Source organism: Vombatus ursinus, unplaced genomic scaffold (assembly GCF_900497805.2).
Source record: "Vombatus ursinus unplaced genomic scaffold, bare-nosed wombat genome assembly UNPS02014798.1, whole genome shotgun sequence".
NCBI classification, from domain to species: Eukaryota; Metazoa; Chordata; class Mammalia; order Diprotodontia; family Vombatidae; genus Vombatus; species Vombatus ursinus.
In genome coordinates this window covers 3877356-4021534 of record NW_020954576.1, presented here as the reverse complement: position 1 = coordinate 4021534, position 144179 = coordinate 3877356, and the positions used below count along the sequence as shown (strand labels likewise).

At 38.6% G+C, this 144179-nt stretch overlaps 3 protein-coding genes across 4 annotated transcripts in view; 1 reads left to right on the top strand and 2 right to left on the bottom strand.

Moving 5' to 3' along the window:
• The window catches only part of LOC114050218 (ATP-binding cassette sub-family B member 10, mitochondrial-like), a 42962-nt gene extending 42128 nt beyond the window's left edge, over window positions 1-834 (bottom strand). The window contains exon 1 of the mRNA XM_027871867.1: window positions 387-834. Coding sequence (XP_027727668.1) covers window positions 387-834 — 448 coding nt within the window. The remainder of the gene's footprint in view (window positions 1-386) is intronic.
• A 32123-nt stretch (window positions 835-32957) lies between these two features.
• LOC114049489 (TAF5-like RNA polymerase II p300/CBP-associated factor-associated factor 65 kDa subunit 5L) lies at window positions 32958-64924 on the bottom strand. 2 transcript variants are annotated; one of them, XM_027870728.1, is made up of 5 exons: window positions 64823-64924; window positions 49350-49494; window positions 46475-46579; window positions 41784-42508; window positions 32958-34945 (listed from the first exon to the last, which is right to left on the bottom strand). In XM_027870728.1, exons 2-5 carry the CDS (start codon window positions 49489-49491, stop codon window positions 34148-34150), a joined length of 1770 nt encoding a protein of 589 aa, XP_027726529.1. In that variant the 5' UTR covers window positions 49492-49494; window positions 64823-64924; the 3' UTR covers window positions 32958-34147. The 2 variants fall into 2 exon arrangements, with proteins under 2 accessions (XP_027726529.1, XP_027726530.1); XM_027870729.1 differs by lacking the exon at window positions 64823-64924 and having other exon boundaries at window positions 46475-46574; window positions 49350-49432.
• Window positions 64925-65175: 251 nt separating this feature from the next.
• Window positions 65176-111454, top strand: LOC114049792 (unhealthy ribosome biogenesis protein 2 homolog). The gene is made up of 10 exons (XM_027871201.1): window positions 65176-65312; window positions 66215-66357; window positions 69300-69476; window positions 71373-74700; window positions 79273-79427; window positions 82365-82475; window positions 84467-84709; window positions 89451-89538; window positions 92318-92457; window positions 111130-111454. The coding sequence occupies exons 2-10, from the start codon at window positions 66232-66234 to the stop codon at window positions 111325-111327; spliced, it is 4566 nt and encodes a 1521-aa protein (XP_027727002.1). The 5' UTR covers window positions 65176-65312; window positions 66215-66231; the 3' UTR covers window positions 111328-111454.
• The last annotated feature ends 32725 nt before the right edge of the window (window positions 111455-144179 follow it).

Sequence of the window (144179 nt, the reverse complement as noted above, 5' to 3'; positions counted from 1 at the left end):
CATTGCGCCACTGAGACAGTTTCTGTCCCTGGCAGATGAAGAAACCGAGGCTCAGAATCGGAAAGTGACTTGCCCATGGACGTGTAGGCAAGCTCAGAAGCAGCGCTGGGATTCCTCAGGCTCCAAATCCCATGCTCCTTCTTGCCTCATCCTACCCTTTTTCTTAATTAAAAAAAAAAATTAAAAAGTTGTGCACAACTCAGACTGGGCGGGGGGGGGGGGTGATCGTGACGGCTCTGAGCGTGGCAGCGGTCACTGTGGCCAGGGCCGACATGGCCCAGCCTCCCGGTGGTCTCAGGCTGAAGATCAGAGTGCCCTGACCACGGGAGGCCGGCGATGGAGGCGATGCCAAGGGCGGAGACACCGGGGGCGCCGGGAAGCCCTACCTGTTAACCTCCAGCGCTCGGGATACGCCAAGCCCAGGAGCTTCTTGGCGTCGGAGCCGCCGGCGGCCGGCGGGGGCTGCGGGGAATTGTCGCGGACGCCGCCGCCACTTCCCGCCGCGACCGTCGCCGAGCCGTCACTCCCGACCCGGGCAGCAGCGGCTCTCTGAGCCGGCCCATCGCCCGCGCCGGTCGTCCTGCACCTGCGGCTGCCGGAGGGCCCGGCGCGGAGCCCCAGGAGCCGCGCGAGCCGCGCTGCCTGCCCCAGGGATGGCGGCGGCCCGGGGGCGGCGCTGGGGCCGCCGCTGCAGCAGCGCGGACGCCCGGGCAGTGGGGAGCGGGCCACGGCCAGAGCCCACTGGGAGGAGCAGCCGCGCGCGCGCCGGAGCAGCAGCAGCAGCAGCAGCGGGGGGACGCCGCGGCCGCCACCGCGAGCAGGGAAGCTCGCCATGGGGCCCAAGGTGCCCCGTCCCCGGGACACCCGCCCCCCACCCCGGGGAACGCAGCGAGCGTCACCAGCGTCCCCGCAGCCCACTCCGTAGTTCCTGCTTTTGTGCAGAGGGGCCGGAGCCCCGGGCGGCGCAGCAGGCTGAGCCCGTGCAGGGAGGGCGGCGGAGGCAGCGGCTGGCTACTGAGGCGCTCCGGTACTTGGGCTGGTGCGCGGCTCCTCCGGCCCCGCCCGCTGCCGCCGCCGCCCGCTGTGCCTGCCCCTGATAACGCTGCTCCGAGTTTCTGCTATGTCATACTTCCTTATCTAAGACCCGGGAGCCACTCCATACGGCGCAGCCTTCCCGGGGGCTCCCCATTTCCCTCTTCCCCACCCCTCACCCTGAAATCGATACCCCAGTCCGGAGCATTACTGGGGCCTCGTAACCCAGTGTTCTCGGTCCCGCGGCCCCCAGAATCTGAACTATGCGCCCACGCTTCTTACACCCTAGCCCCCAGACTGCATTCTGCTCTCCTTAGCCTTGTGTCCCCGCCCCCGGGGCACCCCATCCCCTACGTTCATCTCATCTTTTCTACTCAACTTAGGAGTAAATTCTAATCGGTCTTCAACCGACAACCACCAGCATCTCCACAACACGTGCTAGTCCATGCCCTTCCCTAAGGAGATCACGTCAAGACCCATCTGCTCTCCACCTCCCCTGTCCCCCCTCCACTCCTAACATTCACTCTTCTCCATTCCCCTAGGCCTAAGGGCACCCACTGCCTACTCCCCGTCTCCTGAATCTGTACCCTATCCCCGTCTGTGCCCGTAACAGCCAACACTCTAGGCATATTCCGAAAGTAAACCAGCCCTTTCCCAGGTCCCGTATCCTCCTGGTCCCCCGCCTACCCCGACACAGCTCCCTACAGCGTCCCCTGCTGTTTGCAACAGGGCTTCAGCCTCAAGAAAGACTGTTTATTCCACCAGGGGCCACCAGAGGCACTAAACCAAGGGCCCAGGCTGGAGAGCAGAAAGAAGCGCGGGGAAAGCTTGGGATTGAATTCTGCGGCTGCGCGGTGCAAACTCTGGGGATCTTTTTCGCGCTCCTCACCGGGTTCACCACGCCCCCTTGTAATCTGGGAACACTTGGGCGTGCCCTTTCTCACGCCTGCGGCCAGAGCAATACGGACAGACTCGATCAGACGATGCCAAGTGAAAGGATGAAGTGAAGCTGCCGCGAGGGCCGCGGGAGCACAGCCTTGGGTCACGCCGCCGACCCGATGCCGCTGGACTGACAATGTTCTTTCCCTCTACATCCCCAACAAATGCCAGACATTCAAAGAGTGAAAGTCCAGTGGGCAGAGCACCTGGCTAACGAAGATGATGATGACGATGATAGTTATAAACAACTAACATTTGTGTAGAGTTTCACATGTGTGACCACATACACATTTTCTCATCCTCACAAGAACTATGTGAGGCAGACGCAGGTATTATTATCCCCGTTTTACAGGTGAGTAAACTGAGGATTAGAAACTACACAGGTATCAGTATTCCCATTTCACAGATAAGTAAACTGAGGCTTAGAAGTCCTGAGTGGCTTTTTTAGGCTCTCGCTGCTAATTAAGTGGCAGAACTTAGAATCAAATGCAGGTCTTCCGGGTGCAAAGACACACCTCTTGACAAGATATCACCTTTGCCTGCCCCACCTCCATCTCCCACTACTTCCCAAAGAAACCAGAAGGCCTTTCTCACACGGGTCGTCTTACCATGCCTGGAAAACCTTGCACATTTTTGTCTAAAGGTTTTAGAAAAGTTTAGAGTAGAAAGAGTTCTGGGTTTTGAGGCAGAATAAGATGGCACCAGAAGGAGATTACAAAGCTCTTTTACATACATTATCTCATTCAATCCAGATTCATGCTACAACCTTGTGAGATGAGCCCTAGGGATATTATCACCATTTAACACTTGAGGAAACCGAGGCTGAGAACTTAAATAACTTGCTCAAGATCAGCCCAGTAAGTGCTAGAAGTAGGATTTGAAACCAGGTCTTCCTGAGCCTAACCTCAGCCCCTTTGGAGATACAGGAGCAGTTAGTCAGGGTGTAGCTGTGGGAATCATGGTGGGTCGATGTGAAGTCTACTGCAACTCTCCCAGGTAGAAATTTGGTTCTATGTCCTGACTCTAATAGCAGTTGTGCAACCTCTCTGTGGGCCTCAGTTTCCTCCTCTATAAAATGGGGATAATAATCAAATGACATATTATTTGCAATGTGCCTGGCACAAATTAAGTGCTATATAAATGCTGGCTGTTCTCATTAGTAATGCCAGCGAGAGTACCTACCTCATAAGGGTGTTGTGAAGGTCAAATGAGACTTTATGTAAAGTGCTTTGTGAAGCTTGAATTGCTATTTACATCCATATCCATGGTCAGCTGTTTCTATTATTATCATTCTGATTTAGAGTCTAGTAATTCTTCTGTACTGACTCCAGCAGTGATTTAGGAAAGACAGTGGAAGATGTGATGGGACAGTAAACAGTGAGAAGCAGCTGGGGTTGACTAGAAAGAACCTGGGATTTGTACCTAAATTTGAATCTAAGCTCTGTGGATTCCTAGCTGACTGAGGCTGTGCGAGTCATATAATCTCCTTAAGGCTCAGTTTTCTCATCTAAAAAATGGGCATGATAATTCTTACACTAAAAAATTGTGGCATAGTGGATAGAATACATAAATGGGCAAGTCACTTGAACTCCTGGTGTCCCGGAATAAGAAGAAAAGGGAAGGAGTTTCTATACTGATGAAATAATAGGTCTAGAACGTCACTGATCCACTACCTCTCTGCATCATGCTTTCCCCAGGATAAACTCAATAACAGAAGTCTGACCTTCAGGGTGACTGCTTCAGCTTTGGTAGTCAAAACTCTCTCAGTATTCTCAGTTGCCTCAACCCTCTAATTAGAGGGCAGAACAAACAAACAAAAACCTCCCCCAAAGCCTCCCTTTATAGAGGGCTCAGAATTTTCTAGCCATCTCTCCCATTTTCCATTAGCTTCTCTGCTGACTCCACCAACATCATGGCCCTGAACTTCATACTATCTGGTCTGGTCCCCTTCCCCTTTTCAACTTCCTTTTGTATATTGTCTTCCCCAACAAGATTTTAAATTTCCTAAGGACAGGGACAATCTTTCTTCTCCTCATAATATCTGTATTTGCAAGCCCTTTGCTGGTACCTGGCACTTAGTAAGTGCTTATTAAAAGCTTATTAACTATTGACAATCCCTGCTCCCAAACCTTTCTTTGAAGGACTTAAAAGTTGTGTTATACAAAGATGAGCTATTGTTTTTCGGGACCTGAAAGGCCAAAATAGAATCTGGCCTTTAATTTATAGGCAGCAGGGTTCTTTCCATCTGCAGTGCAGATGACTGTCTCAACTCTTCTAATGTGTGCATACCCTTTGATCCAGCAATACCGCTATTGGGTCTGTATCCCAAAGAGATAGTAAAAAAGGGGAAAGGACCCACATGTACAAAAATCTCTATAGCATCTCTTTTTGTAGTGGCAAAGAATTGGAAATTAGGGAGATGCCAATCAATTGGGGAATGGCTGATCAAGTTGTGGTACATGAATGTAACGGAATACTATTGTGCTATAAGAAATGATGAGCAGGCAGACTTCAGAAAAACCTGGAAAGACTTGTATGGACTGATGCTGAGTGAAGTGAGCAGAACCAGGAGAACATTGTACACAGTAACAGCCATGTTGTGTGATGACTAAATTTGATAGACTTAGCTCTTCTCAGCATTGCAAGGATCTAAGACATCTCCAGAAGTCTCATGATGGAAAATGCTATCCACATCCAAAGAAAGAGCTATGGAGTTTGAATGCAGATTGAAGTATACTATTTGCTCTTTTTTTTCCCTCTTCTGTTTTGTTTTGTTTCTTCTTTCTTGTGGTTCCTTCTGTTGGTTCTAATTCTTCTTTACGACATGACTAATGTGAAAATATGTTTAATAGGAATGTATATGTAGAGCCTATATCAGATTGCTCTCTGTCTTAGGGAGGGAGGCAGGTAGGGAGGGGGAGGAAATATAAAACTCAAAATGGAAATGGAAATGAATGCTGAAAACTAAAAATAAACTAATTTTTAAAAAATGATGAGCAGGTGGATTTCAGAAAAACCTGGAAAGACTTACATGAACTGATGCTGAGTGAAGTGAACAGAACCAGGAAGACATTGTGCACAGTGACAGCAATATTGTGCAATGATCAACTGTGATAAATTTAGCTCTTCTCAGCAATACAATGATCCAAGACAATTCCAAAAGACTCAAGATGTAATATGCTATCCACATCCAGAGAAAGAAATCTGGAGTCTGAATGCAGGTCAAAGCACACTATTTTCTCTCTTTTTTTTATTTCTCATTGTTTTTCCCTTTTGTTCTGATTCTTCTTTCACAACATGAATAATGTGGAAATATGTTTAATATGATTGTACATGTCTAGCCTATATCAGATTGCATGCCATCTTGGAAAGGGAGGAAGGAAGGAAGAGAGAAAAAATTTTGGAACTCAAAATCTTATAAAAGTGAATGTTGAAAACCATCTTTACATGTAATTGGAAAAAATAAAATACTATTAAGAAAAAAAAATAAAGTCTTCTGATGGATGCTTCATTCTAACATGGAGCAACCTTGGGTTCTGGAAAGTTATGCCATCAGAACACAAGCCCTACTAAGGTCCTACCAAGTCAGAAATTCTTGAAGTATAAAATGGGCAAAGTCTGAGAAACAGCTGAGTTAGGTTCAGAGTGGTTTAATGTCAGGAGGTTGACTAGCAGGGATGTTTTTTTTTTTAGCCAAAACAAATTGTGAACCTTCCGCCTGGAGGGTTATGATTTATAGTCACTGATTCCTCTAATTAGTGTTCCCATTTCTTTTCCCTCTTAAAAATGATGCTGCCTTTAGTTATCTATGTACTGTTTCCCTACAATAAAATGTAAGCTTTTGAAGGCAAGGGACTGCAGTGTCTTTTTTTTTTTTATTATTATTCCTAGGCTTAGCACAGTGCCTGATACTTAATAAACACTTACTTTATAAATGCTTGTTGACTTGAATTGAGTTAAGAAAAGGACCTGAGCTCTAATGAAATCATGGCTCATTTGACAAAAATATTGAAGAATAAAAGTCTATATGATAAGATGCTCTAGGAAGGTTAATCTGGAGCAGGGTTTAGAATAGCCTGGATGGTGAAGAAACTGGATACTATGAAACCACTTAGGAAATTATAGCTCTAATTCACTTCATTCACAGGGACACACATTGTGTGTGGTTTGTCCTTCATTCTTGAAAAGGACCATGACATCAGGAAGATGATATCATGACTTGCAAGTGAATTGGATTAAATGGGGGAGGGCTGTGCAAAGTCACCAGCCTCACTCTCCTCCAGAGTCACCTGGGTCCAGTGGCCGGATATAGATTAGGACAACTGGAGATGGCCCAGGGGTACACACGTAGAACCTTCATAAAAGGAAGAGTAAAGCTATGGGTATTACTTCTATACTATAACAGGTCCCCTACTTTGAAGCATGTAAAGATATTTCTGCTTCTTTCTGGGGGACTTTGTAGAAACTTGAGGCTGTAATGAGTTCAGTCTTCCCTTAGTTGCTGAACTAGCTAAAAAGCAGATGCCACATCAAGTAGAAGAGTTGGCTTCCAACTAGTGGCTTTCTTGCCTTCCACACAACAGCCAATAAGACAGGATTCCTAAATAGAGAAGGAGGACCTTCTAAAGCCCTTCTTTCTATAATGGCAACAAGGATTAGCCTGGGATGTGTTTCCTTCCTTTAGCATTGACCTCAAAAGCTTCAAAAGAGTCTGGAAGGTCGGTAAGTGGAATGAGAAACAGCAGGTTTGTGGGTTCAGCAGCAGTGGGAGTGGACTGGCAACAAGCAAAGTGTTGCCATCAGAGAGAAAGCAAAACCACTGGAAAGAAGATCAGATTGTCCTCAGTAGATGTGAAATATAAATGGCTAATTAACAAGCTTACAAAGAAACTGTATACCAAAGAGGCTTGAATATTAGCTTTCCAACTGAAGTTAGTATATTGGTACTGATGTAGTACCAATAATTTACTGGATTCTGTTCAAATCAATCTATGATTCTTTACTGCTTATTAGTAGTATCTACTTCATAAGAATGCTGTGAGGTTCAAATGTTTCTCTGAATTCCTTTTTTTTTTGTCATTTCTTACAGCAAAATAATATTCCAATTCTTTTATTTCGGTCTGGATCATAATTTCATGTGTATAGTCAGCCAGGGGCCACTGAGAGTTTCATTCACTTCCTCATGGTCAGGGAGCCAATGTGGAATATGGGGACTTGAACCCAGGTTTTCCTTGAACCAGCTCTCTATTCACTGTGCTATGCTGCCTCTCCTGTATTCATAGATCATAGTTTTTTCAGCCCCGGCCCAAGTTATGGGCACCCACCTTGTTTCTGGTTCTTTATGGCTACAAAGAGTGCTGTTATGAATATTTCAGTATATATGAGGGCTTTGCTTCTATCTTTTGCTTCCTTAGGGTTATATGCTCAAAAGAGAGGTTGCTGGGACCTTTTCCATTTTTCTCCTTCAATAAGCCTTCGAGTAGAATCTTACTGTTCCAGGAAAATAATTCAGTTCTCACAGGTGTTTTACTTCTTGTGGCATCTCAATTCTCTTTAATTTTGCTTAAACTTCTAAAAATTAATCATTGTGAAATAAGCTGAAAGCAGTTTCCACTGACAGAATTTTACGCTCAAAAGCCTCCCCCACAAACACTATAAAAGCAATAGTATAGACACTTAAGGTAGGCTGTTGCTCTGTAACTCAAGATTTCATGTCAGAGGCATCTATAACATTTTTTTAAAATGTATTTTTATTAATATCTCTTGTTTTTATATTACTTTCATCTCTAAATAAATGTTCCCCAACCCACAGCAAGTGAGGGAAAAAAGCAGTCCAGCAAAATCAACCAACATATCAATTGTCTGAAAATATATGCAATGTTCAATTCATCTCTGCAAAGAAGGGAGAGAGGTACATCTTTTTCTCCAGCTCTTTCAGGCCTGGCTTGATTATTATAATTACACAGTTTTAATTGTGTAATTTAATTTTTTTAATTCTTTCCATTTAAATTCTTTTCTCAAATAATAAATTTTATTGATATATTTTTGTTTTTATATCACCTACTTTTTCCAAAGTACTCTCATCTATTTACATTCTTAAAATCATGCGTATTTTCCTGCTTCTGCTTCTTTTACTTGCATCATATCGCATACTTCTATGTGTAACAGGAATTTATTAATGATATTAATAACTATGTGTGATAACTTTTCTTAATTCTTCAAATGTATTGTTTCTTTTTTCTTTTTTTTTAATGTATTGTTTCTTACAACACGATCCTATTCTATTACATTTTTTTCTTTACAATCATGAAATTTACTGAAAAGTAAAAAGAATACAAAAACTAATGGTATTTCTTGTTTGTCAATTACCAAACCAAATCATTTGCAAAATTCAGTCTTAATGGCTCAGTTTAACACATAATCCTTCATGCATTTGTTAAGATCATACAAATTTCCTTAATTGATGCAACCATTGAAATTACCGTAATCAATAACCTTCTATTTTTTCTCTTTGAAAAAAATTATAAACAATTATTTTTCAATTCTGAATTCTCTCCTTCCCCCGACCCCTCTCCCATGCATTGAGTAGGCAAGAAATATGACACCTACTATATATATGAAGTCATACAAAATATATTTCCACTCTGGCCATGTTGTGAAGTGGGGGAGAAGCAAGAAAAATAAAGTGAAAGAAAATATGCTTCAGTCTGTACTCAGAGTTCAGTTCTCTCTGGAGGGGTTTAGAATTTTTCATCATGAATCCTTTGGGATTGTGGTGGATCATTGTATTGATCAGAGTAGGTAATTCTTTCATAGTTGATTGTCATTACAATATTGCTGCTACTATGTACAATATTTTCCCAGTTCTGCTCACTGCACTTTGCATCAGCCCATAGAAGTCTTCCCAGGTTTTTCTGAAACCATCCCCTTTGTCATTTTTATTACCACCCCGAGTTCTATATGTACATTCCTCATTACCATTAAATGTTAAGTCTGAGCTCACTTTCTCCTTGTCTATGCAAGGGAAAAGTGCACCCCCAAATTGGGAGGAACTATTCTCACTATACATTCTCAGTAAATCACTTTTATAAAAGCTAATCAAGTCTACTGGTTGATTGTCAAGGGCAGCATGAAGAGGGAAACTCATGAGTATTAGGAGGGCAGTTACAGGGTTACCCCTATAACTTCTGAAGTAGTAGTTGTTGCTCTGGAGACTCAATCTACCCCTTGAATATTGGAGGAGTGAACCCCAAAGGGGTATTACACATTAATTTATTATAATTTGCTTAGCTACTTCTCATGTATTGAGTATCTTCCAGTTCTTTGCAATCATAAAAGGTGCTGCTATGAAAATTTTGGTGGCTCAGTGGGTAGAATACTGGGCCTGGAGTCGAGAAGACCTGAGTTCACACTTACTACCTATGTGACTTTGGGCAAGTCACTTCACCTCTGTCGGTCTCAGTTTCCTCATCTCCATCAATGGAGATAAGAATAGTATTTATTTTTTTAAAAAAAATAGTATTTATCTCCCAGGGTTGTTGTGAGGATCAAAGGAGATAATAATTGTAAAACACTTGGCATGGTGCCTATAGCAAGTGCTATACAAATATTAGCTATTTTAAAAAATTATTGTAAGTTTTCATTTTTATGTCACGTTTAATTCCTAATATATTCTTTCCCCTTCCTTTCCTCAGCAAATCATCCCCTGCAACAAAGGAAAAAGAAGGAAAAAGAAGGGGCAGTTCAGCAAAATTAACCAAGACAGGCCAAGCCTTGTCATTAAAATCATACCGTGTTCAGTTTTGGTTTTTGTTCTATTTATGTTGTTGTAGTCACTATGAATATTGTTTTCCTGTTTCTGTTTATTCTTCTCTTTTTAGTTTGTATCTTCCCATGCTTCATTTAATTCTCCATATTTATCATTTCTTATAGCACAGTAATATTCCACTATATTAAGGTATGGATATTTGTTTAGCTATTCCCCAATTAATGGGCATATACTTTGTTACCAGTTCTTTGTAACAGCAAAAAAAGTGCTAATATGAATATTTTGGCCATACGGTTGTTTTGTTTATTAGTCATGTCTGACTCTTCCTGACTCCATTTGGGGTTTTCTTGGCAAAGGTATTTGAGCAGTTTACCATTTGCTTCTCCAGCCCATTTGACAGCTGAGGAAACTGAGGCAGACAGGGTAAAGTGACTTGCCCAGGGTCACACAACTAGCAAGTGTCTGAGGCCAGATTTGAACTCAGTTCCTTTTCACTCCAGAGCTGACATTCTACTTACCACACCACCTAATATTTGGGGGCCTTAGCTTTTAAAAGACTGACAATTGTGGTTTGATGGGGAGGTCAATGGGATAGTGAAAGGAAGTACAAACAGAACTATAGTTCTGTCCATAAAACTCTTCCACAAAGCAGTATCATGTAGTCAGGGTTGGGAAGTAGATATGGACCTTAAACTGTCCCCTTGACATCTCTGGGATTTTCTTTCTCCGGCTCTAAATAAGGCTCTAAATTAGCTTCTGCCTACCTTGCAGTCTACAGATCAGGATAAAGTTCTCCAACTTCCTCTGAAAAAGGCAGCAAGAGCCGTTAAGGGTGTTGGTGAAAAGGAGATCAAATGTGAAAATTAGAGAATTAGAAATTAGAGACACCCAAACTAGGGCTTAATTCAGACAATGCAGAGTACAAGATTAAATCTTCCCCTGTGTTACAAGATGCCCTCTTGCTAGAGGTAGGGATACATCAAAAGGGCAGGATCTATTAGCCTTTCATGAATGGACTCAATAAATTTAGTTGCAAACAGGTGTTGAATTCCAGAGAGGACTTTATTTGACAGAAACTTGAACTTGGTTGGGTTTGTTTTAAAGGCATACTCCACCTACTATTTATTGTACCTTTCAAAAGGGATGGTCAGGGGACCAATTGAGGCAGCAGGAGCTATGACACCCAGGGGTAAAATAGGTAGCCAAAGAAAGCAAAACAAAAACCTTTCAGTTGGCACAGTCTGTGATCTGATGGGTGGTAATTTGACTCCAGTTAGACTATTTCTTTTCCTTGTAACTGAAGCGTGCAGCTCATTCTGTAAAGGGCAGGGTAGTGGGATGAACCCCGAAGGTGGGGTATGCAGCTTGGTCAGTGAAGCATGCAGGGGGAAAGACTTCCACTGCGGTGGGGGCAGTGATGCTACAACATCCTCAGAAGAGGGTAGGATTAGAGCTCTTTAATCATTTGGGTTGTGTCCTTTTTGCTGGTGCTAAGTGTGTAATTTGATCTCTTTTACAATATTGTTCCTTCAGGCTGGAAGTATTGCATATAAAAAACTCCACCCCCTTTGACTTCGATAGCCTCAGTGTTTGGTGCAGACTCTTGCACAATATGGGAAAATTTGAGGTGCCATTTTTGTCTTCTCCAAAGAGATTCCAGAGAGATTCCACTGGTTAATGCAATACCTTTCAGGCACTAGGTGCATAAAGAAGGTGCATTTGATTGACAGATGTTTAACCTTAGAATGACCAACATGAACAACTGGGTTATTCAATCAACTACAACTATTGATCTTGCTGATCCTATCTGGGATACTACCTCTTTTCTGTCTGGCTTCACTCAATTCCAGTGCTTGTCTAGATTTGAACATATATGCAGTGTAGCTGGAAATACAAACAGAACTATAGTTCTGTCCATAATAGTAGCTTGTGTAGCTGGAAATACAGCTCAGGAATGTTCTACCGAAAGCTATGGGAGTGAAAACAGACAATTGGGTCTAATCCAACATTCTTTGCCTAGGCAAATATCACTTTTTTTTCTTTTTTGACTTGAAAAGAACCAGAGGTTAAACCCAGACTTACTAAAAAATCTACCCTATACTATTTGCTAATCCCTTTCTAGTTTCTTCTTATGTAAACATTTTCCCCCTCTTCCCATCCCCAAGCTGAAAATGAGCTTGAAATGAAATGTGTAACTTAGACAGTAGTGCGTAATTTGCCTTCAGGGAAGGCAGGGACCACCCTGGTCCTGAAACAGCATATAAAGGAGTTGTGACATTATTCCATGACTTCCTACGTGTCAAGTCAACAAGCATTTATTAAGTACTTACTACATGCCAGGCACTGTGCTAAGTGTTGAGAATATAAATGCCAGCACAAAGATAAAATTCCTGTTCTCAAAAGAGCTGATATTCTAATGAGGGAAAATTACACATAAAAGACAGCTGGAAAGGGGGGTAAGTGAGGGAAAGTGGGGGAGGGAGGGAGACAACATACCTGGAAAAGTTAGGAAAGCCAGGAGTATAGCCTGGAGAAGAATGAAGATGTGGCTGGCTTTTGTGTTTTCCTTTAAAATGAAGCTGTCCAGTGGCTGAAGCCCATTCCAGCTTAGTCCCACATTTGCTTCTCCTTACTGTGTGGTGCGGGGCCACACAAAGGCTCTGTGTTGGTGGGAGAGTGTGTCCCTGATTGGGGGAAATGCTTTGGAACTATTATTCTTGTTATACTACTTGGGTAAATGCCTTTGCTTAAAAAAAAAAATAGAGTCTACTAATTGTTAAAAGGAAGCACCCCAGTGGGGGTTCATGAACTAGTGTTAGGACAACCACCTACAGGCTTGCTCCTAGAATCTTGAAAGTAACAGCAGCTACTCCTTTCGGGACCAAACCTGCTAGTGCCATTGTGAGCCCAAAGTGTGTATGAGGGGGTTACAGCTGTTTCCCCCATAGAATGCAAACTTCTGGAAGGCAATGGGCTGTTTCATTTTTGTATTTGTATACCTAGCACAGGTCTATAGTAGGCACATAATAAGTGCTTATTTGTTGAGTGATTGGTCTGTCCTGTTCAGTGACTCTGAAGCATATTCACTATTTGGTTGTTTTGGCTGGTTCTTTTCTTGGCTTCTTCCTCTATCTATACATCTAGCTCTGAGCTATCACCTGGGCCTAGTCTCTCTAGTATGACCTCTACCCATAGCATAGGCTCCCTTCAATCCTCAGGATTAGAGTCCTATCAATTTCTGTTTAAAAATTCCTTTCCCATTCTCCCTCCACAATTGGGCTTCTAAGTTCCTATTTCCCAGTACACTGCCACACCTCAGCCCATCTGCAGAGCAGAGATAACTGATATGCCCTAATACCCTCTAGACTCCTTTTACTGTCTCTATGCATTTTTTGATAAGGCCCTCCTGTTTCTTTCCTTTCTTTTTTTCTTCCCTGTTTAAAAAGAATTTTAAATGGACATTTTATTAGTGCTTTAAAAAATCAGTTCTGTTTCCCAAAGATACCTTCTGTCCACCCAATACTCATTTCTAAAAATGAGTATTAGTTAAGCCAAACAAATCAACACATCATCTATCCATGGTTTGACAACTTCTCACCCCCATATCTAATCATTGGCCAATGCCTGTCAATTTTCACTTCATAACACCTCTAACATATGGCCCCCTTCTCTCCTCTGATACTGCTACCACTCTGGTGCAGGCCCTCATCAACTCATACCTAACTATTGCAATAATCTAATTGGTCTGCCTGCCACAAGGCTCTCCCCATTCCAGCCCATCTTCCATTCAACTGACAAAGTGATCTTCCTAAAGTCAGGTCTAATCATATTTCCTGTAATACCCCTCTCCCCCATCCCCCAATAAACTCCAGCAGCTTCCTATCACCTCTAGCATTGAATATAAAACCTTCTGTTTGGCATTCAAAACCCTTTATAAGCTGTCTTCCTCTATTACCTTTCTGGTCTTCTAATACCTCACAGCCCACCATACACCCTGCCACCCAGTGACACTGGCCTCCTTGCTGTTCCTTGAACAAGAAACTCCATTTCTTGAATCTGGACATTTCTGCTAGTTCTGTACATTCCCCCATGCCTGGAATGCTTTTGTTCCTCATCTCTGTCTTCTGGGTTTCTTCAAGTCCCAGATATAATTTCAGCTTCCACAGGAAGTCTTTCCCGATTCCCCCTTAATTCTAGTGCCTTCTCTTTGTGGATTATCTTCAATTGATCCTACACATACCTTGCTTGTACACAGTTGTTTGCATGTTGTCTCCCCCATTGGACTATGAGGTCTTTGAGAGCAGGAATTGTCTTTTGCCTTTCTGTGTATCCCCAGCACTTAGCACAGTCCCTGGTATGTAATAGATGCTTAATAAGTAGTTTATAGCTAACTTACTCTATTTAAACTACCATTAATTTGAGAATTTCAGCATACAAAAAGAAAAAGGTATCTATGCACTAGTTTATATATGCCTTCAAGTTTTCCTGAATTATTGTCATTTCTTATAGCATAATTATATCCCCAAATCATCATGTCACAATTTATTCACCCATTTCCCCAATCAATGAGCACTCACTTTGCTTCCAGTTCTTTGCTACCACAAAGAGTGGTGCTACAATATATATGTTTGTATATATCTCCTTGAGGTTAGACAGTTTAGTTTTTGTCTTTTTTATCCCTTGCGCTTACCATAGGTTCTGGAACATAGTAAGTAGGTACTTAAAAATGTTGTTAATCAATATGGGATCTTTTCCTCTGTCTTTCACCTTCTTTGGCTATATGCCTCGTAGAAGTATCACAGTGTCAAAGGATATTAAAGTTTAATGACTTTCAGTATCATCACAAATTATTTTCCAAAATAGTTAGATAAATTCATACTATACCAACAATGTATTAAAATGCCTGTCTTGCCCTAGTCATTCCAACAATTTCCCCTCAGTGATCACACTCAGTTTTGCTGGGTAGGTGATTCTTGGTTTTAATCCTAGCTCCTTTGACCTCCAGAATATCATATTCCAAGTCCTCTAGTCCCTTAATGTAGAAGCTGCTAAATCTTGTGTTATCCTGATTGTGTTTCCACAATACTTGAATTGTTTCTTTCTGGCTGTTTGCAATATTTTCTCCTTGACCTGGGAACTCTGGAATTTGGCTATAATATTGTGGGAGTTTTCTTTTTGGGATCTCTATCAGGAGGCGATTGGTGGATTCTTTCAATTTCTATTTTGCTCTATGGTTCAAGGATATCAGGGAAGTTTTCCTTAATAATTTCTTGAAAGATAATGTCTAGGTTATTTTTTTGATCATGGCTTTCAGGTAGTCCAATAATTTTTAAATGATCTCTCCTGCATCTATTTTCCAGGTCAGTTGTTTTTCCAATGAGATATTTCACACGGTCTTCTACTTTTTCATTCTTTTGGTTTTGTTTTTATAATTTCTTGGTTTCTCATAGTAATTAGATTCCATTTGTTCCATTTTAATTTTTAAGGAATTATGTTCCTCAGTGAGCTTTTGGACCTCCTTTTCCATTTGTCCAATTCTGTTTTTTAAGGCATTCTTCTCCTCATTGGCTTTTTGGATCTCTTTTGCCATTTGGGTTAGGCTATTTTTTAAGGTGTTATTTTCTTCAGTATTTTTTTGGGTCTCCTTCAGCTAGCTATTGACTTGTTTTTCATGATTTTCTTGTAACACTCTCATTTCTCTTCCTAGTTTTTCCTCTACTTCTCTTACTTGCTTCTCAAAATCCTTTTTGAACTCTTCCATGGCCTGGGACCAATTCATATTTTTCTTGGAGGCTTTGGATGTAGTAGCTTTGACTTTGTCTTCTTCTGGTTGTATGTTTTGATCTTCTTTGTCACCAAAGTAAGATTCTATAGTCTGAGTTTTTTTTGCACTGTTTGCTCATGTTCCTAGCCAATTACTTGAGTTATGAACTCTTTGTTAAGGTAGGGGTCTCCTTCCAGTGTGGAGGGTATACTGTCCCAAGCTTCAGGGGTTTTGTGTAGCTGTTTTCAGAGATACTTCTAGGGACCTGTAAATTTTCAGTTCTTCCAAGGTGGTATGATCAAGGGTGAGGTGTTCACTCCTTTCCTGACCTGGGCTCTGGTCTATGAGTGACCAAAAACACTCTTTTCTTTCTTTGAACTATGAGAAGGATTCCCTCTCTACCACTACCACAAGCTCTGCCACACCAGTGCTCCTCCTTGCCCCAGGACCACCACCTGGGACTGCAACCCAAGATCCAAGCATGGGCAAAGCAAGAGAATCCTGCCTCAGCACCAGCAAAGAGATCCCTGCAGTCCTGCTCTGATCATCAGCTTGATCCCCCACCATCTGTGGGCCAAGAACTCAGGAAGCAGCCGCCTCCCCAGGGCTGTGCCAGGACTGGGGCTAGACCACACTCTCACCCAGGTCTGACAGACCTTTCCTACTGACCTTCTAAGTTGTCTTTGGTGTTTGTGGGTTGAGAAGTCTGGAAACCTCTACAGCTGCCACTGATTCAGTCTCTTGAGGCCTGTTCTGGGTTTGATGAGGCCTGGTCTTTGCCTGCATGGCCCAGGTTGAACTGTGCTCCTCTCCTGGCCCAGTGCAATAGACCTTTCCCATCAACCATCCAGGTTGTCTTGGGCTGGACATTTGTTTCACTGTCTTTTTGTGGGTTCTGCTGCTCTAGAATTTGTTTAGAGTCATTTTTTACAGGTATTTGGAGAATTGACTCCATCAGTTCTTTCTCTGAATGTGGGTAGCATTTTTCATCATGAGTCTTTGGGAACTGTCTTGGGTCATTGGATTGCTGAGAAGAGCTAAGTCAATCATAATTGACCATCACACAGTGTTACTGTTACTACATACAATGTTCTCCTGGTTCTGCTCACTTCACTCAGCATCAGTTCATGCAAGTCTTTCCAAGTTTTTCTGAAATCTACCTGTTCATCATTTCTTATAGCACAAGTTCTGGAATATGAATGTAATGGAATATCAAGCACTATCTCCTGAAGGAAACCCTTTCTGGGTCCTCGCTAGCTACCAATGTCTGCCCCCTAAGGGTTCCTTCCATCTACTCTACTTTGTATGTAGCTTGTATGAATGTCTTCACGTACATGTTGTATCTCCCATTAGAATGTAAGTTTTTTGAAGGCAGGGACTATTTTTGCTCTTTCTGTGTAGGCTCAACACTTAACACAGTACCCAAAAGTGCCTAATAAATGCTTGTTGATGGATTAAGACAGAACATGATAGCTGTCTTGAAGTATTTGAAAAGCTATCATATGGACGAGGCATCAGATTTGTTTGTCCTGGTTGGCCCCTGAGGGCCAAGCCAGAAGTATGGATAAAAATTGCAAAGAAGCAATTTAGATTTGGCATTAAGAATAATTTCCTAACACAGAGCTGTCCAAAAGTGGAATAGGCTCTCAGAGGGACAATGGGTTCAGACCCCTTAGTGGTCTTCAAGCACAGGATGCTTGAACAATGGAAAGTAGGTTATAGGTGGGATTGTTTTCAGGCAAGGGTTGTTTTCAGAAGGCTGCTGAGGTCTTTGCTAACTCAAATTTTATCTTTGAATAGCATTTTATTTTTTTCCTAAGTTGCTTATCAAGAAAAAATTTTAACATTCATTTTTACAAGATTTTGAGTTCCAAATTTTTTTCCTCCCTTCCCTCCCCTCTGCCTAAAATGGTAGGAAATTTGATATAGTTTATAAACAAGAAAGAATAAAATATGTGAAAAAAAAACTTTGATCTGCATTCAGAATCCATCAGTTATTTCTCTGGATATGGATAGCATTTTCCTTCATGAGTCCTTTGTATTTATCTTGGATCCCTGTGTTGCTGAGAAGAGCTGAGTCATTCACAGTTGATCATCACACAATGTTGCTGATACTGTGTACAATGTTTTCCTGGTTCTGCTCATTTCACTTTGCATCAGTTCGTACAAGTCTTTTTGGGTTTTTCTGAAATCTGCCTGTTCATCATTTCTTATTGCACAGTAGTATTCCGTTATATTCATATACCATAAGTTGTTCAGCCATTCCCCAATTGATGGGCATCCCCTCAATTTCCAATATTTTGCCACCACAAAAAGGGCTGCTATAAATATTTTTGCCCATGTATGTCCTCTTCCCTTTTTTATGATCTCTTTGGGTTACAGACCTAGTAGTGGCATTGCTGGATCAAAGGGTATGCATGGTTTGGTTGCTCTCTGGGCATAGTTCCAAATTGCTCTCCATGTAATTCATCTTTGATCACCTTTCACTATAGACTAACAACAGAGATATCTGACAAATTACCAGTGTTAACATAGTTTCTACTAAAAATATGAGGGGGGGGTTGTTTGTTCACAAGAATATCCCCCAAGAAGGTAGATATCGACACTGGTAAATTTACAATTTGAGTGGATAAGGTTTGAAACACAGCAGAACATAAGGAGTCCTATTCCTCCACCTTTTGGTAGAAAACTGGAAGTGAAGCAAATGGAGAGTGTATGGAATGACTGGATGAAGTCAGGGGAGAGGGACAAAAGACATCTGAAAAAGAACAAAATCTTTTACAAAAGTTCAAACCAGGAAGATTTTTTGAAAAAATTAAAAGCAGTTTCCCAATAAATGAATTGTTGAATTTTAGGAAATAATCCTAACCAAAGACCATGAAGTTCAGGCCTCTTTCAAAGCTGCAATGAGTGAACAGAAACATTCTCCAGAGCAGCTTAGCTGAACTCTTGTTTATGCATTTTGAGAGTATGCTTGGCCTTTGAATGGTGGTAAAAATGAAATCCTATTATAAAAAATTCTATAGAGCGCTTTTGTATTGAAGAATTTTGTTATAATGTGGAACAGGGCAAGAAATGAATGCATGTACAAAACACCTTCCTGCATGAGTTTAGGGTACTTCTTTTCATAAGCTAACTCACTATAGAGAAGCTGAACATTAAAAACATTTTCATCTTCAGTTCCTGCAGACTTGAGATTGTAATTTCTAATAAAGTATGGTCCTAAATTTCAGTAACTTACTCTTATGTTGCACTTCAAAGCTTATACATGTGTTCCCCACAAGTTTATGGGGTAAATTCTACAATCTTATTCACAATGGCACTCCTTCCAAAGATACAGGGTGCAATCCATCCATCTCTTTTCATCTTCTGTGACTCTTCTTCCCAGAAATCCTCCACAGGAGATTCATTCAACATGCAGGAAATCATCCTGAAGGTCTTGTAACATTAAGTCAGTGCCATTGCAACATTTGGGCAATCCCATTTGGTATCCCTTGCTTTTACTACATGGCTCCATTTTGGATTCCTTCTTGTATACAAGGTAAGTAGTGTAAGTGCTCTTATTGCCATTTTGCAGATAAAGAAACTGGGGCTCAAAGAAGTGGTTTCTTCACGATCACATGGGTATCAGAGCTTCTGTGGAGAAGGAACTTCAGGCATCATTTAGTCATAGAACTGCAAATACAGAACTACAGGGGACCATAGTGTAATGTTCATATTTTTTGGGGGGGGCAGGTGAGGCAATTGGGGTTAAATGACTTGCCTAGAGTCACATGGCTAGTAAGTGTTATGTGTCTGAGGCTGGATTTGAACTCAGGTCCTCCTGACTCCAGGGCCGGTGCTCTATCCACTGCACCACCTAGCTACCCTGTGTAATGTTTATTTTTATAGATGAGGAAACAGGCCTAGAGAAGTGACTTGCCCAAGGTCTTTCTCTCACACACACTCACCACAGAGTTCTTTAGCATCATAGCTTGGAATGGGTTGTCCTAATCTCAGCTGATGCGCTGACTTTCAGCTGTGAAACAGATTTTATCTGTAATTTTGTAAATGGGCCCATGGTTGAGGCATCTCATATACCTCTTACCTTTAAAGATAAGGAGTGTGTTACATTGCCATTGCTGCAAAAGGTCCATAAAGAAGCAGAGAAAATCAGCAAAATCTTCAGGATAAAATATTCATGAACTGAAAGCAGTATGTGAAACACTCAACTTCAATAAACATTTATTAATGGGAAGAGCACAATTAGAGTAAATCACACCACACCAATTCGCCAGCTTTCTTTTTTCCATTTGAGGATGTTTTTCATAAAACCTAACTCGCAATATCACTTTAAGTGGGTCTTGACTTGGAGAGAGAAGAAATAAGTATACAAATCCACAGGAAGTGGAGCTCAGTCTTCCTAGGTGCTGATTCATTGAACTGTCTATTGAAATGACTTTGGCAGTTGAACCACTGCCTCATTAAGCAAAATAAATCATCACATAAAACATAAGCCTCTTTTATTTCACAGTGAACTTGCCCTCCAGTTTGGACACACACGGAGGATACCCAGCTAAAAACTTTGGCCCTGTAAGATTAAACTTCAGAGACAGGCCCCTTTGTTAAGCGAAAAACAGCTCTTCTAACATAGCAGCAATTCACTGAGCCACATTTAAGACTTTCAAGATGAGCCTGGCATTTGTTTCTTAGCAAGTGGGTACTTCCTCCAAGTTGAGAGAATCTATTAGACTGTGGTATAACTGCAAAAGAGTACTGCTCTTAGAAGAATGAGGTTTGAGTCCAAACAGCTCTACCCCTTGCTATAGGTGAGCTAGGGCAAATTGCTTCAATTCTCTGTTTCCTTAACTGTGAAATGGAAATGGTAAAATTGTCTGTCTGTCTGTCTCTCATATTCTAAGGAAAGCTCTTTGACCTTAAAAGTGCTGTATAATGATAGGAACTAGCTGAAGTGAATGTTATATGAATCTTAGTACACCTTTGGAAGTCCAATACCTTCCCTCCCTCTCCCCCCGCCCCCATCTGGACCTGTAATTGCATAGACTACCAATACCTTGTATAGATAAGTTGTAACTCACTCTTAAAAAGTTGCCTGGAACACTGAGTAGTTAAAGTGACTTTCCTTGAGTCTTACGGCTTGCATGTATCAGTCACACATTTATTAAGGGCTTACTGTGTTCCAGGTATGATGCTAAGTGCTGGGGATACAAATATGAAAAGAAAAAAAAAGGAAGACATTATTTCTCTGAAGGAGTATACAGTGTAATTGGGGAAGATGACAAATAAGTCCCAAAGTAGGGTAGCCAGGTGAGAAATTCAGAGATAGACATCTCTGAGTTGAAGTCCCACCTTCAATGAAGGCTTTGGAATTCGTGGCTCCACCATCCTATCAGAGGGTGGTGGAGAGGTGGAGCACCAATGAGGCTGATGGGATCTTACAGGATGATGAGGTTTTCTTAGTAATGAGCTTCCTAGGACAGAAAAGTCCCAAAGTAGAACAGCCATGTAAGAAATAAAGAGAAGTTCTGAGCTGAGTGCCCTCTTTAAATGGAGGTTTTGTAGTTAGTTCATGGCTCTATCCTCCAATCAAAGGGATAGTGGCAGGACTTGAACCCAGGTCTTTCTTTGAAGGCTGGTTCCCTATACACAATGCTATGCTATCTCTATTTGTAGCCCTTCGTTGTTGAATTTGTAGAACTTTGAATTAGTAGGCATAAGTCCCCCCCCGCTGCCATACTGTCTGACAGATTGATCTTTTGGGGTGCCATCAACATCTAGGCCCCAAGCCATGAATGTCCAAGCTTGAGTTATAGGTAGGACTTAAAATTACATAAGAAACTGGGTGGGGGTGTGTGTGTGTTCGGAACAACAACAAAAAAAGAGGTCCGGGAGAAGGATGACATATATATCCAAATGCATAGATACTGTGACAACTAAGTGATAAGGCCACTCTTATATGCAAGTTTTCTTACTTTACACAAGAGGTCCTCCCTGATAAAAGATCCCAGCTTTATTGCTAATGATTAGTTATACAGGTGGATGTTACTATGTTTTCACAAATCTTATTGCTTTCAAGCTTTGCAGATGTTTTTCTATGAGTCAAGTGAGGCTCTGGGGTAATCTGGGGTAGGGATGCCATCCAGCAGCAATAGTCCGAACCAGATTGAAATGCAATTTGGAAATGTTTAACAAAATAAATAAAAATATTGATGTTAATTTGTAGATGTTAATTTGTAGTTTCCTATGTCAATATGCAGCCCACAAGGATCTGTTTCTATTTGAGTTTGTCACCATTGATTTTGGATAGAGCTATGAAATCAATAGTTCTAGATGCTAGTTCTGGCTCTGCCATTGTGACCCTAAACAAGATCTAATTTCCATTTGACTCTTTTCCCTCATATATCATGAGGATAATAGAGTTAATATTTTTTAATAAGAAATGAGAATATAAATGAAGGGCAATTGAGTTCTATGATCATGTTTAGTATGATACTGGTGGGTACTCAATAGAGACAATGAAGAAACATGCTCTATATGCCAATTTTTGCTGGATCTAAAAAAAAAAACCACAATACAGAGCTATATTTTTTCTGCCAGCTTAATATCAAGAGCTAGGAGTGGTCCTGCTTCATCCAATACAAAAAGCTCCACCAAAAGTGCCAAAATGTTGTGGAATGGGTTTGCTACCTTTCCCCTGCCCTCCTTTTAAGCCTTAAGAACTAAACTGTGGGTAACTGCCATACACAGAGCTAATTCTAGGGTCTGTCCAATAGAGAAAATCTCCCTTCTTTGGAGGCCCTGGGCAGTGATTCAAAAAGGTCACTGGATGAGGTAAGTAGCTACTTTACTGTGCTTTCACATCAGACACATCACACACACACACACACACACACACACACACACACACACACACATACACAGAGCCAGTCCCTGAATATCACCATGGAGCAAACCTCACAAAACTACATGTTGTCTTTTTGTAAATTTTGTAATTTTTTTAAACAAAGGGCAGTCCTTTGCATTTATTGAAAACAAATATAAACTTTGTGTGATTACCAGCGATTTGTCTTAACCTACATTTCCTATTGATTGCCTTGCCTGGTGCATAATTTTCTGTGGATATTGATATGATGTAATAGGTGACTTTTTTGGTAGCATGTTTAGTATAAAGTTAGGTAAATTGCTAAATGTCGGCTTACAGAATTTTGGAGATTTGCTAATTCTAGGGCTTTTGTGATCTAATTCAAGAAATCAGGTTATACTATACTCAATCAGGAAACACTTAAACAAAGTTTACTTTTCATCCCTCCCTCAGTGGATGGTGGGCATTAAGCTAACATTTTTGAATTTAACACTTGCAATAATACTATCAAATGGAATAATATATATAAAAGTGCTTTGTGAACCTTAAAACCCCATATAAATGCCAGTTATTATTGCTCTTCCTCCTGCTGACTGTGAAGAGTACAGGATAAGAAAGTTGTTATGGATAGACAAATAAAATGGTGAAAGATTCCTTTGGACTAGGAAATAGTTCTGCTAAAATGTTAACAGGATTTCAATGTAATTGCTAATACTAATGCAAAGCTGATGTGGGAAGTTTATATTTATGGGACTCCATGAATGAGATAAAACTGGGAGAATATATAATTGTTTCCTCCTTCCCTCTCAGTGATTCACCTGTGGGGAATTACATAGTTTAAGACATAAGAAAGCAAAATAAAGAGGATGTATTTACTATTAGCTGTAAGAACCTGTCATAAGGACATAATTCCTTGGGAGAATACTTGGAAGAATGGAGAAAGGAATCATTCCTGGAATGTTTCCAATTTACTTTAAACTGATCTAGAGCATAGCAAAGCATGATAAGACAGACCTTGGAAGGAGGCATTGCTGCTGTTAATTACAGTATCACAGGTGTCCCTGTATGAGTCAGTTTTAGATTCCAGCTCAAAGAAAGGCTCTCCAAACAAATAGAAGGCCATTTCAGGACTTTCCAGCTGCAGTCAGCAAACCCTGTGTATGCTTTGGCATCTGCGAGATTTCAGGCTGCAGCTGGAGGAAAGCCTACAGTCATTAACACTGCCCTACAACAGCCTCTCTGTCCCTTTATTGTTCACAGGATAACCATTAATAGAATTCATGGAGCACTCAGTTCTTTGGCATTTTGCCATGGAAAAGAAGGTGTCTTTAGGGCACACACTAAGAGTTGCATACAGATTGCAGTCTGAAACACCAAGTACCCTACTACAGGCAGCCCTAATGCAAACCAATGAAGATCAATCAGTGTAACCTGGCCTTTTTTTTTAAATAGCATTTTATCTTTCTCCCAATTACATGTCAACATGATTTTTAACATTCATTTTTATAAGATTTTGAGTTCTAAATTTTTTCTCTCTCCCTCCCCTTTTCCTAAAATGACAGGAAATTTGATATAGGTTATACATGTGCTACCATGTAATATATTGGTCACAGTTGTGAATGGAAAAGACCAAAATAAAAAAAAAAACCATGAAAAAGAACAAAGTAAGTGAAAAAAGTACGTTTCGATCTACATTCAGAGTCCATCAGTTCTTTATCTGGATATGGATATCATTTTCCTTCATGAGTCCTTTGTACTTATCTTGGATCCCTGTGTTGCTGAGAAGAGCTGATCATCACACAGTGTTGCTGATACTGTGTAAAATGTTTTCCTGGTTCTGCTCATTTCACTTTGCATCAGTTCGTACAAGTCTTTTTGGGTTTTTTCTGAAATGTCTGTTCATCATTTCTTATTGCACAGTAGCATTCCATTACATTCATATGCCATAAGCCGTTTAGCCATTCCCCAATTGATGGGCATCCCCTCAATTTCCAATATTTTGCCACCATAAAAAGGGCTGCTATAAATATTTTTGCCCATGTAAGTCCTTTTCGCTTTATGATCTCTTTGGAATACAGACCTAGTGGTGGTATTTATTACTGGATCAAAGAGTATGCAATTTGGTTGCCCTTTGGGCATAGCTCCAAATTGCTCTCCAGAATGGTTGGATAGGTTCATAACTCCACCAACAGTGTCTCAATTTTCCCACATCCTCCCCAACATTTATCATTCCTTTTTTATCATATTAGCCAATCTGAAAGGTGTGAGATGGTACCTCAGAGTTGTTTTAATTTGAATTTCTCTAATCAAAAATAATTTAGTGCACTTCTCCATGTGCCTGTAGATAGCTCAAATGAAAGTTGTCCATTTATATATCCTGACCATTTATCAACTGGGGAATGGCTTGTATTCTTATAAATTTGACTAAGTTCTCTATACATTTGAGATATAGGCCTTTATCAGAGATATTGCTATAAAGATTGTTTCCTAGCTTTTCTAATTGTGGTTGCTTTGGTTTTGTTTGTGCAAAAGCTTTTAAATTTAATATAATAAAATTATCTATTTCACATTTCATAATGTTCTCTATCTCTTGTTTGGTCACGGACCTGCAATTCACTTAACTTCTCCTTTAAGAATCTGGATGCTATACCACTTGGTGCATATATATTTAGTATTGATATTACTTCATTGTGTATGGTACCTTTTAGTAAGCTGTAGTTTCCTTCCTTATCTCTTTGAATTCGGTCTATTTTTGGTTTTACTTTGTCTGAGATCAGGATTGTCTCATCTGCTTTTTCTTACTTCAGCTGAAGCATAACACAGTTCCAGCCCCTTACCTTTACTCTGTGTCCCTGCTTCAAGTGTGTTTCTTGTAAACAGCATATTATTAGGATCCTATTTTTTGATCCACTTTGCTATCTGCTTCTGTTTTATAGGAGAGTACCTCCCCTTTACATTCACAGTTATGATTACTGTGTATTCCCCTCCATTCTATTTTTCTTTCTGTTTGTTCTCTCTCCTTTCACCCTTCTCTCCTTGACAGTGTTCTGCTTCTGTCTACCACCTCTCCCAGTTGCCCTTTCTTCTGTCAATCCCTGCCCCCACCCTTTACTTAATCTCCTTCCCTCCTACTTTCTTGTTGGGTAAGACAGATTTCTATATTCAACTGATTGTGTATATTATTCCCTCTGTGAGCCAATACTGATGACAGTAAGGTTCAAGCAATGCCCATCACTGTAATAGGTTTTTTGCATCTCTTCAAGTGAAATAATTTACCTCATTCTACCTCAACCTTCCTTCTGTATCCAATGTACTCCTCTTTCTCATCCATTAATTTTTTTTTATGTCATTCTCTCAAATTCACCTTATACCTGTTCCCTCTATGTATATCAGGCAATTGGGTTAAGTGACTTGCCCAGGGTCACACAGCTAGTAAGTGTCAAATGTTTGGTCTGAGGCCAAATTTGAACTCAGGTCCTCCTGATTCCAAGGCCAGAGCTCTATCCACTGCGCCACCTAGCTGCCCCAGTGGTACAATTTTTAAGAATTACAAGTATCTTCCCATGTAGGGATGTAAACAGTTCAGCTCTATTGAATTCCTTATGTTTTATTTTCCCTTTTTAGGCTTCCCTAGGGTCTTGATATTGGAGATCAATTTTTCTTTTTCAATCCTGGTCGTCCTATGAAAGCTTGAAATCCTTCTATTCCATTGAATGACCATTTTTTCCCCTTGAAGTATTATGCTTAATTTTGCTGGGTAGGTGATCTTGGTCTTAGTCCTAGCCCCTTTACCTCCTGGAATATCATGCTCCATGACCCTCTGATTCTTCAGTGTCGCAGCTGCTGCGTCCTGTGTAATTCTGATTGTAGCTTCCTGATGTGTGAATTGTTTCTTTCTGGCCACTTGCATTATTTTTTCCTTGACCTGATGGTTCTGTAATTTGGTTATAATGTTCCTTGGAGTTTTTATTTTGGGATCTCTTTCCTGAGGTGTTTGGTGGATTCATTCAATGTCTGTTTTGCCCTCTGGTTCCAGGATATCAGGGCAGTTTTCCTCGATAATTTCTTGAAAGATGCTGTCCAGGTCCTCTTTTTGATTAAGGCATTCAGGTAGCCCAATGATTCTGTCTCTCCTAGATCTAATTTCTAGGTCAGTTGTTTTTCCAATAAAGTATTTTACATTTTCTTCTATTTTTTTTTCATTCTTTTGCTTTTGTACTTCCTTTTTGATTTGGTCAATTGTGCTTTTTAAGGAGTTGTTTTCTTCAGTGGATTTTTGTATCTCCTTTTTCATTGGACCAATTCTACTTTTTAAGCAGTTGTTTTCTTTTTCCAAACTGTTGACTTTTTTTCCCCATAATTCTCTTGCATCACTCTCATTTCTTTTCCCAATTTTTCTTCTACCTCTTATATGATTTTTAAGCTCTTCCATGAGTTCTTTCTGGGCTTGAGACTACTTCCTGTTTTCCGTTAGGTTTTTGCCCATAGGAGTTTTGACATTGTTGTCCTCTTCTGAGTTTATGTCTTGACCTTCTTCTGTCAATACAATAACTTTTTATGGTCAGATTCTTTGTTGATGTTTTTTTGCTCATCCTTTTGTCCTTTTTCCTTTCTTTTAAATTTGAGCTCTGCTCTTAGGGTGAAAGTGGCACTGTCTCAGGCTTCTTGTGTGGCTGCAGGGCATGGCTATTTACCTGGTGCTGCCCTGAGGCCCATGGGGACCCTTGTGTCTGGTGCTGCACTGAGGATGTGGGGTGGGGGTGGCTGGTGTTTCTGGAAGCCTAGGGGTCTGGCACTTACCTGGTGCTCAGCTGGGGTCCTAGTGCTGTGTCTAGCATGTGCTGAAGCTGGTGGGGTGTTTTTGCATTTCCCCAGGGTTAATGCTGAAGCACTTGGGAGATCTGGCCACTGGAGACTGCCTGTTTGCCCAGGGCTATGCTGAAGCACATGGTGGTTCTTGGAGCTGGAGTCTGCCTGTCACCCTGGCTATGCTGAGGCACATAGTGGGATCCTGGTGTTGGCATTTGCCTGCTTCACTGCACTGAGGCTCAGGATCACCTGCTGGTTTGATGAGGTGAGGTTTGCTGGAACATTTCCTGTCCTGGACTGTGTTCCCCCTTACCTGAGAAAGATCTTTCTTGCCAATCATCCAAGTTTTTTGGGTTTGTTTCACCCCATCTTTTTGCTGGTTCTGCTCTTCTAGGATTTGTTTGGGGGCACTATTTTATGATTCTTTGAAGGTGATAGGAGAGCTATGGTGATTTACTGCTTACTCTGTCATCTTGGCTCCTGGAAGCCCATAACCTAGTTTTATTTTGTCTGAGGTCAGAAGTGTCTGATAGGCGTATTTCTGCCAAATTCAATAAATGATTTTCAGCTCATATATAGGAGGTAGGATTTGTGGCCTGGCTAGGAAAGAATGGGAGATAAAGATTGAAAGTAGAGACTCTACGTACTAAGATTAAAGACTTAAGTTCACCAGAGCACTAAAAATTTGATGATTATACTCCCTTTCTGGGAAAAAAGTTTATTGTGTAACTAAAATGGTAACTGATTTAAATCTTCCAATAATAAAAATGGATTGAAACTTATTTTTCCATACTTTAATAGTTTATCACATGTACAAACTAATTTTGGATTCTGTTATGTCTTAATATAGCCCTCCTAATCATTTAGGTTAAGAAGATTATAGTGGAATAGATCAATGGTGTTCTTGTAAGTGAGAGACTATTGCTACTGCTGACGGATCTCAAAAGAATTCCCTTTCCTTGTTCATATTGGAACCCAATTATCCTGTTAATTTACATATTTTACTTTATGTATTTGCCCAGTACTTCTCCTTTGTAAATCCAGAGCACTTTATAGACATTATTAACTCAAAAGTTTAGACACCCCTCAGAAGTGAAGAGATTTTAAATGTTTTACAGATGAGGAGCCAATCCTAGAAATACTGACAATCCAAGTAACAAATGGCAGTTAAAAATAGCATTTCTGACTCCCTCTAGGTTCTTCCAGGAAAGAAAAAAAAAACATTTTCAAATATCAAAAAAGAAAACTTTAGGAAAAGGATATTTAAAACAAACTTGAATGTATTTTACTAAGAACAGTAGTCAGTCTATCTTGGAAATTATCCAGATAGCTCTTGAAGTCCACCTGTGGACTTCACATATGTCACATGTGTGCTATAAGACAGTCAACTGGAGAAAAAAACTTTGTCAAACGATTGATTGCTTTACATTTGAGGATCCAGATTCTAACTCCACTGGTTTTCAGCAGTCTGCTCGGTTGCTTTACTTTTTTTTTTTTTTTTTTTTTTGGTGAGGCAATTGGGGTTAAGTGACTTGCCTAGAGTCACACAGCTAGTGAGTGTTATGTGTCAGGCCGAATTTGAACTCGGGTCCTCCTGACTCCAGGGTCAGTGCTCTATCCACTGTACCACCTAGCTGCCCCTGCTTTACATTTTTTAAATTGATATTTTACAAGTGTATGACGATGGAATCATTGTTGATTTGTTCTTTCTCCTCATTTCAACTGATAAAAAGATCTTCTTTCCCCTCAGATGAAAATCCTCACATCAATCCTAATAATATTTTATAGAACTTTACTATTATTATTATCATTAGTACATGGGATGCTGTGGATAGAGGGCTGGCCTCAGAGTCGGGAAGACATGGGTTCAGGTCATACCTCTAACTCACATTAGCTATATGACTATGAGAAGGCCAGATATAGAACCTATCAGTAGCCCCAGGTAACTCTCTCAGACTTGTACATTACAGAAGAGCTGCTGAGATTGGTGAAAGGAGTTTACGTACCAGGCCTTCTCTACATTGATGAAATCACAAGTCTGGACAAAGCTCCCTAAGTGTTACATACTACAGTTAGGCTGAAGTCCACTATCTCCTTCTGTTCCTCCCTCCCCAAGGATGAACAAGGTAATTTAAATGTAAAGAAAGAAGATTAGTCATTGATAACATCTGAAATAGTTTGGGGATTCTCTACTACTGAAAAGGTGTGGCCTGTTCACTAAGACTGCAGGGAGAAATTATTTGATCTTTTAGGATCTTTTAAAAGTATCACAGAGTTTTGCCACTAAGTTCCTAGAAGGTTCAGAATTACTATGAATTTGTCCAGGTAACTTCTTGAGCATTAGTTGAGATGTGCCTAAGAAGTACCTTATTTTTTTAAAAGGATGAAGCAATTTGCTCAGTATCATTAACTTTAGTACTCTTAACTGTCGGGACTACAAACCCTGAACACAATTTCCAAAAAGGAAAATCAAAGTCAGCTCTTCCCTGAAATAAATGCAAAACCACTAAGGAAAAAGTCAGTTTTGACATAATTGTCTTTTATGCTTATTACTCTCACTCACTGAAGTTAACTTCTTCAGTATTCTGTCACTCACAGGTAGGTGGTGACTAGGTTTATAGAACAGGTCAAGGGCAGGAAGCCAAAAAGCAAACATTTGCATTCCTTAAAAAATGCAACTGAGCTTCTGCATGCTCCTGAGACAATGTAGCAATAAATAAGAACTGGATGTACATATTGAGACATAATGTAACTACAGTTTATTCTGCAATGTTCTACTTGAAAAGTGAAATCTGAGAGAGAGAAAGAATCTTTTAATCCACATATATACACATTGACTTGGGGCAACAATCAGGACAAGTCCTGTTGACCCCAAAGATCTTTTCCAACTCCAAATTTAAATAGGTTTAATATAATTTAATGATATTAAAAATACTTGTGTTCATTTATAAATCTATTTAAAGATTACTATAAAAGTAGAAATAAACAATTTGATGCCTTTTCTCCTTTTTCTATCTTTTATTTCACTCTCATCAGTGATATTCCTGTAACCTGATTATGTTCCTTCCTCCTTCTCATCTCTGCTATTTTCTTACTAAGCCAATTTTAGCAGATGGAATTTTCTGTGGAAAAATACATTTTTAGCCTTTCCCAGGCTAACGAATATCATAAGAGTGATGCTGTGGATGCAGTAAGTTACCAACATTCTAGAGAAGTAAAGAGTTGAAAGATGCTACCCTGATCAAGATAATTCCAAAGGACCCATGATGAAAAATGCTACCTCCAGAGAGAGAACTGATGAACTCTGTATGCAGATTGAAGCATACTTTTAAAAAACTTTCTTTATTTAAAAGAAAAAAATCCTTTATTTTTATTATTTTATTTTGTTTTCTTTTGCAACATGACTAATGTGGAAAATTTGACATGACCTCACATGTATGACTGAAATCAAAGTGCTGGCCTTCTTAAGGAGGGGCAAGTGAGAATTTGACAGTTAAAATTAAAAAAAAAAAAAGATTGCTAAATTTTTTACATGCAATTGAGAAATATTTAATGAAATAAATAATAATAATTTTTAAAAAGAAGTAAAGATTATCATTGTTGGTTATAATTTCAACTGCAGTATATTTTTACTTTTCTTCAGTCTTTTTCTTTTATGTTTTGCCCTGATATTAATTTATTTGCAAATGCTAACGAGGAGTCTCACTAATGTTTCTAAGTATATCTGGCTCCTGTCAGTTCTGCATCTACTACTTTAAAGATATTTTCTTACGATCAGAGGGAGAAATTATTTGATCTTTTAGGATCCTTTAAAAGTATCACAGAGTTTTACCACCAAGTCCCTATAGGACCTTGAGTAAATCAACTAACCTCTCTGTGCCTCATTTTAAATGTAAAATTATGGGCTTGAACACGTAACTGAAAAAAAAAATTAAAAAAAACAAAAGGGCAGCTAGGTGGTGCAGTGGATAGAGCACTGGCCCTGGAGTCGGGAGGACTGGAGTTCAAATGCGGCCTCAGACACATAACACACACTAGCTGTGTGACCCTGGGCAAGTCACTTAATCCCAATTGCCCTCACCAAAAAAAAAAAAAAAAAAAAAAGAACACATGACTGCTTAAGTGCCTTTCCAGTTTTAAATCCATGATTCTATACCTTGGGGATACTGAGTCTCCATTTCTGCCTCCTCACATAAATGCACACCTCATGATCCATTTGGACAAGCAGCACAGCCTTTTGAAGACTCAGTTTTCTCATTTATAAAATAGTTAAATAATATTTACCCTAATTGCTTCACAAGGTTGTAAGGTTAAAAATATATAGCTGATGTTACAGCAATCCAAAAAAATACTATACTAGCCACATCATATACACACAAGTCTTACCTATATTTTCTATTACTCCCCACTCTTTGGGGATAATGGCAAAAGATCCTTTATAAAAGTATTTTTTTATATATAAGATATTACTTGTATATGTATATTATAGTCAAATATGAGGCCAGAAGTAAAAAAAAAAATCCTCAGGCACTTTAAGATGAGATATTATTGAGGCAGCTAGGTGGCGTAGTGGACAGAACGCTGGCCTTGGAGTCAGGAGTACCTGAGTTCAAATGTGAACTCAGACACTTGACACTTCCTAGCTGTGTGACCCTGGGCAAGTCACTTAAACCTGCCTCACCAAAAAAGCAAAAAAAGCAAAAAAAAAAAAAGATGAGACCTTACTGTATTCACCTCCAATAAAAACACAGGCCAGTAGGAATTTGGCCAAATGCACCAAAGATGAATGTTGCTTGTGATATAATTTTTAGACCACTGATATGTATTGCCAAATCTAAACAGATAAGTAGGATTGGTGGAGATTTACAAGCTAGTTAGTTTTTTATTCTACTTGGTAAAATAGTTTAAGAGAATTCTTCTCATCTTCTTTAGCTCTGGCAAGTGATCTGGGATCACAAAAATAATTCTGAGGAGTACCTATGCTATCCATTTCTGAAAGGATATAGTTTAAGTTGGGAATCTTCAACATTCCTAGTACTGTTCTTCAAAATCTGACAGTTCAAGAGGAAAAAATTAAGAGCACATCCCAGTTTAAGACTTTAATATAGAATACCTAGAAGGTGCAGATGCTTTGTTCTAAGTTAACTTACAAATCAGAGGAACTCCTCAAGCTCCATATTTTCATGACTTTGGAAAGGCAAACAATTTTTCTAAGTCATTATTTTCAGTGCATTTGAAATACTGTGTGATGGAGAAATTATTCTTTAAAATCCCCATTATTTTCTACAAAGCAGGTTTATTAACAGAGAAGCTAGAATATGTCCACTAGCAAATATAACTCTTTATGAATGGCAGACCTAACTAAAAATTCCAAAAAGTAAAAGATGTATAACAAACTTAAGCTTATACCATTTGTCAACAGCTGGTAAATCTGAATGGGCTTATAGTATAAATGCTCTCAACTGCCAAGTTGAATGCTATCTGTAATCCTGATGCAAACTGTGCTGAAGAACATATAATAGGAGATAAAAATAACGAACTGAACCAAATAAACCTATTGGGGCCAGTCTAGCCTTCTTAATTGGTTATTACTTTGATGAGGGACAAGTTGCCTTACTGAAAACAATCTGTTCAGCTGCCAGCCCAGACCGATGACCAAATAGCGCCCCCATCTTGCTCTCTAAACAAAACCACACATCCTCCTTTCCTCAATGCCCAAAAAAGGTATCAACACTTTTTTTAAACTAAATGCTTTTTTAATAGAAAACAAAATACAAAATAACTCTTTTCAGAAAACAGAAATATTTAATCCTTTTCTCCACAAACAAATTAGAACTTGCTTTATCCTCAAAGCATGGTTTTATATATCTAAGACTTGTTTCACAAAGTGTTCATAAAACTGGTATTGCAATGCAGGAGGTGGGAGCAAGGAGATTCGGGAAGGAAAAAACATTTGCAAAAAAGCTACACCCCTGAACATATGATAATAAGGGAATCCAATTTTTCCAATTTCAATTTATGACTTACCATTGCAAATTACTTGTATCCCCATGCAACAAATGTTCTTTTATGGAGAGGTGCAACTAGGAAGAGAATCCTCCCTTCCCACCATCACTGCAGGAGCCCAAAACTTTCTCAATCAAACCCACCCACCCATAACACCTCATCCAGGGTGATTTAAGCACCACCCAGAAATTGCCCTTTTCTCCCAACACACTGTGCGACCAAATTCTCTAAGTCCCTGAACCTCAAAATTCCAAGTATCACAGCCAGTGCCAGGAGTCAAACCTGAAAGATAAAAGCAGAGATGGAACCCTCTGCCAGTGCTAGATTTCCTCTTCTCAATAATAATAATAATAATAATAATTATAACAATAATAAAAAAAAAATCCTGGTTCTTTGCAATTGCAGAAAATGAAAGACTTTCTGCCAGGATTACCCATCCTCCCCCCCCCAACCCCAACTCCCACCCTTGCATTCCTAAGCCAAAAGGATTTCCCTTCAACCAAAATGAATGATAACACTTAACACTTTTAGCACTGCTTATCTTCAAAGTGCTTTGCAAATATCATCCAATCAAAAATCCCTACACCCTGAGGTGAGGGAATATTATTATTATCCCAATTTTATGAATGGGAAAAGTGAGACAGAAATTAAGGTACTTGTTCAAGGTCACAACAAGATCTCTATGAAATTCCATCTGACCTCAGAAGCACCTTAACTCCTTGCCTCAAGCCTACACACCCATCTTTCTTCAGCCCCTCCTTCTCCAACCTCAGTGTTTTAGGACATTTTTTGGGCAGAACAACAATATGGTATTTGCAATACCAAATACCTGCCAATGGGAGAAAGGAAAAAGAAAAGGGGAGGAAGTGTCTTTCACAGTCAGTGATTTAATCTCAGTTTGTAGTAAGACTCTTGTCATTGCAAAGCCTTCCACCACTATCCCAATTCATTAAAAAGAAAAAAAAAATTAATGTTCCTGATTTTCTTGTGTAATTCCAGTCACTAGAAGAAGGTTACAGGCCATAAACTGAACACTCAGTACATTACTCATCTGCCCAGTATATACACCAACAAGTTCACTGGAAGAACCATCTGCAGGAGCATTGCAATAAGTGTTCCGAATATCCCAAACCCGAACAGAGTTATCCATGGATGCAGAGGCAATCAAGCTACTATCTGGGCTGAAAGTAAGGCTGGTGATATTGTCCGTGTGGCCTCTCAATTCTTTGTAGAGGGTACCAGATGCCAAGTCCCACAGCTTCAACCGCTGGTCCTCACCGGCAGATGCCAAGTACTTACCATTAGGAGAAAATGCAAGAGAAAGCACAGGGCCTCGGTGACCTGTGAAGAGCCTCACAGAATTTCCTTGCTGAGTACTCCACAGGCGAACAGTCTTATCAGTTGAACCTGTAGCTAAGTAGTTTGAATTGGGGTGGAATTTTACACAGTCCACATCTGCTAGATGTCCTGCATATATTCGCAATGGGTACGTCCGATCAAATGACCAGAGTCTTGCAGTGCGGTCATGGGAACCACTTGCGAAGTACAGGCTGCATGGACTAATATCCAGATCCCAGACAGGATAGGCATGTCCTTGGTACAATACAGTATTGGTAAAACTTCCAAGGTCCCAGTATCTAATAGACATATCTTCGGAGCAAGATAGCAACCCTGAGCTGTCTGATAGGAACCTCGTACTGTACACGGGCCCACAATGCCCTCTTAAGATCTTCATTTCTGTGCCCACGTTGTCATCATCATCTTCCTAGAAAAAGAGCAGATAAAGAGAAAAAGAAAATCACACAAAAGGAAAAATTGTTTAGTGGTGCAACAATATTAAAAAGCTTAGTGTTTTATGGAGGGAAAGAAATCTGCTTATGAAAAGGAAAGAAGGTATCCTGTAAATAGTGACTGCCTGTCTCTTGAGTACAGCCTGAGCTATACGAAATAGTTATTAGAACCTCAAAAACTGAAGAAATACATAACTGCTTTAGAGTATTAATAGAAAGTTTACTAAGTGCTCTAGATTAGGTAATGGACCAAATTGAGAGTCTCATTGCTAATTTTGGCATTACGTGGTGTTCTAAAAGAGAATTTATATTAAAACTTAATGTTCATATTCCTGTTGCCTGTCTTAATCTGCCAGTTTCTAATCGACAAGGAAGACCAGATACACTTTTGACACAAATTTAGCATTGCCAGACAAGATGGTTACCTGAATGGAAGCAGACTGCCCAGATCCCACAAACTTATTCCAGCAAAAAACTAAAAACTACACCAGACCAAATAATGATCAAGCAATCCAATGAGACACTACAGTGTTGTCTTTTCCAAAACATGACTCCACCAAAAACCAGATCAAGTAATGATCAAGCAATCTATTAAGACACTACCATAAGTGACTTCTTCCTCTCCAGAACTGCATAAAAAGTAGTCCAGAAGACCATGGCCAATAAGAAAGGGGGCTATCACCAAAGCCAGCAACAGCTCAGGCCAACAAGTTGGCAGTTGCCTAATGAGTTCTGAAATGGGCTAGAGATACTTGCAGCCTGCAAGGTTCTCTATCTGGAGCAGAGGGCTCCTCTGAGAAATCCTTAGGTTGGGGCTTTAGAAATAGCCAGAAGTGGTTGTGACAAGTATGTTATGGCAACCCCTAGACCAAGAAACCCCCGGTACAGAGACCCTCAGGCTTCTAGCACTCTGTCCTAAGGAAAAATCAAGGGTCCTGAAGATTCAGGGTTCTAAATCTGAAAGATTCAGTGGGGCCTAAACGTGGGAGGTGGAGGACTGCACAGCAACCCATGTGATCCAGAGTGAGACCACACATGGCAGACCACTCCATCCAAAACTGCAGCAGGAGGGCTGAGCATAAAATTGCATAAAATCCTAGTTCAGGAACTAAGTTTGAAGAGATGAGTAAACAAAAAATAGGGTATCAATCTGCTTAGGAGAAAGTAATGCTACAGCAACTTCAAGCAGAGACTCAAAGGAGAAAAACGCCAGATATTCCACAAGGACTACATGAATAGCTAGAAGAAACGAAGCAGGAAGGAAAAATAAATAAATAAAAGCTCTGGAAGAAAGAATTAGATGGGGAATAAATAGCTTCAAAAAGAAAGAGGCAAAACTTACCCAAGAAATGGACTTCCTGAAAACTAGAATAGACCAAATAGAAATCAATGATTCCACAAAAAAGCAGAAATAATACAACAAAAATCAACAGATTTTTTAAAATAGAAGAAAATGTAAGCTATTTAATATAAAAAACAACTGACCTGGAAAATAGGCCAGGGAGAGATAATCTAAAAATCAATGGACTCCCTGAAAACCATGATTAAAAAAAAAATAGCCTGGACACTATATTTCAAGAATTCATAATTAAAACTGCCCAGATTTATTAGACCCAAAAGGGGAAGTAAAGAAAGAATACACCAGTCACCTCACGAAAGATCCCTTCACTCCCAAAGGAAAAGTTCCAGGAATGTCATAGCCAAAATCCAGAGCTTTCATGCCTAAGAAAAATATGGCAAGGATCCAGAAAGAAGTCTGAACCACAGTCAGGATCACATAAGACCTGGCAGCGTCTACTCTAAAAGATATTTAAATTGTATCTTGGAATATAATATTGCAAAAGAGATAGGCTTAGCTTACAAACAAGAAAAACTTACCCAGAAAAGCTAACTATGATCTTATAGGGGGAAAACAAAAGACTTTCAGGCATTTCTGATGAAAAGACTATAATACTGTCGTGTTACCATTCTAGTAGAAGACACAAGTGTCCCTTCAGAACCTTAATGTGTTCAAAATGTTTAAGAAATTAAAGAAAAACAGAGGATGATGGGGAGGGGGGGTAGACTGGTTCTATTCTGGGGGAAAGGGAAAGAGAGGGTAAAAGGAATATACTAATGAGGAAAAGAAGAACTTGTTATTTCTTATAACTGGGCTATGGGAAAAGAAAAGTATACAAACATGGAGAAAAGGGTATGTGTGTGTGGGGGGGGAAAGGTGTCAGATGAACCTCATTCATCTCTCTCTTTTTTTAAAAGGCAATTGGGGTTAAGTGAATTGCCCAGGGTCACAAGTTTCAAGTGTAAGTGTCAAGTAAGTGTCAAGTGTTTGGTCTAAGGCTGGATTTGAACTCAGGTCCTCCTGACTTCAGGGTGGATATTTCCACTGTGCCACCTAGCTGACCCGAACCTCATCCATCTTAATTAGATAAAGAAGAATGAAGATTAAACTTACGTACACACAAAGGGTATGTTGTAGGAATGTATCAAATTTAACACGGAAACAAACAAGGGGAGGATAACACTAGGGAGGGAATAGTAAGTAAAACAAACTGCTTGATCCAGAAGGGAGTATTAAAAGGAAAAAAGAAAAATAAAATAGAATCTAAGGGTGGGGAGGTGCCCATCAATTGGGAAATAGATGAATAAACTGTGGTATATGAATGTAATGGGATAATACTGCTCTGTAAAAAATTACAAATAAGACAATTTCAGAGAATAAGGACAACTCTAAAGAAAAACAACTCTGAAAAACTTAACTGATCAATGTAGTGATCATTGTGAAGAAGGGGCCCACCTTCCTCACTAGCAGCAGCAACAACAGCTGACCAACTGCTACCAACAAGCAGATAAGCAAAAGAGCCCCAAAAGTGGCAGCACTCCCCCAAGACTCCCAGTCCTGCTTCCAGCCCAACTCTTACAGCCATCATTTGGGAAGCAACTCCTGTGCAGAAGAGGGCAGCCAAGGCAGGCAAGCCAGCCTTGCTGAAGCAGTGGGGCACCTTAAAGGAGAGACAGGAGGCAGGAGGCAGCACATGCCAGGCAAATCAAACCACAAGCACCATCTTGATTACCATCTCCTCTCAGACCCTCCTGAACCCAGGAGCTTTGGGAATAATAATGCTCCTAGCACAGTGTCTGGCCATCATTCAAGGAAGGAAGCCCCCCTGAGATGCAGCCTGGCAACTGCTTCTCCAGGTGCTACAGCCAAAGCTACTGAAGTCCCAGAAGAGAAAGTTCTTGCCACTAAAGTCCTGGTTCAACATAAAAAAACTGATGATTTTACCAGAGAAATTTATATCACATAAAAAGTATCATCTGTTTTGCTGATGTACTATAAGGACAATGGGACTTTTCCAACTATCTTGTAGCTAAAACTTTCCATATGTGTTGTCTCCCGGGTTAGAGTGTGAGCTCCTTGAGAGCAGGGCCTATTTCATTTTTCTATCTGTCTGTCTTACTATTCCATTTCCCCAACATTTAACACAGTGCTTTCCTGACTGTAGGCCCAGAGCGTTTTCATTAGGCCACTGGCTGTCCCTTCATTTATTCAGTAACTAACCTCATCTCTAGAGGATCTACGAGGGAGTATATTACCTATACATCTTGACAGAGAGGTGAAGTTCTCAAGGTTTAGAAAGAGACATTGATTTTCGGACATGGTCACTGTATGGATTAACTTTGCTTATGTTTCCTTGTTACAAGGTTTTATTTTTTAAAGTTGTCTCAGTATTTAGTTTGGAGGCAATCGAGGGGGAAAGGGGAGGTTGGCAATAGTGATGTTTGAAAAAAAGAGGACCATTGAAACATTTTCAAAAATACACAGAAGAAATTTCAAGAGGAAGCTCAAACAAGCAGGACAGTTTTGAAAGTAACATGTGGAATTTATTACATGCTTTTTAAAAAAAAAGTGATAAGGACTGGAGGATCATTGTTTCATAAAGAATATTCTTTTTGCATTCTGCTGTGCATATGGAAATGGTTTTTTTTGGGGGGGGGAGGTTTAAGTCCATTATATTAAAAAAAACCTTAAGACAAAAAATTTAGCATTTCCTATTTGGGTTCAATGCTAAAGACAGAAGTATTTGAAGTAGCATTATTCTAAGGTTAATATGGAAATATCCTTGATGTTTTAGACAAAAAATATAAATGCAAGGATGGTACGATTTTGCTACTAACTTGACAGATAGAGTTTTCGGTACAATGTCATAGGCTGCCATAAACTGAAGAGGAACAAGAAAAGATGAAGGTAAAGTCCCAAATAAGAACATGATTTATCATTATTCAAGTGTCAAAGATTCCCTGAAAAACAACAGGATAATAATTAAACTCAGGGCTACTTTAAATAAAGTCTTAGTAACGTGTGATTTTTGGCCACAATTTTCTACAGTCAAAAATACAAATAACATTTTTTACTGTGTAGAGTAGAGGTGTCAAACACACTGGAGACCTGAACCAGACTGAAACATAATTGGAAAATAATTAACAAAATTAATAAAAATACAAAAGAATATGTTAATGTATGGATTTTCTAAGTCAATATGCAGCAGGTAAGGCTCCTTATGTATAGTTAATGACTCTCAATTCTGAGTATGGCACCCCTGCTCTAGAGAGTCCTCTTCATACAAAAAATCCTCATTTTCCCCTCACTTATTCAGGGACCACCTCAGAACAGCATTCAAGACCACAGCAAAGTCTCTTGTGGCACTAACTGGCTACAGTGGATTTAAGGTAAATAAAGAAGAAAGTGGAAAAGAGATGAAATGTGGATAGGCAAGAACCCATTATGTCTTTGTTTCTGTTTAGGTACATATTCAATGCAAACTTTAGTTACTATATCTGCCCTTAATAAGTGTGATGCATTGAAGGTTAAGAGTTACCAGGAAAAGAATTGACATTCATTATTGATTTTTTTCAAAATATACTCTAGATATTCGGTATTAAAAATGTGTCTTCTCTCGATTCAGTGTTCTATTGAGTGCTACTATTAATATCAGTAATTTTCCTTCCCAAAGGAGACTATAATAACAGTTGTGAATTTCATGAATGACTCATTTCTTCATGAACTTGAGAGTTTATGCAAGAACTGTTTTTAAAAAGACCCAATTCCAATCCTACAAAGATTTGTTTAAAGTTAATTGTGAACTAGGTTACATTAAATCTGATCTTTATAGTTTAATTGCTCTTTGGTATCAACATGAGTACCTGATCTCCTTTGTGGGGACCTAAAAAACAGTGAGGGGTAGATAAAGATTTTGTTAAGAGTAGGTAAACTTAGCAGTGAAATGTTAGATTAAAATGAATAACACCTCATTCCTATGAATAAAGTTGAATTGATTTTAGCAGTCAAAGAAATGGAAAGATGAGAACTTTCCCACTAGCTTTCAGGTACCACTACAAGCTATCCGTTGGGCCACAGCTTAAACTAACTTAGTTCTATTTGACTACTGCAAGTCCATCCAATCCTATAGGAAACATCAGGCTGCAGGGTTGAAGTATTAATACACCATAGTCTAAAAAGCCGTGGTCTTTTAAGACTGAGTGAAGGCCTCCTGTACCAGTCTACACTATTGTGCCAAAGCTCCTGCTGATGTAGGAGGGGATCCATAGAAACCTTATATCACGGATTCCCGAGAAACCTAAGTAGTATACTCCTGGGCGAGACCAGCAATGAGAAGTTCATCTCCTTCCTCATCCTCAAATCAATTTGATCTCCTAGGCTCCTCCAGTCCAAACTCATACCCTAAAGTGTCCCTGTGGAGGAATGGCCTGAAAGTAGTATTCTCTTTGCTTGGGAACTTTGGCCATTGGATGCTATACATCTGCCACTGGTTAATGACCATAAACTGTATTATTGGGCATAACAATCACCATAATTTTGAGTCTGATTCCCCCGCCCCCATTTCCAAGCTAGAGCTTCCAGGTTCTCTTAGCACTTATACTCCAATACTACATACACTAGATGTAGTGGTATGGTCATTCATCCTAGGGGAAGAAAAAAAAATTACAGCCAAAAGCAGAGTGACTCAAGACTAGTGGATATTTTAAGTTTACTGATTACAGAAGATTTTAAAATATGGAAATGTTGTATTTATTTATAAATTAAAGGAATTAAACCATCTCCCTTTTATGACCTGGCATTTCCTGGGGAAACTAGCTGAATCTACAAGAGCCCTAGTTTTAAGAGCTGCTAGGAAGTAAAATGTAGGTCCCTTTGTGACAAGATTTTTCTGGGAGCTGATGCCTACTGTTTTCTGTAGGAGAATTTCCATTTCAATAAACCATGATCTATTTCAAGCTCACACCTCAAATGATAGAGGATTGTATTAACCTTAGATGTTACCCACATGCCAACTGTTAATAATTATTGGTCTTTAATTGTGCTAATTTAGTAAGAATGGATGTTAACAATAACTTTCTTATCATATGTGTTTAATGAAAAAATTTTTCTCTACCCCTCACTTTCAACACTAATAACAATAGCTAAAAATAGTATTTAAATAGTACCTTAGGGTTTGCAAAGCACTTTACATGTGTTATCTTATTTGATTTAACCAGATATTTCTAGCAAATATGAATATTACCTAAAACAAGATTTTTACTTTTAATAGCAACTTCTGAGACTATGAATAAAACTAAAGAGAGTAGAGAGTTTTGTTGATATCAATAATTATACGGCTATCCCAAAACTCAACTCAAATAATGCAGCTCTATGTCTACAAAATTTGGCTAGGTTGTTAGAGCTGATTATAATTAGCTAAATATTCCCCAAAATGTATTGAGAGAAGCAAAAGTAAAAATAAATGTTACTCAGACCTCTTCATCCAGAACATCACAAGCCAAGCGGATGCGGGACACATCCACCTGATGGGGCTCTGATTTTAACTTCTTGGACCTCAAGCTCCAAAGTTTTACACAGGAATTATCAAACCCAGCAGCTAGCAGCTTGTTATCTGGGGAGATTTCTGCAGTATTCAGCAATTGCTCAGTGTTATAGAAGGCATAGAAACAAATTGTGGTAAGTGAAGGGGGTCCATCCTTGACTCGCTTAATGCTCTCTTGCAGGACATCCAGAGCAGCCTCATTCTGCAAAATAGATGTGGGCATATCTGCTGGCTCCAGGCCATTGCTCTCACTTCGTGAGGAGCTGCCACTGGCATATAGCTGGTAGTCTGTTCTCTTGGCAGGCTGCACATCAAGATGAATGTGTAAGGTGAGAACTTTGCACAGGGCACTGTTGTTGTCACTTTGGAGGTAGCGGATAAGGTAATTGTAGCTGTCCTCTTGGAGGCGGACCACATACTTGTTATCCAGGAATGCCCGGAGCTTGAAGTTGGACAGGATGTCTTGAATGGTCAGAGTAGTCTGTAGCTGCTCTATGACATCCTTCTGGCTGGCGTTCTGCAAAAACATTCCATGGAAGCGACTATAAAAACTGTCCACTGTGCTCTTCAGGCCATTCTGGACCATGTTAAGATGGAGGTAGACAAAGAGAGGATATAGGAGAGGCATCACTTCATGGCTGTGCTGGGAATCAGAATCTACAATGAAAACAAAAGCAAATCTTTTCATAAAAGCAATATCATCATCATTGTAAAAAACCAAACCAAAAACAACAACTTGGCAGGCTACAATACAACTTTTTGTACATGCTAATATATGCATTTTGTTAAGTCATTTTTCAGTCGTGTCTGACTCTCCATGACCCAATTTGGGCTTTTCTTGGCAAAGATACTGGAGTGGTTTGCCATTTCCTTCTCCAGCTCAGGAAACTGAGGCAAACAGGGTTAAGTGACTTGTCCAGGGTCACACAGCTAGGATGTGTCTGAGGCCAGGTTTAAACTCAGAAAGATGAGTCTTCCTAACTCTGGGCCTGACACTCTATCCATTGCGCCACCCAATTGCCCTAATATATGTTTATTTGAATCCATTTAAGAATGACAGAATCTTCCAGCTTGAAGGAATTTTCAACCCTTCAAGTCTAAATTTCCAGCTTTACAGAAGATAAAAACTAAGGCCTAGAAAAGTCATCTACATCTATAATATCTTTATCCCTCTATATCTACCAGTACAGATATAGATCTCTCTAGTTTAAGGATGATTGAGGAGAGAGCATTAACAATTCGAAGGACAAGAAAAGGCTTGATGGGAACAGCATGCAAGTCCAGTCTAATATAGTATAAGGATTCTGAAAGGTAAAGATGAGAAGGGACGGTTTTCCAGGCAAGGCATTCATCTAATGCACAAAGATGGAAGATGGAATATTGAATTTGGGCAGCAGCTACTAGTCTAGTTTGGCTAAAATGTACAGCTTATGAAAGGGAGTACTATGAAATAATGCTAAAAAGGCAAATGGGAAGCATACTACAGGGGACTTTAAATACCAGGCTAAAGAGTTTGCATTTTATCCTGGAGACAATGGGGTGAGACAGTTAGACTTAGGAAGATTATTTTAGAAGCTAGATAGAGAATGAAATGGAGAGAGGTGAGATTGGAAATAGGAAGGTCAACCATAAAGCTATTAAAATAGTTCAAGTTGTAAGTAATGAGGAGCTGAATGAGTATAGTGGCTGTGAGAGTAAAGAGATGGATGCAAATGATGCTGTGGAGGTAGAAGAGATGAGCCATGGTGACAAATGACTCTTCCCTCTTTCCCTGACCACCCATAGCCAATGATTAAGGATGAAAATGAACTTAGGTGACTGGGAGAATGGTGGTACCTTTAAGAAAAATAAGGAAGTTTTTAAGGAAGAGTAGGTTTAGAGAGGAAGATATGTTTTAGATATGTTGAGTTCTAGATGCCTACAGGACATAAAAGGGGAGAAAACCCACAGAGAGGTGATGATAAAGGACTGGAATTTAGGAGAGATTACAGATGAATATACAGATTTGGAAGTTATCTGAATAGAGATAATACTAAGTCTGTGGGAGTTTGCTAGTATACTAGTAAACCTGGATCAGGTCTCTAAGATAGCACATGCAGAGAAGAGGAGAAGACTCAGGATAATGCCAGCAAACTCCTATGCTAAGGTTTAGGAGATGGATTATGATCCAGCAAAGGACACAGAATTAACAGACAGTTTGAAGAACTAGGGGAGTGCAGCATCACAGAAGCCAGGACAGGGGAGAATACCTAGGAATGAGATGTGGCCAACAGTATCAAAAGCTGCAGAGAAGTCAAGGAGAACACTGACTGAAAAAAGGCCATAAAACTTAGGACTTAAGAGGCTGCTTATAACCTTGAAGAGGGCAATTTCAGTTTGATTCACAGAATCAGAAGCCAAATTTCAGGGACTGAGAAATAAGTGGGTGGTTAGGCAGCAGAGGTAGTAGCCAATTTTTTTTTCTAGGAATGTGAAAGTGAGAAGACATGTAGAGGAATAGCAAATTCATTTAAACTTTTGATTTGGCTACTATTAGCTATTTGGTGACTTTAAAGTAGAGTACAATGTTCAGGAAAAAGCAGGTGTCAGCTGAAAAAATCCTCAACAAAAAATAAAGCTATGAAAGTCTAGTATATAATAGCACTTAATCACATCTAAGTTTCAGTAATAATGGGAAACAAACCATGCTGACCTACCAAGAGCCTCCCCATGGTCATGAGTACATTAGCTCCCCCCACCACCAAAAAAGTATACATTATTACAATTAAATTCATATTTAAAATATTAAAGATGTAGTTGAACATGATGAAAGGTACTTAAAAAGTTCTAGTTTGTCTGTGATAGGATTACTTTTAAAAAGTCCTTATTTCTTAAGACCTACACATTTAAATAACTGACATCCTTCTCCTTAGATCCTGTTCCTTACCATCCCTGGCCACCTCCTTCTGTTTTTCAGTTTCTGCATGAACACTGCAACCTCGGTATAGCTGAGGGCAGAGTGGTGGGAGATCATCTAATCTGGGTTGGGAAGAAGCATTCTTTTGTCCCTTATCCTTTACACCTACCCCCATATTAGGGAAGACTACAACTACATCTATATTATGTGGGAGAGATAAATATTTCTCTCTTTTAAGGAAAGAGGCAGCACAATCATCTTTATAAACCAAAGCAAGCAGCTAGGCAAATTCTTAAATAAAAACCAATTTCATCCTTTTCTGTTCTCAGCTGAGGTAGAAAGCAGTTTATCATCATTCCTAAGCACCTACCATTTATATAGTTAAATATTTTAATAGTATATTTTTCTTCCCACAAAATATAAAAAGCGCTGTTTTTCAAAACTTTCTGTGGCAAACAAAATTCTTTGCAAAACTTCTCTAATATTACTATGTCCCCTGAGTCTTTGGGGTATGGGTGCACAGGACTAGGATTTAGGGGCAGCTGGGTTCAAGAAACGGTTTGGGTGTGACCTTGGGCCAAGTCCCTTGACCTTTCTGAGGCTCAGTTCCTTCATCAGTAAGACAAAGGGGTTAGATGGTCATTATTAAAGTACCTTCCAATGCTAACATTATGATACTGTTTGAATAAGGATGGTATTCTGTAAATGATCTGGACAACAGTAAGCATAATGAAGAATTAGCTCATAACTTGGACCTGTCACACTTCTACTAATGAATCCCAGTATCCTGCTTTTCAGTAACATGCCACATTTACAGTATGTAACTCACTCTGAATCTCTTGATATTTTTTCTTATGACATTCACTTTCTATGTTGGTTTTTTTTTTTAAATCATTTATTCCTATCCAAAGGATCACTGATTTAAAACTGGAAGGGACCTTAAATGGCTGGTCTAGACCATTTTACAGATGAGAAAACTGACTCCTAGAGAGTTGAGTGACTTGCCCCAGGTCATACAGGTGGCAGAACTGGGATCTGAATGCAGATCCCTTGGCTCCAAATCCAGCATCTTTCCATTGTACTACACTGTCTTTAAGTTACCAACTACCTTTTCTATTATGAGGTCACATATGAATTAAAAATTAAAATTATGGTAACGTGGTTATATAACTTGTGGTCCCTCACATTCACTTGCAATTTAAATATACCCACACACATTTTAGTCAGATATTATTCAAATAAGAAACTAATTAACACCATGAGGCCAAAACATGAAATATTCCCATCTTGTCTCCCAAGTATCTTAGGGAATATGTAATCTCCAACCAACTATAATATAACCTCTTCGCTGATAGGAACCTCGCTTTACACTTCTTTGACTACTTTGATAAGTAGGATCCCAAGATTTCCCATATAATTTCTTTTCAATTAAATTTAAGTTGAGAATCATAGAGTTTGGCAGGATCTTCGTCTAATCACCATCACCTTGCCCTCTATCCTCATTTTATACCTGGGAAAACAAAGGGTTTAGGGAAGTCAGACGACTAATACAAGGCCACAAAGCTAGAGAGTGGTAAAGCCAGGACTAAAGTACAGGCTGCTAGACTTCCCAGTCCTTTGTTCTTTATTTTCCCATGTCTTTTTGTCAAATCGGTGGATTTATTTTGAAGTATCAAAAACATGGTTCAAATTTGCATAAAAAGAAGTGATTCCAGACAAGTACTCACCAGTGAGAAAATTCCGTAATCTTCCAAACTGTACTTCATATTGCTGAGGCTCAGCCTGGCAGGGGGCTGCAGACACTATGTTGGCACAACCAGACTCTGACTGGACTAGGGAAGAAGACAAACATCCATCAAAAATAATCAAAGAATTACAATTACTAACCATCTAAGCACTGGGCAGTGTTAAAATTAACCACAAGACCAAACTGGAAACATCAAAAAGGTCAACATATTATACGTTTATAATACGTTTTTCTAATACCTGCAGGAACCTGTGAAACCACGTACCATTTCACGATCTTTCTATTACAGATTTGTTCCTAAGAGTTTCTCTATTACTCTACAATAAAACAAAACAATCAAGGTAAATAAAATAAAATAATGTTTTAAAAAGATAATGACTCTCTTCCAAGAATAGTAACATGTCTAGTTTATTAATTCATCTGCTATTAGCATTTCAAATATTTGAAGATATTTACAGTTATGTGCCTGATGTTCCACCTGCCTTGAGAACGTTTTCAGTCGTGCTGTATTTTAAGACAATACTTTAAACAAAAACAAAACTATGTCAATAAGAGCAATGTTTTCCTACTCTACTTGTTCATCTGAAGTGAATCTATCCCTTTCTAAAAGGTACAATAAAACTATAGATTGTCACCTGAATACCAATATATTATTAACTTTAGTTTAAATATTTCCAAATTTCAAAGGGCAAAAGGAGTTACTTAGCTAAAACCAAATTTCCTTTGGAATATGATTATTCTTCTAAATATGAAAATGTCTAACATGAGGATACACATAAGGAATTAAGTCCCAGAATCTAAGTTTTGGTGCTGATATAATTTAGTAAACAAGCATCTGAGTCTGTAGGAAGTACTAAAAAGTAGGAATCTACTTCTAAGTCACTGGTGAATTTACATCAGTAGGCATCCCTTGCTTTACACGTGTATAAAATGATTATTCTGTCTTCTACACAGACAGCTGATTCTGGGAAAACTGTCATATCATTAACAAGTCTTCTCCTGTCTGTTAAATTATTTTTTCTCAAAAAAGTGTTCATGATATAAAGGTGTAAGATTTTGTCTTGTCTGCAAGTCTTTCTCTCACTTATTCCTCCTAAACCATGCACCTCTCATCATCCTTACCCTTTTCCACCTTTGCACAGAAGTCACCAGAATATGAGAATGTATGTGGATTTAATCTGAGAGAAGGGGAGGAAGAAAGGTTGTATTCCTTTTAGAACTGTTCTACCTTTTCATCCTCAGCAACCACTGTTGGTACATAAACTGCAATTATTTTAATAATGGTCTTTTTGCAAATACTTATCAGTACTACAACAATAAGATGACTAAATAGCTCATGAAATATTGTTTCTTTTCCTTTTAAAGTATGATAAAATTCCATCAACTCCTTTCTTTGGCCTCTTTGAGCAGTATCTTGGAGATATTTCTTCCATTTAGCTGCAGTGTTTCTTTCTTCTAGTTTCATTTATAGAAATAATGTCAAGACTGACATAATTCAGCTCCTTCAATAATATGTCCATTTGATCATGGTTCAAGAATCTCACATTTAGCATACTAGTCAAAGTAGATTTTTTAGGCAGCTAGATGGCTCAGTGGATAGAGAGTTGGGAAGACCTAAGTTCAAATCCTGCCTCTGACATCACTATCTGTGTAACCCTGGGCAAGTCACTTAACTTCTATTTGCCTTAATCCACTGGAGAAAGAAATTGCAAACCACTCTAGTGTCTTTGCTAAGAAAACCCAAAAAAGGGTCACGAAGAGCTGGACATGGTTGAATGATTGAGCAACAATGAAGTAAATTTATACATGGTCTCTAAAATTTGCACGATTCTCAGCAACCTTTGCCAGATTTTTTTTCCTTCTGCAAAAGCAAAAGAGGCAGTACAAGAATAAAGGCCATTTTGTATTCTTTTTTCATGGGTTGTTATGGTATATTACCAAGTGGCCTGCCTTCTGGTGAAGAGTCTCTTCACACTTAGCTGGTCCTCAGAAAGCTCAGACTGTTGAGCCAAATCTGATGCCTTTACAGAAGAGGCTAGAACCTGGTAAAGCTTATGTTTCACTGACATATACTTTAAGAATCCAGGGTCACCTCCAAGCCACAATGAAATACCAGAGGAGTACTTTGTGAGACTAATGACAGACATGGTATACAATTGAAATAACTCAGTCCTGAACTATTTAAACAAATAGGCTGACAACAAAAAATGAGAAGTAGATAACTGAATGAAATTCACACTAATCATAATAACTATACAAAAGTATAACCAATGTAAAGTTATTGTCAAAACAAGAAGACCAAATAAGCTCAGAAAGTGCCTTAACTAGCAAATATTTAGCTTATTTGCTAAGTGGCAGGAAATGGTGGTCAAAAACACTTTGGAACAGATGACAAGACTATTAAGTCAACAAGCATTTAATAAGCTCCTATTATGTGCTGAAGAGACCGATGGACAATTAAGCCAACAAGTATTAAGTGCCTACTATGTTTGAGGCACTGTGTTAAGTACTGAGGAGCTCTTAAGGAGCTCAGTCTAATAGGTTATTTCATAAGATGGAGAGAAGTAGTGTAAGATATGATCAATTTAAAGAAAGCTAGGCAAGAGATCCAATTAAGCAAAGTTATCCCAACAGCATTTAAGTGCAGAAATGGAACAATGACCAACAGAAGGAAAATGGAAAAGATCCATGAAAATTACTTTAACAAACTGTTTTCATCACTAAGGGCAGGGGAACAATCTAATTTGTACTGAAACATCACAGTTCCCCACGTGCTTTTAGGAGTAGTAGAAATGGCATTAAAGAGGACAAAGATGGGAAAAGTAGCCAGACTGGACCATTAGACTATTTATTACCTGTGAGATTAGCTGCCATCTCTTCAGGAGTCTGAGACAGCCGCAATCCTTGTTTTAAGGGGCCTTCTGAATCTACATATTGGCGTCGTTTGAGGTAGCAGGACACTGCCATCTGAATCTGTTCTGTGCGTACTCGTTTCATGACCTCCAAAAGGAGAAGAAAGGTAATAAACCATATACAGCACAAATCTCCATTTTAACTTTTTTTGTTGTTTTTTAATATCAATTATGAAGACCATGGATAGCACAGCAAGATAACCATCAAATTCCATTTAGGCAAAAATGTCAGTCTTGCTCATCAAAGTTTTCATTAGAACTGTTTACAAGGAATAAATATGAGTGGTTTGAATTTTAAGTCCTTTTATTTCTCCTGATTGGAACAGATTCTAATTAGCACTCAAATCACATACACACAAAATCCCTCCAAAAACCTAAAAGTAGACAGGAGGTTATGGGGGGAAAAAAATCTAGAAAAAATAAAAACTGGTTCCTTAGACTCTAAGTAAGAGAAAAAGTAATTTGGCAGACTATCAAATGTATTTCAAATCAAAAGGAAAAGACTGCCAACATTATATTACTCTGAAAACACTGCTTGAATATCCTTTTTCTTCTCTTATTATTAAGTACTATTTATGTAAAAACATTAACATAGTAGCAAAGTACTGGTATGTATTGGATTTAGGCTTAGAAAAAGCAGTCTCTTTAAAAAAAAAAAAGGTAGAGTTAATTTTCCATCTTCAAAAAAGTAAAAATGTTTTTCACATCTAATTATTGGACAATGATAAGAATATCTAGCACACATCATCTAGTTAGAAGTGAAGAAAGGGCCCAGAGCAGGATTATAGTTAATGATAGTTGAATTTAGAATACATGTCATTTTCCTAAGTGTACATGCTAATCACTATTTAAAAAAAAACAAACGAGAAGGGACGCAATCTTTTTGTGAGGAGCTACTCTTCAAATCCCCTAAGTTTTGCAGAGGGGGAAGGTAGAGGCTAAGAGTCAAGACTCTGAGTAGAACAGAAAAGAGCTGCCATACTCCCTCCTCTCCTTCTCATTCTGGAAATCCTGGCAAGGGAGGGCTAGAGGAAAAGGAAGTAGTCCTCAGTAGCAGTGATAAATAACAACGGACTTCTTCCAGATGAACCAGAAGATCTTTCTGCTATTGTTTGAAAATCCTTGCTCTTAGAATTAATTTGTGGAGAATTATGATGACTGATTCACAAAATCATGTATCTAGAGCTAGAAGGCGCTTCAGCCCAACCCCTGAGTGACTTGTCCAATGCCACATAGTAGTAAGCCCCAGAGCTGGGATTTAAAGCTTGGTCCCTTTGACTCCAGGGACAGTGCTTTTTCCATTGCAGGAACTAAGCCTTGCTACATTTTTGAAAAGAAGTACAGCCCTGCAACTTCCTAGTTAGGCATAATTCCAAATCTCCCCGTCTGCTACCAACACTTCTCAAGTTCTTCTGAAAGGTACACATCTTAAGCCCTTCTCGTAACCAATACTTTCAAGCATGTATAATAATCCCTCTCACGCACTACCTCAGCTTTGCTTACAAACTTTTCCAGTTTCTCTTGCTAATTAAGGTCCAACCTCATGCTGGATTTAGAATGACAAACATTAGTGTACTCAAGGAGTAGTGGATGGGGGTGTGGTGGTGGTGGTGGTGCTAGACACAGATATGATGAGGATCTTAGTAGGGAGGGACCTCAGAAGTCATTTTGTCTAACTCCTATATGGAACAGGATTTCTATCTGCAGCACTCCTCACCATCCCTATGCCCAATGTTTAGTATCTACTTGAAAACCTCCAATGATGGGAAACTAAGATTTACAGCTTTAAATGTAGTTTTTTTTTTCCTTTAAACCACATAAGGAGCTAAAATATGTCAAGCTAAAATCTACTACTCTACAACTTCTACCCATTGTTCAAAGTTCTGCCCTTTGGAGTCAAGCAAACAGATCTAATACTTCTCCTAACTAACAGACCTGCGAATATATGAAGATAGCTATCGTGATACACTAAATCTTCTTTTCTCCAGACTGACTATAGTTCCTTTCAGTGGTTTCATGGCATGGCTTCAAGTCTCGTCACCCATCTAGTCACCTTAGAGACAGTTGGTAGCACAGTTGATAGAGTACTGGGCGCAGAGTCAGGAAGACCTGCTTACAGCCTCAGACACATACTAGCTGTATGACTCTGGTCAAGTCACTTAATCTCTAACTGCCTCAATTTTCTCAATTGTAAAATGGAGATCATAAAAACACCTACCTTTCAGGGTTGTTGTGAGTATTAAATGAGATATTTGTAAAGTGCACAGTGCCTGGAATATAGCAAACATTTAATAAATACTTCTTCACTCCCTCATTTTCTTCTGAAACTGGTCCAGCTAAACAACATTCTTTCTAAAGTGTGGTACCACGGGGCAGCTAGGTGGCACAGTGGATAGAGCACCAGCCCTGAAGTCAGGAGTACCTGAGTTCAAATCCGGCCTCAGACACATAACACTTACTAGCTGTATGACCCTGGGCAAGTCACTTAACCCCAATTGCCTCACCAAAAAAAAAAAAAATAAAAAATAAAATAAACAAAAATAAAATGTGGTACCAAGAACTGAATATAATATTCCAAATGTAAACTGACTATACCAAGAGTACAATGGCCCCATAATCTCATTATGTTTATATTAATAAAAGTAAAAATCACCTTAGCTTTTGTGGTTTAGTCTTATCTTATAGCGCTTGTAGTTCATTAAAACTCCTAGATCTTTTTTCACATGAACTGTTGTCTAGTTTTGCCTCCCCACCATGTACTTATGCAATTCTTTTTTTTTTCTTAAACATGAGTGTAAGTATACAAGGAGACACTGTATACGCCCACAATCTTCTCCAGCAGATGGTCCTCTCTATCATCCCTACTACCTCACTAATCAATCATTTCCTCCCTACTGGCTGTTTCCTTGTTACTTACAAACATGCCCAATTCTCATTCCTCCTCCTCAAAAATTCCTCTCTTGATCTACCCATCCCTAATAATTATAATTCTATATTTCTCCTCTTTGTGGCTAAACTCCTTCAGAAGGCCATCTACAACTGAAGTCTCCACTTTCTTCTCACTCTTTTATCTCTTTGCAGTCTGATTTCCAACTGCATCATTCCACTAAAACACTTCACTCCAAAGGCATTAATGATTTCAATCCTCATCCTTTTTGACCTCTCTGCAGCTTTGACACTGTCAATCACCCTCATTTCCTGCATACTCTCTTCTCTCTAGGTTTTTGTAACACTGCTGCTTTCTTCTGGTTCTCGTCCTATCTTGATTGTTTCTTCTCTGAATCCTTTGCTGAACCTTCATCCAGATTGTGTCCAATAATTGTGGGTATCCTCCAAGGCTCTGTACTAGGCCCTCTCCTTTTTCTTTCTATACTGTATTTCATCTGATGATCTCATTAGCTTCCATGGTTTCAACTATCATCTCTACGCAGATGACTTTCATCACCTTCTTGTCCTTCCCCATAACCTCTGTCTTGGACCTTCAGCCTTGCATCTCCAACGGCCTATTAAATTTCTGAAACTCTACGTCCTATAGATATATTGAACTCAACTCATTGTCTTTCTACCTAAACCCTCCCCTCTTCCTAAATTCCCTATTACTGTTGATGGTACTATTATCTTCCCAGTCACTTGGGCTGTCAACCTAGGTGTCTTCAGTATCTCATTTTCTCTCACCACCTCCCCAGTTCCCCCGCTCTCCTCAATAAATTCTCAGGTCTTGTCAATTTCTACCTCTAAAGCATCTCTTGTATATGCCCTCTTCTCTCCCCTGATACTTTAATCACTCTGGTGCAGGCCTCATCACTTTGTGCCTGGACTGCTGTAATAGCCTGCTGGTTGCTATCCCTGCCTCATTTTTGCATATTCTAATCTATCTTCCACTCAGCTGTCCAATTAATCTCCCTAAAGCATAGGATTGACTATATCACCTTCCCACCCATTCAACAAACTTCAGTGGTTCCATGTTACCTCCCAGATCAAATATAAAATCCTCTGTTTGGCTTTTAAAGCCCTTTATAACCTGGCTTGTTCCTAACTTTCCAGTCTTCTTACACTTTATTCCTCTCCATACATTCTCTAATCCAGTAACCTTGGTCTCCTTACTGTTTCTTGTACAAGATACTTCCCCTCTCAAATGAGCATTTTCACTGGCTATCTCCCATACCTGGGATGCTCTCCCTCCTCAACCCTGCCTTTTGGCTTTCTTCAAGTCTCAGTTAAAGTCCTACCTTCCACAAAAAACCTTTCTCAGTCCTCCTTAATCTGAGGGTTCTTCCTTTGAGTCTACCCCCAATTTATCCTGTATATATCTTAGTTGTTTGAAAATTGTCTCTTCCATTAGATGGCGAACTCCTTGAGTATAGCACTTTATTTTATTTTATTGGTCCCTTTTTATATCTCTAGTGTTTAGAAAGTTCCTAGTTATGTTGTTGTTCAGTTGTGACCCCATTTGGGGTTTTCCTGGCAAAGATACTGGAGTGGTTTGACTTTTCCTTCTCTAGCTCATTTTACAGATGAAGAACTGAGACAAATAGGGTTAAGTGACTTGTCCAGAGCCACACAGCTAGTAAGTGTCCGAAGCCAGATTTGTAAGCAGGTTTTCCTGACTCCAGGTCCAGCGCTCTGTCCACTGTTTCATCTAGCTGCCCTGCCTAGCTATAGCAGGTGCTTAATAAATGGTAGTTGACTAGACACCTGTGTGAAAGAAGAGGCAGAAGAGAAATGCAGGGTAGGCAGGAGAGACTGGGCATGTGCAAATAATAATGGCAAGAACAAAAACTATTTGCATCCATTGGAAGCTAATTTGTAGAGGATAAGATTTTCTCCCTAAATTAATTATAAATAGTATTCTCTGTAAAATCAATTCCTGTAAATTATGACCTTTTTTTTTCAAGATCAGGCAGTAAACCAACTGTAGCACTTAATTAGAAAATTCTAGCAATTAGTCTGTTGCTCTAACTAACCTGACAAATAAAATACCACAAACAAGAGACAATCCATTTACTTGTAGTTGTTTCCATGCACACCTATTTCAACTGAATTAAACACACGTGGATGCAGACACCTGCAGACACATGCGAGTGTATACACACACATGCACACTCTTAGTTTCAATGTCTAGCAAAACAAATTTTCCCCTCAAGGCTTAATCCCAGAGAAAAGTAAGATCCACAGATGAATGTGTATGTATCTTGAAAGAGACTTTGTTTCATGAAAATACTTAGTCCCAACAACAAAAATGCTCATTTTTCTTTTTAAAATTTTATCTTTTGATATGACATTTATTCCCAAATACATTCATCTCCATTGAGACATCCTTTGTAACAAAGCTTTAAATTAAAGAGAAGAAAAAAATCAGTTCAGTAACAAATTGGCAATGCATGATGGTATATATGGTATTCCACATCCAAAGTTCCCCTCTCTTGCAAAGAAGGGGGAATAGTGGTGGTGGTACATGTTTGTTTTTTTTTCCCTAGGCCAAGTTTAGCCATATTTTAGATTTTAATACATTTTCTTTTTTCTTCTTTCCATTTATATTGCTATACATTGCATATATTGTTTTCCTGATTCTCTTTACATCACTCTGCATAAGTTAATTTAAGTTTTTTTAGTTACCTAATGCATAGTAAATTCTGTTAAAGCCTCTTATTTTCATTTCTTTCTGCATTTTTTCTTGTATGTAGCAATTTGTGGCGGGGGGAGAGTTTCTTGTTAATTCCACAAAGCTTATTTTATTGGCTTGCTTAACCCAATAAAATACTTAAGGTTATTAACTTTGTATTTTACTTCATTTTCTTTTTATTTTTTAAAAGCATGCTCTTCTTTTAAGTTAATAATTTTTCTCTGGGATTAATTTTTGCTCATACTTCTTTGATGCTATTCTATTTCCATAAATTCTTACAAAGTTCTGCCCCATCCTAAGTTCCTTGAATTTACTTAAATTGTTATTTTTCTCTTTTATTTATTTCTTCCCCTTTTAAAATTTTCTTTTTGACCCATTTAAATATGAGTTTCAAAGCCTTTCCTTTTTCTCCTCTTATTTTAACTACCATTCTTTTGCTATATCCTTTTCTAAGAAGTTTTCCTTTGCTTTACCTTCCTTATTTCTTTTCCCTTCTAATCTACCCTGAATTCTATTCTGTTGCATGTGCTACATACCTTTACTTATTCTTTTTTTTTTATTGTGTTTCTCATGTAGGTAGAGTTTCTGAAGTATCAAGTTTAACCTCCCTCTATTCCATTTGTAGAGCTTACCTCATATCCTCTCTATTTTTTGCTGTCTCACTCTTAGAAACATTAGTTCATGAAAGAAACAATGTGGCATGGTAAGAATCATTCTGTATCCTAAATTATAAGGCCTGGTTTTGACGCTTACCCTTGAAACGTGCACTCTACTCCTAAGGTCTGATTATCTTCTCTCTGGTTCTATATACTCCCTACTGTACTGGTTGCTCTTGGAGACTCATACATCTCTCTTAGCATGCCTATTTTCCCTCAGATGAAACTCATTATAAGCTTTTGGTTTCTTTCCCAATGATACAGTTTAGGGGCATACTTATCTTTCTTTCCCCTAGTCCAACTCATCCTCTTTATTGCTTTTATTTAATTGTTCTGTACCTTCCTACACCAGTTGAAAGATTAAAGAAATATTAATTTCTTCACTATGGACTTGGAGGGAGGAGGACTGCAACTCCCATTCCACCTTCCTAAAACATGTAATTTATACTTTTGCCTCCTCCATAAGGCATAAAATTTGTAGGATTTAGTCTATGGAGTCGCACTTTTTTACTTCCGAACTCCTGATTCCTTAGTCCTGTAGGTCCTTTTTGTTTGTTGATGAACAGTGTCTTTATTTTTTCACTCCTCTAATTTACCTTTCTCTTACTTCTCTTTGGAATATGTGTGCAATTGGAACATTCTGTTTACTTCTGGGTTTATTTTTACAGGAATATTTCAAAAGGCTTTTTTAAGTTAATGGTCCATTTTACATAGATGATTAGGGATCAGTTTTTCAGGATATATTATGGATTGCAGCATGCACTCTTTTCATTTTTAGGCTATCTTATTCCATTCTTCCTCTGATTTCTCATGACTATGGAGTGATATTGCGTTAATCAAATTTAGGTTCTTTCACATTTAAAGTTCTCCCGGTTGCTTAAATCCTCTTATGTTACTGGGATTGTCAAACTTAACCACTACATTTTTTAGTGTTTCAGCATGGAATTTTTCTTCTGTTGGATCTGTGGACCCAAAAGATCATTATTTTGCAGCTTCTATTTAAAAGTTCTGAACAACCTTGTGTTATTTTCTACAGTATATATAGGTTCTTTTATGTTCTTCTAGAGAAGAGCTATGACCCTTAGGTTAATTCTGCACATCAAGTCTTCAAGGTGAGTTGCTTTCGCTTATATGGAATTCATGGTGTTTTGTTTTGTTTTTTAAATGTTGCCCTTTGCTTTTCTTCTGCCAAATTTTTGTAGTATTTTTGTGGGCCAAATTTTATTTTCTTTCCCTGAATTTCAACTCATCATGTTTTCATTTTTTTCTGTCCTGCTGTTTGTTTTAAAAATTCTGCATTCAGAGCTATGATTTCCAATCAAATTTCCTTCCTAATATCTTGTTTTAAAAGAAATTCGCTTTCTCTTGTGACCTATTCTGGAACTTCTTCCTGTTGTTCCATGATCTCTGGAAAAACTACAGGATTCTCATTTTGACTGGGGAATTACGGTTCCCTTCCTTTCATAGTATACTTGTTTAAAGTGTTTTGGTCTCTTTTTCACATTTTTATTCATTCTCATTCTGTCCTTATGCGCCTTTCCATTGGCTTATCAGCTTATGATCAATTTACTTCAGCTTTCTCTACTGTGACCCTTTGGTATTTTTGCCTTCTTTTTGTGTTTCCAGGCACCAATCTCTGATTTTCTTCTTTACTCTTAGGTCTTCCCCCTTTTACCGCTTGCACAGATCCCTACTCTCCTTTAACCTGAGTGGAGGGAGGAGGTTTGCAGGGGCATGAGAAGGGGGCTGGATGCCTGACCAGAATAAACCCAGCTGCATTCCCAGTCCCCTTTTCCTCAGAAATGGAAGTTTTCCTCCCTCTAGTTCTTTCTGCCACAATACTGAGCTGTCCATATCTTCTTCTGACTTCTGTTGCTCTCTCTTTCCTTTGAGTGAATGGGGAGAATCAGTGCCTGCCTCCCCTTGTGGGGTAAAGGAGGAGCTCAGCTGAGTCACTGATGTGGAAAAACAAGGAAAGCACCCACAGTCAGACCCTGACGCAAACACATCCTAGAAGAGGGCATTAATAGGAACAAGCAGACTTTTTGCAAGTGAAAGTCCACAGTAAACCACGTCTCTACTATTATACAACTGACCAAAAGCTCTACAGAAGACAAGATTCCATTGTTTGTTGACTAAAAAACTTTTGCTTCAGTAAAGATGAAGCCTTGAAGGTTTTCTTCCAAAAGGTTCCTGGCAGGTATTTCAAAATTACAAGACTCAATGGAAGATATAACAGAAATAAGATTGTCTGATGATCTGATTATCAAGTAAGGCATAAAAATGGAAGCATGTTTGCCAAAGGTATTTACCAGTGTCATGTGGGAGTTCCAGTGAAGAGTCAAAGTTGAAAAGGGATTCTCTACAGATGAAGTCCTCCAGATACTTGTCTACAGATGATATTGTGCTAGTTAGAGCAAGCCCCAAAACACTGCACAGTCTCCTGGACAAGATCCATAACCACTGAGAAGAGTTTGTCCTAACAAGCCACTCAGGAAAAACCAAGAGGATAAAAAATGACTATCGTATAGACTATGCCATGCAGTTGGATGGACAACCTATAGAGCTTATCTATTTATCTTGGACAAACACTGTAAATGGAAAATGAGTTGTATTTAGAATTAAGAATACAGGTTAGACTGCCTAGAGAAAATTGAAGAACTCCATTAATGACTCCAAATTTCTCCCTGAGATGAAGGCCTCTCTTTTTGTTGTTTTAAAATAATTTTTACTGATATCTTTTGCTTTTATTCCAATTCTTTCCCTTATATCTACCAAAGAGCCATCTTTTATAATAAAAAGTAGGAAAAAAGTTCAGCAAAACAAATCAAAACATCAAAAAAGTCCGATATTATCTGCAGTATTCCACAACTACCTTTACAAAGAAGTGAGGGTAGAAGGTCTATTTTTTTAAAATACACCAATATTCTACTGTTATTACATGCCTGCAAGTCATATAACATTTCAGTCTCTGAAAAATTCACATTGATTATCATACAGAAAGTTAAAGATGGGCTCAAGATGAGTGTAAGCAAGTTGTAACACAACAAATAAGGAATGGCAAAGAACTGGAGAAAAGGATGCCATCAGAGTAATACATATTTTTAAAATGGGCTGCTCATATGGTGAAGGTGAAGGATAATTGTTGGAGAGCTTTCCAGTGGTATCTACATGATGTCAAAGGAAAATAAAGATCTTTTACATACTGGACGAATCCCCTGTGGTTAAATTATGGGAGGAAACAGACAGGAGTTACATAGAATTCAACCAATACTTCCCTGCTCTCTCTGCACCTTTAGAATGAGCATCCATACAGTTGATTAGAAAGGACACAGGATAAAAGTGTGCATGGGGCAGTACCAATCCACTAATACCACCAGAAAAAATAACTAAGAAGGTTTTTTTTTTAAATTGAGACAAGTTTTACTATGGGACCAAGGGTCTGAGAATTGTATATTGGTTTATTTTCTAGTCAACTGATAGGGGCTGGAGGAGAGAGGAGGCAACTTAAGTCAAATAGTTAAGCTAAAAATTCAACTTAATTTGGGTTCAGTATTTTATCTATTCATCTTAATATTAAACTGCTTTCAGTATAGAATAAGATAAATCTTCTATCTGAATATATACAAAAACAACTTCTTGGTTTCCTCATACTCTTTGATTCTATTATTAAATGTCTTTTTCTGCATAGGAACAGAGATTATGCTGACAAATTAACATCACCTTGCTTCCTAAGGCATTATATATGGCATCCCTTAGTAACCATCTTTTGGAGCCATATGCTACCTGTTTTTAGAGTACCCATTATTATACCAAAGAAGTTTGGCTGAAAGAGTATTATTGAAATGAGAGTTAGTCTTGAGTCCCAATCTTGTTGTTAACTAGTTATGTGACCTTAAGTAAGTCCCTGACCTCATGTTTTCTCATCAATAAAATGAGGAGACAAATAATAAGGTTCACAGTTTATTCTAGTTTAAAACAAACTCTACCTAAAGGGCTTTTAGCACAGATGGCTCCGAGAGATGCTGATATATCATCCAGTTTTTAAAAAATCCATTAAAAGTCTAATGTGTGCAAGGCTTCGTGCCAGATACGGGGGATATACAGATAGAGATGATAATCTCACTCCCAAGGAATTTATAATTTATTGGGGGGAGGGAGGGAAGAAAAGGGAAGTATATAAGGAAGAAATGAAGTGTAGAGGGCAAATGGAGACAAAATGACATAAGAAACTTAAGGAGGCTCAAAAGAGACACATTCTTCCATTATGTTAACAATAAACTACAAAAGTAGAAAGTGACATGTGCTATTAGTTACAAATGAGCAATTATTAGCAGGTTTTACTTAAATGTTCTGGATAATTTACTTTGTAAGGTTTGTTGGGAAGTGTCTATTGTTACAACAAAGTTTCAGCTCTTTAATACTTGCAAAATAGTCATGGAAATATATAGGGCGCTAGGGGGCACAATAAATAGAGTATAGAGCCTGGTGTCAGAAGACTCTTCCTGAGTTCAAATCTGACTTCAGACACTAGCTGCGTGACTCTGGGTAAGGCACTTAACCCTGTTTGCCTCAGTTTCCTCATCTGTAAAATGAGCTGGAGAAGGAAATGGCAAACCACTCCAGTATCTTTGCCATGAAAACCCCAAATGGGGTCACCAAGAGTCAGACATGACTGAAAGAACTCAATAACATACACACAAAAGACATGAGAAAGAAGAATGACTTTCAGCTGGAGGTGAGGAGTATCGTGGATTACAGAAGGCTTTGTTCAAGATATGGCACCTGATTTAGAGCTTCAGGAAAGGCGAAGAAGGTTTAAATAGAGTATCCAAGTACTATGGATAACATAAACAAAGGTAATAGAGCTGGGAAAAGATTTGTACAGATTTTCCCTGACCATAGAACCCTAGAACGTTCCTTTTCACACTAGGTTTTCTCAAGGTTCAGCTCAATTGCTATTCTATCCTCACTTCCTTGGTTACTGGGGGAAATCTCAATAAAATGAATTTGTATATAATTTATATTTACTTATCTGCATACCCATTCTTCACCTATGCAACATCTCCTGAACACATCTCTAGTGTTGGACCTTATCACCTCACTCCTGGACTATTGCAATAGCCTGCTGGTGGGTTTGCCTGTTTGAAGTCTCTACTCCAATCCATCCTCTATTCCACCACTAAAGTGATTTTCCTAAAATACAGGTCTAATCATCTCACACTCATACTCCAGTGGCTCCCTATTGCCTCCAGGATCAAATAAAAAAGGCTCACCTCCTACCTTTCCAATCTTTTTCTACCTTACTTCCTCACACATACTATGTGATACAGTGACATTGGCCTCCTGGTTGGTTGTTCCATGAACAAGTCAATCCATCTCTAAGCATTTGTCTTCCATGTTTGGAATATTCTCTCTCCTCTCCTCCAACTATTGACATCTTGCCTTCATTTAATCCCAACTCCAATCCCACCTGCTACAGGAAGCCTTCCCTAACTCCTCTTAATTCTAGTGCCTTTTTTATCCTATATATATAGCTTGATTTGTATCTATTTGTTTGCAGGTTGTGTCCTGTAAGTTTCTTGAGGGCAGACATTATCTTTTACCTCCTTTTGTATCCCTGCTTAGCACAATGCCCGGCACATAGTAGGTGCTTTATGAATGTTTACTGATTGATATAATGTTAGCTCCTTGAAGAAGGGACTGTTTCTTTTTTTTCTTTTCTGTCTGTCTCCAGTGCCTTGCAGTTCCTGCTACATAGCAATAGCCTAATAAATGCTGGTTGAATGAAATGGCAAAATAACCGGAGAAAGAGTAATTTTAATTTAGTCAGGACATAAATAAAGTATGTGAAGGGAAATAGTATGAACTAAGGCTATAGAGGGTAGATTGTGGAGAACCCTGAAAACCAGGACAAGGAGTTTATATTTTATTGGGAGTAGGCAATGGAGTGCCAGGAAAGAGCTGGGCCCAGAGCAGTGATGTGATTAGGGTTAAGTTTTCCACATTTGTTAGACTACATGATCTCTAAGGTTCTTTTAAGCTTCAATGTTCCGTGCTCTCACAGGAGGATTACTGTGTTAGTGGAATGAAAGGCAGATTGAATGAGGGCAAAGAGATTGGTAGGCAATAATTTAGGTGAGAACCAGAGCTGTTGCAGTGAGAGTGGAAAGTAGGGGACATATTAGAGAGAGACTGCCAACCCCGAAAGGACTTGCCAAATAGACGGGTGGAAAGGGAAATAGAATCAAAGTTGACTGTAAGGTCTTAAGCAGTGGCAATGTTATCTACAAAAATCAATGGGGGAAGAAAAGCATCATAAAAGCAAACTTTTGAGCCACCATATGTGAGGCACTATCAATCAATCAATACCTGATATCTGATTATTAATCATTTATTATATGCCAGACATTTGGCTAAGTACTGAGATAAAACCGAAGCAAAAGTATAAACACAGTCCTTGCCCTTAAGAAACATATACACTAATGGGGGAGACAATCTGTTAATGAATAGGTACACATACAATATGTACAGAGTAGAAAAGAGGTAATTTTAGAGGAGATGGCTTCAATGATAGCGGGGACTGGTAAGGCCTCCTGAAGAGGGTAGCATTTGAACTGAATTTTGAAAGAAGTCAGAGATGTCAAGAGGTGGAGGTGAAGAGGGAAAACATTCTAGGAATGGGGACAGCCGGGGAAAGTCATCATGTGCAAAAAACAGCAAGGAAGTGGTGTCACTGGACCATAGAGTGAATAGAGAGGAGTAAGATTGAAATAAATAGTAGGAAGGGGCCAGTTTATGAAGATCTTAGTGCCAAACCAAAGACTTAATTAATATTTGATCCTGGAAGTAGAAAGGGGCCATCAATGCTTAAGGAGTGACATGGTCAGACCTATGTGAAAATCCCTTTGGCAGATGCACGGTGGATGAACCAGAGTGGGAAGAGACATAAAGCAGATCAACCAGAAGGTTACTGCAATAGTCCAGTGTAGACTAGAGATCACACAGGAATGATATTACTAAGTTAGAAATGACAAGATTTAGCAATTGATTGTTTATGTAGAGTGAGAGTGAGGAGTAGAAGTGAACCCTGAAGTTGAGAATCTAGTAGAATGAGAGGGGAGAGTTTTGGGGAAAAGATAATAAGTTCTATTTTGGACATGTTGAGTTTTAGATGCCAATGATACATCCAGATTGAACATATAGGACCAGAGCTCAGATAAGAAACTATAGTAGGAAATACAGATCTGAAATAATCTCCATAGGGATAATTGAACCCATGGGAGCAGAGGAGATAACAGACAGTATAGAGCAAGAAAAGGGCCCAGGACAGGCTTGGCGGCACACTCGAAGTTAAGTGTGACCTGGATGAAGAGCCAGCAAAGTTTGAGGAGTACTCCAGGAGGAAGGAGAAGGAAGAACAAGCAATGTCAAGAAACCCCAGGGAAGCAATGCAAAGACTACTTTACAAAAAAAAATAAAAAAGGCAAAACAATGATTAAAAGTCACACATTTACTTGTGAGCTGATTCTTCAAGAGGAGAAAATAAACTCATGTTCTTACCAGCAATCTAAAAGAAGATCTTAAAAAGTGCTAACGATTAATAAAGGAAGCTAAATTGAAAACCAAAAGTTATTATACTAATTCATCAATCAACCAGCATTTATTAAGTCTCTATCTTAGCTAGGCACTGAGCTAAGTGCTGGGGATACAAATACAAAATAGAAGGAATGAATAAAAAACCATAGATTAAGTGCTTACTATATGTGAAGCACTGGAGTTACAAATCGAAAAAGCAGGTAATCTGTCCTCAAGGAGCTTACATTTTACTGTGCCATCACAACTGAAAACAAAATCAAAAAAGGTTCCAACCTAGGAAGAAAAAAATTGACCACCACAGAACAGTTTAAGCTGCATGTGATCTGACTAATTCAGTCAACTTGGCTCCCCAGTTTTATTTTCCTTAGAAGCTGGGTTCACTCTAGAGTCTGCATTAATTAGCTCCCTGACCCCACCCAGTCACCCCTTAGACTGGTATCATCTAGCTCTGTAAAGTATCCAGCTTAGGGGAAATTACACTATTAACACTGTATCCCAACTAAAAGTCCCAACTAGGATTATCATGATGAGGTCAGAGACTATAACTTAGACGTCTAAGTAACTTAACGTAAGATGATGAGTAGAGAAGAGTTCTCTTTGGGTCATAGGTACAAAATACAAATTAGGAGATCTAGATTATAAAAGCAACGCTACAACCAGTTAAAGGAAGCAAACTGCACAAAGCTTTACTGCACTGACTTCCGCTAACTTTAAAATGATAGCAATTTTCGAAATCCACTCTCTTCATAGATTTGTTTTACGTAAAAAAAATGCTTTTAATAGAATATTGAGGGGGAGGCACGTCCCCCTAGAACCTACAAGTTTTTAGCAGTAGAATCTGCTCCATAACATAGAAACTCATTTTGCCAGAAGGAGCCAAATGTCTAGGAATCTAGTTGATACACCTCTGGACGCCTTGTGTCACTGGCTGCTTAGAAAGGTTTGCTGATGTACCCACGCTGAAGAGCTGTTGAGTTTGACCTTGAATGTGGTTAAATGGAACCGGGGGGAAGTGTTTTCTTAAAGTTTATTCCGGGCTCCACCACGTTCGTCTCTTGGGAGCTGTCCTTTACCCAACTCCGTCCCCATCACGACTTAAAGCGAATACCCCTCCTTCCCGGCCGGCTCTGGATCCCCCCTCCGCGGTCCCTCCCGCTCCTCCGGCGTGGAGGATGTGTCGGTGTCCGCCGGGGAAGGAGATGGAGGCGGCCGCGGCAGGCAGATGAGACAGGGCAGGGGCAGCCAGAGCGCCGTCCGCCTTCTTTCCTCCCGAACCAGGCCGGGCGCCGGCGGCGCGCGGTGCCCCAAGCAGCTGCCCGGCGCTGGGCGAGCTCCGGGGGCCGCCGCCGCCTCCCCCACCCCCCACGCGGCCGGGAGCAGCAGCCGCAGCGCGTGCCCCGCGCTAGGCCTCACCCCCGCGCGCCGGCTCCAGAGAGAGGCGGGCGGCGGCGGCGGCGCTGCCCCGCTCTCGGCCTGCGCGCGCTCAGGCTCGCGACCCCCCTCCTTCCCGCCCGCCCGCCCGCCCGTCCCACACTCACTGAACATCCCAGGCGGCTCCGGCTCCTCCTGCCGCCGCAGCCACCCGGAACCCGCCGCCTCTGCCTCCCTCGCCTCTGCGACACGTTCCCACTCGGACTGCCGATTCAGCCCGGCCCGCGGCTCCCGGTCCCCGCAGCCGCCACTGCGGCTCGAGGCGACCGCTCCATGACTGACTGACACGGAGCGGGCCGGCGGGGCTGGGCCGCTCAGACCCTCTAACGCGCAATCCCCTCCACCAATAGGCGAGCGGCCTCGGCGATTGGCTGGAAATGCCTGGCGTGCGTGACTCCCCACCCCTCCTCAGCCGGCCGGCGGCGCCTAGGCGGAAGGAACGTAGGCGGAGGTCCTGGGAACCTACCCACGTGGTTAGCAACGTGGGAATCTGCGCTTCTGCCGCCGTGGAAGCGTGCTGAAACTGACCGCTCGGTGGGACTGGCAGTCAGCCCATCTTCCTTCTTCGTTCCTCTTCCGCGGGGACACCCCGTCTGGGTAAGTGTAGACCCCGTTAGGGTGAGGAGTCTGGAGGTGGTCGCTGTCCTTCCTAGGAACTCTCCTTCCTGACCCCGCCCCCTCCTCGCTTTGCGGGACTCGAATTAGTTATATCAATAAAGCATTAGTTGAATCCCAACTGTGCCCTTGGTACCTTAGTCTCTGTGCCTTTCGGTCCGCGGGCGTACTTTGTTGCATCTTAATTTCTACCGACTGTCCCTTTATCCCCGCTCTGTAATCTCCGTTACAGTCACTGGGGATGTCGCTGGGGACAATGACTTAAGCAACCAGTCAGCCTAACTGAATAATACTGGAAATTTTTGTTTTGTAAATTTGCAAAAAGTCGATTTAGGGTGCTTTGAATAACAGGTGTGAACAAAAGAAACAATTGCTTTTTCCAATGAATCTTTCCTTTCAGGAATGTGACGAATGTACTGTTTTCATAGAAGATGTGTACAGAAATTCATCACTTAATTTTCTTCTAATCTAAAAAAGAAATGTGAAAACAAAATTGAGTGTTTTGGTTTATGGGGGACTTTATGTCAGTTCATTCAACATTTATTTCGAACGAAAATAGGTCCAATCCTGAGGCTAGAGAAGAAGAGAAGTTGGCAAATGAGAGTAAATCTTGAAGCTCACCGAAGCAGAATGTTTATGTTTGTACATATAGTGTAGTGTAGTGAATTTTTGTCAGGATTTTCCTGTAGTTCACGGAGCTTTGTTAACAGAATTACAATATTTTTATATTTATGTTTGTTGATGATTTTAATCTACTTTTTCTAGACATTAACCTAGATAGGCTATTTCATGTAAACACAATTGATAACATTATCTCTTATTGTCTTTTTAATGCTTGTGAGGTTTGCTCTTAATATTTTTTCCCCTAACATTTCTTATTACAGAGAGAGTACTTGTCATAATGGCTGCTATTTATTCTGGTATATCCCTTAAATTGAAAAGTAGCAAAACTGCCTGGGAAGACAAACTGAAATTGGCTCACTTTGCATGGATTTCCCATCAGTGTTTTCTTCCAAATAAAGAACAAGTAAGTCTAAGCTTAGGTCTTTCACAAGATTTTTTTTTTAGTATTAGTATTATTATGAAAATAGTTTTGGTGTAGTAGACATACTTTGAGAGCCCCTTTTCTTGAGTAATGTTATGTACTTATGTTTTGATATTATAATATAACGTGTATGTTATACCTTAATTTTGAATTGTTGCAGATCAAAAACTTTGTCTGCAATATAGAGTTTTAGAATTGCCTGAAACGCTGAAAAGTTAAATGACTTGCCAGGAGTCACATTATCCATTAGAGAGAGAACTTGAACCCAGATCTTCCTGACTCAGCAACCAGTTTTCTTATCTACTTTGTCCTATTGACACTTATGTTAATTAAGATGTAGATAAACTGGATATAGAAGGCATTTCCTTAAGGTCACATAGAGAATATGATAATAGAATCTAGGTTACTTCTGTTCAGGAACTTTTTCTGCTCTTCATTGTACATCCTTAGTAATAGTAATGACAATAGCTTGTTTGTATAGTACTTAAAAGTTTACAAAATATTTAAATATATTTCATCCCCACTTTTATGCTCACAACAACCTTTTGAATAATCTTACTAGTTATTGTTGTGACTGTTGTAAAGATGTGGAAACTGAGGCACAGAGAAGTTGTGAGTTGCTATAGAAGATGGAATGGCATCAGACACTTAATTGCTATATGATCTTGGAAAGTGACTTAACTTCCCTGGGCCTAAGTTTCCTCATCTGTAAAATGGGGATAATGATAGCACCTGCCTCCCGGGGTTGTTGTTAAGATCAAAAGAGATAATACATGCAAAGTGCTTTGCAAACCTTAAAATACTATATAGATAAATACTGTGCATTAGGATAGAAAATTTTAATTTTTTTCCCAGTCTTCTGTATTTGAGTTGATTATTGATATAGAACAAGAGCATTTCTCTTTCTGGTTTTTATATATCTCATTTAGGAAGTTATGTCTATCATTAGGTTCGTAGGAAACACTGAAGGTCTTCAGGTTAAGAAGTTATACCATGTGTAACAACTTGGAAAGGTTGATCAAAAAATAGTTTTACCAAGAGGACAAAAATATTTATGATGATCAGCTATGTTTTTTGAAGTTTTAAGTTGCTTCAAGCCAGGGGCCATATCTTCTACTTACTAATAAAAATGATAGCATTAATATATAAATGATACTCCTTATCCACTATCATTTGGACACATATTGATTTATTTTATAGAAATGGTGATGGTTTTGCTATGAACTAACTATACTGTTTCTTCTGGTCCCCCTTGTGATCTCCTGGTACCCCTTGTAATTACAAAGGTCAAGAGCTAGCGCTAAGTGTGTGGTCCAAGGCTATGGAATAAAGCAGGACTTTGGTCCATTGGATTTGAAGACTTTGTGTTCTTTAAATACCACTAGTAAACTGATATATTTAGCCACAGATTAGATTCCCTCCAAGTTTTCATTGAGCATTTACTATTTGCCAGTATTCTGTTTCTGGAGCATCTATATTCTGGAGTAGCTGTTCTCAATCTTTTTGGTCTCAGGGCTTAAAAATTATTGAGGACCCCAAAGAACTCTTGTGTGTTATATCTGTCAGTGTTTACTGTTTTAGAAATTAAAAGTGATAAATTTTTATGAATTCATTTAAAATGACAATGATAAACCCATTACATGTTAATATAATTAACATTTTATACAAAAGAAGTCTTTTCTAAAACAAAAAAATAATATGAAGAGAGGCAATGTTTTACTGATTTTTGCAAATCCCTGTAATATCTGACATAATAAAAGCCAGCAAGATTCCTATATCTGCTTCTGCATCCAATCTGTTGCAGTGTTCCTTTATATGAAGAAAACCTGACCTCACACAGATATATAGTTGGAAAAGAAGGCATATAATAGACAAATAACATCTTAGTATTATTATCCAAATAGTTTTGATGTCATGGATGGACACCCTTTGAGATCCCTTGATCTTTTTTTTTTCTTTCTTTCTTTCTTTTTTTGTTTGTTTGTTTTTGGTGAGGCAACCGGGGTTAAGTGACTTGCCCAGGGTCCCACAGCTAGTGTTAAGTGTCTGAGACCAGATTTGAACTCAGGTCCTTCTGACTCCTGGGCAGGTGCTCACTGCACCACCTTGCTGCTGGAGAGATCCCCTGATCTTGAGTAATATTATATATATATGTCCTCAGTAGCCACCATATGATGATTACAATCTCTTATTCCTTTCCCTCAAGTAACATTGAAATAAAAGGACACACAGAGAACTGTACCCTATTCCAGCAATGATCTTCCACAGCACTTACCTCAATTCATCCTATTCCTAACATTTATAACCTCATTAGTAATGTTCCTACAGCTTTCTGTTAGCGATCAATAAATCTGATTTTGTAGGTGAAATTTGTTTTGTCTGAATCTGCTTTTCAACATGACAGTTCCCTGCAACTACTGTTGTGCATTTGAAATGAAATATAACTTAAAAGATGAAAAATGTAAGGACTTCAACGGTGTTTTTTCCCCTCAGCTTTCAATGAAGGAGAAAAAAGTTCAAAGGGATTTTTTTCTTTTGATTTTTACTATTTTAGAAAAATAAATTAAAGCATGTAATTATCTCTCAATGCTCTTATTGTCAAAGTTGAATTATGAAAGGTGGATTTTCTATAACAGATATTTGAGCTTAAATAGAAGTATTTTGGGGGTTTTTTTGTGAGGCAATTGGGGTTAAGTGACTTGCCCAGCATCACACAGCTAGTGAGTGTTGTGTTTCTAAGGTCAGATTTGAACTCAGGTCCTCCTGATTCCAAGGCCGGTGCTCTTTCTGCTGCACCGCCTAGCTGCCCCAAAAGTCTGTTTTAAAAAACCCCCATTTCTTAAATTTTTGTTATAAATACTACATGTCATTTTTTTCTAATGAAATGACATTCTTTTCACAATATTAACTCCCTTCAAATGTAGGTATTACTTGACTGGGCAAGACACAGTTTGGTTACATATTACAAGAAAAAACTTGAACTGAAGGAGGACATTGTTGAAAGACTTTGGATCTACTTGGATAACATCCTGCACAGCAGAAAATTACAGAATCTCATCAAGAATGGAAAGACAGTAAACCTTCATTTTTCACTAGCCAAGGTAACGCTTACTCATGGTATCCCACAAATGATTTCTGTTTTCCCTCACACCCAGTTGTTAGTATCTTACTTCTCAAAGTAGTATGAAATACGTTTCTGTTTGAAACTCAATCAGGAAGCCTTTATTAAGTATTTAAAATGTCAGACACTGTGCTAAGCTAAGCTCTGGGGTTATAAAGAAAGGGGAAAACAGCCCTTGCCCACAAGGAGTTTACATTTTAATGGGGCTGTAAAAGAAATAGATACATACAAGATACAGAGTAGATAGAAGATCAAAGATTAAGTTTGAGAGCAAGACCTACTGGATTGTGATCTTCATAGGCTGTTAAAATTGAAGGAAGTTTAGCCATCTAGTCACCTCCTTTTACAGAGAAGGAAACTGAAGTTCGTAGAGATGGAATGAGGTTGCCACTAGTGCACAGAATGCCAGGCGTGGAGTCAGGATAACTTGAGTTCAAATCCAGCCTCAGATACTTACTAGCTGTGTGACTCTGGGCAAGTCATATAACTGCTGCCTGCTTCAGTTTCCTCATCTGTAAAATGGGGATAATAATAACACCCACTTTCCAGGGTTGTTGTGAGAATAAACTGAGATAATTGTGAAACATTTTGCAAACCTTAAAGTACTAAAGGAAATGCTACTTGTTGTTAAGAAACTCAACTACTTAATGGAAAGCTGGGACTATAACCCATCTCTCTTGACTGCATATCCAGTACTTTGTCTGCACCACCATGCTTCCCTCCTTTTGACTCATTCAGCTTCAAGCTTGAATATTTCACTTCTTTCTACCTGTATAATGAGCGTGATACCTCTATACACTATTGCCAGACACACTGAGAATAGGTCTAAACCTTTTCAGATGATTAGAGATCCATTTAGGTCTCAGATGTATTCAGTCAGATCCTATTCCCCACCTACTCCTGTATACCACTAGTTTGTTTCATAAAGAACCAAATCCTTTCTGTTGTTGGGCTCTGCCGGAGATTGGACCACTATTTGCCAATAATTAGGGAAATCTGTAGATAGGTGGGCAGGGTACAGTAGAGGCTCAAGATGGAAGGAAAGTATATCAAATCCTAAGACTCAAGGAAAAGAGAAGTTGGCAAAGGCCTGATTGGTCTATTAATGTAGAGACAGTGGGGTGACACAGGGCCTGAGATGAATGAATGAATGAGTTGCCCATCAGAGTTCAAAGTTGATGGAATGTATGCTAAAGATTAGAAATCTGAAGTGCAGAGAGTGTAGGAATTACTTCTTTGTCAGACTCTAGCTGCTTCCTAGAAGTTAAAGTCCTATGTTGAGCTGCATAGTGGTGGTCATGATTGGACCTTGCTGTCTCCTGCTAACTCCACCATTCCCACCAATTTAGGGACCTATGTACCTAGTGTCAAAAGTTATTCAGTATTTCCAGGTGCAATTTGGAATGGAAATATATTTCATTATGTAATTTTTAATTGATTTTTGTAAATAATTGGCTGAAACCTGGATATGGGAAGATGTGATGGATTCATTTTCCAAAATTGGGGGATGTGTAAGCTGAGGGCCCTTTTGTGAACCAAACATGATCTTTTTGCATGCTGGTCAAAACAAATGCAAAATAAGATGTAGTTTTACTAACATCAGAAGCACAAATTGCCTTATGGGGCATCCTTGGAGTGATTTTTGGATATTGTGATGATAATAAGTTCCCCACCGATGCTTTATACTTTGGCTTACGTTATGTTTAGTTTAGATGTGATCTTAAAAAATGTTTTGAAGTAAAAGTCTAGTCCCTAGTGTAACATGTGTTAGGTGGTCATCAGGATGGCTTTACACTATCCTCATGTTGTATTTCCATGCCACTGGGGGCAGTGCCGGTGTTTTATTATTATCATTATTTTTATTTTTCATCTGCAGATCATAAATGAAAGAATAGCTGAGTTCTCTGCTTCTGATGCTCAAAGAAATGTGTGTGCTGTGCTGAGCTGCTGCCAAGGCATTCTATCAACGCCTGCTCTTGCCATCATTTATACAGCCAAGCATGAGCTGATACTGGAATTATTAAGCAAGCTGTGCTGTCTGGCATGTCGACATCCCGAAGGAACTTTTATATCCCACTTGTTTGAAGTTCTCCACTTGGCTTTTAGTCAGTACCTCCTGATCCAGCGTCAGCAGGTCAATCCAAACCGTGTGTTTGGGGAAGTGATTGGGCACCTATTCCAGCCATGCCTTGTCTTAAGGCACTTGCTTTCCGTTGGTACGTGGACACAATGTGACCAAGGTCGTGTGCGGCAGTACTTGAGCAGGGAAGTTCGGAATCAGATTGAGTTGGTCATTCAAGGTGGAATCTTTCAGCCAGAATTGTTATCCTCTTACAAAGAGGAGCTCCTATTGAAAGAGCAGTCAAAGGACAAGAAGAAAGAGGCTATTAAAAGTATCCTGACACCAACCAACACCATGATCAACAAACTAGTTGATGTAGGCTCCTGCGAACCATCTCTCCATTTAACTGTTGTGGCTAACTCAGTGTCTTTGCTATATAAACTCTTTCTGGATTCTTACTCTAAGGAAGAAAATCAACTCGTTTGTTTCCATTTACTCCCCAAGCTTTTTGGCTGCCTAAGGATTTCGTGCCTCCCAGACGAGCAGGTAGAGGCCCTTTCCCTATCAGACTGGACTAATGAACTTTTGGTTGTAGAACAACTCCTGAACTTGGTGGCTAACAACAATATCTACAACGTGGCTGCTGACCGGATCCGGCACAAGGAGATACAATTCCAGTTTTATCGCCAACTTGCTGAGCTCCTGATAAAACATTCACAGGCCTTTGTGCCAGCATGGTTCCGATGTCTCAAGACTTTGATCTCCTTGAACCATCTGATTGTGGAGCCAGATCTGGATGACCTGGTTGCTTCAGCCTGGATTGATGCCGATGTAACCGAGCCTCGAACCAAGAAGTCTCAGGAAGCCCTCATCAATGCGCTGTTCCAGACTTATGCCAAACTCAGACAGGTGCCTCGGTTATTTGAGGATGTTTTGGGGGTGATTTGTCGGCCAGCTGCTGAGCATCTGAGGCAACCTGTTTTGACTTTGAACCTGACAGTAGTGCTTCGGGATTGTCTCATAGAGTTGCCTCCAAATCAGATCTTGGACACATGGTCCCTTCTGCTAGAGAAGTGCCAGACGTTTGTGCTGCCTTATGTGAAGGGTGATTCTGACATGGCCCTCAAGTTGCTGTCCCTGAGTTTATTGCTGCATGGTATCTTGTTTAGCATGCGATGTTTGGATAGTGGCACTCCACTGCCTGTTGTCAAGTGCACTCAGCAGGTGATGGAGAAAATGCTTCAAGAGGTCATTCAACCTATGCTTGACCTTCTAAGCAATTACCAGTCCCGGACTTCAAAGCTTGATCTGTGGCTAGAGAAGGTCAGGGATTCTGCAGTCCTGCTGTCCTATACATGGGCAGAAATTGACACTATGCTTAGTTTGAACTGCAGGCAATATGTCCCTGTAGTGGGAGCTGTTGCAGACATTTCCTCTGAGCACTTGAGCCTCTCTTCATTCCTTGCAGGTATCAATATGAAACAGTGGGAAAAGGTACAAGAACTTACAAATCATTTTGCCTTCACTAGCAAGTATTGCTTAGAACTGCTATATATGCAGAAAATGAAAAGAACTTTAATGCGAATGAGCTTCCAGTCTGATATAGACCTTCAGACTTTAAAGGATGATGCTGCCTTCATTCTCCGTTCTGGCAAAAAAAGCTTGAGACAAGGGGTTATTTTAACCATGTGGAATCACCAAATAGGGACATTGAGTTCTTCCTCTTACCCAGTGGCACATTGGCACTTGATTGTGTCAAATCTTACAATTCTTCTTTCCTATCTGTCTTCAGATGATGTGACCTATATAGCCAATGTACTTCTTAGGACTTTGCCCACCACTGAAATCCAGGAAAGCTTAGCAGAAGAAGAATCATCTATCACAATTAGACAGGTGTCCCAAGCTTTGTTTCACAGTCCCCTTTTTCCAGAAATGCAATCCCTCCACTCTGCTTTCTTAAGCTGTATTATTGAGAGATGCACTAGGATTCTGTTTTCTGGCAACCATAATGACAAGAAACTCCTAAGTCAACAATTACCCTGGCTTTTTGAAAAGGATCACATAATTTTAACACAGTGGGAAATCAAATCTGAAAAAGATGGTCCTGAGCCTTTGGAATCAAAGGAAGAAGTTGCTCAGAACTTGCTGAGGTTAGCAAAGACAGACATCCCCATTATTTTGAAGGGAGACCAACTAGAAAAAATCATGGGCATACTGGAATTTTTTTCTGTTTTAAAATTGGACTCTCTCTTGCCGTCATACCACGTACATTGTTTTCTTCTGTTGCTATCCACGGCAACCAACACCAAAGCCGATAGCTCTTGCGTATCAACAGGGAGTCTCAAATTTCTAATGACTTCTTACCAGCTTCTTGATTATTTGCAAAAGGGCAAAAATGCCCGCTTGATGTTTAAAATCATGTATGCTAGTGATATATTTGAGGTCATATTGACTTCACTGTTTAATGTGAGCAAGAGATTTCTCGTTGATGTGGACACACCTTCCTGGTTGGAATTCCTCCAGGTAGTAGGGACTTTCTTAGAACATTTTTTTGAGGTGACCATCCAGTTGAAGCTGAGTCTGGTCCTCAATTTTGAGAAAATCTTATCATTTATCTCAAATTGCACAATATACAAGGAAACAACTTCAGGCAAGCAGTTGGAAAACCGAGGCTCCCTAAGCAGACAACTTCTTTTGGTGTCTTTAACTAAATTGTGCCAAATTTTGAATTGTTACGTTGAGCAGAAGAAGTTCTCAAGTAGGCTGCTTGATTTGTTGCAGCAAGCCATCCTCCACACCGGAGTATTTGTCCAGCTTTGCTCAGAGAACAAAGACTGGCTCCTTCCTTCAGTTTTCATTTCATCCATTACCACGCTCCTTAAAGTTGAACTGAGCCATCAGTCCCGGGCCAGAGATGCAACATGTTCAGAAGCCAAAGACAGCATGCTGCTTTCCCATACTCCTTTGTATAGGAAAGTTTATTCCTGGATATTGACAGAATTGCCGAGTCTGGCGGCAGATGACCAGTCATTCAAGTTAGCCTTGCAGTTCTTGACACTGTTCTCTTCGACGCTAGAGTTGCATCCCAGTGAGGATACAGTTTTTGTTAACATATTTCATTCCATAAAAAGAGTCCTTGCTGGTATGTTGCTTTATCTTCAGCTAATTTTGTATTATCTACTATGAATTATTGGGAAAAATGCTTCTGGGGCTGTTGCTTATTTGGAATTTAACTACATACAATTTTGAAGTCTAGTACTCTCTTTTTTTCTTAATGGCCAGCCACCCATTGATTAAACTAGATGGAACAGTTCCAGTTGTTCCGTTTCACTAGTGATAATGGCTCTTTCTTTTCTCGGAATCATCTGAGAAAAGACTAGTCTGTGTCTAATCTTTCTTAATATAGGCATACTTTGTATAAGGTTGCACTGACCAATGACCTTTTTTGTAGAGAGACACAATTATGCGGTAGAGAGAACTTTTGAATTGGGATCAGGAGACTACGGTTCCACATGAGGGCCTGACACTTCCTAGATATGTGACCCTGAGCCAGGTTTAGCTTCTCTTAGCTTCAGTTTTCTTGTTTGGAAAAGTGGTCTGTTGATGCTTGTATTATCTACTTTGCATCCTCCATGTGAAACAAGTGTTTTTTTTTAAACCTACAAACTATATAAACGTAAACTCTTATTACTTCTAACAAAATCTAACCGTAGTCATGAAACTCTACTGTAATATCATTTGACCAATCACCTAATTTTAATGTTATTCCTGGGGAATGACCTTCCCCTATTCTCAAAATAATGCTTTTAAATGCATAAAATAAAGTACATAGAATTATAAAGGAAACTAATTATTGAAATGCAATGTTGAAAACGTTTTTTTTTAAAAGTTAATGAACCCCAGGTTAATAATCTATCACAATTAGACAGGTGTCCCAAGCTTTGTTTCACAGTATTAAGTATTAAGTAAGATGCCAGCATTATCATTTGTTTTTGTTTTAGAGCTACTGTGCTGTTAAAAAAAAGTAACATCTTATAGGATAGAGGAACCTCATAAGGGATTGTTAAGGTTTTTAGCCATCATGTTCTGTAGTGATTTATTAGGCTGTCTTATAGTTTATAATTGTTGATAGGAAATAATTTACCTACAGATGAAGAATAAACAGTAACTTGTATTTAGCTAGTTACACCATCACTTAGAGTCCTTGATCTTTTTAAGTAGAGGGTGGGGTAGATCAGTTCATTAATCTAATATACCCCTTACAATAAAGGTACAGATTTCTTTCTCCCAGTTGACAAGCTCATAGCTTGTGAGGAGATGACATATTTTCTGATTTATCTGTTGATGGCTACAAAGCTTTGTTTCCAGTTCAAGGCAGGACTGTATTAACAAGTGAATGTTGCAGTCTAGAAAGTGAAGCCACCTGGACTGTCTGGGACCAAAGCCAGAGTTTGAGTGTTATGGCCTGAATAGCACTAGTATTGTCCCAGTCTTCAAAAGCCTCTCTATATCTCTAATTCAGTTGTAAGTTAATTTAAAAAGGCTTTGCTATCTCTTTGCTGTGTCCTTTTATATCAGCTACTGTAAGGAAGACATTCATCTTCTAATAGAGCTAAAATTTGGTGATTTGTTCAGGCCAATGATAGGGATCTGAAATGGATTGCCTGTTAGAATAGTATCTGAAGTACTGCTTCCTCTCCGCTTTGTTAAATACAGAACCTTATCCTTGCCATTTTTTCTGCCTTAACCTCATAGTACCCTGGACTCAATGGTACTCAAAACTCTTGATTCAGTTGCTGAAAAAGTTAATGTGATCTTAAGCTCCATTAGTGTGTTTAGATCAAGGGAGATTATTGTTTCAGGGAACTGTCTGCCATTTAAATCGCATGTGGAGTATTTCATTTAGTTCTGGGTACCATATTTAAGTGGAATATTGACAAACTGGAAAAGGAATATGGTCAGGAGAGTGGTGGGCCTGAAAATCGTGTCAGGAGGAGACTAGAGTAGAACTGAAATGTGATGACTATCGGCAAAAATTTAGAGGGCCATGATCTGAAAGAGAGAGTCTTGTGCAGCTTGAGAGTTGGACCATATGAACATAGACCTTGAGCTCGAAAGGGCCTCAGAAGCCAGCAAAGCCGGCTAGTCCAACACCCTTATTTTATAGATAAGGAAACCGAGGCTCAGGCACATTAAGTGGCTTGCCCACAGCCACACGGGGAGTGTTAGAAGTGAGTGACTCCTGAGTCAGTGATCTTCCCACGGTACTATGCCTCTTTAGATTGTAAACTAACAGGAGGCTGATTTCAGTTTGGTCGAAGAAAGAACTTTGAAAAGCATTTAGGACAGTTAAAAATGGAGTGAATTGACTTGTGAGAATTCTTCATTACTGGAAGTACTCAGCTCAGTGGCTCCCTGTTAGGGATGTTCTAGAGTAGATTCATTCATGTGTTTGTTGGGCAGTTGGACTTAGTAACCCCTTAATTCCCTTCCAATGTGAAGTTTCTAGAATTATTTTTGCATTTTGACACTATCAGCTCAGCTTTTAACGTCTTAAATTAGTTCATGTGTCCAGAAGACAATCATAGCTATTCCTTAAAAGGTGGTACATATCCCCAGATCCTACCTAGTATAAAAAAAGAAGTCATACATGAGTTTTCAGATAATTAAAAATGCTGTATCTTTACTTTTGTTTTTCTCTTTTTTTTTAATAGAGGAAATATTTGGATGTTGCCTCTGTGTATATGTATGTGTGTATGTGTACATGCCTGTGCAAGTGCACATGCATACACCACAAGCAAGAGCGTTCTTAGCTTATGATTTGAGGAGCAGTTGGAGTTTCTGGATGTGGTTGAGAGTTATTGAGTTTATAAGTATTAGTAATGTAGATGTCTTCTCAATATGTGAAAATGTGAAGGATGTTTTGTCTTTTGAACTTTCTGCAAAGTTGATTCAGATATACTATGAAAAAAAATGAACCAGTAGGGTTCTTCAAAAAAAAAAAATCCAGTGGATTGTATCCTCATTGTAGATCAAGTATCACTTCTGTGTTCTGGTCCTAGTTGACTAGATTAGTTGTATAACCTTGAGCGAAGCACTTAACCATCTACACCGCAGTTTTCTCATCTGCAAAATGAAGGGAAGGAGGGAATGGGCAAAATAATCTTAAAGGTCCTGTCTAAGTAGAAGTCTAATTTGTTTCTTTCCAGTGCCCATGTATGGAGTGACAAGAGAATACCTTAAGGCAAACAGCTTTAATTTCCCTGCCCTGTTTCTGGTATTCAGTACATTTCTGATCTAGTCCCCCAAATGTTCCTGAGACGACTGAGCCTGTAGGTCCAGGGGAGAATTGTCATGTGAATCTGAACCAATGTTGTCTCCTTAGGCTTCTTTAGACTGGCATTAGTTCTTTAAACCAAAGGTCTAATAGGTCCAACTTACTCTGGAACCTCTCCCCAACCCTGCTCTAGAGAGGATTCTCTGTGTCAGACAAAGCATAGCATTTTTTGTTATTGTTGTGTTGTTTGAGTTGTGTCTGACTCTTTGTGACCCCTTTTGGGATTTTCTTAGCAAAGATACTGGAGGGGTTTGCCATTTTCTTCTCCAGTTCATTTAACAGATGAGGAAACTGAGGCAAACTGAGGGTCAAGTGACTTGCTCAGGATCACACAGCTAGCAAGTGTCAGAGGCCCTATTTGAACTCAGTTTTTCCTGACTCCAGATCTGACATTCTGTCCACTGTACCACCTAGCTACCCAAAAACATAGAGTAAAAAAGCCATTTATTTCTCCACAGCAACCCTGAGAGGTAGATGGTATTATTATTCCCATTTAACAGGTAAGGAAATTGAGGCAAACAGAGATTAAATGACTTGCTCAGGGTCACACAGGTAATAAATGTCTGAGTCCAGTTTTGAACTAATGTCTTCTAACTCCAGGCCCAGCACTCTAGTCATTGTGCCATCTAGCACTCAGGCCCTGTGTTTTGTCAGCTTTCCCCCCTTTTAACTTAAGCTTGCTCTCCTCACTTCTGAAGGTTGGAGAGCCCAAATAGGTTTTGGAAAGATCCCTGTCTGTGGGTCAGAAGATATGTCACTGTCTGGTCACATGGTCTTAGGCAAGTGACTTGATCTCATTGTGTTCAGTTTCCTAATGTGAAATGAGGACTATGGAGTATGGATCTCTTATGGTCATTCTGGCTTTAAAATTGGGATTTTAATATGTGTAGAGCTAGGCCTTTCAAGATGGGGCAGTCCCTATCCAGTGATTTTAGGAGCCCCTGTAGGGTCACCTGCTCCAAAGTATGTTTTCTTCACCTGCTTATTGACCTTTGAAATTCCTTCATAGAGAATGAGCTTTTAATCCAACTATTAGAGACAAGGTTAAAGTGAAAAATATCCCACGGAGAGGCGACATTTAAATTCACGTTGTTGTGAGGGAGTAATGGGGGAGGGAGGCGAGAGCAATAGGGGACTGCACCTCTGAAGGGACAGTGTGGGTGGTATAAAAAGAGCATCTCTTAAGATCACCTGACTGCTTCATAGTTTTGTTTAGGTTTATCCTGAACATATTAATAGTTTTAGAGAGAAAAAAAAGTTGAGTTTTTTTTTTTCCCCAGATAGAAAATAAACGAAATCAGATAAACTTTAAAGCTAGGATAGTTTTTCTTCTGAATCAACCTGATAAGTGATGGATTTTTCTTTCTCTGTTCACAGATCCTGGAATACAGGTCAATGAAGATGTGGAACCTCTTATGGTGGTGCTGTTTAACCAGCTGCTGGTTGAAAGCACCACTGAGGAGTTCCAGATGATAATGCAGCATATACTCCAGGGACTAGAGATCAGTAACATTTGGAGACCAGATATAAACGTGAGTGATTCTCTTATCTGTTTCTAAGGTGTTTGGCTTGTTTGTCTTTTCTGAAGTTTTATTTATTACCTGATCTTTATGCAAATGGAAAAACTTTTGAGATGTTATATCCCTGGATTCATGTCCTGCCTTTGACACGTATTGGCTACATTATCCTGAGTAAGCCACTTAACCTCTCAATGCTTCAAGCAACTCTCTTAACTACACGTTTTAGAGCAAATGTAGATCTTTGTTGGTTGAAGAAGTTCATCTTTGAGAGCTCACTGTAATGATGAAATCACAGATTCAATTAAAAAAAATAATTAAAATGCAGATCGAAGCATACTGTTTGCTCTTTTATTTCCTTCTGTTTAGTTTCTTCTTTCTTGTGGTTTCTCCTGTTGGTTCTAATTCTTTACAACATGACTAATGTGAAAACATGTTTAATAGGAATGTATATGTAGAGCCTATATCAGATTATATGCTGTCTTGGGGAGGGAGGGGGAGAAAATTGAAAACTCAAAAGCTTATGGAAATGAATGTTAAAACTAAAAATTAATTAATTATTAAAAAAAAGATAATGAAACTTGTCTGTTTTATCTTTTGTGATCTCTATCCCTTTTTTCTGGTTATGAAGTCTTCTCAAACAACTGATCTGAAAGGTACATATTGCTTTCTGATTTTCCTAACAGTTCTCATAGGGTCTTTCCCCCAACATTTTATATTCTTGGACTTACCAAACACCAGGCTACTATGTTTAATTGCTTTTGGATCCTGCTAATCTACTTTCTTATAATGATTTTTATAGTTTTTTGGCCAGTACTAATTTCTTTTCACATCACTTACGTTTCCCATGGTATCTCTCTCTCCCAACTACCCAGAGAATCATTCCTTATATGAATGAGTAAAAAAAAAAAAAGAAGAAAAAAGAAGTAAAAATTCTACAAACTAACCAACATATCGAAAAGTCTTACATTATATATGATTTTCCACACCCAGTTCCCCACTTCTGCAAAGAAATAGTGGGAAATATCTTCACATTTATATATCTTTTGCAGGGGCTAGCATTCAGTTTTGATTTTTTTTTTAATTATAGCTTCTATTCACGTTATTGTAGTCATTGTATATGTTGATTTCCTTGTTCCACTTACTTCATTCCGCATCAATTTGTGTCTTTCCATTCTTTGTGTTAATCATGTTCATTGTTTCTTATAACACAGTTATATTCATATGCCATAATTTGTTTAGCCATTCATTCTTCAGTTGATGCATCTACTTTGTTTTCAGTTCTTTTCTACCACAAAAAGTGCTGCTGTAAATAGTTTAATGTATATGTCACCATTTAAAAAACTGTTGACCTCCTTGGGACATATGCCTATTAGTGCACTCTCTGGGTCAAAGAATAGAAATTCAGTTACTTATTTTGCGTAATTCCAAATTTCTTTCCAAACTGTGTTCATTCCTAGCTTTACTAAAAATGAATTAATGTTCCCATCTTTCCATAGGCCCTCCAACATTGACTGTTCCTATCTTTTATCATTCTTGCCAATTTACTGGTTGTGAGGTGGAATCTCAGTATTGTTTTGACTTGCATTTCTCTTTATTATTAGTGATTTAGAACATTCATATGGTCGTTAATAGTTTGCAGTTCCTCTTTTGAAACCTGTTTATTTATATCCTTTGACCACTTGTCTATGGGGAAATAGCTTTTGGTCTTAAATGTTTCTGTTATTTATATATAGTGGATATCAGACCCTTAATCAGATATTAGATACAAAGCTTTTTTTCCCCAGTATGACGTCTTCCTTTTTCTTAGTTGCATTATTTTCTTCAGGCAAAAGCTTTTTAATTTCATAAAATCAAAATTACCTATTTATGTTTTATAAGTTCCTCTTTTCCTTTGTCCAGTTAAGAATTTACCCCCAACCTTTAGCTATGAAAAGTATCTAATCTTGTCTTTTTTTCTATTTAAAAAAAAATAGTATTCCCTTTAATATTTAGGATCCATATCCATTTTAAATTTATTGTGGAATGTGGTTTAAAGTGTTGGTCTAAACCTAATTTCTACCAGACTGCTTTCAAGTTTTCTTAACAATTCTTTTCAAATAGGGAGTTCTTTTCTAGATTTTTTTTAGGTTTTTCAAACACTTAGTTATGTTGAGTTGTGATTTCTCTTTCTTCCTTACTTAGTATGTTCCATTGAGCTACTTTTCTCTCTTTTAATTATTAAAAAATGGTTTGATGATTGCTTCTTTCTAATGTAATTTGAAGTCTGGTTGTACTATTTCCCCTCTTACCTTTTTTTTTTTTTTTTTTTGTTATTTCACTTGATATTCTAGATCTTTTGTTTTCCTAAATGAATTTTGTTGTTAGGCCTAGCTCTATAAAGTCTCCCTTTGGTAGTTAAATTGGTATAGCATAAATCTATAAATTAACTTTGATAGTATTGTCACTTTTGTTATATTGGAATGGCCAAAGCATGAACACTGAATGCCTCTTAAGGTACCTGATTTTCTTTATTTCTGAAAACTGTTTTGTTAGAGTTGCTGAATATTCTGTTGCAGATAGTAGTCACTGATGCTAACTTACATGAGGATACTGATGGTTGACATAATCTCTTATAATTTTGGGACAAAATTGATTCTTTCTTACATTATCCTGTAATCTTTACTATTCTCTCTATTTCCTGGTATTCTTCATCAGTATATGTAAGCCTCAAAGGGATGCTCATGGCACTGTATTTGTTATAGTAAGTTTTGGTTATAATGTTTGGTTATGTCGTGGCCCCTACCTACTTAGTGATAGAATGGGTAACTCATTTATCAATACACAGAAACTATGTGTTATCCATGTCCTTTGATATCAGTATTCTATTGGATTCTGTTAATGACATTCTAGTAATGTTTTTTTCTTAAGATGGATTCATTTCCTTCTTCTTGCTGCTTTTTTGCCTCTTAGGACATTTTGTCAGCTATTAAATTGATCAAATTGCTGCTCAAATGCCCTTCGGATGGAGAGAAAATAAGATCTTTTTGGGTGGTCTGCCCTCAGATAATCTCAGCTTTAACTGTAAGTATCTTGTGGTTTATCACAGTTATTTAGTCCTTAACCAGGGGTTCTTAACCTGGGAGTACATTGGGTTGGTGGTTTTATGTTTTTTATTTTTAATATTTTGGCATTTATATTTCTATATAATTATTTTCCTTTGTAATCATATGTATTTTATTTTATACATTTAAAAACATTGTTCTGAGAAAGGATACAGAAAAGGTTAAGAACTCCTTCCTTAGATAATGCTTTTCCCTTTTTGTAATTACTTCTATGAGTTAAAACAGAAGAGAAAATATATAGTCTTTGTCTTTTGGATAATATTTATTCCTAGAAACCATGATATGGAGGAGATTGGCGTAAGAGGAAATCCTTGTTATGTATATGCAGTGTTCTGACAGTGTAAAGTGCTGTTATATCCATCTGCTAGGATGTATTGGGTTGAATCCATAGCATTAGTGGATAAAGAAGGCAGGGGAAAAAATCTTGGTCTTTATTAGGTAGCATTAAATGACCTGAAAGATAGGCAGTGTGGTATAGTGCTCTGGTCTTGGAATTAGGAAGACCTTGGATAGATATTAGGTGTGAAACTATGCCTTTAATCATTTAACTTCTTAGTTTCCCAGACAACATTCTAAAACTTTAAATGTAGATGAGTTGCTGGTCTGCCATCAGTAGAAGGCATTTCCATATTGTGAATTACTTAACATCAATGAAATCACAGTTCTGTCTATGAAAGAAAGTGGCTGGAGTAGTGAACTCAGTATAGCAAAAAATGGAGACAGTATGTCTTCTGATGTTGCCAACTTGGGATAACTGAGAAAGGATTTGGGGAACTCTGCCACTGTAGAAAATTTTACTGGAATTGATAGTGGTTGAACTAGTAAAATTTAGTGTGTAGTAAGAAAGTAGATTTATTTAATGGACTTGGATGCTTCAGATGGGGAGTTATTGTTAAATTCTTAGGAAAATGTCATAGTTTGGCACCCTTGAGTACACTTAGGAAGCCTGAAGAAATTCATAATGGTTCACAGCTTATTTTACAGCAAAATTACTGTGGTTTAGTTTGGGAATGAGTAATGTTCCTGTTTTCTAAAGATCCTGAAATTAATAATTTCAAGCCCAAGTTTATTGAGCATAATAAGAATTAACACCTTCATTGGCCCTCACTTAAGTTCTTTAATGCACAAAAAAATGATTACCCCAGTCATGAAAAAAAAAAAGGTAGAAGGAGATTTAAATAGCGGGACTAAGAAATTTAATATATTTTCTCAGGCTGTCCTAGTCTCTTTCTATTGAATTTCCATTAGAATATGAATTACTGGTGCAATTTTAAGTTTACCTGTCTCTGGAAACCTATGGAGACCTTAGACTCTTCAAGTGGTATAAAGGAATGGCACTGATGGATTTCACAATAAATATACAGTATAATTTTTTAGTCCTGATCATTTTTGGAAGTTATTCTCAAAATCATATTATGCCACAGATATTGAACTTGCATTTCAACCATAAGAACTGCTCTGCCTAGTACTGGGTTGGAAGCAATTCTAAGCCATGACTTGTCAGGCAGTGCCTGGGCCTTCCGACACATGACCTGATTTCCAAAGATATTAATTCACTGTCTCTCACCTTCCATTCATCTCTGAGAAATGTAAAAAGTAAGCTTAAACACTGTCATTTTTTTTTGTTTGTTGTCAATGTTTTACGTGCACTGAGACAAACTTTTAGGTTTCATGTTTTGAGAAGTTGATGAGCTAACTCTTTTCCTAACAAAGGCCTTCTCTCCAAGGTGGATGAACACAGTGCATGTTGATAGCAAAGAGGGCGAGGTATACATTATAGGACCTTAAAGTTTATTTACCAGTCTCCTCTACTTTTCTTAATTGCCTTTTAACCTACTCTAATTTGTTATATTGGTTTTTATTTTTATCTTTACTATTTAAATTTTTATCTTTTGCTCTTTGCTTTTTGAAATGGGGTTTTATTTTCTTTCTTTCTGCTTGTCTTTTCAGTTTCAAAACAAAGAGGCTTGTCAGGACCAGTCCTTGCTTCTCACTGTCGTTGTGCCCATTTTAGATACAGTGGCTTCTTTGCTTCGCCAAGGAGAAAGCATAATTAAAAATCCACATCATGTCAGCCTGGCTTTCAGTATTCTTTTGGCAGTCCCTTTGGATCACCTGAAGCCCCAGGAATACAGTAGCATCTTCTTAGGGATACATGAAGTACTCTTTTCCATCCTGCAGTGTCATTCAAAGGTAAGGAGAGGACAAGTCCCAGGTTACTTTTCCTAGCATTATTATTTTAAAGTCACAGAGTTTTAGAACTGGAAGAGACCAAACATCATTTAATCTACTCTTCATTTTACATACAAGGGAACTAAAGCCCAGATACATATAGTAGCTGGCGCATGGTCACAAAGTGCTGGATTCAGGACTATGGCTCGCTTCTTCTGACTCCCAGTCCAGGGATATTTCCCATATGCTAGACTTTTTTGTTGTTGTTGTTCAGTCATTTTAGGCATGTCCCACCCTTTGTGGTACCATTTGGGCTTATCTTGGAAAAGATACATAAGTTTCCACTTCCTTTTCCAGTGGATCCATTTTGTTAGGCAATCAGAAGTTAAGTGACTTGCCTACGGTCACATAGCTAGGATGTTTCTGAAGCTGGATTTAAACTCAGGTCTTTGTGACTCCAGGCCCAGTGCGCTATCCACTGGACACCAACTGCCTCTATGCCATATTTACTTAAAATTAACAAGAAACTTTAACAAATAATAAAATTATGCCATCGCAAGCTTTTTGACACCTCTAGATAATTGCCCAGTTTGGAAAAAAAAAATATACAGAAATAACTAAAGCATCTCATGTAGATGTACTCTTTGAATTCTTGATGTAAGTGTAGAAATAATTGATGCTGAGTTTTAGCCTTATAGTGAGAAATAAAATTGAGAACAAGTGAAGTATATGTGACTGTTACAAATGAAACTGGTATGTATAAGATGTGCTATTAAACATTTTGAGATTGTAGTCAGGACTTTTCCCTGCAGTGTTGCTTACTTTATACAACATGAATACATGGTCTCAAAAATCAACTCAAAGCTGAAGAATTGAAGGGGTTGTGGTCCTGGGTTGAAGTGGTTTTCAAGTGAATTTCATTTTGTTTCAGTTTGATATTCATTAAGTACTTTCTGCTTGCAGTGTGTTGTGCTAGATAACACAGATTTAAAAATGATGTAGATAGTCTACCTAGTGGAACAAGGGTGGGTATGACATGCATACAGATAACTATGAGAAAAAGTAGAATGCTGTAGGGGCAAAGAGTAGCCCTGAGAAAAGTGAGGAGTCAGGGATTACTTTCACCTGAGGGTTTGGAGTTAATGAATGAGATGGTATCTAAGTGTGGGTCTTAAGGGAATGGACGTCCTTCAGCAGAAATCTTCTAAACATCAGGGGCGGTGTGGGCAAAGCTATAGAAATTGAGTAGTTAGGATAGCAAGAAGTAGACAATGGCTAGTTTAGCTGGAATTTAGAATAGGTACTAGTATAAGATCTGGTTAGGTTAGGTAGATAACAAATTGTGAGTGAATAAATGAAAAAGCATTTAAGTACTTGAAATGTACAAAGTCAGTCAGTAAATGATCATTAAGTATCTACTATGTTCCAGACAGTGTGCTAAGTGCTGGGTATGTTGTTATTGTTGTTGTTTGTCCTTCATCTTCAAAGAGGACCATGGCATGAGGAAGGTGATGATGCCGTGACTTGCAAGTGAATTGGATTTAAGTGGGGGCTGTGCAAAGTCAGCAGCCTCACTTTTTCCTCTAGAGCCATCTGGGTTCAGTGGCAAGATGACCCTGGACGCAGTGGGAGACCTTGGCCTTTTTCACTGGGAATTTAAGAAAGGCAAAAGAGAATCCCTTCCCATAAGAAGCTCACCATCTCAACATCATAGAAAATGTGCAAACAACTATGTACAAATGAGCTATGAATTGGAAATAATCAACAGAGGGAATGCACTGGAATTAAGAGGTTTTGGGACAAATTTACTGAGAAGGTAGGATTTTAGCTGGGCCTTGAAAGAAATCAGAAAGCACAGATGAGGAGGGAGGATAGGCAGCAAAAATGCCATGGACTGGGAGATAAAGTGTCTTGTTTGGAGAACAGCAAGGAGGTCAGTGTCACTGAAATGAAGAATAAATACATACTGGGAGGGTGTGTTTTCATAACACTGGAAAGGTATGGGGAGGGCTAGGTTATGAAGGGCTTTGAGTGCCAAACCAGGGATTTTATATTTGATTCTGGAAGTGATAGGGAGCCACTGAAATTTATTGAGTAGGAGGATGTCATGGTTGGATCTTCACTTTGGCAGCTGAATGGAGGATGGATTGGAGTAGAGAGAGCCTTGAGGTAGCAGACCCATCTACAGGGCTATTGCAGTAGACCAAGGTGTGAGGTGATAAGGGCCTGTGTCAGGGTAGCAGCAGTGTCTGAGGAGGAAAGGGGGCATATTCAAGGTGAAATCAATAGGCGATGGCCACAGATTGGATGTGGGGAGTGAGAGATAGCGAAGAATTGAGGATGATGCCTAGGTTACAAGCCTGGGGGACTAAGAGGATGGTGGTATCTTTGACAGTAACAGGAAATTTTGGAATGGGAGAGAGAGCTTAGGGATAAGATAATGAGTTCAGTTTTGGGCATATTCAGTTTGAGAAATCTATAGGACACTCAGTTCAAGATGTCTAGTAGGCAGTTAGAGACACAAGACTGGAATTCAGCCGAGAGTTCAGGGCTGGCTAAGTAGATTTGAGAATCATCAACATAGAGATAATACTTAAATCCATGGGAACTGATGATATTACCAAGGGAAGTATAGGGGGAGAAGACAAGAGGGTATAAGACAGAACCCTGAGAACACCTACAGCCAGAAGGTGTGATCTGAAAGAAGATCCAGCAAAGGGGACTGAGAAAGAATATTCAGACAGGGGAAAACCAGGAGAGAGTGGTATCCTACAAACCCAGAGAGAAGAGAGTATCAAGGAGGAAAAGGTGATTGACTGTGTCGGAGGCTTCATGGAGGTCAAGAAGGCTAAGAATTTGAATAAACAAGTAAGACAGTCCCTCCTTTCAAGGAACTCATATTCTAGTAAGGGATATTACACATCAGGCTTTAGCTGCAAGTCATATGGAAAGGTCCCTTGGTCTTTAGGGTGCAGTGGCAGAGCTGATGTTAATGCTTCTTTTCTATTCATTCTTTTTTAAAAAATTACTTTTTTTTTTCCAGTTGACAAATAGTTTTTCTTCTCCCTTCTGCCTCCCTTCTCCCAAGGGTGTGGAGGGTGGGAACAAACCTTGTAATAAATGTGCATAATGAAGCAAACCAAATTCTCATATACGTGTCTTATTCTGCATATTTAGTGCTATTTTCATTGATAGTTTCATATCAGGGAAGGAAAAGGGAACAAGTATTTATTAAACACCTCCTGTGTGCCAGGTTGGGACAGCTAGGTGACATAGTGTTGATAGAGTGCTGGGCTTGGAGGCCGGAAAACCTGAGTTCAAATCTGCCTCAGACACTTACCAGCTGTATGACCCTGGGCAAGTCACTTAACCCTGTTTACCTCAGTTTCTTCATCTATAAAATGGGCTGGAGAAGGGAATGGCAAAACACTTCAGTCTCTTTGCCAAGAAAACCCAGCAAAGAGTTGGACATGACTGAAAAATGACTAAACAACGACAGATGTGCCAGGCATTATGCCGAGTACTGGACAACTATTATCTCATTTGATCCTCACAACAATCCTGGGAAGTAGGTGCTGTTATAATCCCCATTTTACAGTTGAGGAAACTGAAATAGAGATTAAGAGACTTGCCCAGGCTCACACAGCCATGGAGCATCTGACGCTAGATTTGAACTCATGTCTTCCCGATTCCAGGCCCAGTGCACTATCCATTGTATTGTCTAGCTGCTTAGCAATCTCTGATATTCAACTGTTAGACGATGCCATGTACTTTGTTGAAGAGAATCTTCCTTTCTGAGTTTTCAGCAACTATGGCTGCATCATTTGAAAAAGCAGTTGCCACACCTTTCCAGGGGGATTATTCTCAGGATGTTGGCTTTGGAGATTGGTCTAAAAACAGGACCAGTGGTCTGAGGTGTGCCGCTAATGCCAGGACTCTTGGCCTTTGCTAGTTGGAGACAGTTAGTCAGCAGTTGGTGTTGATGGTAGGACCTTTTCCATGTTGATTTCTCCCCTTAATGATAGCTGTGGAACTCAGGCTGGAAGCAAGGCTAGTAATATAGGGAATGCTTCTCTTCTCCAGGCTCTTGGGTTCAGGGTCTGGACTACTTCCATCTGGGTCTGAGAGATGGTGGCGGTGGTGGTGGTTTGAATTCTTGGCACATTCCCTCAGGAGTACCTTGCTGCTTTAGATGACATGTTATTGTTCATGTGTTTGTTATTTGAACAAATTCATTATTGCTATAGCAAACCTGTTGAACATTGTCATCATTCCAGTTGTCTGATTCTCATGATAAGACATCAAGATGTAGTAAAAAGAGCACAAGACCAGAAGTTGGGAGACCTAAGGCATAGTCTTGGTTTTGCCATTAGCTATTTGTGTGACTTTGGGTAGGTCATTTCATCTCTGTGCTTCAGTTTCCTCATTTAAAAAAAAAAGTGAAACAGTTTTTGAATTAGGTAATCTCTTTACAAAGTCCCTTCCAACTCAAAATAGAATCAAAAGTTTTTATTCTTATTTTCCATTAATTAGGATATCCAGTTTGGTAACAAAATACTTCCAGCCCTACTTGAGTGTAAATACTTTTAGGAATTAAAAATACTATAAAATTCTGTAATTCTCTGTTTCTAGGTGGGGGTAATACCACTTGACTCTTACATGCATTGTACTTTTGAATGGGTATATACTATTCATTTAAAAGATATTTTGAAAATCAAATAAGAGTTAGTTGACTTATAGTCTTTTAACTGTTATTTTGCAGGTGATGCTAAAAGCCTTGCCCTCTTTTCTGAACAGTTTTTACAGACTGGTGTTTTCTGTTATGCATGAAGGCCGTCAGAAGGACAAAGGTATTTCACATATATCGTATTGGGTGTACTGTTTTGTATAAAGATGTGGCTTTTTTTAATGTATGAAATGTTAAAAGGAAAGCTCCCCAAGTGAGTCTAAATCAGTGCTCATCAAATTTTATTTGTATCTAAGAGTCAGTCCTTAAATTCAGGAACCAAAGGAACTTTTCAGCTTTGGGGAATGGGGAAGTAGTGAAAGCTTGGGTGGGGGGCGGGAAAGACAGTGTTACTCTAGAGCTTTAGCTAGATGGAGACTGATGTAGAGAGGATCCATTGAAGGACTTGAAGGATTCATTGGGAATGTTGCAAGATACAGCCAGGGGAAGTGTCTGGGCAGTATGAGGAAGGGTGAAGCCAAAATGCTGGTGGCCTCTTCCCTTGCCAAGACTGTTCCCTTCCCCTCCCTGTGGCAGGATCAAGGGGAACAGAGCATAATTCCAAACTGGAGCATGTTTGATAGCTCATAAATCAGAGGAAATCTCAGGCAGGTTCCCATTGCTGCCTGTACCAAGTGATACTTGCTATGAGTATTTTTTTTTCTTTTGAAGGCATTGTGGTTTAATATATCTAAGTGGGAAAAGTGAAGCATTCTTCTATAATTTCAAGAAAGAATGTACTGAAATACTAAGTGTCCCATGACAGAATACTTGGGATTTTTTTTAATCCTCTAGGTAACTTATAGAAAATGTAGACCTGTAGAATGAATTCTCAAAATAAGGTTGTTCATTAAAACATCACAATTTCATCAGGGCCATTACTAAATGGAGCTTGTATCTCTTAGTGAGACTAATTCTTGGTTGACAAGAATTCTGACAAATTCATGTGGAGCCTAGCTATTTCCCATTTTGGTAGTTTTCCTTATTTAAGATGTTATTTTAAACAACTGATTATTGACATACTTAAGTCTTGATTATCTCTGCCATTGAAAGCGAGAAGAGGTATGGATAACATATGTCAATGTTACCAAACACTATGATGTTTTTATTGTCAACAGCTCACTCTTCCGTGACTATTCCTGACCCCGTTCTAGCTTGATATTACTCTTTGAAACCTGGGGTCTTGTTAGTTGTTGTGAGAAATAGGAAACCATTACTTGGGACATCATAGATAATGAAGAATTAACCGTAGAAGCTTTCCTCACACACAGTTTTCAACTTCTGTGTTATGGTGTATTCTGTAGCATGCTAGGTATAGTATTAGACTGTGGCTTGTTGCTCACTGTATGTTTTGCTGTAGTCTAATTACCATGGATTCACCAATTTAGTATTCTAAATTTTTCTAGTTTTTTTTCTAAATTATTGTATTGGGTGAATTTTTAGCTATATGAGTCTTGTTCAAATGTATGCATTTATTTTATTAATATATGTCACATGCTAGCATTATAGCCATATGTGTACACATTGATATACTTCAGAAGTTAAGAGGAGAAATATTAGGTAAGTGAGTTATTAGAACTTGGAACTAAAGGCTGTTAGAAATATCCAAATACAACTTTAAGAATTTAGATATTTACTCTACCCAAATTAGATGGGCCTAAAAAAACTATATTAATTCTATATCCTCTGGATGCCATGCTCCTTGACCAGCCTCTATCATTCCTTTCTCATCTTTTCTTATTTACCCATTTACTTTATCCATTCTAACCATTTTTTTGTCATACTTAGAAAATCTAGCATTGCTACCTAATTTTCATTTTTTAAAGCATTTGATGTTTTGTTATAGTTTATGCATTTCTGTATGTGCATATGTGAAGTCCTCAGAAGATAATTCAAAATACAGAATAACTTAGATTGTAAATGTGATGAAAACAATTTATGAGCAAATTGAATCTTCTTACTGCTGATATAGACTTCAGTTCTGCTAGCATAGTACTGTTTACTTCTTATTTAGTGTAGGCTCTTAAAATTTGTCATGGCATCTGAAATAAGAATGTGGCTTATATAGATGTGGAATGGAGTTGTCCTACTTGCTTCACGTCATGTATCTATAAATTCATCATATATAAATTCTCTGCCTTAGGAGATGATCTTCGTGAATTGCTGTGGCTGCAAAAGCTACCACCTAGTGGCCAGTCTTCTAGTGATGAGCCTCTAAACTTGGCTAGGCTGGTTTTTGAATGTCAGCTAAACAGTTCTTCACCAGACTTAGACTTAAAAAGCATTTCTATGATGATTAGGGAAAGAGGACAAGAGACTATATTTTCTAAAATATTTACAACAGCTCTCTTTGTGGTGGCAAAAAACTGGAAATTGCAGGGATGCTTGTCAGTTGGGGAATGCCTGAACAAGTTGTGGTATATGATTGTGATGGAATACTACTCTTCTATAAGAAGTGATGAGCTTGATGATCTTAGAATAACATGGATAGACTTGCACAAAATAATGAAGATCAAAAAACTGGTACATAGTAGGTGCTATATAAATGTCTATTTTCTTCTCCTCCCCTTCCCCCATTGCTTTACATGCTAACATTCAAAGAATATTTCTAATGGAGATTTGTACTTTTTCTTAGGAAACTAGGCCATAGTCTTATAGATGTAGCCTTCTAAAGAATTATTACTTCATCCCAATTAGTCACTTCCAAATAAAACTCATGTTCTTTTGAGCATTTTACTTTTCTTTATTCTTTCTTACCTTCCTAGCAGGAAGTGGGCTGGGTAAAATCAGTCTAAAAAGTACGTTAGTGTTAATTAGTGAGTGTATAAAAGTAGACAATGGGAATGCACTGATACATGCAGAATTTTGCCCTAATCAGTTTCGTGATGTTTTAATGTTTCTAGGGAATACAGAAGACCTGACCATAGTACTGGAATGTGCACGCTTGGTAGAAAGAATGTACAGCCACATAGCTGCAAAGTCTGAAGACTTTACAATGTTTTCTTCTTTCATGGTAGCCCAGTATGTGAATGAACTGCAAAAGGTAAGACCAGATATCCAACCAGAGATTTTTTCTGTAGCCTTCCATTGAATTCATTTGTAGACCACAAGAAGGTGAACCAAAGCCTTTATTTTGTAAAAGAGCAACAATAATAGCCTTTATAGAGTACTTTAAGGTTTGAAAAGTGCTTACAACAGCCCTATGAGGTAGGTGGTTGTTGTTGTTTGTCCTTTGTTCTTGGAGACGACCAATGACATCAGGAGAGTGATGACTTGCAAGTGAGTTGGATTTCAGTGAGGCAGGGTTGTGCAAAGTCCCCAGCCTCACTCTCTTCTCCAGGGTCATCTGAGTCCATTGGCAAGACAGAGGTCAGGAAGACTGGAGATGCGCCCCCTCCCCCCATGCAGTGGGAGACCCGGGCCTTTTTAAATTAAGGTCTTTCCCAGGTCTCAGTTTCTCTGAGACAACACCTGTTCAGTGATTTAAGGCTAGATGAGAAATGAGACAAAAGATGGCCTAGTTTGCCTACTAAAAAAGAAAAAAAAATCAAACTGGGAGGGCAAGACCCTCAGGGTTTCTGGCCAGAACAGAAACAATTGCAATTTATACTCACTCTGAGCCATCAAAACCCAGATGATGACCAAGTGAATGAGGTAGGTACTACAAGTACTACAAGGATTACTCTCTTTTTTACATATGAGGAAACTGAGGCCCAGAGAAGTTAAGGGACTTGTTCATAGTCATATTACTAATAGATATATCAGTTAGGCTTCTGCTGTACTAAAACTACCTCTCAGTGGAACAAAGATCAGATTATAGAGGAGGGAAAGTAGAAGTTTGATAGATTTAAAGAACATTGCTTATTCTTGTCAGTGGATCAAAGCTTGACCCCCTTTTTTAGAGAAACTCCTGGAGTGTATATTTTTAGAATTGCAATTCTTTAGCATCCTTGGGATTTTTCGCCAATAGACACTAGGTTTCAGAGAGGTATAAACAAACAGATAAACACAGGTTTCCATTTTACTTTCGTATCTTGTATAACTGGTTGTCAGTAGCCCCCTTTCATATCGTCAGTCAGTATCTGTGTCTTTAGAGGAATAAAGGTATGTTTTGGTCATATAATGATGAGAAGACAGTTGAGGAACAGCATAATAGTCTCTGGATTGAAGGAAACCATTTATTTGGCTTCATTAGAATGAAAAGCAGCCTGGGATCCACCCTTTTTTTTCTACCAGCGCCTAGTGCTAGTATCTGTTCACTCTCCCTCCCTTCTTTATTTTCCGCTCACCCCTCCACTCAGGCATTCCATCATTAAGCCTATACTCCAAATTCCAGCTTGTAAGAAACATGACAGTTTTATTTGAGCTTGAAACTCTGGCTCAAGGAGATATCTATACATATTTTGCTTTGAGATTTATACTGATTGAATAGAATAGTAAGAGAGTCATCTAGCTGTCTTTGATAAGTTCAGGTCACTAGGCATAGGGAAACTAAAAGGGTTGGCAAGTGAGATTGCTAAACCACAGTCAGTGATCTTTGAAAGATCACAGAAAATGGGAGAAATGTTATAGGATTGGAAAAAGGCAAATATACCCCCCTTTTTTTTAAAGACAAGATTAGTGTTTCAAATTAATGCCAGTAAACTTGACTTATATTCCTGGCAAAATATTAGACTGTATTATTAAAGTAAAATGATAGTGAACATCTCGAAAAGGAAATGGTAATCATAAAGAGCCAACAGAACTTCACCAAGAATAGGCCATTCCAGACTGACTCATTTCCTTTTTGGACAGTCTTAGTGTATTGGGAATGTTGTGAATTTTTGCGGTGCATTTGACACAAGCCCTCCTGCTATTCTTTTGGTCCAAATGGGAAGATATAGGCTAGACAGTGATGTAACAAAGTGGATTTGGAACTGCATAATGGCTATGCCCAAAGAGTAGCCATTAATGTTTTAATGTCTAACATGGAAGGAGGTCTCTAGTGAAGTAGCCAAAGAATCTGTGTTTGGGCCTATTCTGTTTAACATGCTAATCAATAACTTAGATAAAAGTATTGATGGCATCCTTATTAAATCTGCAAATTACAAAAAGCAGAGAGAATCACCAAGAGATCCTGATGGGTTAGAATATGGAGTCAGATGTGATAAGATGAAATTTAATAGAGATAATTGTAAATCCTTAAATTGGTTTCTAAAAATCAACTTCACGAATACATGATGAGGAAATGGGACTAGACAGTAGTTTGTCTGAAAAAGATCTAGTGTTTTATTGGCTTGTTGGCTCAATGTGGAGCAACAATGTGATATGATGTGACAACGAAAAAAGCTAATGCTGATTAATCTGCTTTAAGAAAGGTATTATGGTGTAGTAGATAGAGGATTAGACTTGAAGTTAAAATCATTCCCACCTTTGTCAGTTGCTATGTATCCATGGGCAAGTCACTTAAATTTATTGAGCCTCATTTTCCTCATCTGTAAAATGTGGATAACACTTCTTACATTACTTGCCTCCCAGGGTTGTGCTGAGAAAAGAGCTTTGCAAACCTTTAAAGAACTATATAAATGTGAATGTATCGTCATCATTAACATCATCTTTATTGTTAGTTGGGCATTATTCTGGTTGGGCAGATCACAGAAGACTTGATCTCATCTGGGTCTTCAAGGAGAGGTAGAGCTTGAGGAGGTGGAACTAGGGGATGGGGATGGGGAAAAAGATATTTTGTCAATTAACAAGTATTTATTCTTTTTGTTTTGCTTTTTTATTTTATTATTATCATTATTATTATTTTGCTTTGCATCACCTTGAATTCAGAATTTATCCTTTCCCTCAATGGTAACCCCCCCAAAAAAAAGCAATTTGGCAAAACAAACCAACCCATTAACCTTGTGTGACAGTATATGCAGTGTTCCATACCCGGAGCCCCTTTCTTCTTCACACACTGGAGAGAGATACCTTTTCTTATCTCCAGGGATATGAACAAGCATTATTCTAAGCAGAGCTAAGAATGTGAGCAAAGGCATGGATGGAGGCAGGAATACCCGAGATATGGTTTGATTAACACAACAGTCTGTCTTATATGAGATACAGGTTCTATGAAGGGAGATAGTGGAAGAAAATGCTGAAAAAGTGGGTTAGGGTATTTAATGCTGAGCTAAACAGCCTGGCCGTTATTAGTAGATAAGGGCAAATTTCTACCAGTCTTTTTCTAATACTGCATCATGGCTTGGAGGTGACCCTATGTTTTCCAGGGCTGTACCAGCAAAGCATAGATTTGAAGGATTGTACCAATTTGGAAAGGCTTCAGGTATAGTCCTAATGATAGCTTCTTCCTGCTATCTGAGGACTAGACAAGCTCATTTTGGAGATCATCACCATCAGATTGGCCCTAGATGACACATTCCTTTACTGTGTCAAGCCACGAAATAGATAAAAATACAAAATATTCCTTCTGTCCTATGCATTCCTTTTTTGCTTCCTTGATGCTGGTGGAAGAGTGTTAAAAAAGGGTGCTAGTATTTTATGGTGTGTATAAACATTAATTTAACTGCTGCTGTTCTAAATATGAACTTTGTCCAACAACCTAATTAAACCACATCCATATTGACAGTCTATGTTGAAATGAGTAGTAATAGTGATAGTATTAACTAACATTTATATTGACCTTTATGGGTTTGTTGAAGCACTTTACATATATTATCTTATTTTATTCTCACAGCAACCTATGAAACTAGAAAAAAAAAAAGTTACAGCTAAATAGTGCTCAAGGACAACAAATGTCATTTCATGGGACACCATGACAGCAGTTGTAGTTTTTGTGCCACTATCTAGTATAGAAGATGAAAAATTAGAGAAATTTTTACCAAAAACTCATTTAGATCCTCCAAAGCAAGTCAATATGTGCTTTGCTACTTGAAGGTGGACATGGGGAAGGAAGTGAAATGTTTTAGAAAATATACTTCAAAATTAAGAAATGAAAGAAAAAGCCAAAGTTTTATAAATGATTTACAAACTTCTCATCTGTATACCATCACTGTACATCAGGGAGAGGCAAGAGGCCCGGTACAGCATTATCTCAAACAACAGGATGATAAATGCAATTGTTGTAATAGAAAAGTCTATATAGAAGTCGTTTGAGAAGTCACATCAACAAGCATGAATTAAGTGCTTATTATGTAGCAAGCACTATACTAAGTGCTATGAATGGAATGTTAACAGTAGGAAAGACAGTCCCTGCCTTCAAGTACCTTACATTCTAATAGGTGAAAATAACATAAAAGGAAGCTGAAAAACAGGAGGGAAGAGAGATAGTACCTGGCAAAGTCATGAGAATCAGGTGTGGATGTGAGAAAGGAATGAAAACACTGACTTGAACATTCTCCTTAAAATGGAGGTTTTTGGAGAAACCAGCCAATTAAAGGGAGAAGTCAACAGAGTCAGAAGGTGCTTGCAGTTGTGAAGGCCAAGGGCAGAGGGAGCTTCTGGGTTGAAGAAGTTTGTAGGGCATGGTAGAGAATGTTTGTAGAGTTAGGACCACTCCCAGAGAGGAAGGAAGAGGATCAACTGTCACTCTTCTGTCAGCTTATCATCTAGTTAGAACAAAGGAGAAGAAAGGATGAAAAGATGAGAAGATGCTATGTACAATTACAACAACTCCAACATGACCTATTGAAGCAAGATGTTGACTGGAAAATGTGAAATATGTGAAAGGAATGACAGTGTCCCTGATTATCATCATTTGATGAGACCAATAATCTGTGTAAAACAATTGCCATGAGAAGGTGAAAAGATCTCAGGAAATATATTAGCCAGTGCACACTTGACCTCTGTCAAGACATAAGTTGTGGTAGCCAAAGACAATAGCAGTTTAGAACATAAGCTTATTTGCAAAATATTACAGTTACAAATGTTACATGTTACAAATATTACATGAGCAATATCAACTCACAAAATAGCTAAAAGCAGTGGAGGAGAAAACAAAGATACAAATAACTTGGCTGAAGGACCTGATTAATCATCCTTAGAACATTTATAGAGGAAAGTGGAAGGAGGATAACAAAAAGATGTTAAATTGAACTGAGCTACCACTGATTATGTAGTGATCTTTTTTAATCATCAAAAATGAAAGCCACCATATTTGTATCTTTCATTATTAATATGCAATGTAGGGAAATGGAAATAACCTTTGCAAAGATGAAGCCAAGTAGCGTAGCTGTATCTGACTAGGTATTTAAAAAAAAAAGAAATCTGTACTGCAGGTCACAAAATTTTGAAATTCTTCAGAAATCACTTTTCAAGATGTCACAGAGGGGAAAATTCTAAGAGGCTAGAAAAGATTGTATAGACTATATTGTTATTTTTTTAAAAAAAGACATCTGAAAAGATATCAACTATGACCATCCCATAACTGCTTTTTATTGCCAGAGAATATTAGGATAATATCTGTACATATTGTACATTAAGAGCATCCTAGATGAAAATATGAGACAGGAACAGGCTTTCTTGGGTGATTTCCTGTAGCAGACTGTATCTTTGCAGTCACAGAAGAGAAAAGAGGTATAGAGGAGTTAGGAAAAATATAGAAAAGGTAAGACCCAACAGTGTTTGTTGTTAATTATAAAGAAGAACTTAATTCAGCAGAGCAAAACTTAACCCTAAAGGCTTTTTTCCAATAAGGTATCTGCTGTATGTATGTTAAAATCATATGAGATTTCAGGATAGATGCAATCAGAATCAGAATGAATAAATATTTACTAAGCTCCTACTCTGTGCCAGGCACTGTGCTAAGCACTGGGGATACAGAGAAAGGCATAAAATAGTTCCTGCCCTCAAGGAGCTTATAATCTAATGGGGTAAAACATCATGTCTAAAGGTGCTAAAAAATGGTGGGGATGGGGAGAGAAAGGCTATCCGGTCCAGGGGGCATGATGAAGTTCTGCGTGAGTTTCAGAGAGTTGATTTTATCTTTCAGATTGAAGGCCAGGAAGGCAGCTGGGAGGAAATGTTGATAACTTCAATAAATGGTGACAAATATTTAACAGAGATAAGTTTAACAATTCTTTATTAGTATAGAGCAAGAGATAAAGCATGGAAACATGTTCATTAAAGGTATTCTCCAATGACAAAGAAGAAATCTTGAGCAAAGTCCAAATGGAAGTGTAATTTTTTGTAGAGGGTTAGGTTCTCCTTACATATTATTTGAAGACGACATCATGCAGGTTGCATTGGCTTGCCTGGGTAACACTATAGGACCTTCTCAGGGAGGTCCATGGTTATGCTAAAGAGACTAGAGTAGTAATCCACAGAGGAAATACCAAGGGAATGAAGAATGAATATTGCCCAGGTTTAACATGCAGTTGAATGGCCAGCCCATCAGTCTGTATCAGTCTGTAACTCAGGGAAAAGCACTAACAATGGGGGAGTGAGGTGCATTTCAGGAATTACACATAGCTTATAATGATCTCAGTCTGTTCCCTATAATGAAAGTTGACTCTTTTAATATTAGCATTCTCTTGATGATGCTAAATGACTCCAACTTATGGAATTTACACTCTTAGAACACTCAAGAGGTAATGAAGAGATGCCTGGCAAATATAAGTAGGAAGCAGCATGTTGTGAAGAAGGACTTGTACATACTAAGTGGGACAAAGACATCAATAAGGAAATGTATGACTGGAAAATGAGGTAGGGGGCTGTCATGTAGGCAGTAAAGGAGATAATAGAGGGCATTCCAAAAGTCTTAGTGCAGTTTTAAGTTTTAATAGTTTAAAACTGCACTAATACTTATGCGATACCCCGTGTATGGAGAACCCAAATAGTTGCTTTGGAATCTGTGAAATATTAAAGAATTTGAGGAATGCCTCTAGCACATTTGGCACATCTTTTGTGGAAGTTATGTGGAAAAACATGACCTGGAATAATACAGAATCAGAAGCCATATATGGGTTGCAATCTGTACCAATAGCAAGAGTTTTCACACTAATGAGATTATATGATTCATTAATGTAGTTAGTCATAGAAGGTTTTTGAATAGAGAAGGACAAAATCAGAAGGGTGCTTTAGGAAAATTAATCTGTGAGCATTGTATAGGATAGACTTAGAAAGACAAGAATGGAGAGCCAGGGAGAATAATTAATAAGTGATTGCAGGAGTCAAGTTGAAAAGTGTTTTTTGCTTATGCTTCCCATGCACTTTTTCAAAAAAATTATTTATTTATTTTTAGTTTTTTAACAAACACTTTCTTAAGCTTTTGAGTTTTAAATTTTCTCCACCTCCCTCCCAGGATGGTGTGCAATATGATATAGGCTCTACATATACATTCCTATTAAACATATATTCACATTAGTCTTGTTGTAAAGAAGAATTAGACTCAACAGGAGGAACCACAAAAAAGAGGAAACAAAACGGAGGAGAAAAAAAAAGAGCAAATAGTATGCTTCGATCTGCCCTCAAACTCCATAGTTCTTTCTCTGGATGTGGATAGCATTTTCCATGATGAGACTTTTGGAGATGTCTTAGATTCTTGCATTACTGAGAAGAGCTAAGTCTATCAAAGTTAGTCATCGTACAACGTGGCTGTTACTGTGTACAACATTCTCCTGGTTCTGCTTCCTTTGCTCAGCATCAGTCCATACAAGTCTTCCCAGATTTTTCTGAAGTCTACTTGCTCATCATTTCTTTTATAATTTTTTTATTAATTTATTTTGATTTACCAACAATCACTTCCATAAGCTTTTGAGTTTTAAATTTTTCTCCCCTTCCTTTCCCTCCTCCCTCCCCAAGACAGCGCGCAATCTGAAATAGGCTCTACATATACATTCCTATTAAACATATTTTCACATTAGTCATGTTGTAAGGAAGAATTAGAACCAAGGGGAGGAACCACAAGAAAGAAGAAACAAAAACAAAACAGAAGGAAAAAATGGCAAATAGTATGCTTCCATCTACATTCAAACTCCTAGTTCTTTCTTTGGAAAGCATTTTCCATCATAAGACTTTTGGAGATTTCTTAGATCCTTGCATTGCTGAGAAGGGCTAAGTCTGTCAAACTTAGTCATTGTACAACATGGCTGTTACTGTGTACAATGTTCTCCTGGTTCTTTGTGGGGGGGGGCATTTGGGGTTAAGTGACTTGCCCAGGGTCACACAGCTAGTAAGTGTCATGTGTTTGGTCTGAGGCTGGATTTGAACTCAGGTCTTCTTGATTCCAGGGCCAGTGCTCTATCCACTGTGCTACCTAGCTGCCCCATTCTCCTGGTTCTGCTCACTTCACTCAGTATCAGTCCATACAAGTCTTTCCAGGTTTTCCAAAGTCTGCCTGCTCATCATTTCTTATAGCACAATAGTATTCCATTACATTCATATACCACAACTTGTTCAGCCATTCCCCATTTGATGGCCATCCCCCAATTTCCAATTCTTGGCCACCACAAAAAGAGCTGCTATAAATATTTTTGTACATGTGGGTCCTTTTCCCATTTTTATGATCGCTTTGGGATACAGCTCTAGACGTACTGTTGCTGGGCCAAAGGATATGCACATTTTTATAGCCCGTTGGGCATAGTTCCAAATTGCTCTCTAAAATGGTTGGATCAGTTCACAACTTCACCAGCAATGCATTAGTGTTCCAATTTTCCCACATCTTCTCCAACAATTATCATTTTCCTGTTTTGTCATGTTGGCCAATCTCATAGGTGTGATATGGTACCTCAGAGTTGTTTTGATTTGTATTTCTCTAATCAATAGTGAATTAGAGCATTTTTTCACATAACTATACATAGCTTTAATTTCTTCATCTGATGTTCATGTCCTTTGACTATTTATCAATTGGGAAATGACTTGTATTCTTACAAATTTTACTTAGTTCTCTATATATTTTAGAAATGAGGTCCTTATCAGAGATAATGGTTATAAAAGTTCTTTCCCAGTTTTCTGCTTCCCTCCTAATCTTGGTTGCATAGGCTTTATTTGTGCAAAAACTTTTCAATTTAATGTAATCAAAATTGTCCATTTTGCATTTCATAAAGTTCTCTATCTCTTGTTTTGTCATAAATTCTTCTGTTCACCACAAATCTGACAGGCAAACTATTCCTTGCTCTCCTAGTTTGCTTATAGTATCAGCCTTTATATCTAAATCATGGACCCATTTTGATTTTATTTTGGTATATGGTGTGATCTGTGGCTAGTTTCTGCCATACATTTTTCCAGTTTTCCTAACAGTTTTTGTTAAATAGTGAGTTCTTATCCCAGAAGCTGGGGTCTTTGGGTTTATCAAACAGTATAGATTACTATAGTCATTGACTACTGTATCTTGTGTACCTACCATATTCCACTGATCCGCCACTCTATTTCTTAGCCAGTACCAAGTAGTTTTGATGATTGCTGCTTTGTAATACAATTTAAGGTCTGGGACGGCTAGGCCACCTTCCCTAACATTTCTTTTCATTAGTTCCCTTGATATTCTGGACCTTTTGTTCTTCCAAGTGAATCTTCTTGTTATTTTTTCTAGCTCTATAAAATAATTTTTTTGGTAGTTTGGTATGGCACTGAATAAGTAAATTAACTTAGGTGGAATTGTCACTTTTATTATATTAGCTCAGCCTACTCATGAGCAACTGATGTTTTTCCAGTTATTTAGATCTGACTTTGTGTGAAAAGTGTTTTGTAATTGTGTTTATATAGTTCCTGGGTTTGTTTCGGCAGGTAGACTCCTAAATATTTTATAATATCTACAGTAACTTTAAATGGAATTTCTCTTTCTATCTCTTGCTCTGTTGGGCTTTGTTGGTAATCCCATGCACTTTTGATGTATTATTTTGTGTTGTAGTTTTTTATGGACCTCATAATCCCCAGACTAGACCATACATTCAATGAAGGCACTGTGTCTCACTCAAATTGTATGTCTCCTATATTCTGAGCCCATTATTCTTTCCAAAGAAGGTACTTCATAAGTGTTTGCTGAATGAAGTGAGGTGATGAGAGCCAGGATGAGAAGCAGAGAGGCAGTGTGGCATCATGGTTGGAAAGCTAACCTCAGAGACGGGAAGAGCTACATCTGAATCATAGGAAGAGATGAAACTAAGAACTGAGAACATGCCTGTGTCAGGTGGAAGGAGCTGACAGTTGGCTGTACTTCACACTTCCTCTGTTACACCCCAGCTCATCTTCCTGAAGCTCAGTCTAGCCCTCGAATCTGCACATTGGAAGTACCCTCTGCCCCTGTAGCCTCTCCTTTTGTTTAGATGGTGCTTCCCAGAACCTACATTTAAGGAGAGCACTCAGACCCTCCCCACTTCAGCTTCCTTTTATGTGTTGTCTTTCTCTGGTAGAACGTATGTGCCTTAAGGGCAGGAACTGTCTTTCTTATTATAACTTATATGAACTAATTCAAAATGAAGCAAACAGAACCAGGAAAACACTATACACAACGACTACAACAACATACAATAAATGGAAAGGGCAACAACAAAAGAATTGAAACTGAATGCTACATAATTATAATGACCAACTTTGACCCCAAATAAGAGATATGAGAATACTCTTCCCTTTGATTCTTTGTAGAGTCTGTAGATATGAAACACATACAAAGTCAGATTTTTTTTCAACATGTTTGTTAGTTTTGTTGAACTATGTTTTTCTACTTTTAAATTCAAGATAGCTTTCTGGAGAGGGGAAGGGCTTTGGAAAATGTAGAGAAGTGTTTATTTTTTTAAAATAGCATAGTAGAGAGAGACCTGGCCTTTGAATCAGAAAGAGCTCAGTTCAAGTCCTGCCTCTGTCACGTGGTGGCTGTGTGACCTTATTAAACCTCTCAATGCTTGAGACAACTCTCTAAGACTAAGCTGTAGTGAAGCTACTGAGCTGCATTAATAGAGGGAATTTCCTCCCTGGGAGTTCTTTATGCAAAGGAAATCATAGGTCATACCAAAAGGCATGAAGACAATGACTACTGCCCTTCCTATTCTTAATTAGCTAGTTGTATCAAATAAGTTAATACATGTGACTACACTTTTAATAAACTGAGAATTGCTCTACAGATATTAGGTGGTATTTATGTAAATAGATACATTTTGTGTGTGTGTGTTTGTATGTCTGTATGTGCACCTGTTTGCTTTAGTAAACCTGATCAGAGTAGCAGTATACTCATTGGAGAATTTATCACTAGAGAAATGACTTGCTGAATGGGCACTTACCTCCTTATCAAAGGACTAACTTTGAATTCACTATCACCCTGTTCCTATATAAATATCTAACTGAAAAAGGAAAAATATGGAACTGGACAAATTTTGGAGAAACCAGAGTTAAAAAAACATATGGCATCTTCTAAATGGGACAGCAAAAGAACATACATACTTCTTAGCATCATATGGAACTTTTACAAAAAGTGTCTATGTACTAGGGTACAGAGATATCACAAACATGTAAAAAGGCAGAAATAGTAATACATCTTTTACAAACCATAAGGCAATGATTAAACATGTATAACCTATATCAAATAATTTACCATCTCAGCAAGGGGGGAGGTGAGAAAGGGAGGGAGAAAATTTGGAACTCAAAATTTAAAAAAATGAATGTTAAAAATCATCTTTATGTATTCTTGGGGGGAAATGAAATATTGCTTAAAAGCCAAAAAAAAAAAAATTAATTGGTTCAGGGACCACAAACAAAAGACTCTAATGGAGACTTGGCAATGAAATCCTAAATAATGAGTGGATCAAAGAACAAATCATGGAAACAGTTAACAACTATGTAAAAGAAAATGATAATGATGAAGCAACATGCCAAAATTTCTGGGATGCAGCTAAAGCAGTACTCTTGGAGAAAATCTTACATGTATAAACATATTAACAAAATAGAAAAAGAAAAGATTATACTAAATGTATATTTTAAAAAATTAGAAAGCCAAGAAATCTAAAATAAGTACAAAAGAGATGTTAAAAATTAGAGGGGAACTAGACAAACTGAAAACAAAAACCCCATTGAAATGACAAATAAAACTAAAAGCCAGTTCTTTGAAAGAACTAATAAAAATGATAAACCTTTAGCTAACTTGTTTAAAAAGAAGAGAGCAGAAAATTAAATCAATAAAATAGTAAATGAGCAAGATGAAGTCATAGCAAAACCAGAAGAAAAAAAATGAATAATCAGAACATATTATGCACAGTTAAATACTAACAAAAAGAAATAGAGGAAAACTTTCTAAAACATAAAATATCCGGACTTTCAGAAGAACAGATAAAAATCTTAAGTTACCCAGAATCAGAAAAGCAAATAAAACTACCAAAAAAAAAGAGCTCCTGATCCTGATGAATTCATGGTAGAATTCTGTTCAGCTTTTAAAGAGGAGTTTGTACATGTACTTCACAAATCATTGTCAAAATTTGAAAAAGGAAGCACCCCACCAGAATCATTTTATGGGACAAATGTAGTCCTAATACCTCAATCAGGGCAAAAATAAAACACAGAAAAAAACCATCAGCCAATATCATTCAAGAACAATTTCTCAAAAATGTTAAACAGAAAACAAAGTAGATGCTCAATGTTTAGGGGATGGCTAAACAAACTAGTACATGAATGTAATGGGATATTAATATGCTTTAAGAACTATGTGAGATGAATACAATGAAGCATGGAAAGATATATCTGAACTGATGCAGAGTGAAGGAAGCAGAGCCAAGAAGACAATATGTAACTACAACAATATAAATGGAAAGAACAGTGACCCACTGAACAATCAAAAACAATTGTAACAAAATTATAAAGATCAAGCAGGACTGGAATGAAGAAGTATGAGAAGACATCACTAACCTGCCCCTTCTTGGAGGTGGGAGTTCCACAAATGTTACACATTGCACATAGTTTCAGACTTTTTCAGTGTGTTGATCAGTTGTGCTGACTTTTTCCCCCATCCATAGAAGATAGCATTTGTCATATGGGATGGCTTTTGGGGAAGGAGAGGTGAAAGGACATATGGAATACTATGATGATGAAAGAAACAGAAAATATAAATAAAAACTTGTTTTAAAAATATCTAACTTCTGCCTAATTCCCAATTTTCTGGCTCCCCATACATCCTTGCAAATGGGATGACTGCAGTATGAATGTTTGAGCGAGGTTTGAGGGGGATTGAAATGGCAGCTGTAGATGATGACTGAAACTGTATTTTTACATCTTATAAAACAGGCAGGGAAATGTGGCAGTAGCACAAAGCAATTCCTTAAAATTATTGTTTCAACAAGGTCTGGGGACATAGTAAAGTTTACCAAGAATTATTTTTTAGCATTTATTTAGCCCTAAATATTTTTAAGTACTTGAGTCATTAATGCTCAAGCGTCTTTTACTAGGAAAGCTACTATTTTTTCTTCCTTTTTTATAGATGATGAAACCTAGTTATCTTAGATAATTTAATGAAGAAAAGCAAAATTTTGAACTTCAGAGTTGCTAACTGTTATTCTGGGATATATTTTGCATGAGAAGCCTACAGTTTCTTGGCTTCATTCTTCATTTCTGACTTGCACTCCTCAATTTTTTATCTAGGCTGTCAGAATGCCTTGGGAGTTATCAAAGCCTTCAGGCTCCCAGACCCCCTTGGCAGCACATTTCGCATTTGGGCTTTAATTTGTTGTTTAATTTAGTAATGAAGAAAATTCCATATGCATTAGAGTCTTCTGCTTGAGAACCATAAATCTTTCCAGATGAGTGTTGCTATGTATGTAGACCATAAAACATTTATAAGTGTAATTAAAAACAAGACAGCAGTTGCAGCTGTTTAAATCTTTCCTTTAATTTTCCTTTAAATTTTTTTCAGGGTGGAGAGTTGGTAGGGGTGGGAGAATCAATCAGCACTCTGCGCAGTCCAGAGAAGCAGCAATGCATGACATACAGAATATTAAAATGTTAATGATCCTTCCATGCAATAATGTTGGCAAGATAGTGAAATTATTGCCACTTTCAACTCTTTTCCCTCTAGTTCAGCTTTATAGCTTTTGCTATAGATTATTAGTCTACAGAATAAATAATTTATACAGTTCTTTTAATCTAAGGATTTCCAAGCTATTTATGGATTTTTCATTACTTGTCCAGTGATTCAACAACAATTCAAACCAATTTTTAAACTATTCTGTGCAGGGCACTCACCTGCACTGCAGTTATGCAAAGGTAAAAAAAAAAAATGACAGACAGCATTTTCTAATTTTGAAGCAAAATTTCAGGCATTTTTCGTCAGCTCCACTTCATTTTTGGACTGGGCTACTGTGGAGTTAAACTTTCGGTTAAATCTCAGTATAGTGTAGTGGAAAGAACACTGCACTGGAAGCTAGAAGCCCAGAGTTTTAGCTAGAGGCATGTCACTTAACATCAGTTCCCTTGTGAAATGAGTATAATAATTCTTGTACTGCCTACCTCACTATTATCAGGGTCAAATGAGATAATGTATGTAAAAGCACTTTTTAAAAGTGATATTCATTATTATTTCATGTTCAGGTGAAAGTTGGTGGAGAAATGGAAAAACCTGGTGAACTAGGACCAGTGTGTGTCAGCTTCTTGATATTTGTAATTAGGCTTCATCTCTAAACCAGGCCGCATCTTTGTCCCATCTCTAGACAGTGAATTTAGACAGTTTTAGGCAGAACTGAGATGGAGTTGGGCATGGCTTCCTATTGCTTCTGATTTAGAATTTCCAGGGCAGCGTAAACTGGGAGTCTGAAGATATGTTTGCAGCTATGACCTGATATCAACATAAGATTACCTTTGATGCATACTTTTCAATTTAATTTAATCAATTTTTTTATATATATAATTGCCCCTGTCCTTTGGTTGAGAATTCATCTCCTATCCGTAACTATAAAAGGTATATGATCTGCTTATGTTATAAATTTTTTATGGAATGTAGCATAATGTGGTATTTCAATGGCTTATATACTCTCCCTGATAAGAGTAGTCCCTGCCAGAACTACAGATCATATATCTTTTTATCCATATCCTCCCATAAATCCAATATAGCTGATTCACCCAACTTATTAGAGACCTTTGTTTAAGTTTCTTGACAGTGGGTATCAGTGCAGCATGTGAACTGCCGTCAGTTATCCCTAATTCTTGATATGTGAGTGGCCACCCATCTAGTCATTAAACACTCTAGTGATATACTTAATGCTTAATGTATAATTCTTCTTTGATAATACTGAGTCTTTGCATTGCCCCTGTTTTAAAAAAGATAGGCTACTTTTGAAGGAAGAGGCTTGGTGTCATCAGAAGCTTTGCACAATTTCCCAGAGGCAGTCTAGCCTCCTTATAATCAGTTCTAAGCCCAGTTCTTTTTCCATGTTGAACATGTTTCTTTCTGCTCATGATACATCTATTAATTGACTGACTCTGTGGGCTTTCTTCCCAACTGAATATCATAGTCTGGACAACAGGCGTTCTGCATCCACTTGTTTTTTTTATATGGGTGGTTCGGCTGAATTCTTCAGTGATTATGGAATTAATTTGTAACTGTTGCAGTGTTCTGGGCATTAATGCAGTCAGCACAATGTCGTCCACATATAGGAGCATCTTGAGGACCTGATCAGCCACAGGGAACGGCTACAGGGGAGCCCCTCTGTATTTGAACTCTACACTGGACACCTCTCTCTGACAGTGGCAAACAACATAAATACGTCTTGTACACATTTAAGTGTTGACTTGAAGTCAGAAAGACTTAGATTTAAATCCTGCCTTCGGCACTGACTAGCTTTGGGACTCTGAGCAAGTCATTTAACCTCTTTCAAGTCCAGTTTCCTTATCTGTAAAAAGGGGACAATAATTTAATTTATCTCATAGGGTTGTTGTGAGGACTAAAGGACATCATATTTATATAGCACTTTGCAAATTAGTCAACAGTCAATAAACATTTATTAAGCACTGTGCTAAGTACTGTAGATACAAATACAAATAAAAAGATAATCCTTTCCCTCAAGGAGCTTACAGTTCAATGGGAAAAGACAACATACAAAAGGAATCTTTAAGGTGTGTTGTGGGGAGCAGGGGAAAGGTACCTGGCTTGGGAGGGTGAAAGAGAAGTCCAGAAGCAGTGTAGCAGATAGGAAATGGAGAGAAGACTGTGCTTATCAGCCTCTTCCTTAAATGGAGACCTTGGGGCCTCTGGACCTGCCCTTCAGTTAGAGGGTCCAGTCAGAGGGGCAGAGGGTACTGAGGAGGTGTGAGTACAAAGGCCGATTCAGTCTTATAGGATAATGAGATTTCCTAATGATTAATTTCCTGGGGAAGGAAGACATGATGGAGAAATTTGAAAAAAAAAAAAACAAAAAAAAAAAACAAAAAAGTCCAAAAGTAGTATAGCTGGTGGGAAAAAAGGGAAATAATAGCTAGCAATTGTTTTATGCCTCATTTGATATTATTAAACAGAGGGTTATTAATCAAAGTTTCCTCTGTTATTTAAAGTAATCTTGTTTGACTTTAATAACATATGCATGAGAAGTATTTTGTTCAGGGAGCCCTTTAAAGGAAGGTATCATTTTGTGCTACCAAATGATTTTTTTTTAAATTTTTTGCATTTTGCTAACAACCACAGTGGGATGTGTTATTCTTCACTCTTTTCAGTCATGCAACTGAAAGCCCACTGTAGAATATAATTTACAAGAGCCTGACTTCATTGTGGATATGCCTTGATAAGTGTGTAGGTTATTTTAAAAAAATTTATTGATGTAGTTTGCTTTTACATCACAACCCAATCCTTGCCCACCTCTGTTCCACAGTTTCTGCCATGTTCACTTATCTGTGGGTCAAATTTGTGATTTTGGGCTCAAAAGATAGCTCACTATGACTTTTCTTAGATTTCCTTATCACTACTCAGTGTTCTTTTTAGATCTTTCTTGGAGTAGCTGTGTATGGTGGTAAGTGGAGGAAAGGAACTGGGCTATGCCACTTCCTCCTACTCTGCCTTCTTGACTGGTCCTTTTAGGTTCTATACATCGAGGACTATAATGTTAAGAAATCAAATGTGGTGGTCCCACTGTCAGTGATGGAAAAAAATGATTTGTTGTAGAAATCTTGGAAGATATTTTTTATTTCTCATCTGTTATTTTTCCACTTTCATTCTTAACTGTTTATGGTGTAATCTGATGTAACTTGCTCTCCTTTTCAATCATCTACCAGTTCTCATTCTGTTGTGATAATTTTACAGATAAGTTTATATTCTAAACTAGTATTACTCTTAGCTGTCATATATCTGTCAAGAAGACCAAGCATTTGCTGACTGAAGCAATTTCTATGCTCTTTTTGTCTGATAATAGTGATTTAAACTTCCTTAGGAAATAGCGACAGTCTGTTTTGATTTCTATTTCTTTATCCATTTTTTTTTTGTATGAATAGCTTGTTTGTATTGTAGGGCAGGTTGGAGCTGTTAAAATTGCTTTTGTAGCTTCTTGTTTTTATTATTCTAGGTTGGTATTGATTTTGACCTTTTTTCTAACAAATTGATTATCTTACTGCACACAGCTGATTTGATAGAAATCTAATCAGGAGCTAGTTGTTTCCTATATAAGATGTAGTTTTTCAGATGCAATTTGGTGCTTACTTTATGCAGCACTTCCAAGCTCTCTTCTTGAAGAAAACATATTATATGTAGGTGTAAAATATCCATATAATCTATAAAACTTCGGTTTCTTCCTTTTCTTTATCTTGCAGCTTGTTTTCTAACTTTTTTTCACTGTCCTTTGGTCCTTTGTATTGTAGTCCTCAGGTATAAAAATATATGTTGATTTACTTTGAAGGGTCTTTTTGAGTAGTTCATAGACTTTCTTTACTTCTTAATCCTAGATATAGATATCTAAACTATCATTATCTTCATGGTGTCCTTTTGCTCATCATGAATGCTGCAATTCAAGATGAATAAGTTTCCTAGGAAATGGCATTTATTACTTGAAAACACCAAATAAGATCAACTCTACTAGTGTCCTTATTTTCACTTCTCCAGGGTGAACCTATGAGCTGTCCTTCCATTTAGCTTCACCTGCCTTTTGTCTTCTAGTTTCATTTATGGCATGAAATGTCATAAGTTCCTTTCTTTTATAGTAGGTTAGTCATTATACCAGGCTTATAAATTATAATGCTCTGATTTAGGATTCAAAGGGCCTGTTTCTGAGCTCCCGTTTTTCACAGTGGGACCAAAGAAGTAACCCTAATTATGCACACCCCTTCTCAGCCTGACTTTGTGTGTATATACCAATAGCCCTTGGGCTGTTAAGTACTACTCAAATCAGCAGTTGCCTTGCAATTTATTACTAATTATTTTGTACCATTGCTTATTAAATGGTACCATAGTTGACTAAAGAGTACAACTTATGTAGTGATTGGCAAAGTGGAAAATTTTAGATGAGTGTGCTTCTGGCTGTTAGGAATTATGATAATTTTTGCCACTGGTGAATATTTAAGAATCATTTTGTGATCTCAGTTCAAGTCCTCTGAAAATTAATTCCAGATGGTTGTTCTATTTGTTCTTTTTTTAAAATGCCTAAATCTCTAAACATATCCACATCCCCTTTAAAAAAAATTCAGCAATTTAAGCTGTATGCAAAACTGCCCTTATATTATATTGTCTTTAGTAAATTTTCTCAATTTGTGGGAAGATAATGGTTTTTTTTAAAACATGGGTTTTATTTTGCATTGACTTTCCCCATGGTTTTCTACTTTGAAAAATAAAAAGTTTTTCTCTTTCTAGGTGACTCTGTATCCAGCTGTGAAGAACCTGCTGAAGGAGGGAATTTACCTCATACTGGACCTCTGCATTGAACGGGACGTCCATTTCCTAAGGGCCTCGTTACAGCCTGGTGTAAGAGAAGTGTTTAAGGAACTGTACAATGACTATATCAAATATCACAAGAATAAAAACAGAGGGGAGGAAAAATATACTGCTTAATGCATTTTTGTAATAGCCTTATAAAATTGCTATTACTGATATTTTAAAATTATATTGAGCTTCTGAATTTAAGTGCAGCTTCTATTTAAAGGATAGAAAAAATTTTAAGTTTTATAATTTAAATGAATAGATGGAAAATCTCATTGGTTTTATATACAATGTCTTACTGTATATATAGCTATATGTTACTTTTGTATTATATTTTTATATACTTAGTTTTACTACTAATTCTAAAGCCAAGAATCTTGGAAATAGGATATAAAACATTGTTATCGCAATAAAAAAGCATTCCATGCACTCAGTCTCATTTTCACATGTGATTCTTGAGTGAGGTTTGTTTTTTCTCCTGTGAGAATTTTCACTATGATAGGTTGTCCACCAGGAAGCATCTTTGTGACTGCCCTTGCCATTGTTTTGTTCAAACCTTGGGACCTAAGGATCTGATTTGGCATTAATGATTCCAAATACTTTCTTAGGCCTTAGTGTTAGAGACCTGGAAGGGGGGATAAACTAGATGCCTTTGGGGCAATCATAACAGCTGATATCAAGGAGGGAGAATAACTCTGGATTTGAGGAATTGCTTGTCTTTGGGGGCTGTTGTTATTGCCCTGGGTATGTCCACTGAGCAGATGGCCTGGAGAGCTGCACCTGTGTATCCTTGTTGAATTTTGAATTTAGTAAAAGGGTTAACATTTTTTTTTTGGCCTCTTTTATCCAGTTTTTCCTGATCATGGTCTTCTTGTATTTGGTGCTACTTTATACCTGGCTTAAGACAATGATGAATGGAATATTTTGGGATGGGACTTCACTGGACACTTATCTTACCCCTTCTCTCTCTCTTCTCTATCCCAGTCTGGGATATGACTGAAGAGAGATTTGGTCAAAGCTCTGAGATAGGGTTAAACAGAGAAACCTTTCTGTTTCTACGTAACTTATCATCTTGAGCATTGTGCCTTATTTTGTTGCATGTTTCTCTTTTTTCTTAGTCTTCAACAAGCATTTATTAAGCACCTACTATGTTCTGGGCACTGGGAATATAAAGCCAAAAATGAGACAGTTCTTGCCTTCAAGGATCTTACATTCAAGGAGAGGCAAATGTGTGTTTCTGTGCATATATATGCATATATACATACGTATACATACACATGTGCACATACACAAAATAAATGAAAGATTATTGGTGGGGAGGTAGGATTCAGTAGTAAAGCTTTTAACCTCAACCTTGTTTAATTGAATTAAAAGGAGATTTTAGTTCTCTCTCCTAGGAAGTTAGAACAACTTAGAGTTTCTCTGGATTTAGGGATTAAGTTGGTGGCAATTGAAGAGAAAGGGAGAGATTTTAGGGGGAAGGCAGCGGTTTTGAAATGGCAGTGGTGCAAAGTTTACTAGGAAGGTTCTTCCACCATGTTTAAATATTCTGTGTTACTTGCTGACCTTGAAAATATTGTTGAAATACTTTTTCTACTTTCCATTTGAGCATACATTCAGTTTGATCTGGAAATATGCAACATGCATTATTGATGTGGTCTAGAGGTTAGGGGTCCTGGAATCCCAAAATCATGATACCCAGGGCCTGCCTGAAAGAATTAGACCCAAGCCTTCTTGCAACCAAAAACAAGGTTTATTGAAGATTTGCCATATTAACTAGACTCTGAAGGAATCTAAACATCTATGGGCTACTGGCTAGATTGTGAAAATCTGTGCATCTTAATGGAGACAAGATGGACTTTGTATACAGAAAGATTGTGGGAGGGATCTAGGAGTGGCCAAGTAGTCCATGAGGTAATAGAATTACCAAGGGTGGGAAATGGAACCTAGGTGGGACCAAGAGTGGGAAGTGGCCTGGGGCCATAGGGAGGCAAGACAATGGAGGGGGGATTGGATGTAGTCACAATGGAAGACCAGTTGATGGGATTATAGCCTCAGGCAAACGCCAGAGATTTGGCCTTGTGGGAAAGTCCAGGATTTTTCCTTTCTGGGGCCCAGATTCCAACCCCATCATTATGAATCTTGAGTCCGTCACCTGGAAGAAATGGCCTGACTGAAGGGGTGGTGGGACATTACCATTATCCAGATGCTTTTGGGGTAAAGGTGTTGAAATTGTTGCTATGTTCTTCAAAAATTATTCAAAATTATTAAAATTATTCAAAATTTGCATAATCACAGATTTTATGACAAACATTTTTGCAAAAAGGGATGCAACCATTATGTGAAGCTTTTTTTTTTTAATTTTAAAAAATCATTTATTACTAAACTGTCTTTGGTGCAAGATTAGGATGCACAGGATACTTGTGAATGCACGTTAAAATGGAATACTGACAATGCCTGTGGGCTGAGAATTCTAGGCTCAGGGCTTGCAATGTACTAGAGATAAATGCGTATCCATATGCCACTTGTGAATACATTGCTGCTGTTTACCTTCTAAGCAGAGTGATGAACAGAATTATACTGATGGGGTTGGAATCTGGGCCCCAGAAAGGAAAAACCCTGGACTTTCCCACATGGCCAAATCTCTGGCTTGCCTGAGGCTATAATCCCATCAACTGGCCTTTTGTTGTGGCTACACCCAATCTCCCCTCCATTGTCTTACCTCCCTATGGCCCCCAGCCATTTCCCACCCTTAATCCTAGCTAGGCTCCATTCTCCCTTGGCCACGGGGTCCAGGTCCCAGGAGTTGTGTTCACCCCAGCTTATTTGCCACTCCCATCCAGATCTCCTTAGGCCCTTCCTCTCATCACCCCAAACTACTTGACCACTCCTAGATCCCTCCCACAGTCATTCTGTATGTAAGGTCCATCTTGTCTCCATTAAGATGCTCTGATTTTTAGAATCTAGCCACTGGCAGTTTTTCACAATCTAGCCAATAGCCCACAAATGCTCAGATTCCTTAAGAGTCTAGCTAATATGGCGAATCTTCAATAAACCTTGTTTTTGGCTGTAAGAAGGTTTGGGTCGAATTCTTTCAGGCAGGACCCAGGTGTTGTGATTTTGGGATTCCAGGACCCCTAACCTCTAGACCGCATCAGTACCATGTGACCATTGATTACACAATGAAAGATTATAAACCAATTTTTGGACTGAAAAAACAGGGCATGATGATTATGCAGTGGCGACGATTATGCTGTGAAATACAGTTGTTTTCACAATCTCTCCAATTCCCCTTTTCCAAAATATAATTATAATCAGAATTTATATTTGAACATTTTAAATTTTGTATCCAAAGTTGCTGCCTATCTGACCACATATCCTCTTAGTTGTCAAGTCTCGTTGATTCTCCTTACATACCTCTTCTTCTCTCCACGCACACCTTGGTTCAGGCTCTCATCACCTCTTACTTAGACAATTGTAGTTGCTTCTCAATTGGTTTCTTTAACTCAAGTCTCTCCCCTCTCCCATCTGTCCTCCATCTAGCTGCCAGAGCCATAACCGTACAGCACAGATCTGACCAGGTCATTCCCCTACTCAGTAAAATCCAGTGGCTCTCTATTACCTCTAAGGTCAAGTAGAGTGAAGACCTTTACAACATGGCACCACCCTACCTTTTCAGCCTCATGCATTTCTACTTTTCACGTACTATACACTCTAGTCCAGCCTTAGCCTTGTGTTCCTAGTTCTTGCTGTTCCTCACACATGGCACTCCCATGTCTGTGCTTTTGGCCAAAGCTATAGTAAGAACAGTAGGAGGAATGAATGCACCACCTCCTCTCCAATTCTTACAATCCCTAGTTTCCCTCCAAGCTCTGCTTAATGCCCTCTCCTACACTAGGCCTTTCCTAATCTACTCAGCTACTAATATTTCCCACAACAAGATGTAAAGACAAGGACTATTTTAGTTTTGTCTTTATATTCACAGTATAGAGCACAGTGCCTGGAATATAATAGACAGTTATTAAATACTTGATGATTAACTGATGCTATTGGGGGGGGCGGTGGTAATATCCCAAGATCCTAGGCTAGGTGGTACAGTGGATGAAATGCTGAGTCTGGAGTCAATCTGAGTTCAGATCCAACTTCAGACATTTATTAGCTTGTGTGACCCTGGTCAAGTCATTTAACTGCTGTCTACCTCAGTTTCCTCAACTGTAAAATGAGGATAATAATAGCACCTACCCCACAATGTTGTGAGGAACAAATTAGGTACTATCTGTAAAGTACTTAGCATAGTGCCTGGCCCATAGTAGGGCCATTGTTAAATGGGGCACGAGGGGAGGACAAAGCAAGAGGGGCCTCCCACTGGACTGTAGGTCTCTCTACTGCCCAGCCATCCCTGGGACAGACAAGGCCAAGTGAGAGGAAAAGTGAAGGAAGGGGAAAGACAAAGGAGGAAGGGCTAGCATCCAGGAGGAGACAGCTCACTAAAGAACCATAGTATGAATCATCAAGAATTATTCATCAACAATGAGAAATTAAAAGAAAACAGAGTTAAGCAGTCTTTGAAATGCAAATATAGTGGGCAAAAGAAACTTAAGAAAAGTACATTTTGCATTTGCTTTGAAAAACAATGTGTGTATGCCAGTATAATAGAATATTGGTACACTGCAAAAAATAATGGATATGATGGCTCCTCAGATGCATGGGAAGACTTATCTGAACGGATGCTAATGTGAAGGAAGCATGACCAGGAAAACAAATATAAACAATGACTACAGCAATGTAAATGGAAAGAACAAATCATCCAAACAGAATTCTGTGAAATTATGAGAAAGCTTGGCCCCCAAAGAAGAAATTGTAAATGCATCTACCTCTCTCTCTGTCTCTCTGTCTCTCTCTCTCTCTTTCAGAGATGGGATGCTGCAAAATGTAGCATCAATCAATAAGCATACTTTGTGCCAGACACTGTCCTGGGCACTGGACATACGAAGACTAATATGGGCTTGAAGGCTTTGTAAACTATCTGAAAGAGACAACGTGAACGTAGTATAGATATATACAAAACATACAAGGTAATTTGAGGGAAAGGCACTAGCAGCTGGGGAAATCAGAAACACCTGAATCTGATGTCAGATTTGGTAGATATGTTGGTTGGTCTGTCTGAACTATTTTTATTCTCTTATTTTATTCTTTTTTTTTAAACTAAAGGCTCTCTGGGAAAGGGAGGAGAGAGGAATAAATTGGGAAATGTTGAGTCTTTTTTCAGTCGTGTTCAACTCTGCATGAACCCTTTTGGGGTTTTCTTGGCAGAGATACTGGAGTGGTTTGCCATTTCCTTCTTCAGTTCATTCTACAGATGAGGAAACTGAGACAAACAAGGTTAAGTGACTTACTCACAGTCACATAGCTAGTAAATGTCTTTTGAACTCAGGAGTCTTCCTGACTCCAGGCGCAGGGCCCTGTCAACTGAGCCACCTAGCTGCCATCATTGGGAAATGTAGGCAATCAATAAACAAATGGTATCACTAAAACAAAGAAACAAACAGTAACAATGTGTGATAAAAAGCAAATTCTGGATCAATGATTGATGAAAGGTAGCTACTTCAAGAATTCTTTCACCCTTTCAGAAATATCAGCCACCTGCCTTTTCTTTTTCTTTTAAAATATGAAATTATGTTCTGTGGATAATAGTGGACTTGGAATCAGGAAGATATGACTTTAAATCCTGCCTCAGACATTTACTAGGTCTGTGACCCCAGGCAAGTCATCCCCATACTCATTAAACTCCAGTGGCTCCCTATTACCTCCAGGATCAAATACAAAATCCTCTGTTGGTATTCAAAACTCTTCATAGCATACTTTCTCTCCAACCTTTCCAGTGCTCTATGCACTCACACTTTCAGTGCAGTGACACTGGCCTCTATACAGTTCCTTGAACAAGAGACTCCATATCTTGGCTCCAGGCACTTCTACTGGCTGTCCCTCATGCTTGGAATGCTCTCACTCCTTAACCCCACCTACTGGCTTTCGTCAAGTCCTAACTAAAATCCCTTCTACAAGAGGCTTTTCCCAAACCCTCTGAATTCTAGTGTCTGCCCTCTGTTGCTTATTTCCTGTTTATTCTGTATATATAGCTTGTTTGTACATATTTGTTCACTTGTTTTCTCCCCCATTAGATTGTGAGCTCCGTGAGGACAGGGACAGTCTTTTGCCTTTCTTTGTATCCCCACTGCTTAGCACAGTGCCTGGCACATAGTAGGTGATTAATCAATAAGGAGTAGAAGAGAGAGAATGCAGACCAATGAAAATAAGATTTAAAAAGAAAGCTAATTATAATAGGTGCTTCCTTTTTTCTCATTCTCTTCTAAACTCTCTATAGTCTAATTTTTGTCTCATCATTCAACTGAAATTGCTCATGGAGGGGTCTAAGGAAGCTGTGAATGGGAGTGATCAGTAAGCTGGGGTGAACAGAACTCCTGGGACCTGGACAATGGAGCCTAGCTAGGATTAAGTATGGGAAATGGGCAGGGGCCATAGGGAGGTAAGACTATGGAGAGGAGATTGGGTGGAGCCACAATGAAAGGCCAGTTGATGGGATTATAGCCTCAGGCAAAAGCCAGAGATTTGGCCATGTGGGAAAGTCCAGGGTTTTTCCTTTTTGGGGTCTAGATCCCATCCTCATCAGTAAGTGTCTGAGGTCAGATTTGAACTCAGGTCCTCCTGACTCTAGAGCCTTTATGCCACATAGCTGCCATGGTCTCCCTGCCTCAATTCTGTCCCCACTCCATTCTATCCTCCACTCAACTGCCAAAATGAACTTTTGAAAACATAGGTTCAACTGATGGGATTGGGATCTGGACTCCAGAAAGGAAAAATCCTGAACTTTCCCACATGGCCAAATCTCTGGAATTTGCCTGAGGCTATAATCCTATCAACTGGCCTTTTGTCATTGCCTAAAAAGCCCAGTCTTCCAATTCTAGCCTAGCTCTCCATTGTCTTACCTCCCTATGGCCCCTTCCCACCCTTAATCCTAGCTAGGCTCCATTCTCCCTTGGCCACGAGGTCCAGGTCCCAGGCCTTCTGTTACCTCACAGTTCCCACAGACTACTTGGCCACTCCTAGATCTCTCCCATAGTCTTTCTGTATGTAAAGTCCATCTTGTCTCCATTAAGGTGCTCAGATTCTTATAATCTAGCCTCTGCTCAGATTTTTACAATCTAACCAATAGCTCATAGGTGCTCACATTCCTTAACAGTCTGGCTAGTATGGCGGATCTTTAATAAACCTTGTCTTTGACTGAAAGAAGGCTTGGCTCGAATTCTTTCGAGCAGGACCTGTGTGTCATGATTTTGGGGTCCCAGCGCCCCTAAACCTCTAGACCTCATCACAACCGTGTCACTCCATTACTCAATTATTGTTGTTGCTGGTCCTTCATTCTTGAAGAGGACCAGTGATATCACAAAAGTGATGTCTTGACGTGCACATGAATTAGATTTAAGTGAGGCAGAGCTGAGTAAAGATATCAGCTTCTCTCCCTTCAAGTCCAGTGGCAAGACAAAAGTCTAGAAGACTGACGATAGCCTGGGATGCAGTGGGTGACCTGGGTCTTTTTAACTTAAAGTCTTTCCCAGGTCTCAGTTTGAGGCAATGCCCGTTCAGTGATTTAGGGCTAGGTAAGAATTGAGACAAAAGTCTCAGTCTGGGAGTTTCTGGCCCAAACAGAAAACAATTGCTATTTTCACTCACTCTAAAACCATCAAAACCCAAACAATGAGCAACAAAGGCTTGGGCTAGGGCCTGTTATTGGCCATTCAATGAAAGCCAGAGTGATTTGGGTTTAAAGGTGTACTCAGATAGCTCTATTTGAATCACAATGGGCTTTTTAAAAGCTTGTTTATTTCAGAGCTATATTTCAAGAAATCATGAATGAAAACTGCACTGGACAAAGAGCAAATTGTCCCAGCTTTAAAAAAAAAAAAGAAAGAAAAAAAAAACCTAGCTCTAAACTCTAAGATAACTTAAAAAAATGTGACCAAAAATTATATTCTTCTGGACATAACACCCACATGTAAGGGTATGATGGAGAGTTGGAGAGAGGAGGAGAAGCCGTCACCTCAATAAACTTCATTAAACCTCCAACATCAATTAGAAAGTCCTTTATTTAGCATTTAAAGGTCTTCATAATTTAGCCACTTCCTACCTTATCACTCTATGCATGCCATGATCTAGCTACATTGGCCTACTTGCTATTCTTCACACAGAGAAGCCCATTTCCGTTGCTCATGCCTTTGTATTGGCCTTCCCTCATGCCTGGGATGCTCTTAGTTTCTCTGGTTTCCTTCATGGCTCTGCTCAAATCCCACCCTCTCAGGAGGCCTTTTCTAGTCCCCTTCCTCCAGCTGCCATATCTTCCCCTTTCAGATGACTTCTATTACCTTTACATAAAATTTGTAGGTACCTAGTTATTTACATGTTGTCTGTTACTGATGGTGTTGGGATCTGGGCCCCAGAAAGAAAAAACCCTGGACTTTCCCACATGGCCAAATCTCTGGGTTAGCCTGAGGCTATAATCCCACCAACTGGCCTTTCAATGTGGCTCCACCCAATCTCCCCTCCATTGTCTTACCTCCCTATGGCCCCAGGCTATTTCCCACCCTTAACCCTAGCTAGGCTCCATTGTCCAGGCCTCAGGAGTTCTGTTCACCTGGCCACTCCCATCCAGATCTCCTTAGGCCCTTCCTCATCACCCCAAACTACTTAGCCACTCCTAGATCCCTCCTACAGTCTTTCTGTATATAAGGTCCATCTTGTCTCCATTAAGATGCTCAGATTCTTAAAATCTAGCCACTGCTTAGATTCTTATAATCTAGCCATGGCTCAGATTCCTAAAAATCTGGCTACTGTTGGGATTTTTATAATCTAGTCACTGCTTACTCATGTTCAGACTCCTTAAGAGTCTGCCCAATATGATGAATGTTCTAATAAACCTTGTCTTTGGCTGAAAGAAGGCTTGGGTCGAATTCTTTCAGGCAGGATCTGCGTGTTGTGATTTTGGGGTCCCTGCACCCCTGAACCCCTAAACCGCATCATTACTAGAATGTGAATTCCTGGAGAGCAAGGACCATTTTGGCCTTTCTTTGTATCCTCAGGGCTTAACACAGTGCCTGGAACATAGTAATTCTCATTGCTTAAAAATGCTTGTTGACTGCCTAACTGATTATGTTCACTTGCTTTTGGGGCTTGTTTATCCCTTCTACCTTTTTTTTTTCTTTAATCTATTTTCTTTCCAAGCATCTTAGTTCATTAAAAAAAAGTCTTTCAGTTCTTCCATCCACTTTAAGAGTTCTTGTGGCCAATTCATCTTTATCCTCTGAGGTCCTTCTTGTGATTGTTTTGGAGCCATTGACTTCCTCTAAGGCTTTTTCTTGGGACCCAACAATATTTCTTCATTGTAGTACCTCCCCCCTCCCCATCAATGGTTCATGTCCATAGCTTCAGTTCTTGAATTAAGACTTTGTGCTAGGGTAAGTATCTGCCTCCCATTGTCGGATGGGGTGGCTAGGCCCAGGTCCTGCCCCTGATGAAGTATGGAAGTCACTACCCTGTTTCAGTCATGGATGGGGTAGCTAGGTTTTGGTCTCACTCTCTCCACTGTAGTCTATGGGTGAGGTATTGCCTGAGGCCAGGCCTGGCCTGGGTTTTGAGGTCAGATCTGCACTGGGGCCAGACCCCTCCTACTCCTGCAGCATGCAGCTTATTTCTGTTTCTACAGGCGTCTCAGAGAGTCACACTGGACTCATTTTTGCTTTTAATTTAATTTTTTTTTAAATTTCCAGCACTTAGCTTAATACCTGTCACATAATTATCACTTAATAAATGCTTGTTAATTGATTATTAATTGATTATCCTTTTCTTTGAGCAGTCACTTACTAGACATGCTGGCTTTAGATTAGTCTCTTAGATTATCATCCCCAGACCCCTGTTTTGTGCTAGCTTCAAACTGTCCCCTTATATAGTTACATATCAGGAGCCCTCAGCCACAGAGTGTGGAAATAAGTGGAGAAACCCCTTGTTTCAGATTCTGTCTTCTTGTGCAGTCTTCTATGAAGTGAAAGAGCTCAGTGGTGTATTTCTTTTGTTCCATTAGCAGGGGAATATCTTTTACCTTTCTTTGTATCCCCAACACTTAGCACAGTGCCTGGCACATAGTAAGCATTTAATAAGTATTTATGGATTGTTGTTTAATATGGCACTGTTCATTGTTTTAGTAGTTTGTCCTCAGGGAAGCTGGATTTGATTAGAACCTTTCACATAACTTAGCCAAAGGTCCTTGAGTTGTACTTTTAAGAGGTCCAATTTCACTCCTTTCTTAAGCTTTTTTTTTTTTAATTGATTAGGTGTTTCAACTACTCTGAGAGTTCTGGTAGACTGTTTCATTCTATCTTCTGAGGTTCCTGTTGTTGTTATTATATATTTATTCTTTTCCTTTGGGGAAGTTGGGTTTCTCCTCACACTGTTTTACTCCAAGTTATCTCTTCATTGCACTGGAAGTTTTTGCGGTGTGTGTGTGTGTGTTATTAATTTCTTTAGCTTTTCCATTAAATTTCTTACAGAAATTTCATTGTGAAGATTTCTTGGCTTCCCTCTCTTCAGTTATTTGATGAATTTCTTGCTGTTTTCACACACTAAAGGGAAGCATATCATAACCAATACCTTTCACTCAGCAATTTCTCTGGAAGCTCCTTTGATTGAATTTTTTATATCTTTTTCCTACTCCCTCTACCTTTTTCTCCATTTAGCTAAATCAAAGATTCTTAATCTGGAGCCAGTGAACTTAATTTTTTTTTTTTTAGAGAACTGTATTTCAATAGAATTGGTTTCCTTGATAATCCTATGAATCTTACTTTGTGTATTTAAAAACATAATTTTGAGAAGGTGTCCATGGACTTCATTATACTGCCAAAGGGTTCCATGACACCAAAAAGTTTAACAGCACTCAATCTAGGTGTGATGGGATGATGGGACCTGGACCCCTAAAAGGAAAAGACCATGTCTTTGAAAGCAACCCAGTCCCTGAATTTTCTCATACATTTCAGCAGCCCAGATCACAGGAGCCTCTACCCCAGGCCACCTATATAACTTAATTAGCTTACTTCATATTCCTTTCATTATTGCACCTGGCCCACCCCGGACTACTTAATACTCCTTTCACTATATTACATCTGGCCCACTCCAAACTATTTACTGCTCCTTAATCCTATCCAGATCCTTTTACCTTCCTTTTTGTATATAAGCATCAGTCTCACCCCTATTAAGTTGCAGGTTCTCTAGGAACCCTGCCTGCTTCTATTGGCATTACAATAAACCTTGTTATTTGACTGGAAGAAGGTTTGAGTTTGTGAGTTCATTCTAGGCGATCGTTGCCTGGTACCCTGACGTTTAGGGGTTCCCAGCAACTCCAAACTGCATCAGGTGGAATGTGATCAGTGGTTTTCCTTGCCTTAGTATCTGGAAATGGCAGTTGTTCTAATATCCCTATTTAACATGGAAGTTGTATTTTCTGCTGTTTAATATTAACTATGTGTTAAAAGTTTTATAAAATGCAATGCTGTGATTTTTATAAAACTTTGTAACACTGAATTATATAAATGGAAGCTATTATTCTGTACTTAAGTCATATAGCATGCATAAGATTAGTTGATGGTGGTATTTTTCTTTTACAGTTGGGAAATGGAGCTGAAGAGATCAGGTGACCTTCCCCAAGGTCATAGGATCTAGACAGCTTCAATTAAAATGAAGGTTCTTGCCAACTGATCCAGTCAGGTATTCAGGCCAGCCACTCACCCTAACCGTATAAGTTGTTTTATTCGTTTTATTTTTCTTGCTCTTTTAAGTTAGAAAGGGCAAATGGCTAATACTATGCTAGTGTTTTAACTGGTGTGGAAATCTTGCTGTAAAATGTAGCAGCTCCTGAATTGTCCTGATGGTGGCAGTGCAAGGTCATGTCTAAAGCTCTGTCACTCTCAAAAAGCATAAGATCAGGAAAAGGTGATGTTAATAGTCCCTGCCTTGGATGTAAGGGAAAACAAAGAGGGGCACTCACTTGATTGGTCATACATATGGTCTGTAGCATATCCCTAGTAATAGAAATCTAATCTAAATTTCTCATAACCATTTCCATTTTCATTTGTAGGCTATCTTAATATTAATTCCAAAACTCTTTAACTCTAGCTTGCTGATTCATACTGGAATCCAGTAAGCTGGAAAGCTGGAAAAGATTTTAAATATAATTTAATCAAAACTCTTCATTTTACAGGTGGGGAAACAGAGGGCCAGAAGTAGTGATTTCTTTAAGGTCACACAGACAATAAATGAGAGCCTGGGATTAGGCTTGAGGTATTTTGATTCTTGGACCTGCACTCCTTCCATTACACAGTGCTGCCTCCAAAGTTTAAAATAAAACATTGGGGGGGAGGGGAGCGGGAAGGGACAGTATTTTTAATGTTCTTTTTAGTTACCCTGATTGGCATGAATATCTGGGGACAAGAAAACGGTTTGAGAGGACTAGCATTACATGCAGGCAGAGTAGTATGATTTGGGTATGTAATTTGAAGGACCTTCCCTCAACACTATCAGAACCAACTCTCTCATTAGTCTTACATAGTATGTGAAATCTATATATGCTTAGTTTGGGTTAAAGCATTGAAATCCTTAGTAAAATATTATCTAAGAGATGGGAAAAGATTAATTCATTAATATGCATTAATAACTTAACTGAATTAGTTTATTAGATTAGTCCTAGCAGTGGACTTGGCCCTGAAACAATGGAACATAGAATAAATGCCTAAGTTCTTACAGTTATAGAGAAGAGAGTAAGACTGAATATTTAAAGGTACTGCTGGGAAGGGTAAGGCTCAATGTATTGCTGTAGTAGAGGGGAGATGGGTCAGGGAAGGAGAAATTCCAGGAAACAGATTTTTTTACAACAGCCTATTTCACGACTTTGGATATTATTCCATCCCTGCACATCATTCCATCTTTTTTTCTCTTCACTTACTCTCCCATTGTCCATTCTGTAGAATGATCTTTCATGTTAATAAATGATATGAGTTTATATGGAATTCCGAAAAATAAGGAAAATATGTATGTATTCATGCATATAAAAAAGAAAATTTTAAAAATTTCCCTGAGCCCACATTTTACAGTCCTCCCCCCACCCAAAAAAGATGAGGCTGTCCTATAGCAAGAGGAAGGGATAACTGATAGACAGCCCATGTGGTTTACTGGTATTTATGAAATGTTAAGAGAGCAGAGGAAGGCACTTAGAGTGGATCACCCATGAAGGATTTACAGAAGCACATGGACAAGAGTTATACAGGATGGGCAGACATAGATGGGTTGCATCATTGAAGGGAATATTCACATTGATGGGACCATAGATTATTTGAAGTATTAAAAAAGGAAATTATCCATATAAATTAATTTGATGCTGTTGGTGTATCAGACTTTTGCACTGTTTAGTTGACGTCCTAATGATTCTTGTGAGTCTTATCTAGGAGTCCTGTCAAGAGAAAGGTCAGATTCTACTTTCCCCACGAAGATCTTTGAAATATAGTTTGATGCCACCATGAAAGAATCATGAGGAATTTGGAGACTGGTTAATAGGATATCCTACAGTCCATGGTGTTTGCTGAAAGATGGGTCTTGGGCTGGGAAAAGCAATTTGATTGAGGGAGTGCTTGGGGAGAAGAGGCTGAGAGGGAGCTACAAGGGAGGAGTCAAATGAGGATGGCCAGCACACAGCATGTCTGGACGCTTCATAACCGACCAGAGGCAGCAATATCAGCAGTGACCATACCAGAAGATAAGCCCCATGCATTTCTGAGTGATTCCCAGTTGTCATATAAACTGTGCTCCTAATCCATCTTCTCTCCCCCTTTTCTGCCCCCTCCCATTCCTGAAATGGAATTTTCAGGCTGGACAGTGTCCTATTTCCCTGTTAAGCTACTTCCTCAATGTAATAAATGGTATGTTGTATGCCTGATTCATTTAATTAAAGGGTTATTCACCTCTGTTGTGCAGATGTATCTTTGATTGTGATCAGAGTGTGCAGATTAGGAGAGGACAGAAGTTTTGTATTTTACAAAATATTTAAACTTAGATCCTATATCCTTCCTTGGTGATCATTGAGACTACCTGGGGTCATAATGGATTAATTTTATAATCTTTTTAAACCCACAGGAATAGGAAAAAGATTACATGTTGATTTGAGATGTTTACTTCCCAGGAATCTAAAATTTCATGGGCTCAGCTCAGTAGGAGAGCATTGTACTGGGTCCCTAAGGCTAAGGAGCTTCCCCTCCCACCAGTCCCTGGAGAAAGAGATGAAGGGAAGGAATTAGAGGAGAAAGTCTCACCTCCAAGATGGCCCAATAGGTAGAGATAGGAGTGGTCTGTGAGAGTTTTGACTTTGCCCTTCTTTCTAATTTGGGAAGGGGAGGGCAGAGAGTAGATTTTTCATATTCCACAGTGACACTTAATTTTATAAAGTCAATTATTTGGTGATGGGTGTTAGAACCACTGTGATGATGCATAATATTCTGTTTCTTCTTTCCTTTCTTCTTCCTCAGTCTACATTTCTAAAAACTCCTTTCTTCTTTTCCCTCCTTTTATAATTTCCTTTTCTCTTTTTGCAGAGATAATTCTTCCTGTTTTTAATCCCCCCCCCCCGAAATCCAGTAAACAAGACAGTGTGGTATTTAATCCAGATTAAGAGAGACCTTAAATTTAACACCCACCCCCCCACTCCCTTTGACTCCACTGCCTGGATAAAAACCACCAATGGCAACATGTTTCTTACTGAGAGATTCTAGACTTCTTTGCTTGGCATTTCATGATGTGATCTCTACCCGCCTTTCCTTTTCTTTCTCACTACTCCCTTACATATTACTAGCCTGGCTACTTGCTGTTCATCAAATACATCCCTCATTTTCCTGCTTCCATGTTAATTATGGGTACATCATAGAGATAACCATAAACTCTGTTTGGCATTCAAAGCCTTTCATTAACCTCCCTGTCCACCTTACCTTTCCAGTTTTCTTATACTTTACACTCCCCTGCTTACTCTTCAATCCAGTAACAATAGCTTCCTTGTTGTTCCTCAGTCCAGACACCACATCTCCTGACTGAGCATTTCGCTTGACTGTTCTCTAGGACTGGAATGCTCTCACTCCTCTCATGTGCCTCCTGGCTTACTTCAAGTCCCACCTACATTCCACTTTCTATAGGAAACCTGTCCAAATTCTTCTTAATTCTAGGGCCTTCCATTTCTTAATTATTTCCTATTTATCCTGTATATAGCTTCTTTGTAAACATTTGTGTGCTTGTTGTTTATCCTGTTAGATTGTGAGCTGCTTGAGGGCTGGGACTGTCTTTTGCTTTTTTTTCACATCCCCATTACTTGCTTAGCACAATGTCTGGCACATCTATAGTGCTTAATAAATGCTCATCGACTGACTCCTTGGGAGTAATGTAGGGCATTTAGGAAAGAAGTTAACTGCTGTGTTAAGTGAGCAGTCCAATTAGAATTTGCCAGAGTTGAGGATATAGACAATTATACCTGAAGGCACCCTGATTATTTTTTGGTAGGGACTATAAATATTTAACTAGGATAGGAAGACAACATAGAGCTTAATGAGCTTAAAGGGTGTTAAGCCTTTGGGATTTTGTTTTTATGTCCCTATAGATAAGCTATACTTGCCATTTATAGCCTCATGGCAGGTACTAAGAGATATTTACTGGGGCATACCTATTCACACTTCACTGAGACAAAAGATATCTCAAGTCTCATGGATTGGAGATCAGTTGGCTTGGATTGTTGTGGATTAGAGCCGTGTCCTTTGTGTTGTGTCTATAAAGAGGAGGGGAGCTGTGGGGGTGTCCTGTAGCTGCAGGTGGTCCTTTCCAGAGAGATCATGAGAGAGCTGAATACAGAGCAGAGGGTCGTAGAGCTAGTAGTAAACTTGGGTCCTGTTGAGGAAAAACTAATGCATATGTGCATCCTCTACCCTGACAACTGGTCAAAACCCCATAGCAGTTGAATGTGTTCTGACCTACAAAGCCTGAGAAGAGAGTTCCTAAATACTGAATTCCTGAATCCATCTGTGGAGAAGCAGTCACATAATGCATCAGACCAAGACAATGTAGCTACAGCAAGGGGAACCACATGACCAAGTGGTAGAAATTGCTGAACTTCAACTTTCTGGAGGGATATTGAGAGTTCCTGAAAACCTACCCTCCTGGAGGAGTATCAAGAGTTCCTGAACTGACACATGAAAACCTGTTCCAAATCACTAAGAGAAACACAGATTAAAACAATCCTGAGGTTTTATATTGCACTATGTAAATTGGCAAAGATTTTTAGAAACTGGGAATGGTCAATGGTAGAGATGCTGTGAAAAGATAGGCATATTGATGTATTATTGGTGGAACCATGATACATTCCATTAATTCTGTATTTTAATTGAGAATTATGCAACACAAGTAACTAAACAGTCTATGCCCTTTGAACTAATAATCTTACTAGGCATATAATCCTAGGAAGTCAAAGTCAGAAACAAAGGTCCAGTGTATACTAAGATGTTAATAGAGTTACTCTTTGTAATAGCAAATAACAAGGAACAAAATAGGTGCCCATTGATTAGTGAATGACTGAGGGGGGGAAAACCCCAACTATGGTATATGAATGTAAAGAATATTATTGTATAGTATGAAGTGATTGATATGAGGAGTTCAGAGAAAAGTTGGAAGACTTTTGATGAGCTGATACAGAATAAAATAATCAGAATGAAGAGAACAAAAAATATAATGACCACAATAACATAGATTCCTAACAAATCTCTAACAGATTTCTGTTGAACTTTGAGTCATGAAAAAACCAGTGAAGAACCTGGAGAAGAAATCATGAACCATCTCTTGTCTCTACAGCAGAGAGATAGGGTGCTGCTAATATAGACATTGTACATGTTGTCACATATAAGCTATATAATTGATGTTTTTACTTATCTTTTTTTTTTATCAAAATGGAGGGTTCAGTTTGGGTAAGAGGGTGAGAAATAAACGTGATTTATACACAAAAGTCATCATTTAGGAAGAGTCTTTGGACTGAGGTTCTAGCACATGACCTAGGAGCTGAAGGGGTAACAAGGAACTGAGCCATGATTTGGGGGAGCTAAAGACCTGGAATTTGCCTTTTACCTACTACTATGAGTTATTTGGATGGTATAAATCCAATGGAAAAAAAGGGTTACAGGTTACTTTTCTTAATGGGTGGCCAGTTGTTTGGGTACTATTCTAAGGCTAGAGGTCTATATGAGTCTCTAGATGTAAGAAGGGACTCATCAAAATATCAGAGGTGATGGGGTTGCCTGTCCAGCAATTCCAAGTTTATTTCCCTTTTAAGAGGCCTCCAAACCACAGGTGGCACTGTGAGCCCTGGAGTGGGAATGAAGTAGGACTACTCAAAGAGGGAGAAGAATTGTACCAATTGTTTATGGGCAACTGTAAATCCTTTGTGTTTGCTGCATTCTATCTGTGAGGTGAAATAAAGGCTGTCCTATACCTGACATACATTGTTACCCTGAGTGCATATGTACTCAGCTTTGTTCTTTCCAGGATTCAGATCCTCTCTTAGCTCTGCTGTACTCTGTTCTGTGCTCAGCAGCCTCAGGATCTGCTATATAGGGAAAACGTCTTAAACGGGACGCTAAAATAACCAATTCTGCAACTCACTCCTTTTTTTTTATAGGCCTAATACAAAGGTTGTCTCTGACCTACGACAGTTAGAGTCAACCAATTCATCTCCAACCCATGAGACTTAAGGAGTTATCGTAATCTTTAAAGTAATAATGGGCATGTCCCAGTACATGTCCCTTAGTCTTCTTAAAGAAGTTGTCATTGGGCATGGCTACAACCTCTATAGGTTATACCATGTGCAGTGAAAGTCCCCACATAAATTCGTGAAGCTCATTGGAAAACTCCTATGATTAACCCCCAACATACAGATGAAGAAAAGTAGTGAATAAAATTTCCCACTCGTCCTATGGAAGAGAATATCCTGAATCTGTCAAGAAAGGCAAGTTGTACTGACTCTTGGCATTGAAATTCATCATCATTGTACTTCAAACTCACAGGGTAAATTTTCAAATGTAAAATTTGACACTATTCTTCATAGCCCAAGTATTGTATATTTTAATTTTTAAATCACCACCCTCATTAGATATATTGTCATAGCTGCTAGTAAAAATAGTAGAAAACCAGCCCCAAATCCTAGAGTCCCTGAGGTTTGTGGGTGCCCATTTTCAGGGCTGCACTAGTATTCTATTTTTGGTTGGCATTCAGATTGGAGCCCCCAGCTGGAGGCAGTCAGCTGGATTTGACATTCTTACATGACATATGTCAACACGTCCTTTGGCTGGCATAAGCTTCTGTTGCTAGAAATGTAAGGAAACAGTACCCACATTTGGAACAGTTTTTATGGGGATAGGGGGAAATGTCGCAGAGACAGAATGTTGTTAGAGAGTTAAGCGCCAAGTCTGCCCGCTGTATTTCTGAGTAAAGCAGTCACTGTGTGGCAGTGGCTGCCGTCTTTACTGGCTCTGAGTTCTCTTGGGCATTCACTGCATGCCACATTCAGTTTTCAATTGGCAAGTTGTCAAAATGATAACATGAGTGGTAAAGGAAGATGTCTTAGCTGGGCAGCTCTTTAAGCTGTGGCTGTAGGTTTCTAATGATTTCCTTGAATGTCATTCCAACTGGAGACACATATCCCAGAGATTGGATTATTTCCCTCCTTCTACTGAAGGCTGAGAAGATATGTGTTTAAGCAAATTCTTTCAAGGTCTGTAAAGGTCATACGGTGTTTGCCCATTTGTGACGTGGTAGGTCTGAAGCTCCACACTGGAGAAGTTTGCTGTTACCCTGTGTGGTATTCCATCCTCTGAGGTGGAAGCAGGTGCACCAATATCAGATGGCTTGATTGCATAGGATGGATGTCTTCAATAGCTACAGGATGGTGATTTGAGTTGTATAAGTAACTATTGCTATTTTGGGCTTTCCAGGGTGTAGAAGTTTCTGTTGCTAACCCGTCTGTGCTTCCTACAGTCCTATTAAGGACTTTGGACAATCCTTATTAAATTGCAAAGGATTATTCTACAAAGCATCAATGATCATTCTTTTCACTTAAAAAAAAATAGAGGTTCAACCATGTCCTTAACACTCAGAATTTGAAAACATGCCTGCGTTTGTTCATTCTTATCCTGTTTGTTATATTTCAGCCATTTGATGTGAACTAGTGTGCAGAAAATCTTTGCCACCAAAACCATAGAAATCTTGGTTTTCCTATTTGGATTGCTGGAACCAAAATAACCTCTATAGCTGCTGTGATGTCCCTATGATGTTATATGTATTTCTCTGCAGGTGTTACAGGTGTTTGAGGATTAGTTCAGGACTTATCCATAACAGTTTTCTTTCTTTGAGCTATGAGATTTGGTTCTAGTCTACTTCCCATGAAAAAAAATTTCATGGGCAAATGCTAGCATTGTCTGCCATCCAAACTACAGAGAGAAACTAGAGCTACAATTTCTGCACCCATATGGAAAGACCACCTAGCTATTGAGCAGAATTGCCCATAATGCTTTTTGTTTCATTTGTTTTCAGATGAGAAGTTTTTGTCATATTTTCCTATTTCATTTCCACTGAACTGTATTGAAAAGAGAATTGTCGTTGGTTAGGAGATGGGGATAGGAAACCAAAATCATGCTATTAAGATCCTCTTCTCTTTGGGGAGAAATTCTTTTGGGATTTTTATAATGCTTGTTTCACAGAATCTCAGAATTCCTTCCCAAGACCGCAAAGGTTATCTATTCAACCCTGTGCCTCAAAAAGAATGTTTTTCTACAGTATACTCCACTAGTGGTCATCAATTCAATAGCTAATTTCTGAGTAATTTTTACCCTAAAAAGTGATTATAAGGAATGTTTCTACTTTTACTCAGATTCTTATTTTTAGTCACCCTGCTATATAATCATACATGTAGCATATGGTGTCATTCTGGTATAATTTGGTCAAACTGACCTCATTTTATACATTATGCATCAAAACCTACATTTCTAAATATTCATATAATTTTCTCACAAGATTTTACAGAAACAAAAATGGGTCAGGTAATTTGACCTGTGGTCTGTATTTTATCCCGGTGAAATGTTCTTACACATTTATTCCCAACTGCTTTAATTGCCTGTATTAAGCTCATGAATATGAAAATAAAATATAGCAGAATTTTAAAGGTAAAAGAAATGTAAAAAATCATCTAGTTGATTATTCATTTTATAAATATGGAACTAAGGCCCTAAGAAATTGATATGACTTACCCAAGATCATACAACTATTCAGTAGCCAAGCTGGAACTATAACCTATGTCTCCTCACTCCTTGGCATGTGCTCCTTCTCTAATAATAGGCAGCCAGGTTTTTGTTTTTTTGTTGTCAGTATCATTGCTATTGATCATTGATCTTACAGTCATAATGACCATTAATTTTCTCATCCTGAGAGGATTTGTAGATGAAACTCTATGAATGGCAACAAATGGACATGAAATAAAATGGATTTACCAGTATTTTTATAGTGATCTTGTCTCACATTCAATTATAGTGAGGATTTATTGTAGGAACTGGGGTTTCTTTGCCTACAGAAAAGACTTAGGGAAGACATGATTGCTGTCTTCAAGTATGTGAAAGGTTGTCATGTGGAAAAAGAATTAGACTTTCTCTGTTTGACCAAAGAAGGTGAAATTAGGTGAAAGGGCTAATTAGTTAGAGGTCTGAATGGGTGGAAATTATAAGAAGGCAAATTTGGGCTTAATTAGGAAAAATTTCCTAACAATTAGCACTATATAAAAGTGAAATGCACTGTTTCAGGAGGTGGTGTGTTCCTTCTCACTTGAGGTGTTTAAATGTGTTATTTGTCAGGTATGTTGTAGAAGAGAATCCTTTCTCAGTTACCAGTTAGATTCTATGGCTTCTAGGTTTCCTTCCAAAGCTGGTTCTGTGAAGTGAAAATGGCATGTAAGAAAATGAAATCAGAAACAGTGGTAAAAAATACAGATGTCAGCGCTTGTGGCAGGGTAATTTTAAAATCACTCGGGAATTGATTTTTAAGATATCTCAGAGAATAAAAGATTATAAAAGAAGAAAAGAGTACTAGAGGTATTATTAACACCTTCTCCTAACCCCCCAAAAAAAGACAAGTGGTATGTTAAACAACTTCAGCAACTAGAGGCCTGTATATCTATTTTCCCATCACCATAAAATCTTCTTGAGAATGTTCTATGCACATATTTAGGGTATTCTTGATGAAAATATTAAAAGTGAATGACTAGGCTTTCATAGTCTTTTTTTATGGAAAATCACATCTTAACAGTCACATGATTGACTAAGAGTTATAATGAAGAAGTGGGGAGGTAGCATAGCACAGTAGAAAGAATATAAAGAAGAAGCTGATCAATCATGTCAAATGCTGCTGAGAGGTCATGATGACTGAGAAAAAGTCATTAGATTTGGCAATTAAGAGATCATTGTCAACTTTGGAGAGGACAGTTTCAGTTAAATTATAAAATCAGAAACCAAATTTCAAAGGGTTGAAAGAAAGTGAGAGGAGAGGAAGTGGAGGGACAGATTTTACATGGATATCCCAAGGACTTAGGCAGATATAGGACAGTAGCTAGCAAGGATGATTGAATCAAGTGAGAGTTTTGTTTTGTTTTGTTCTAAAGAATGGGGGAGACATGGTCATATTTGTAGACAGTAGAGAAACAGTTAATATACAGAGAATGAGATATACTGGAGGTGATAGTGGGCAATATAGTGGAGAAGCTGGGGGGAGGGGAATGGGATAGAGGGCACATCTACATGAATTTGCCTTGACAAGGAGAAAGACCATCTCTTTATCTGAGACTTGTATGAATGAGGAGATAGTAGAGGAAGATGTTTGAATGATGTGAGATGAGGAAGAAAGGAGAAGAGGGAGTTTTGGCAAATGATCTCAATTTTTTTTAAATGAAGTATAAGGTGAGGTCTTCAGGAGAGAAAGTATGATGAGAAAGTGTGGAGTAGTCTTGAATAGCATATCAGTTAGGGAGTAATAGAATATTTGCCTTGATGCAGTGAGGGCCCAGTTGAGATTATACAATGTACATTTGTAATGGGCCCAGTCAGCATAGTTTTGGGAATTTCTCTAACTTCATTCAGCAGCATGTGAATAAGAGTAGAGGAAGTGGATGGTTATAATCCAGAATCGGAGCGTGGCAAGGTATGATCAATGATAGAAAAAGGGGCAAAGTGAATTGATGATGCAAGATGGTATAGAGATGAGTTGGTTCACCAAGAAGTCAAGATAGGGAAGGTAGGAAAGTATATCCTGTGTAGGCATGATGGTGAGTGATGACCTAGAAAAGAATTGAGGGGTAGAGAAAATGGAGGTCACAGAGATGATAAACAGGGATAAAGGCTGTAAGACAGAAACATGGAATGATGGAAGATTATCATTAAATATTAAAATCAAATAAAGAAATTTCAGAGTTTATGAACTTGGAAGAACAACACTTGTGGGTGATTGCAAGGTCAAGGATGCGACAACTTCTGTGTGTAGCTGAAGTAGATTGGAAAAGCAGGTCCAAGGAATTGAGTAGACAGAGAACTGGGGAGTTTGCAGTTGTATCAACGTGTATGTTGATGCCTACAAGTATGAAGGCAGAGGATGGAGAAAGAAGAAACACGATGAGCCAGGAACTGAACTTATGGAGGAAAGAAGGAGAATACTCTGTGATGCCACACATAACGGCCATCAGAGTCTGTTTTGAGCGATAAATTTAGGTACCACAAGCCTTAAAGGGAAAAGTTTTGAAGTAACAATGGGGAACAAGTGATATTTTGACTCCTTTACTATGACCAGTGAGTCAGAAGGTGTAAGAGAAAATATAGATAGTGCTAGAAAGAGAAGTGAGGGAAATAGTGTCATCAGGAAAGAGCAGTGATTCAGCAAGGGCTAGAAGCCAGAAAGGGTGATCAAGAAGGAGGATTAAAATGAAAGGAAGTTTATTAATCTCAGAGCAGGCATTCCAGAGGGCACTGTGCAGTGGAGAAGGAGATCTGGAGTGGGACATTGGAAAGGTAGGTTTGAGCTAGATAGATCTGAGGCACAGGCAAGCCAAGGATGGGAAATGGAATTTGTACATTGGCTGCTAGGGGTTCAGGATTGCTAGGATAAAATTAGTATAAAGGGATAGGAATATATTAACTATGAATAATTGAGTCCAGGTAGAGGGTCAATAGTTGGGAAAGAAGTCTATTGATGGGAACATGGGATTAGATAGTTCAAGGTTCAAACTGAGTCAAGCCAACAAACATTAAACACCTACTATGTGCCAGACACTGCTAAGTGCTGGGGTCACAAAGAAAGTAAAAAAACAAAAACAAAAACAAAACAGTCCCTGCTATCAAGGAGCTCACAATCTAATGGGGAGGGTGACAAAATGCAAACAACTATGTACAAACAAGACATTTATAGGGTAACTGTGAGGTAATCTCAGAGGGAAGACACTAACATTAAGGAGAGCTGGGTGAGGCTTAGTGCAGAAGGTGGAATTTTAGCTAAGACTTGAAGGAATTATAGGAAGTCATGAGGGAGAGAATCCTAGACATGGAAGACAGCCAGTGAAAATGCACAGATTTGGGGGATGAAGTGTCTTATGCAAAGAACAACAAAGGGGCCAGAGTCATTGGATCATAAAGCACATGAAAGTGGATAAGATATAAAATTGGATCGGAAGAGACCTAGTTATGAAAGGCTTTAAAAACCAAATAGAGGATTTTATATTTGATCCCAGAGGCAATTGGTAGCCACCAGATTTTATTGAAAAGAGTAGTAACATGGTCAGACCTGAACTTTAGGAAGATCACTTTGAGAGCTGAAAGGAGGATAAACTGGAGTGGAGAGAGACTTAAGGCAGGAAGGCCAACCAGAAGGCTAGTACAATGGTCCAGGTGTTGGGCGATGAGGGCCTGTACTACTGTGATGACAGTGTCAGAGGAGAGAAGGGGATTTATAATACATACATACATACGTACATATATGTGTATGTATATATGAGATATTCAGAGGTAGAATTGATAGGACTTGGTAACAAATTAGACATGTAGGGTAAGAGAGTGGGGAATTGAGAATTATACCTTCATTATGAGCTTCAGCGATTAGGAGGATGTTGGTACCTTTAACAGTACTAAAGAAGTTAGGAAAAGGGGAGGGTTTTGGGGGAAAGATAATGAGTTCAACTCATAATGAGTCCTACAAGATCCAAGGAAGCCCACTTCATAGCAGGCATGAGCAGGTAGAGAACTGGGAGCCTGAGCAAAGTGGGGAAGCCATGTGTCTTGCTTGTCTTGAAGAAAGCCCAGGGGACCAGGAGATGGAAGAGGTCTTGTTCTCAGGGAAGCTTAGCAATGGAGCAGATCCTGGGGCAGGGCTCCATTGAGGTGTGAGGTGAGCAGTGGTCCTGCCACACTTACGGTGCTAGGGTAGGCCAAGGAAGCTGCTAGGACCCATAAAGAAGCATCAGATCAGACAGAGCTAGAGGTAGAGGGTTGGTCTTGTTCACAAATAAGCTTGGCTATTTGACTGGGCAGTGCTCAGCCAAAGTGAAACATAAAAGTCTTAATTAATAGTATTGTAACAATAATTATAAATTATTACTGAATTCTGTTCTAATCGTTCTATTACTATGTGCTGTGATTCTTTTATGCTTAGCCTTCTTTTCTATAAATAAGAATAAATTACCTATTTCATACCTGATTGTCAATGCACATTGAGTACCTCTTTTATTGACCTCTGCCTTTGGGAGGCCTATACGTGAGCAATAACTTTTTCTATAGTTAAAATCATCTTTAGCACATTAGGATGGGGTTTGTTAATGACTGTGAGTTTGAGGATGGAGAACTTAATCTCCCTAATCAGAGTTCAGGCTTCCCTAGGAATGAACCTGGCCCACAAACTCCACTGGCTGAGTAGAGGACAGGGGAAGGACAAGTGCTCCACTTCTTATGAGTTCGGCTAAGCTGTCTGTAAGATCCAGAATGCCCCTGGCTGGGGAACCCTGTACCTCCCCCATAACCATGGGGTGAGTTTTGATACCAAAGAAAGAGGCCAGGAGTTCCAGATTGATTATAAGAGTAGTTTAATCAGTCATTATAATTACTTACAAAACAGGAGCAATCTGGGGTGGCTGCCAGACAGTTCAGTGGATCCCCACAAAAGAACCCCAAAAATCCTTATGGTAATTATAGAAAACAGACAAGGGGCTAGAGAGTGCATAACTATTGATTGGTGGATATTTTTAGTTTTCTGCTTATTAATGAGGTTGGACATTAAGCAGATGATATATCCATACATAAGTTTATCTATTGATCATGTACCCAGCACATATGGGTCATGATATTCTTGTTATGTCTTTCATAGGTCACAGTATCTAAGTTTTGATTCAGTATCTAAGGTATGATTTTTAACAGGTCATCATGTTTGGGCTTCCACCTTTCACAAAATTTAAGTTTTTATGGCTTTTCACTTATTACTGTATTTTATGACTTTTCCCCAATTGGGACCTTATCATCTCTCTCAGGATCTCAGTGATAGAATTGATTTGATTCTTTTATTAGTTACAAATAACAATATTACTTCTTTTAAGATTTTATTATTTTTGCTTGCATTTTGTAAACAAAGAATTATATACAAACAATTGTGGCTTCCACATCTTGTGGCAGTAGGTTGATTAGTTTTCTATTTTATTTCTGACTTAAAGATCTGAATTCTTTTTTTATTGCTCTGTTGCATCATAAGTCTATCTTATTGTATCTTTAGCTAATATCTCACCTGCCTCTTTACATTTCAACATTGTTGTCCAGTCCCATCATTTCTTCATACATTATACTTCCTTCTGAAACTTTTTTCTTTTCATTGCTTTCCTCCAAAACTCACTACAATTCCTTATCTGTGGATTTTTTCTTTTCTTTGTGAGAAAGAAAGAAAGAGGGAAAGAAGGAAGGTAGGAAGAGATGAAGGAAGGAAGGAAGCAAGGAAGAAAGTCTTTTCACAAACTTGTATTTCATGATTCTGAGTACTATTACCCTGGATAGCAGCATGTCGTTTGCTTCTAAGCACAAAATGACTGCATGTACACAACACTTTTTATTAGCCTCATTCAAGTTTATTCCTGTTTATATGGACACATGAAACATCACTGTTTTTATTTTTGTATCCCAGGATGGGAGCTTCATGTAGGTCAGGCATCAAAAAAAAAAATCTGTATTTTGAAAGTATGTGTATTTTTTTAAGGAGGGGCAGGGCAGAACCAGATCTGTGATTTCCTTGCTATAGGGAGCTCCCAATGAGAAAACTCCTTCTAACTATGCAGATCTATAACTGTTTTGCAGCTTATAGTTGTAGAGAGTTGATTGGGGACACTGAACAGTGAAGTAGCTTGCCGAGGATTACATAGTCATTTGTCGGAAGCATCATCTAAATCCAAGTCTCCCTAACTTTAAGGTCATTGCTCTATTGGCTATACCTTTCATATTTTAAGTATTATTTAAGTATTATTCAGTTAGGTGGCATACTGGATTTGGAACTAAGAAGACCTGAGTTCACAAGATGGTAGAGAGAAGCCAGGAAGTTGCCTGAGTTCTCCCCAGTTTACCTTGGAAACAACATTAAATCAAGCCTTTAAAAGAGTTCTGGAGTGACAGAATCCACAAAAAGATGGAGTGAAACAATTTTTCTAGCCCAACATAACTTAGAAGGACTTCAGGAAAGGTTTGTTTCACTTGGGTAAAAGGGAAGCAAAGCCCAGTGCAGGTGGTGTCCAGGCAAGCCAACAGAAGGCTCTTAGCCATAGCACAGATCAGCAACTGAGACCCCAAGTCCTGACTCAGCAGGCCAGTGGCACAGCAGACCAACTGTGAGCCCTCCAGCCCCAGCGCAGCAAGCAAACTGTCAGCCCCAGAATCCAGGACACAACAGGCATGACTAGGCAGGGCCAGCCCCAGAAGCCCCAATGCAGTCCCTGATCCCCAGTTGCAAGAAGCTTGGGATAGTGTCCCTTGTACCCCTAGAGCAGAACTCATCTTTAAAAAATGAGCAAAAAAAACAAATAAGAGCACTGATCATAGAAAGCTGTTACAGTAACAGGGAAGATCAAAGTACAAACTTAGAAAAGGACAACAATGTCAAAATGCATACATGCAAAACCTCAACAGGGAAGATGAATTGGTCTCCAGCCCAAAAAGTGTTCTTGGAAGAACTCAAAAAGGATTTTGAAAATCAAGTAAGAGAGGTAGAAGAGAAATCGGGAAAAGAAATGAGAGTTATGAAAAAAAAAAGTCAACTGCTTGGGAAAAGAAGCACAAAAATTGAAGAAAGTAACTCCCTTAAAAGCAAAATTGGCCAAATGGAAAAGGAGATACAAAAGCTAACTGAAGAAAATAATTCCTTAAAAATTAGAATTGGGCAAGTAGAAGCTAATGACTCTATGAGAGATCAAGAATCAGTCAAACAAAATCAAAAGAATGAAAAAATAGAAGAAAATGTGAAATACCTCATTGGAAAAACAACTGAGTGGATAAAGCTCCAGCCTTGCAGTCAGGAGAACTTGAGTTTAAATCCGACCTCAGACACTTGACACTTACTAGCTGTGTGACTCTGGGCAAGTCACTTAACCCCAATTACCTCACCACTCCCCCAAAAGAAAAAAGAAAAAGAAAAACAACTGACCTAGAAAATAGATCCAGGAGAGATAATTTAAGAATAATTGGACTAGGGGCAGTTAGGTGGTGCAGTGGATAAAGCACCTGCTCTGAAGTCAGAAGACCTGAGTTCAAATCTGACCTCAGACCAAACACTTGACACTTTCTAACTGTGTGACCCTGGGCAAGTCACTTATCCCCAATTGCCTAAAAAAAAAAAAAATTGGATTACCTGAAAGCCATGATAAAAAAAAAAAAAGCCCAGACAATATCTTTCAAGAAATTTTCAAGGAAAACTGCCCTAGAATCAGAGGGTAAATTTGTCATTGAAAGAATCCACCTCAGGAAAGAGATTCCAATATGAAAACTCCAAGCAATATTGTAGCCAAATTTCAGAACTATCAGATCAAAGGGAAAATATTGCAAGCAGCCAGAAAGGAACAATTCAGATAATCAAGGATTATAGTGAGTATTACACAATATTTAGCAGTTTTTTACATTAAAAGGTTGGAGGGCTTGGAATATGATATTATGAAAGGCAAAAGAACTTGGATTACAACCAAGAATCAGCTATTCAGCAAAACTGAGTACAGTCTTTCACAGGAAAAGATGGACATTCAATGAAACAGGAGACTTTCAAAATTTATAGAGCTGAACAGAAAATTTGATCTTCACATACAAGACTCAAGAGAAACACAAAAAGATAAACAGGAGAAACAAAAGAAAACATGATATTCAAAAAGGTTAAACTGTTTACATCCTTACCTGGGAAGATGATACTTGTAACTCTTTAAGAACTGTATCTCTATTAGGGTAATTAGAAGGAGTATACTTAGAGTGTTTAGGTGTAAGTTGACTTTGATGTGATGATAAAAATTAATTAAGGGGTGAAAAAAATGGATTATACTAGGAGAAGAGGAAAGGGAGAGGCAGAATGAGGTAAATTATATTACATGAAGAGGCATGAAAGACCTATTACAGTAGAAGGAGAAAAGGGAGAGGGTGAATATTGTTTGAACCTTATTCTCAACAGATTTGGCTCAAAGAGGGAATAACATACACACTCAGCTGGTTAACAAATCTATCTTACCCTATAGGGAAGTAGGAGGGGAAGGGTAAAAGGAAAGGGTGGGGGGCTGACAGAAGGGAAGGCAGATTGGGGGAGGTGGTAGTCAGAAGCAAAACACTTGTAAGGAGGGACAGGGTGAGAGAGAGAAAAAAGTATAAACGGGGAAAATAGGACAGAGGGAAATATGCAGTAATCATAATTGTGAATGTGAATGGGATGAACTCTCACATAAAATGGAAGCAGATAACAGATTGGATTAAAAACCATAATCCTACAATATGTTGTTTACAAGAAACACATTTGAAGCAGAGAGACAAACACAGAATAAAAGTAAAAGGCTGGAGCAGAATATAGTATGCTTCAGCTGAAGTAAAAAAAAAACAAGGGTAGCAATTCTGATCTCAGGCAAAGGAAAAGCAAAAATAGATCTAATTAAAAGAGACAAGGAAGGAAACTGCATCTTGCTAAAGGGTACCATAGACAATAAAGTAATATCAGTACTAAACATATATGCACAAAGTGGTATAGCATCCAAATTCTTAGAAGAGAAGTTAAGTGAGTCATAGGAAGAAAGACAACAAAACTATACTAGTGGGGAACTTAAACCCCCCCTCTCAGAACTAGATAAATCTAACCACAAAATAAACAAGAAAGAAGTTAAAGAGGTGAATAGAATTTTAGAAAAGTTAGATATGATAGACTTCTGGAGAAAATTGAATGGGGATAGAAAGGAATATACCTTTATCTCAGTGGTACATAACACATACACAAAAATTGACCATGTAATAGGGCATAAAAACCTTACAATCAAATGCAGAAAAGCAGAAATATTAAATGCATCTTTTTCAGATCATGATGCAATAAAAATTAGATGAGATAAAAGGCCATGGAAAGAGATTAAAAATTAACTGAAAACTAAATAATCTAATCCTAAAGAATGAGTGGGTCAAACAACAAATCATAGAAACAATCAATAATTTCAAAAAAGAGAATAACAATAATGAGACAACATACCAAATTTATGGGATTCAGCCAAAGCCATACTTAGGGGAAATCTTATATCTCTAAATGCTTACATGAATAAAATAGAAAAAGGGCAGATCAATAAATTGGGCTTGCAATTAAAAAAGCTAGAAAAAGAACAAATTAGAAATCCCCAGTTAAACACCAAATTAAAAATTTTGAAAATCAAAAGAGAGATTAATAAAATTGAAAGTAAGAAAAATATTGAACAATAAATAAAACTAAGCTGGTTTCATGAAAAAAAAAACCCACAATAAAATAGATAAACCTTTGGTTAATTTGATTTAAAAAAAAAAGAAAGGAAAAAAACCAAATTACCAGTATCAAAAATGAAAAGGGTAAATTCACCACCAATGAAGAGGAAATTAAAGCAATAATTGGGAGCTCTTTTGCCCAACTGTATGCCAATAAATTTAATAATCTAAGTGAAGTGATAAATATTTTTAAAAATATAAATTTCCCAGATTTATTTCCCAGGAAATAAAATACTTAACCCCATTTTAGAAAAAGAAATTGGGGGCAGCTAGGTGGCACAGTGGATAGAGCTCTGACATTGGAGTCAGGAGGACCTGAGTTCAAATCCAGCCTCAGACATTTGACACTTAACTAGTTGTGTTGTGTGATCTTGGGCAAATCACTTAACCCAGATTGCCTAACCAAAAAAACAAACAAACAAAAAAAAGAAATTGAACATGCCATCAATGAACTGCTTAAGAAAAAATAAACATTTAAAGAACAATTAATTAAAATATTATATAAACTATTTGGAAAAATAGGAGGAGTCCTACCAAAATTCCTTTTATGAAACAAATATGGTGCTGATACCTAAACCAGAAAGAGCCAAAACAGAGAAAGAAAATTATAGACCAATTTCTCTAATGAATACTGACGCAAAAATTTTAAATAAAATATTAGCAAAGAGATTACAGCAATTTATCACCAGGATAATATACTATGACCAGGTGGGATTTATACCAGGAATGCAGGGCTGGTTCAATATTAGGAAAACTGTTAACATAATTGACCATATCAATAACAAAGTAAACAAAAATCATATGATTAACTCAATAGATGCAGAAAAAGCTTTTGACAAAATACAACACCCATTCCTATTAAAACACTAGTGAGCACAGGGATAAATGGAGCTTTCCTTAAAATGATAAGTAGTATCTATCTAAAGCCATCAGCAAGCATTATCTGTAATGGGGATGAGCTAGAGGCCTTCTTGATAAGGTCAGGGTGAAACAAGGATGTTCATTATCACCACTATTATTCAATATTGTAATAGAAATGTTAGCTTTTAGCAAGAGAAGAAAAATAAATTGAAGGAATTAGAATAGACAAAGAGGAAACAAAACTATCACTCTTTGCAGATGATATGATGGTATACTTAGAGAATATAGATAATCAACTAAAAAACTACTTGAAATAATCAACAACTTTAGCAAAGTTGCAGGATACAAAATAAACCCACATAAATTATCAGCATTTCTATATATTACTAACAAAGTCCAACAGCAAGAGATAAAAAGAGAAATTCAATTTAAAATAACTGTAGACAATATAAAATATTTGGGAGTCTACTTGCCAAGACGAACCCAGGAACTATATGAGCACAATTACAAAACACTTTTCAAACAAATAAAGTCAGATCTAAACAATTGGAAAAATACCAATTGCTGAGCTAACATCATAAAAATGACAATTCTACTTAAATTAATTTACTTATTCAGTGCCATACTAATCAAACTACCAAAATTATTTTATAGAGCTAGAAAAATTAATAGCAAAATTCATCTGGAAGAACACAAGGTCAAGAATAGCAAGGGAATTAATGAAAAAAAATATAAAGGAAGGTGGCTTAGCCATGTCAGATCTAAAACTATATATTTTTTTCCCCAGCTAGGCAACAGGGTTAAGTGACTTGCCCAGGGTCACACAGCTAGTAAATGTTATGTGTCTGAGACCAGATTTGAACTCAGGTCCTCCTGAATCCAGGGCCAGTGCTCTATCCACTATGCCACCTAGCTGCCCCCTAAAACTATATTATAAAGCATCAATCATCAAGATTATTTGGCACTGGCTAACATACAGAGTGGTGGATCAGTGGAATAGAATAGGTACACAAGACAGTAGAAAATGGCTATAGTAATCTACTATTTGATAAATCCAAAGACTCCAACTTCTGGGATAAGGACTCACTATTTGACAAAAACTGCTGGGAAAACTATTATGGCAGAAACTAAGCATAGACCAACATCTCACACTGTATACTAAGATAAGGTCAAAATGGGCACATGATTTAGACATAAAGGGTAATACCATGAGGAAATTAAGAGAGCAAGGAATAGTTTAATTGTCAGATCTATGGAGAAGGGAAGAGTTTATGACCAAACAAGAGATATGGAACATTACGAAATGCAAAATGGATAATTTTGATTACATTAAATTAAAAAAGTTTTACACAAATAAAACCAATGCAGCCAAGATTAGAAGGAAAGCAGAAAGATGGGAAACAATTTTTACAGCAAATGTTTCTGGTAAAGGCCTCATTTCTAAAATATATAGAGAACTGAGTCAAATTTATAAGGCTACAAGACATTTCCCAATTGATAAATGGTCAAAGGATATGAACAGGTGGTTCTCAGATGAAGAAATTTTTTTCTTTTTTTTCTTCTCTTTTTTTATAAATTTATTTTGATTTATCAATAATCACTTCCATATGCTTTTGAGTTTAAAATTTTTCTCCCCCTTCCTCCCCACCACCCTCCCCAAGATGGCACACAATCTAATATAGGCTATACATTTACATTCATATTAAACATATTTTCTCATTAGTGATGTTGTAAGTAAAAATTAAAACCAATAGGAGGAACCATCAGAAAGAGGAAACAAAACTCAACAGAAGAGAAAAAATATAGCAATTCAACTTCCATATTTCTTTCCTTGGATATGGATAGCATTTTCCATCACAAGGCCACTGGAGATGTCTTAGATCCTTGTATTGCTGGGAAGGGTTAGGTTTATCAATATTAGTCATCATA

Bases quoted from the DNA above. Each gene is read 5' to 3' on its own strand.
- LOC114049489 (XM_027870728.1), bottom strand. From the start codon at position 49,491: ATGAAACGAGTACGCACAGAACAGATTCAGATGGCAGTGTCCTGCTAC. The intron at 42,509-46,474 runs GTGAGTACTTGT...TTTTCATTGTAG, and splicing joins ATTACGGAATTTTCTCACTG to ATTCTGATTCCCAGCACAGC. The intron at 34,946-41,783 runs GTCTGAGTAACA...CTCTTTTTCTAG, and splicing joins GTGATGTTCTGGATGAAGAG to GAAGATGATGATGACAACGT.
- LOC114049792 (XM_027871201.1), top strand. From the start codon at position 66,232: ATGGCTGCTATTTATTCTGGTATATCCCTTAAATTGAAAAGTAGCAAA. The intron at 79,428-82,364 runs GTGAGTGATTCT...TTTGCCTCTTAG, and splicing joins TTTGGAGACCAGATATAAAC to GACATTTTGTCAGCTATTAA. The intron at 84,710-89,450 runs GTAAGGAGAGGA...GTTATTTTGCAG, and splicing joins TCCTGCAGTGTCATTCAAAG to GTGATGCTAAAAGCCTTGCC.